Here is a 144,179-nt window from a genome sequence, read left to right as displayed (position 1 = left end):
AATATAGACAACAATTCAACTGATGGCAAGATGACAAACTTACTTCATCCTGTTTTCTTCAGATTTCTTCTTCAATTCCAGTAATACAAATTCCTGACGTACAAGTACGATCTGAAATACCAGGAGAAAAGTTTTATGAACTGAACAGAACTGAAATACAACTCAAAAACACTTGTTCTCATCTTTTTATATGATCCCATGTCAGGAACTTTCATCTGTAATTCTGAGTAAATTACCTAACAGACTTTTATATCAACTACATAATCAACTGAAATGGTACTAAAAATCATCAAATGTAGAATGATGAACACAGGTATTTGTTTATTTACATGTATGCTGATCCAACAATGGTGAATTCAGATAAATATAGAAAGTATTGCAGGACTCTTAACCAAGATTTTCCTTCAACACAAACCTCAATAAAACACCTATCAAGAAAACGATTTCCTTGTGACTGACAAGTACATAAAATAAAAAGATTATTACCAAACTGTTCAATAAAATACTTGCTTTTCTCTTCTTTCTCTGATAAAAGCTTTTTTCGACAGCTTTGAAGTCATAAATTGTGGTAATACATTTTCTTGGCAGCATTAGCATGGTCTAAAAACAAGGAAACACATTATTAACAAGTCTTGGTCAAAAACGTAACTTTCGCTCTATCAGGTCAATATTCTGACTTCAACAATAAATATGACTGCCATCCAACTCATATTGTAAAAGTCATGAAACATAATTATATGCATATGTGGTCTACTGTATACAACATTTGTGCTAGATTTGGTTGAAAGTCGCCCATGGATCTCAGAGGTGTAAACCCCCCCCCCCCCCATTTGACTTTAGACATTGCGATAAAGATCAAGGGTCTGGGTTATGAAAACAAACTTTGATGAAATTGCAAAATTGGAAACTTACCTACATCAGCTTCTTGTTTGATAGCTTTCTGTCATATTCTTCATGGATGTGACCTGGAAACAAATAAAACATTACTATAGCTGGATGGCCATTGGATGTCAGAGGTGTACATCCACACTTTGAATAATTTTGGCTTTTTCACTTTGAACAATGGCATCAAGATCAAGGGGTCAGGGTTATTAAAACTAACTTTGAAGAGATGCAACATTTGACACTTACTTATGTCTTCTTCTTCTTGTTTGATAACTTTCTTCTATAGCATAATCCTCTTCAATTCTGGTCATATTAGTTCTTCATGGGTAAGATCTGTAAACAAAGAAAACATTAATATGAACTGAATTGAACAGAATACAAAGCACATTTAAACTGAATGCCTTCCATAAGGGCAAAGTCTTTAGATTTTTGTTCCTACACACAATAATTTTTTGAATGCAACAGAACATGTACAATTAGTTATGTTTGAAGTATGTACCAAATTTAATTGAATTAGGAGAGTGCATTTACTAAAGTAGAACTAGTGACCATCAGTTGCAAACTGTTCTGCTTGTCTGTTCAAACTAAAAAAAGCTAGCAAGACTTCATGGAAGGTGCAGACCCCCCTCGAATACTTGACTTCTATGTGACTGAACACAACATGATTTAAAAGAATTTACTGGCAAGAAATAGATACTTATGCAGGAAATGGCTGCATTTTAATAACCGACCTCTTTGGTCAACTTTGTATGTGTCCCAGTTGACATGTCACCTTTGTGCCAGGTTTGAAAGAAATTGGATACGGCATGTCTGAAAATGATGTATTACGCACAGACAGATGCATGCAGGCATGGACAAAACGGTGGGTGGATCCCATTCTAACAGTCCCCCTTTTAGAGATTAATGATCCATTTTATGAGTGATTAGAATATCAAGATTGCAAAATAAGAAACTTACTTGTCCTCTTCTAACACTATAACATTCTAAGCTAGCTTTCTTCATCATTCCTGGGTGTGATCTAAAAAATAAGGCAAAGACATTACCAAATAAACTGAAAAGAAATAATATATGTATATATATATATATATATATATATATATATATATATATATATATATATATATATACACATACCTCTCATATATACACACTTGCTCTCATAACTTAATATCAATCCCATGTCAGAAACAATAAATCTGTAATTCTAAGGAAACGTGGTCAATAGGCCTATATATATAGATAGAAGTAGAGGTACAGTGTTCTCCACCAAGAGTTTTAGCAGGGCGTGGCACCCTGCTATCTACCTGGCATCCTTCTATCGACGCCAAGCGCCATGCTTTGATGTGTATTTATAAACCATTTGACCAAACCCTCTAAGCACACAAATGCCCTGAACAAATCATTCGTTCACACCTTTTCCGAAGTAAAGTGACACATGGTATTATCTGAAAATGAAGAAAAAAACATTATCAAATAAATTGTACAGAAATATATAGGTATTTACTTTTGATATTCTTTTCCTTTAGACTTTCTTCAGTAGTGTTTTCTTCAATGTTGAGTCAATTGTGTTACCTGAGTAGAGAAGTGAAATACAGATTTACATGGATTATTTATATTTATGGTGATCCAACAATGGAGTTTTCAGATCTATAAAAAATATTTTGGCTCTCTTAACCATCACTTTCCCTCTACACAATCTTTGATAAAACCATCCAGTGAGAAAAAATTTCTTCACGACTTAGAAAATCATACATTTTGAAGAGACTGTAAGACTTGAAACTTACTATCTTCTTTATCTTCTGACAACTTTTTTCTTGAGCTTCCTTCATTAATTCTGGTGATACAAGTTCCTGGGGTATGAGCATGATCTGGATTACAAGCACAAACTGCTTGTTTTATGAACTGAACAAGTCTTCATAGAAGACCCCCCCCCCCCTCCGAAATACATTTGTACTTTGCTTCTATGTGACAGAATGGAGACATGATTTAAAAGAACTTGGCTACAAATATGGCTGCCATTCAATAGAAATTACATTAGCACCAAAAACAATGTCTAATTCTTTTCTTCACATACTTGTAAACATGGTTTAAAAGAAATTGGCAATATGAAAACACTACAATGTGTGTGATAGGTAGGAAGTGGCTGGATTTTGATAATTGGCCCTGAAGGTCAAGGTCTCCCAACATAGCTTGAATCTGATAATATGGGGGAAGACACTTGAATGAAGTGTCATGGGTATTGCAGTTTTTGAGTTATGCAGTGTTTATTTTTAACTACAAATATTGCTGCCTGAGATATGATGTACTACACACACACGCATGCAGGCATGGACAAAAATGGTGGGTGGAGCCCATTGGAATAGTCCCCCTTTTAGAGACTAATGATTGATTGTATCAGAACATCAAGATTGCAAAATAAGAAACTTACTTGTCCTCTTCTTTTAATAACATTCTTTGCTAGCTTTCTTCATCATTCCTGGGTGTGATCTGAAAAATAGGGCTGAAACATTACCAAATAAACTAAATAGCAATAAAAAAAGATACATACCTCTAATATTTTTTTCTTTTAATAAACTATCTTCAGCAGCATCCTTCTTCATCAATGACGACTCAATTGTTACCTGAGAGGAGAAGAGAAATACTGCATTCCATGGTTTATTTAAATGTATGGTCATCTAACAACGGGTTATGCAGATATATAAATATACAAAAGATTTTGGGTCTCTCAACCATCGTTTTCCCTCTACACAACCCTCAATAAAACATGTACTGAGAAAACATTTTTTCATGACTGACAAAAACATAAAATTTGGACTCAAAGATTTGAAACTTACTTATATGCTTCATCTTCTAATAACTTCATCAGCTTTTCCAGTGATCTGAAAAAACGAGGAAAAAAATTATTAAAAAATAAACAAAATTATATAGCTACTTGCCTTTGATATTCTTTTTCTTGAAATCTTTCAGTGGTAGAGTCCTTCTTCATTGTTATCTGTGTAGAGAAAAAGAAAAAAAGAGATTTATACGGGTATTAACAAGTAAAGCCATTGCTTTACTCAAACAAGACTTACCTTCTTCGCTGCGCTGCATCTGTTCATCGAAAATAGCTTGCATAGTGGCTTGCAGTTTATAACTGACCACTATAGCAAGACATATTTACATGTAGAACAGATAGAAAAATCATTCAAGATTTCTGTGAACCAATAAGGTTTTAGCAGTTTGCAACCAAGTAACACGTACCACGTGTTTGATCAGTTTACAAACTATACGCAATTGTGCACACGTGGTAATCTGCAGGTTACATACGCTGATGACAGCCATTGACCAAAGCGTGGATTCACTGCTTGGCCAATGACCATCTGATTATCACGATTTGGTGGATGGTCCAATCTTCAGTCCAGTATTCCTCTTCTAGCCAGTGTATGATAACTGACTTGGTGAACTTCAATTCCGAGAGAAGTCTTCTGCAGTTATGACATGTGATGTACTTTTATATCACAGATTACAACCATTATCAGAGTAGTGGTATCCTTTGTTGTCATCTAGGGGATATCCTCATAACATACATCTAGGGGTAACACGAGTTACACTTCCATGTTACAACTCTTCATTTTAACTTTAGTTCAAACAGGTTAATGTAACCCAGTGGGCTGGTTCTTCTTGTCCTTTCAATCATCTTGATATTTTTCTTTTCACACATCGTCTTATAATGTGTCCTATTTATCACTACTTCACTTTCTTTTATACAGGTTGCTGTGAATCTTCTATATGTATTTGTTTTGCTCACACATTGTTTGTGTCGTTTATGCCACTCCTCCTTCGTCCAGTGTTCTTGACCTGTGTCGCCTATTAGCCTGTTTGTAAGGTTGACACTATGTCCGTTGCATATCAGTGTCCTGTTTATTTACATATCGTTTTACATCGCCACGTTCTGTGCTTCGCATTGTGACATGTTTCATTTTGTGTCCACGCTAGTGTACCAGTTTCGCACTGTGAACTGTTTTTTAATGTTCTTTTATATCGCCATTGTCTGTTTTCAACGTGTCCTCTCACTTGCCACTTTTCATGTTTCGCAGGGTGGCCCATTTCATTTTATGTCCACACTAATGTGCCAGTTTCGCACTGTGGACTGTTTTTTAATGTCTTTTTATATCACCTCTGTCTGTTTTCAACGTGTCCTCAAACTTGCCACTTTTCTTGTTACGCACTGTGGCCTGTTTCATTTTGTGTCCACACTAATGTGCCAGTTTCACACTGTGGACTGTTTTTTAATGTCCTTTTATTTTATATCACCTCTGTCTGTTTTCAACGTGTCCTCTCACTTGCCACTTTTCTTGTTTCACACTGTGGTCGGTTTCATTTTATGTCCACACTAATGTGCCAGTTTCGCACTGTGGACTGTTTTTTTAACGTCTTTTTTATATAACCACTGGCTGTTTACAACATGTCCTCTCACTTGCCACTTTTCTTATTTCGCATGGTGGCCTGTTTCATTTTATGTCCACACTAATGTGCCAGTTTCGCACTGTGGAGTGTTTTTTAATGTCTTTTTATATAACCACTGTCTGTTTTCAACGTGTCCTCTCACTTGCCACTTTTCTTGTTTCGCACTGTGGCACGTTTCATTTTATGTCCACACTAATGTGCCAGTTTCGCACTGAGGACTGTTTTTTAATGTCCTTTTATATCACCACTGTCTGTTTTGAACGTGTCCTCTCACTTGCCACTTTGCTTGTTTCGCACTGTTTCCCATTTCATTTTGTGTCCACACTAATGTGCCAGTTTCGCACTGCAGACTGTTTTTTAATGTCTTTTTATATAACCACTGTCTGTTTTCAACATGTCCTCTCACTTGCCACTTTTCTTGTTTCGCACTGTGGCCCGTTTCATTTTATGTCCACACTAATGTGCCAGTTTCGCACTGAGGACTGTTTTTTAATGTTCTTTTATATCACCACTGTCTGTTTTCAACGTGTCCTCTCACTTGCCACTTTGCTTGTTTCGCACTGTGGCCTATTTCATTTTGTGTCCACACTAATGTGCCAGTTTTGCAATGTGGACTGTTTTTTTAATATCCTTTTATATCACCACTGTCTGTTTTCAACGTGTCCTCTCACTTGCCACTTTTCTTATTTCGCATGGTGGCCTGTTTCATTTTATGTCCACACTAATGTGCCAGTTTCGCACTGTCGACTGTTTTTTAATGTCTTTTTATATCGCCATTGTCTCTTTTTAACGTGTCCTCTCACTTGCCACTTTTCTTGTTTCGCACTATGGCACGTTTTATTTTGTGTCCACACTAATGTGCCAGTTTCGCACTGTGGACTGTTTTTGAAAGTCCTTTTATATCACCACTTTCTCTGTTTTCAACATGTCCTCTCTCACTTGCCACTTTTCTTTTTTTGCACTGTGGCCTGTTTCATTTTATGTCCACACTAATGTGCCAGTTTCGCACTGTGGAGTGTTTTTTAATGTCTTTTTGTATAACCACTGTCTGTTTTCAACGTGTCCTCTCACTTGCCACTTCTTGTTTTGCACTGTGGCCCGTTTCATTTTATGTCCACACTAATGTGCCAGTTTCGCACTGAGGACTGTTTTTTAATGTCTTTTTATATAACCACTGTCTGTTTTCAACGTGTCCTCTCACTTGCCACTTTTCTTGTTTCACACTGTGGCCCATTTCATTTTGTGTCCACACTAATGTGCCAGTTTCGCACTGCAGACTGTTTTTTAATGTCTTTTTATATCACCACTGTCTGTTTTCAACACGTCCTCTCACTTGCCACTTTTCTTGCTTCGCATAGTGGCCTGTTTCATTTTATGTCCACACTAATGTGCCAGTTCCGCACTGTGGACTGTTTTTTAATGTCTTTTTATATCGCCATTGTCTGTTTTCAACGTGTCCTCTCACTTGCCACTTTTCTTGTTTCGCACTATGATGGCACGTTTTATTTTGTGTCCACACTAATGTGCCAGTTTCGCACTGTGGACTGTTTTTGAAAGTCCTTTTATATCACCACTTTCTCTGTTTTCAACATGTCCTCTCACTTGCCACTTTCCTTTTTTTGCACTGCGGCCTGTTTCATTTTATGTCCACACTAATGTGCCAGTTTCGCACTGCAGACTGTTTTTAATGTCTTTTTATATCACCACTGTCTGTTTTCAACACGTCCTCTCACTTGCCACTTTTCTTGTTTCGCATAGTGGCCTGTTTCATTTTATGTCCACACTAATGTGCCAGTTTCGCACTGTGGACTGTTTTTTTATGTCTTTTTATATCGCCATTGTCTGTTTTCAACGTGTCCTCTCGCTTGCCACTTTTCCTGTTTCGCACTATGGCAAGTTCTATTTTGTGTCCACACTAATGTGCCAGTTTCGCACTGTGGACTGTTTTTGAAAGTCCTTTTATATCACCACTTTCTCTGTTTTCAACATGTCCTCTCACTTGCCACTTTTCTTTTTTTGTACTGTGGCCTGTTTCATTTTATGTCCACACTTATGTGCCAGTTTCGCACTGGACTGTTTTTTAATGTCATTTTATATAAGCCACTTTTCTTATTTCGCATGGTGGCCTGTTTCATTTTATGTCCACACTAATGTGCCAGTTTCGCACTGCAGACTGTTTTTTAATGTCTTTTTATATCACCACTGTCTGTTTTCAACATGTCCTCTCACTTGCCACTTTGCTTGTTTCGCACTGTGGCCTGTTTTTATATTGTGTCCACACTGATGTGCCAGTTTCACTCTGTGGACTGTTTTTAAAAGTCCTTTTATATCACCACTTGCTCTGTTTTCAACGTGTCCTCTCACTTGCCACTTTTCATGTTTCGCATTGTGGCCCGTTTCATTTTATGTCCACACTAATGTGCCAGATTTGCACTGGACTGTTTTTTAATGTCTTTTCATATAACCACTGTCTGTTTTCAACATGTCCTCTCACTTGCCACTTTGCTTGTTTCGCTCTGTGGCCCATCTCATTTTGTGTCCACACTAATGTGCCAGTTTCGCACTGCGGACTGTTTTTTAATGTCTTTTTCTATCACCATTGTCTGTTTTCAACATGTCCTCTCACTTGCCACTTTTCTTGTTTCACACTGTGGTCGGTTTCATTTTATGTCCACACTAATGTGCCAGTTTCGCACTGTGGACTGTTTTTTTAACGTCTTTTTTATATAACCATTGGCTGTTTACAACATGTCCTCTCACTTGCCACTTTTCTTATTTCGCATGGTGGCCTGTTTCATTTTATGTCCACACTAATGTGCCAGTTTCGCACTGTGGAGTGTTTTTTAATGTCTTTTTATATAACCACTGTCTGTTTTCAACGTGTCCTCTCACTTGCCACTTTTCTTGTTTCGCACTGTGGCACGTTTCATTTTATGTCCACACTAATGTGCCAGTTTCGCACTGAGGACTGTTTTTTAATGTCCTTTTATATCACCACTGTCTGTTTTGAACGTGTCCTCTCACTTGCCACTTTGCTTGTTTCGCACTGTTTCCCATTTCATTTTGTGTCCACACTAATGTGCCAGTTTCGCACTGCAGACTGTTTTTTAATGTCTTTTTATATAACCACTGTCTGTTTTCAACATGTCCTCTCACTTGCCACTTTTCTTGTTTCGCACTGTGGCCCGTTTCATTTTATGTCCACACTAATGTGCCAGTTTCGCACTGAGGACTGTTTTTTAATGTTCTTTTATATCACCACTGTCTGTTTTCAACGTGTCCTCTCACTTGCCACTTTGCTTGTTTCGCACTGTGGCCTATTTCATTTTGTGTCCACACTAATGTGCCAGTTTTGCAATGTGGACTGTTTTTTTAATATCCTTTTATATCACCACTGTCTGTTTTCAACGTGTCCTCTCACTTGCCACTTTTCTTATTTCGCATGGTGGCCTGTTTCATTTTATGTCCACACTAATGTGCCAGTTTCGCACTGTCGACTGTTTTTTAATGTCTTTTTATATCGCCATTGTCTCTTTTTAACGTGTCCTCTCACTTGCCACTTTTCTTGTTTCGCACTATGGCACGTTTTATTTTGTGTCCACACTAATGTGCCAGTTTCGCACTGTGGACTGTTTTTGAAAGTCCTTTTATATCACCACTTTCTCTGTTTTCAACATGTCCTCTCTCACTTGCCACTTTTCTTTTTTTGCACTGTGGCCTGTTTCATTTTATGTCCACACTAATGTGCCAGTTTCGCACTGTGGAGTGTTTTTTAATGTCTTTTTGTATAACCACTGTCTGTTTTCAACGTGTCCTCTCACTTGCCACTTCTTGTTTTGCACTGTGGCCCGTTTCATTTTATGTCCACACTAATGTGCCAGTTTCGCACTGAGGACTGTTTTTTAATGTCTTTTTATATCACCACTGTCTGTTTTCAACACGTCCTCTCACTTGCCACTTTTCTTGCTTCGCATAGTGGCCTGTTTCATTTTATGTCCACACTAATGTGCCAGTTCCGCACTGTGGACTGTTTTTTAATGTCCTTTTATATCGCCATTGTCTGTTTTCAACGTGTCCTCTCACTTGCCACTTTTCTTGTTTCGCACTATGATGGCACGTTTTATTTTGTGTCCACACTAATGTGCCAGTTTCGCACTGTGGACTGTTTTTGAAAGTCCTTTTATATCACCACTTTCTCTGTTTTCAACATGTCCTCTCACTTGCCACTTTCCTTTTTTTGCACTGCGGCCTGTTTCATTTTATGTCCACACTAATGTGCCAGTTTCGCACTGCAGACTGTTTTTAATGTCTTTTTATATCACCACTGTCTGTTTTCAACACGTCCTCTCACTTGCCACTTTTCTTGTTTCGCATAGTGGCCTGTTTCATTTTATGTCCACACTAATGTGCCAGTTTCGCACTGTGGACTGTTTTTTTATGTCTTTTTATATCGCCATTGTCTGTTTTCAACGTGTCCTCTCGCTTGCCACTTTTCCTGTTTCGCACTATGGCAAGTTCTATTTTGTGTCCACACTAATGTGCCAGTTTCGCACTGTGGACTGTTTTTGAAAGTCCTTTTATATCACCACTTTCTCTGTTTTCAACATGTCCTCTCACTTGCCACTTTTCTTTTTTTGTACTGTGGCCTGTTTCATTTTATGTCTACACTTATGTGCCAGTTTCGCACTGGACTGTTTTTTAATGTCATTTTATATAAGCCACTTTTCTTATTTCGCATGGTGGCCTGTTTCATTTTATGTCCACACTAATGTGCCAGTTTCGCACTGCAGACTGTTTTTTAATGTCTTTTTATATCACCACTGTCTGTTTTCAACATGTCCTCTCACTTGCCACTTTGCTTGTTTCGCACTGTGGCCTGTTTTTATATTGTGTCCACACTGATGTGCCAGTTTCACTCTGTGGACTGTTTTTAAAAGTCCTTTTATATCACCACTTGCTCTGTTTTCAACGTGTCCTCTCACTTGCCACTTTTCATGTTTCGCATTGTGGCCCGTTTCATTTTATGTCCACACTAATGTGCCAGATTTGCACTGGACTGTTTTTTAATGTCTTTTCATATAACCACTGTCTGTTTTCAACATGTCCTCTCACTTGCCACTTTGCTTGTTTCGCTCTGTGGCCCATCTCATTTTGTGTCCACACTAATGTGCCAGTTTCGCACTGCGGACTGTTTTTTAATGTCTTTTTCTATCACCATTGTCTGTTTTCAACATGTCCTCTCACTTGCCACTTTTCTTGTTTCGCATGGTGGCCTGTTTCATTTTGTGTCCACACTAATGTGCCAGTTTCGCACTGTGGACTGTTTTTGAAAGTCATTTTATATCACCACTTGCTCTGTTTTCAACGTGTCCTCTCACTTGCCACTTTTCATGTTTCGCACTGTGGCCCGTTTCATTTTATGTCCACACTAATGTGCCAGATTCACCCTGGACTGTTTTTTAATGTCTTTTTATATAACCACTGTCTGTTTTCAACATGTCCTCTCACTTGCCACTTTGCTTGTTTCGCACTGTGGCCCATCTCATTTTGTGTCCACACTAATGTGCCAGTTTCGCACTGCGGACTGTTTTTTAATGTCCTTTTCTATCACCATTGTCTGTTTTCAACGTGTCCTCTCACTTGCCACTTTTCTTGTTTCGCATGGTGGCCTGTTTCATTTTGTGTCCACACTAATGTGCCAGTTTCGCACTGTGGACTGTTTTTTAATGTCTTTTTATATCACCACTGTCTTTTTTCAACATGTCCTCTCACTTGCCACTTTTCTTGTTTTGCACGGTGGCCCGTTTCATTTTATGTCCACACTAATGTGCCAGTTTCGCACTAAAGACTGTTTTTTAATGTCCTTTTATATCGCCATTGTCTCTGTTTTCAGTGTGTCCTCTCACTTGCCCCTTTTCTTGTTTCGCACTGTGGCCTGTTTTATATTGTGTCCACACTAATGTGCCAGTTTCGCACTAAAGACTGTTTTTTAATGTCCTTTTATATCGCCATTGTCTCTGTTTTCAGTGTGTCCTCTCACTTGCCCCTTTTCTTGTTTCGCACTGTGGCCTGTTTTATATTGTGTCCACACTAATGTGCCAGTTTCGCACTGCAGACTGTTTTTTAATGTCCTTTTATATCGCCATTGTCTCTGTTTTCAGTGTGTCCTCTCACTTGCCCCTTTTCTTGTTTCGCACTGTGGCCTGTTTTATATTGTGTCCACACTAATGTGCCAGTTTCGCACTGTGGCCCGTGTTATATTGTGTCCACACTAATGTGCCAGTTTCGCACTGTGGACTGTTTTTTAATGACCTTGGCCTGTTTTTAACATTGACACTACATCCATTTCACATCAGTGTCTAGTTTATTTATGTGTCCTCTTACCTGCCACTTTTCTTATTTCAGACTGGTGGCGTGCTTTTTACATGTCATTTTATTTCACCACCTTGCTCATATCAATTTACCCTTGCCACTGTGTACATTAAACAACAGTAGCCTATTTTTTCATCTCGTTTTACCTTTGCCACTGTGACCGTTTTTGCACCGGTGGCCTTTTGTTTTTTCCATCGTTACATGTATATCACAATTGTGTTCTTTTTCACACAGGTTACATATTTTTTCACATCTGAGAATTCCGGAAGCACACATTCCATCCACATTGAGGTTTCCAAATCTCCTGGTTCATTCCAGCCATGACATTAGGTTTTTTAAATCTCTGGTTGGCATCACCAGTAGTTACCATATGTCATCCATCTCAGGAGGATGAAGTTCAAAATCTCCATAGGCATTCACAGAGAAGATCCTTCGTATTAGGATGTTTATGATTCCAAATTTGTAGTAGGCACTTAAGCTACCATCTCTCTATCCATCCCATTGCAATGATGGACTTCCTTACCAAAAGTAGGTACCGGGGTAATAGGTGGATGTTTTTTATGTTCTTGTTGTGTTTTGGGCTGCAAGTTCATTAACCTGATCTTGTAACACTTGAATACTTGACAGTGCTTGACTGACCAAACGTTTGATTTGCTCTTAACCCTGTGTTTTGTTTGTAAATTCCAAATCTTTGTTCTTCAGGGCTGTCATCTTTGGGATGAAATTGAAATGTATATGTATTGGTGCATCTGACTACGTCAATATGTAGGATCAATGTCATTTTGTCCTACCTTGTCTGACTACCATCAGGCAGAACTTGGTTGTCGCTGATTATGTGTGGTGGAGTATACATATATATGGAGTTTGTGTTGTCTTCCATATACACGTTCTTCATATATGTAGTCCATCCTGCCTGTGAAGTACATAGCAGCTTACATCAGATTATATAGTCATCAGCTCCTCTCTCCATTCAGGGTGTCCTCAAGGAAGGCTCTATTAACCATAGAGTGATGGCTTTTCAGTCACACATTAAAACCTGTTCATACAACATATCTGTATGCATAATCTGAAAGAAAGAAAGAAAAATAAATGTCAGTGTTCTGACAAGGTTTAAAGCTAGTGGAGTCAATATCCCATAGGCTGCAACAAAATGGGGACATTTTACCTCAGGATGTCGACAATCATCAGTTGATAATAAAACCTTAAATCAACTATTTTTGATAGATAATCAACTTCCCAGTTATTTCACAATCAAAATTAATACTATAATATATAAGCCTAGTAAACTATTTTTGCAAATATCCAGGGAGGAATTCAAATTTCAATATCGCCAAAGCAAAGCTGTCTCCCCTAACATCATTTACAATGTAAATAAGTCATTGAGAATAACATAGTCCCCGCTATGATTAGGTTTTAAGGAACTGGCAGATTATGTTGTCATTTTCTTGATATCACTAATCTGATCACGCAACACTTGTGAACCAAAATCAAACAGATTTAGATATGTTGTGTCTGCTCGTTGGACATGGAACATGCCTACTCATATTGTGTCTACTCATTGGACATGGGACATGTCTACTCTTCAAGATGATGTGATGGAATAAACCATTCAACAATAAAGGATGGGTCGGGTATGGGGGTGGGGGAAACTGTTCAAGCATGTCTGAGTTATGGCTTTGGACATGAAAACTGCACCAACAAAATTGCTGCCAGGCAGATCGTATCACAATGAAAATGGATATGCACATGTATGTCATAGAACACTGTCCTAATACCAACTTTGAATGAGATCTGTTCAAGCATGTCTGAGTTATGGCTTTGGACATGGAAAATTCACAACAAAATGGCTGCTAGGCAGCCATATTGGATTGTATCACAACAACAATGAATATACACATGTATGTCATTGAACACTGTCCTAATACCAACTTTGAATGAGATCTGTTCAAGCATGTCTGAGTTATGGCTTTGGACATGGAAAATTCACAAAAAAATGGCTGCCAGGCAGCCATATTGGATCATATCACGACAACACTGAATATGCTCATATATGTCATAGAACACTGTCCTAATACCAACTTTGAATGAGATCTGTTCAAGCATGTCCGAGTTATGGCTTTGGACATGGAAAATTCACAAAAAATGGCTGCCAGGCAGCCATAATTGGATCGTATCACAACAAAAATGAATATGCACATGTATGTCATAGGACACTGTCCTAATACCAACTTTGAATGAGATCTGTTCAAGCATGTCTGAGTTATGGCTTTGGACATGGAAAATTCACAAACAAAATGGCATCCAGGCAGCCATATTTGATCGTATTGCGACAAAAATGAATATGCACATGTATATCATAGAACACTGTCCTAATACCATCTTTGAATGAGATCTGTTCAAGCATGTCTAAGTTATGGCTTTGGACATGGAATATTTGCAAACAAAATGGCTGCCAGGCAGCCACATTGGATCGTATCACGACTAAACTGAATATGCTCATATATGTCATAGAACACTGTCCTAATACCAACTTTGAATGAGATCTGTTCAAGCATGTCTGAGTTATGGCTTTGGACATGGAAAATTCACAAACAAAATGGCATCCAGGCAGCCATATTTGATCGTATTGCGACAAAAATGAATATGCACATGTATATCATAGAACACTGTCCTAATACCATCTTTGAATGAGATCTGTTCAAGCATGTCTAAGTTATGGCTTTGGACATGGAATATTTGCAAACAAAATGGCTGCCAGGCAGCCACATTGGATCGTATCACGACTAAACTGAATATGCTCATATATGTCATAGAACACTGTCCAAATACCAACTTTGAATGAGATCTGTTCAAGCATGTCTGAGTTATGGCTTTGGACATGGAAAATTCACAACAAAATGGCTGCTAGGCAGCCATATTGGATTGTATCACAACAACAATGAATATACACATGTATGTCATTGAACACTGTCCTAATACCAACTTTGAATGAGATCTGTTCAAGCATGTCTGAGTTATGGCTTTGGACATGGAAAATTCACAAACAAAATGGCTGACAGGCAGCCATATTGGATCGTATCGTGACAAAAATTGATATGCACATGTATTTTCATAGAACACTGTCCTAATACCACCTTTGAATGAGATCTGTTCAAGCATGTCTGAGTTATGGCTTTGGACATGGAAACTTCACAAACAAAATGGCTGCCAGGCAGCCATATTGGATTGTATCACGACTAAACTGAATATGCTCATATATGTCATAGAACACTGTCCTAATACCAACTTTGAATGAGATCTGTTCAAGCATGTCTGAGTTATGGCTTTGGACATGGAAAATTCACAAACAAAATGGCATCCAGGCAGCCATATTTGATCGTATTGCGACAAAAATGAATATGCACATGTATATCATAGAACACTGTCCTAATACCATCTTTGAATGAGATCTGTTCAAGCATGTCTAAGTTATGGCTTTGGACATGGAATATTTGCAAACAAAATGGCTGCCAGGCAGCCACATTGGATCGTATCACGACTAAACTGAATATGCTCATATATGTCATAGAACACTGTCCAAATACCAACTTTGAATGAGATCTGTTCAAGCATGTCTGAGTTATGGCTTTGGACATGGAAAATTCACAACAAAATGGCTGCTAGGCAGCCATATTGGATTGTATCACAACAACAATGAATATACACATGTATGTCATTGAACACTGTCCTAATACCAACTTTGAATGAGATCTGTTCAAGCATGTCTGAGTTATGGCTTTGGACATGGAAAATTCACAAACAAAATGGCTGACAGGCAGCCATATTGGATCGTATCGTGACAAAAATTGATATGCACATGTATTTTCATAGAACACTGTCCTAATACCACCTTTGAATGAGATCTGTTCAAGCATGTCTGAGTTATGGCTTTGGACATGGAAACTTCACAAACAAAATGGCTGCCAGGCAGCCATATTGGATTGTATCACGACTAAACTGAATATGCTCATATATGTCATAGAACACTGTCCTAATACCAACTTTGAATGAGATCTGTTCAAGCATGTCTGAGTTATGGCTTTGGACATGGAAAATTCACAAACAAAATGGCATCCAGGCAGCCATATTTGATCGTATTGCGACAAAAATGAATATGCACATGTATATCATAGAACACTGTCCTAATACCATCTTTGAATGAGATCTGTTCAAGCATGTCTAAGTTATGGCTTTGGACATGGAATATTTGCAAAAAAATGGCTGCCAGGCAGCCACATTGGATCGTATCACGACTAAACTGAATATGCTCATATATGTCATAGAACACTGTCCTAATACCAACTTTGAATGAGATCTGTTCAAGCATGTCTGAGTTATGGCTTTGGACATGGAAAATTCACAAACAAAATGGCATCCAGGAAGCCATATTGGATCGTATCACAACAAAAATGAATATGCACATGTATGTCATAGAACACTGTCCTAATACCAACTCTGAATGAGATTTGTTCAAGCATGTCCGAGTTATGGCTTTGGACATGGAAAATTCGCAAACAAAATGGCTGACAGGCAGCCATATTGGATCGTATCGTGACAAAAATTGATATGCACATGTATTTTCATAGAACACTGTCCTAATACCACCTTTGAATGAGATCTGTTCAAGCATGTCTGAGTTATGGCTTTGGACATGGAAAATTCACAAACAAAATGGCTGCCAGGCAGCCATATTGGATTGTATCACGACTAAACTGAATATGCTCATATATGTCATAGAACACTGTCCTAATACCAACTTTGAATGAGATCTGTTCAAGCATGTCTGAGTTATGGCTTTGGACATGGAACATTCGCAAGAAAAATGGCTGCCAGGCAGCCATATTTGATCGTATTGCGACAAAAATGAATATGCACATGTATATCATAGAACACTGTCCTAATACCATCTTTGAATGAGATCTGTTCAAGCATGTCTAAGTTATGGCTTTGGACATGGAATATTTGCAAACAAAATGGCTGACAGGCAGCCATATTGGATCGTATCGTGACAAAAATGAATATGCACATGTATTTTCATAGAACACTGTCCTAATACCAACTTTGAATGAGATCTGTTCAAGCATGTCTGAGTTATGGCTTTGGACATGGAAAATTCACAAAAAAATGGCTGCCAGGCAGCCATATTGGATCATATCACGACAACACTGAATATGCTCATATATGTCATAGAACACTGTCCTAATACCAACTTTGAATGAGATCTGTTCAAGCATGTCCGAGTTATGGCTTTGGACATGGAAAATTCACAAAAAATGGCTGCCAGGCAGCCATAATTGGATCGTATCACAACAAAAATGAATATGCACATGTATGTCATAGGACACTGTCCTAATACCAACTTTGAATGAGATCTGTTCAAGCATGTCCGAGTTATGGCTTTAGATAGTTAAAATTTGCAAACAAAATGGCTGCGAGGTGGCCATATTGGATTGTATCATGAAACAAATTGAGGTGCATATGTATGCCATTGTATGTATGTATACTGGGCATGCTGTGTATATTTAACAAGCGACCTCTCGGTCAGAATAGCTCCACTGTTTTTTTTATTTTTTTATTTTGGTAACATGTAGAAGTGGTTCAGTTGTTCAGCTCTTCACTATGCAGTTTTGTTTTAGCGATGTAATAAAGTGGTTAGTGGTTTCATATGATGACTCACTATAAAATACATTTCACACAGAAAGTTGGTAAAATATTGTACTTTTATATTATAGTCACCATTTTACAAAAACATCTATTGTTATTAAAATTACACAAAATCTCAGAAAAAATAATGACTGGCAAATGCACAAAAAAAGGAAAAGGATTTTTGAGGTTGGCTATAAATAATTCCAGTGTCTAGGGTTACAGCTTTAACCCTAGAAAATTTTAATGATGAATGAAATAAACTAAGAATCTAAAATAATTTTGAGGCAATTCGAATTTCAATTTTCTAACAAATTTACCAAAAACACTGTCCATAAACTTATTTGTCAACAACATTCAACTTGTAGTAGACATAACATCGTCTAATATTTAAATTTACGGAGTGTCTTGTGACCTGCGCCTGTCAGCAGACTCGGCCAATTTTTTTTCATCATTCCATTGTATTTAAACCTTGTACTTGACATTTCGCAATATTTATAATTCTCAACAAAATACCTCAACATGTTTCACCTCGCTCGTACTCAAAGCAGCCCCGGTATGATCACTGACATGACTAGAGAGAACCTTTTCGGATTTATATGTAAAACGGGGAAAGATACGCAAAACATAAATGCAGTCTGAAGCCAAATTAAAGTTGTAATCATTTTAATTATTTTTACTTGCCAAATATTTGCATTTTGGAATTGGTAAGACATGTTCATGTCATTTACATCACAGATAACTAACACTAGTTATGTGTGTTTACATGTAAACTGTCGGCAAATAAACAAAGTTTGGTCGATTCACTGTACGTACTGCGCACGCCTTATGGCCTAGGCATGCCTTGCTTATGCAAGTTGTCTTCATTCGAGTTCACTGTCACTCCAAATTGCATGACAATATAGAATTAATCACAAGTTACATGTTATCTGAAAACATCAAACTTTTATAGTGGGTCTGAAGTGTGATTTTAGTGAGTACCAAGAACTCCCACGTTGCTTGCTGCTGGTTGTGGAAAATCGTCCGGTCAGACGAAGCCAGCTTCAACTTCCGGGTCAAATCAGTCATTTTCTACCGAAAATTCTTGAATAGTCCGGACCGTTACACAACGATCCTACTAAATTTACTTGCCATGGTTATTTAAAACACATAAAAATCCACCTTTTTGTGAAATTTGTAAACTTTCCGGTCCGTATTGAGGAAAATGACTCGAGCGAAAACTGGGTCGAAATTTCAAGGCCTCAAGTATGTGTCCCGAATTCGTCGGAAAATCGGTATTCCTAAATGTAATGCCAAAATTTATTTTGCTGGCACGAAAGAAGAGATAACAGTTGAGGTTTAGGCATTTTCAGTATCTAAAATGGGGTACTCTAGTGAAATTTACGGCGAGTTGAAAATACCGAAAAATAAGGCCCGTGAGCAGCCATTCAAAGTGTAACAGTCGCTATATGGAGGATAGATGTATGCAAATGAGGATGTGGCGGACTGGCTGATTATGTAGAAGGGGTGCCGAATTTGGATTTGAAGTTTACAACCCTGTTTCGAACAAACACTTGTCATTTGGGCGCCCAATGCGTAGAGTTATGAGTATAGCACATATTACATTGCTTGTTTGACGTCAATAGTGTCGTCGACTGATTTCCAATATGGCGTCGGTCACAATGCTCATTAACATATTAATATTTTTGTTAAATTACAAGAAAAAAATCATAAAAAAATAAAAATGAAGATGTGCTGACTTGAAATTAACAAATCTGAGTAAGCTACCCCCTGCGCATCAACACACCAGATATCAAAGCAATCTGACAAGTAGTATTTGAGGAGATGATGAAAATGTCATTTTTTGAAGAAAAAAAATCATAAAAAATTGAAAATGGCACAGATCGACTTGGCATGAACAAATCTGAATAGCCTCCCCCCAATGAACATGCACACCAAATATCGAAGAATTCTGACTCACTTTCGGAGAAGATGATGAAAATATAAAAATTTGACGGACACCAATGATTCCACCTATACTCTATACCTTAATACACACCTATACCTAAAGCTACGCTTTCAGCTTTCGCTGACAGCGGCGCTAAAAAAGTTGACAGACAGACCATGATCACTTATACCTCTATACCCACATATGTATACCAACCTATACCTAAAGCTTACGCTGTCAGTGAAAAATTAACAAGAATTTGAATTTGCTTGCATGGTTTCCTGTTGCAATTTATGTGTGCACATACAGTGCCTGTGTGTCTCTAGGGGTTTAGAATTGTTATTATTGTAATGAACAGTGGGTGAAGCCTCTTTCTTATCTATCTAAATAGTTCTTGGACATTGAACATAAATAATAACACATGCCAACAACTTAACAAGCAAAATATCACAATTTAGTGCTTGCAAAAAGATTTGTACTCTTACAAAAAAATTTAATGCCAAAGCCAAAGGTGATTTTAGCTGGATTTATTTATCGTACAGTGCTATAATTTGCCTGGATATCTTAGATTGAAGGTAAATGGCCATGCAGTAATCAGTAAGATTTTACAGGACATTTCACTAGATTTGCAAGGTTAGACAATATCTTCAGTAAGATTTCACAGGACATTTCACTAGATTTGCAAGGTTAGACTATATCTTCTGTAAATTTTACAGAACATTTCGCTACATTTGCAAGGTTAGACTATATCTTCAGTAAGATTTTACAGGACATTTCGCTAGACCTGCAAGGTTAGACTATATCTTCTGTAAATGCTATACCATGTCAAGAAATTACACCCCCCCCCCCCATCCCCATTGCTCATTCCATTTTGGGTGTTGTCTGTTAGACAGGTAACACAACTTCACATGTATCTGAGTATTTATGTTGTTGTCAATTATTTTGTGATAGATGCAGCAATACAAAATCAAAGATACACATCCCTAGTTTTCATTTTCAACAAAATTAAGATGAAACATTTTATAAAGCAAACATCAACTTTGTACAGTAGCGGTTTCACTACGTCACTCTCAGTCCTCCGCTAGAACTGCTACAGATCAATCAATCATGTGTAAGCAAGCTCCTATAAAAAATGTGTCCAGGATCCTGTTCAAACTGTCTTTTTGTAGACAATATCGCCCACCTCTATGAAATTTGAGCATGTACTATGTCTTAGTCTACCGGTATAAATGTGTCGCTCTCGATCACATTACTGCTTCCTCAATGTTATTTTCAAGTGGAAATCGTGCTATATTCTCAATGTTACAGCTAAATTTTCAAATTCGGTGGACATGTTGACTAATACTGTGCATGCTCCATGTATAGAACAACGTCGTAATGGTTGCCGAGGACTCCAAACCACTACTAAGTACTTATTGCCATTTTGAATCAAATATGGGTATATTCGAGTACTTACGCAGTGAATTTTGCAATTGCAACAATAGCTGAAGTTAATGATTGACTGTTTTTATGAGAAAATCATGGAGATAGTTGCCAAGAGATTTTAGACTGGCCTTGTTCAATAATAGAATTGTAGCTTTGTTTTCTTTGCAAACCCATAAGAAATAAAAACTAAAAATGAAACTTGTTGAGTCACACAAAATAAAACATAAAAAAGAATTTAAAAAGTATTGTAAATAAAAAACAAAGCTACAATTATTGCAGCTAAGACCAACCCCTACAAAGAAATGGTATGTGCCATAGTGGTCTTTCATGATCTTATCTTATTACTATAAAGCAGGTATCTCTTTTGCCCGGTAAAATACTCATGTATCTTACCAAGCTTCTGTGATTATGGCTGGGTTTGTCCTAGTTTCACAACAGGTGTCGGAAGTATACATAATAATTACAAGAGTAGTCATTCACTTGAAGTCACAAGTCAACAGACAACTTCCAAGAGTGCTCCAATCAACACAGACAACGGGCAATTTATTTAGTTTACATCCAACTATTATAACTTCGACAGGAAAAACAGCAAATATGGCGAAACTATTTGAAAACAGAAATTGGAAATTCAGAGATTGCAATCACTTATTCTTTAATAGGACCTCAAAAAATTAATCTCTGAATAAGGGGGCAAATAATATAATTTCTAAGACAATAGATGGACTTCAGGGGAGCTGCCATACTGTTCAGCAAAGCAAGTACTGGGTAGAGGTAAACTATCAATGAATGTTTACTAACTACAAAATTTATGGTAAAAATAAACAATGAACTACCCCAGTATTAAACATTATAACACACTGCATACTCTACTCTCTGTCATGATTGGTCAATGCAACATCACATGTTATGGACCATTCTCACGCTGTTCCGCGATAAATGATGTAGCAGGCACTAATTAATGGAACTAGTCCCTTGCTCCATTGATTAGTGCCTCATGATGACATCATATATACACACGAATAATGACAATATTTTCAAAGAACAACAAATTGTAAACAAGTCTGGCTCGTCTGAAACTACGACCACAAGCAGCAGCCAACGTGAATGTTTTGCTCGATTCATCAAAATTTCGGAAGAAGAGCTGGCCAACATTGTCTCTGAGAAAGACTCTAAAAAAACAAAGACAGTAATCAAGACAGTGGTTGTATTTTGGAGAACTATTTGTTATTGGGACAACTCTAAAATGTTATTGAACACAATGCAAACAAACTCTGCTTGCTGGAGAAGTTTGTTATAATTATTTTAGTGTGCTGTGGTGTATGATTCTTGTTTGGTGTTATAAAACACATGTTGACTGACATTATTTGGGTGATAGCATGAGTTTGTTTCCCCTCGGGACTAGCCAGTCACACCAAAACAGTTTCATTTCCAATCAGGTTTTGCCCTCAGGGAAACCAAAACAGTCTGAGACTGTTTTTGTGTGACCGGCTGGCTCGTCCCTTGTCAACAAACGTATGCTATTGCCCTCATTGTCAGTCAACATGTGTACACTATACCACTCTCCCTGTCATTTTTTTGACAAAGGAAAGAGCAGCTATGTGGACAGCAAATGAACAGTCAGTAACAACTAATTGCTCTGTTAATTCTTGACTAACGGCTATACATTTATAAAAAAAACAACAACAAAAAAAAAACAGGGTTATATTTACCGATGTCGCCAAAGTCCCTAAAAATTGGAACTAGCTACAAAATTAAATTCTCACTTCCAAGGCAAAAAAGACTGAAACAGACACTATTACCTCCAGACGGAATTGACAAGTGTTGATTTATTCACAATGTGTAGCCGAAAATAGAAACAGACTACACTCAAAGGGGTTTTTTTTGTGTGGAAGTTAAAAAAATGTAATTTCCAAGCCTCAACAAAGTAGAAAACGAGTGGAAACTTGTAAGGGTTTGTTTCCAAAATTTACCAGATGTTTACGGAATGCCGACAAATCACGCATCCATGAACAACATTATCACCGCGACATTTGGCGAACCATACTGAAAAAATATACCGAGAAAAAAATACTAACCGGGTTTGTCCTAGTTTCACAGCCGGTGTCGGAACGTAATAATTACCAGTCGTCGTCCACCTCAAGTCGCTAGTCGGCAGACAACTTCCAAGACGGCTTCTGGTGTCTGCAGGTATCAATTTCAAGTTATCTCCCAGGATTAGTCTTGTCCCATGAAGGTCCCAAAACTTGTTCCAAAGATGCTACCATACTTGTTAGGCTGTTTTCCGACGGCGACTACTGTCAGTGTGACATGTTGTCCCCACTGTTGGCGATGCATGTTAGAGCCCAATTTCACTACAAAAAAACGTTATAAGTCACTGGACGGTTGAGATTAGTATAGCCGTCAACTATGCTATCACTTGGCAAGAACATGGATGTATTAGTGAGATGGCAAGAACAAGTTGACGGCCCGTTTCAAAAGGAGATTAGCTGCATTCTGCCTTCACTGTAGTAATACCATTGTTACAGTCGCATGGACATGCACATGTAAGTGTATTCAATTTGGAAACGTCACTGCACTGCAACCACCACATTTACACTCGATCATAACACCCTTTTAAATCTTGCAAATTTCTTCAAAACATTTCTTCAAATACTTTCGAGTATAGAAAGTCAAATATGGTTGTCGTTGAAGTTGCATGGGTAAAAACAGGCGAAAAATATGGATTTTAAGAATGGCTATGGGAATACTTACCATGTACCAACGTCTCAAATTGGGCGCCTGCCTCGTTCTGAGATATATGAACCTTGACCTCGGCCCTTTTTATTTTTCTGTTTCTCATCTCCCGACCGACCCTAATTTGCAGCTCCGACATCAGAAAAAAAAAAAGTTTTTTTTTTAAATTTCCGACCGACCCCTGAGCACAGCAAAATTGTAACGTTCCTTATGGCGTCTTAGACCAGTGTTCTGCCGAGGCCGCGACCTTGTGACATTGGCCCCCTAAAATTACAAATGACGCAATAATTTTCCCACCTTGCGTCACTTTGGCGCATTCATTTTACGGCAGACATCACAATTATCTAAGTCCAGGGCTGGGTAGTATGGGAAGCCGTTCAGGCCAAAAATATTTTTTTATTTTAGCTAGAGTATTTTATATTTTTCGTACTTACAAACTAATTTTAACCGTTTATGTACTTTTATTCCATGTTCACATTATTTTAATTGAAATAAGTTTGCATTTATTTGAGAATATTGTTTTATTTTTCGTCAAACCAGAATTATTTTAAGGATTATATATAATTGAAAGTCAAAATATATATTTTTTGTTAAAGTTTTTTATTTTATTTTTTAATTTAAAAAAAAAAAAATTTCAACTTTTTTTTTTTTCTTCCCAACTTTTTTTTTTTGGCCGAGTCTGATGACCAGCGCCTCTCACGAGTACGTCGTGCTCGTGACAGGCATGTCCTTCGACATCCATTACGACGTGTTTCGGCGTCAAATACACCTTCTCATTACCTTCGAAATTGGTCACTCAAACATTATATTAGATCTCAAAACTGTTAATTTACGTGTGATAGTATCTGTTTTTTCCAACAACCGCGACTTCAGCCGCGTACATACATGTGTACACCGTCACGTTAAGGTTATGACCGCATGTATGATGTATTACATGATGTAGTACGTAGGACACGACACGATCCATGTGCAAAGGGTAATGGTAGTTAATCTAAAACAACTAAAGTTTGTTGCATCAATAACAATTACATTCATTATTGTGAAACTGACCAGAATTGAAATAAGATGGTACACTATAATGTGAGCGTGAGCAAAACAGCTTTAGGAACAAAAACGCGAGGAAAACGAACGCGTATTTCCAATGGGTCAGTCAGGTCAGGTACTACTTCTTGTGCGAGTGCACATGTTGACGTCGACCTGCTGTATTACATATCAACCTAAACCAGCTTCTATCGCCTTGTTATCATCATCATCATCGTCGTCGTCGTCGTCGTCGTCGTCGTTGTTGTTGTTGTTGTTGTTGTAAAGATTCAGTTTACTTCATTGTACATTGTAGTATACATTCTCTCTGAGTACACATGCATATATCATGAAAAGTTAAGAACAACACGTCTACTAGACTGTCGACAGTCGCTCGCGCCTTTTTTTCCTACGTTTTATCTAAACTCCGGTCCGGCGCAACACTAGTATAATTGCAAATTGATTTCGAGGGCCGAATTGCTCGATCACTCGGGCCTTCGGCCCTCGATATCAGTTTGCGATTAGACTAGTGTTGTGCCGGATCGGAGTTTAGATAAAACGTAGGGGGAAAAAGGCGCGAGCGACTGTCGACAGTCTACACGTCTACGTATGTAATACAGCAGGTCGACGTCAACATGTGCGCTCGTACTAGAAGTACCTGACTGACCGTTTGGAAATACCTTTACCCGTTGCACACGGATCGTACGCGGCTGAAGTCGCGGTTGTTGGAAAAAACAGATACTATCACACGTAAATTAAGAGTTTTGAGATCTGATATAATGTTTGAGCGATCAATTTCGAAGGTAATAAGAACGTGTACGTAATGCCATGGATGTCAAAGGTCACGCCTCGTACTCGTGACAGGCGCCGGGTACAAGCACGACGTGTTCTGCACCGGCGCCTGTCAGCAGACTCGGCCAAAAAAAAAAAGTTGGGAAGAAAAAAAAAAAAGTTGAAATTTTTTTTTTTAAATTAAAAGAATAAAATAAAATAACTTTAACAAAAAATATATTTTGACTTTCAATTATATATAATCCTTTAAACAATTCTGGTTTGACGAAAAATAAAACAATATTTTCAAATAAATGAAAACTTATTTCAATTAAAATAATGTAACCATGGAATAAAAGTACATAAACGGTTAAAATTAGTTTGTAAGTACAAAAAATATAAAATACTATAGCTAAAATAAAAAAATATTTTTGGCCTGAACGGCTTCCCATAGGGTAGAGGTATGGGAAGCTATGGAATATGGGAAGCCGTTCAGGCCAAAAGTATGTTTTTATTTTAGCTATAGTATTTTATATTTTTCGTACTTACAAACTAATTTTAACCGTTTATGTACTTTTATTCCATGTTCACATTATTTTAATTGAAAATGAAATAAGTTTTCATTTATTTGAGAATATTGTTTTATTTTTCGTCAAACCAGAATGTTTTAAGGATAATTGAAAGTCAAAATATATTTTTTGTTAAAGTTATTTTATTTTTAAAATTTTTAAAATTTATTTTTCAACTTTTTTTTTTCTTCTCGACTTTTTTTTTTGGCCGTGTCTGCTGACAGGCGCCGGTCACGAGCACGTCGTGCTCGTACCCGGCGCTGTCGTGCTCGTGACAGGCGTGACCTTTGACATCCATTACGACGTGTTTCGGCGTCAAATACACTGGCCACTATAGACGGCCGATGCATGTGTGCCCCGTCAGATATGAAGAATGAACTTGTTGTGCAAATCAGAAAATAATATTTCATAGACAATAATAATTAACCCCACTCCCTGTCAAATGACACCACTTTTTGCAACCAAGGGGCCTTTGTCCCCACTTGTTGGAAACCTTGGCAGAACACTGCCGTCTACCCCCGGCCCCCCACCCCCTTAGTATGGGTCTTTCATGGCTGAAGTCGTTGAGGTTTGATGAGGGACAGGGCTCGAAATTAATGCCGTCGCGCAGTACACTTTGCTGCATGTAATAATAGCTAAGAATATTTCCATCATTTTCAAAATTATGCTTAAAATTGGTAAAAGTCAAACTGCATTCCTAGCATTCCTAAAAAAAAACCAATTTCTTGACCAGTTTTTAGCTTTAAATCAGTTGTATCATCGGGGAAATGACCGACTCCATAATGGTAATGCGTTTCATGACCTATGAGTCATGACATACATGACCTTGGAAGACGTTCGATGTTTATATTATTACTTTTAATTACTTTTAAACAGTAAATCCCAAAGGAATTGTGAGTTCAAGAAATGTTTACATGTTATCTGATTATTTTGACAAGTTCACACTGAAGAAAAATGTTTCATAAAAGTAATGATTTATATAAATGAAAATTCCTCTAGCACACTGATGACAATCACGCAAGTGTTTCAAAAAGTTACATACTAAAGTTCAAATTGGATAACTTGAAAAAAAATGTTAGCAATGTCAATGCCACTTTGATTAATATGACGAATGTATTAGTACTCCTGATAAAATCACACAATAGTTCATGGCTACAGATATACACCCATCAGGATGATAAGTATTCATCTTCTTACAAAGTTGTTCTACGAACTTGTCAACCTTGCTAAAATGACGGAAAGAGACCTGTAACAAGGATTCAATAAAGAGAAGAGAAAAGAAGTTGTAGAGAGACTGACAGGACAGAAAGGACAGAGAATAGAACTGAAAAAATACAGATTTTTTTTCTGGCCCCCTTTTTTTTTATTTCGCCCGCCCGCCCCGCCCGACTATTCCACTGGAGATAAGAAACAAACAAAAAAAGCCTTCCGACGCGACGCAGGGAGGAGGTTTCGATACAAATTTCTCTTTAAACGGACGAAACAATAGTAACAATTCAAAATGCGAGTAAAGGTATATTTGTATTTTGTAAATTTAGAAACCTTAGAAATTATCAAAAGTTGAAGATAAATTCTCAATTTATTGTGGCTGAAATACTACAAAATGACATACAAAAATGCTAGAAGATCAAGGGTGCTAATATGAGTAATGTCTTCATCGTGGTCTTGCAACCAACCAATCGATCGCTCGATCGCATAGGATGATTGTTTAATGATATAATTTAAATGAACTTTCTTAAAGTACATGCCAGAAAAGTAGGAGAAAAGGAAAAAAAGGTAACTATCTCGTTCGGAGAGGTAACTGGCGAACCATAAATCTATGTTTGTTATCCTATCTATGTCCGTTGAGCTGTGTCCTCGTGTGATTCGGTGCAATTAAGAGTATTTTTGAAAGTAATGTATAGTTAGCTGAACATTCACTACGTAACGTTGGACATAAAACATTGGTGAGAAACAGAGGTGACACGTGTATATATCATTTGATATTTGATACATTGCTAATGAGGTTATTCTTCAAATAAAGCGATACGAGAAAAAATACAGAAGTTACTAAAATAATCACTATGCATGGGGAAAATCGCAAGAACCTTTCTGTTGTCGCCCAGAGACTTGGCCTAAATGTCCACTCCGGGCCACAGGGGCACGTATTATTGCTTACATTGCCGTTTTCTTAGGAAAATATCGGACGAATTCTGCTGCTACAAATGTATCAATCTCTATTCTAGTAGAAATATTTCCTTTTCTCCTTACAGGTAGGAGTATATAGTCGAAAGGTTGTTGTATTTAGTCTGTAGACCTGGGGAAAAAAACAATCTAGGAAATATTACACGCCCCTATGCTCTGGACCGAGCGTACATGGAAGCCACGAGCGCCCTCTATGGCACCACAGAGAGAGAGAGAGAGAGAGAGAGAGAGAGAGAGAGAGAGAGAGAGAGAGAGAGAGAGAGAGAGAGAGAGAGAGAGAGAGAGAGAGAGAGAGAGAGAGAGAGAGAGAGAGAGAGAGTTTGCCAATGGTCAAACAGTGACTGGCATAAACTGGTGCACATACATTTATTGTGTTTGAACCAAGTACTAGTATAAATCTCTGTCGTCTACAATATCAGATACAAGGTATCACGTGATATTGTTTAGACTAACCTGACAAGGAGTAATATTAACATATTGAGTATTAATCATACTTCCTACTGAAGAGTAGAACAATTTGGATTAACTTCTTTTATAAACTACCTATCAAGATTACCATTACAAAACCTTCAAGTTCACTTTTGCCCCAAAGTGTAATATAAGTGAAGCATTCATTGTACGAAACAGTCAAATACGGGGTGTTGAATTGTCTCCTGTAACATTGGTGTTTTTGCTACCATTAGAGTAACCACTCATAAGTTTCAGTCCGTTCCATACTTTCTTCAAATCAGTACACAACTTTTAAAATTATTTCCTATTTTCCTCTTGTATTCATCCTTCCCTTTCCTTATTTCATATTTTAATTCTTTCTGTACCCATTTCACGTGATGCACATCAGGTGAACAATCGCCTGGCATTTAATTTTAATATTCATTTTTAATATAGCAATTATGTGGGCGCTCATGACAGTTTGTGAACTATGTCCTCGTGTATCAGTTGGTATCGATCAGATATGGAATAGGTGACAACCTTGTCAAACTCTTAGGGATTTCAAGTACCAACCTATGCTGATCGGTGTATGCGACCTACATAAATCCACGATGTCTACATATATATGAAATTTATTTCTGTTCAGCACTGTTCAGCAGTAAGGGAGTGTCCAGATTTTGACTTCTAGGGGGAAGCCGGAGAATTTCTATATTTCTGATTTATTATTTTGATGCCCCCCCCACACACACACACACACACATGCACGCACGCACGCACGCACGCACACACACATACATACACATGCACACACACAGGTCTGTCTGTCTGTCTGTCTGTCTGTCTGTCTGTCTGTCTGTCTGTCTGTCTGTCTGTCTGTCTGTCTGTCTGTCTGTGTGTGTCTGTGTGTGCATATATGTGTGTGTGATATGCAATACAAACAGCATTCAGTCACAAAGAACATTTTATTGTAAACATGACTTCCCTTGTGAAAATAAATACTTAAACTTTTAATAAATATTTTAACTTTTTATAACTTTTTTTTTAAAACTAATATTCAACAGTCACCCTAACATGTGCAAGTACTATAAATACACATATTATTTCCATTTAAATCATGATAAGAAGATTACCATTTCCATGTAAATCATGATAAGAAGATTACCATTTCCATGCATAATCAAACTAATAACGACATCTTTCGTATTAGGGAACTACTCAGGTATACTTCTTTAATTAAGCTTTTAATTTCTGTATTGAGTACAATGTTTTGTTCTACTCCCAGTATTCGGTGATTCAGCTTGTCTGCAAACCTGTATAAACATTGACATATGTTTTCATTGTTGGAATTAATTTCATAAATTCACTGTTCAACTGCTATAACTTTACAGGCTGTATTGAAAGTTGAATACTGGTAGTTTCACTTTGGGAGTAGAAAATAAACTGCAATCATTGCTCAGAACGGCGATACTTAAAATGATCAAAAATTACAGATATTGTTCATTTCATATACACCACCTTCAATGCCCCTTTGTTGATTGGTTTGTAGTTAAGAAAGTAATGATTATACACATCCATAACTATATAATTTCTGAAAGCTTTTGTTCCACTCTTTTTGAATTCAATGAAATTGGTAACAAGAGGTGGCAATATCCCAGTCTAAAGCATTTTCTTACCTCTAATTTTTACTTTACTGTCAAGGTGCTATCTAACTTTTTTTTTATTTATTTATTTTTTTAAATAAATATTTCACCCCTATGTAGTTACTATTTACGTGTTGGTGCTGTCCTGTAAAGCTGGGAAATTGTAGCCGAAAAGGTCTGAATATCGGGACACTACAAAAGAATTCTAGAGTCCGTTATTACTTCAAGAAGGCGAGTTTATTTTTATGAATTAAACTCTAACTGATCATTTGCATATATTCATGTACAATGACGAACAGTGCTAGCTAGTTACTATTTCAAAAAGACTTCACTTTCACTATATTGCAGACATTCACAAAAATATGCCTTTACCCAATGATAATTAATGCTATTTTATAATAATTTCATTCAAAGACTAATCTATTCCTTAATGCAGCAAAGTTTACACAAAAATATAAATTTGAACATAACAAATATAATTTGTATACGGTGTCATTTCATATCAAATCATTTTTTGTGTCATGAATATGTTTTCATTGGTCTTTTCTTATTGACTTTTCCTAGCATTTGGATATGCAGTCCTAATTCTGGGGGAAACAGGAAGACAGCTGACTGCTTATTGAAATTGTTGCATATGAATTTTTCCTCTTCAATGTGTGGCCTCAGTCGAGTCGTACTGTAGAAATGGTTCCTTTGAAACTGCTGCTCCGGTACTAGTGCGAGACGAGGGAGAAATTTAGCCCAATAGAGGGCGCAAATCTTGTGCTCGTGATTGATATCAGCTAGAGTAAATGTATGAAAGATATGCACATGCCCTAACGATTACAATGTCTGGCACTTTTATATATAGCAACTTATTGTCACAGCTAATCATCAGGAACAAAGGTCGACACTTGACAAAACATAATCGGAACGTAGTCTAGATGGGTATATTACCACAAGCCAAGGTTCATTTTGCATATGATGGCCGTCCGAAGTGTAATTGGTGCGGTGAGACTAGCGGTAAGTAACTCAAGTTTGATTGAATTGGGTAGTAGACTAGTATAGCCCAAGGGTAGAATTTATAGCGTACTACCTTCTAGCCCTGACGCCATTTTTTCAAGGTTATTACTCCCTGTCCCCTCCCCTCACTGCTAGTTTGGATGTCTGATGAAAACATCGATAATAAATCAATCAAAAGACGTGCACACATGTTATACATTCAAACACACATGCACGTCCATAGTCCTGCTTGCATGCGGAGTAATCCGGGACTCGATTCTGACAATTGTCCCTCCTACCTAATTGTCCCTCCTACCTGGTGTTTAGAGTCAAGTCAGTAATATAGACTCGTGCACCGTCATGTAAGCAGGACTAGCACGTGCACATCACCACAACCTGAACGGCAATGACAACAAAACAAAGTGACCTTGCTGTTTAAAATAGTAAAGCTAGCCGTATCAAAATGAATTAGATTCGAAGAGAGCTTACTTCATATATTGATATTTTAGGCTCAGTGGAGTTAGAATGTACGGCAGGTTGGGGGCCTGGGGAGAAATTGGGGATGGGTCATGAAAAAAATGAGGGGGGGGGGGGCATGACAATTCTGATGGTCTGAAAGTGGGGGCCCGAAATATTATGCTCATTTATATTTGAACCCAATTAAACCTCAGGAGCAGTCGTTTACCGAGTAAATTAAAAGATTTCTCACGGCTTCGCCGCAATATCTTCTAAAAACTATGTTCAGTGATAAGTTGGACGACAGCCATGCAAATGTATAAATTTGTGTATGCCTTCCGCGATGTCTGATGTCTGTCTGTCTGTCTATCTGTCTGTCTGTCTGTCTGTCTGTCTGTCTGCCCATCTCTTTCCCTAGTCTGTCTCTGTCTGTCTGTCTGTCTGTCTGTCTGTCTGTCTGTCTGTCTGTCTGTCTGTCTCTCTCTCTCTCTCTCTCTCTCTCTCTCTTTTGCAAAATTGTTCACTTCATTCAATACCTACCATACATTTAATTATGAGGCAGTTAATAGCCAAGAAAATGTGTGTGTCTGCCACAATATCTCTGTATAAGTTAAAGTGTAGGTAATATAGCCATACAGTTACATAGTAACGTATTGAGAGTAAAATTTGGGTATTGAAGACAATTTTCAAGTACTCTATGGCTTTTGATAATGTGTATATAGCCTTGTCTGAAATGTAGTACATGTCAGTGTTTGTTCTTGTCCCTGTTTCTTACACGAATTCTTTAATACGTTATTAGTTCAAACATAACTATACATATACTTTATTATACGTATACATGTATTACCAAGCTACCACACTAGATACAGAACATGTCACGTAAATGCTTGGCAGTTTCACAATCAATGCTTATATTGCAGTTTGGGACAAAAGTGAACTTGAAGGTTTCGTAATGTAATCTTTATAGATAGTTTATAAAAGAAGTTAATCTAAATTGTTCTACTTGTCAGTATGAACTTGTCAGAAGTATGAACTTGTCAGAAGGGATTAATACACTTTCTATTTCGGAAACTACGTTATTGACACTACAAATGACCACATCTCATCAGATTCCAGTTTCTATTATACACTAGGTATGACCACCTAAAGTTCTCTAACATACCGGTGACTTTACTATACATACTATATTAATGTCAAGATGCTATTAAACTGCTTTTGGTATATATTTACCCTGTGTAGTCAATAATTATAATTATGATAGTGCTAACCCGGGGATCTTATGAAGTAGATGCAAGACAGTCACGCAGTCCACACTGAGTCACGATCAAAAAATACATGTCACTCATGCGAATATCATATATGGGGGGGGGGGGGGGAAGGGGGGTCGGGGAGGGGGGTCATCATGATTTAGCATTAAGTGATAGGGGGGGTCAGCCTGTTTTGGGTTTTACAGATAGGGGGGGGGGTCAGTGACTTTTTGTCAGCCCAATTTAAGAATCCACCCCCCCCCCCCCCCACCCAGGCCAAAGCAACTGACCGGTCCCTAAAACTGTTCTTCCAATCTGTAAATTGCTGTACATCTGATGGGAAGAAACCAATAACACAGAGACCATATGGAAAACAACGGAAAAATACAACTACCTGAACTAGGCACTCACATATGAAAAAAAATAAATAAAAAAAAAATAAAATAAAAAATCTACCTACCCCACCAGTATTTTAAAATTGAAAGTAATCGGAACCACACAATTTTTTTTATGCCTTATCGGAAACACTATTTGATTTATTTGGCCATTAAGACATGGATGAGTTTGAGTGGAGCAATGTCAAGTCAATTAACTTGCAATTTATTCTTAAAGATCTCTTGCTAACATTCTCAAGTTTACCTTATATTAGCTTGTCCGCTATGGTACTCCTACTTAATTCCATGTTTCTTATCGTAACATCTTAAAAACGATGGGTCGGTCGGTTCAAATGAAAACTCAAAAGAAACCACACAAAAAACAGTATACATGTTGGTGATACTGTCATTTCATAATCATACTGACTCTTAAAGTGTGAATGACTTAGAAATGACAATTAAAGCCAAACAGAATCTAAACAATTTATTTGATTAAAGTGGCCACTGATGGGTATTTATTTGGGATTTTAATTCATAAAACAACTCTACTATGTTTTTATACTTGGGGAAACAATGTGAAATAACATATACTAAATCCTTGTTTGTAACTTAATAAATTGCAAAACATGAATTTTTTTTTAAATTTTACATACTTCTTAGCTGTTTTTTTTTGTAATTTAACACAGATGATGTTTCATATTGTTTTTTGAAGTACAAAATTACAAATTCAAAATAAATACCCATTTGTCATCCATATGGCCATTTTAAAGTTCCCAAATTTGAGCAATAAATGATAAATTTTGCTCACATACATGCTTGTCAGGTGGCCATCTTACATTCAGTGACGTTCTGACTTTTTTCTAATCCTGCCATAGAGGGCGTCTACTTTGTATAATTTCACCAAATTGAAAACTATATACATAAAGTGAGTCAGGTCACGAGAAACAAAGAATTGGATAATGTTGTCCTCAGTCTGCCTTGGACATAAAATTTACCACCCTAAGTCTGACTTGGGCATAAAACTTAGTTACCTTTCTTTTATAAATTTACTTGGTCACAGAGTGTGAAAAGGTTAACATCAGTTTGTGGATTGCGTCTGAAGTCAACACATGCAGGAGAAAGTGACCAAGTACAATCTGGTCTGTCATTTGGTAAGTTTCACCATTACTTTCATGTCTACAACACTTCCACACACTGTGCACCTACACCTACACAGAAATACTAAGTCTCACCAGAAGTATTTGCTAAGGTATAGTTTAAAAGGACATGTAAGGTATAGTTTAAAGGGACAGACTATCAATTGTTGTCAAGTATGGCAAACACACAACAGAGAAAAGTGCAAAATGCATTAAGTTCAAACAATAGGAAATTTCCATATTGAAAATAGCAAAACTTGTGTATTTTGGATGTGGACAGTGAGTTGGTAATTGGAGGGGTACACCTCATATTAGGTATTACTGTTACTACAAAATAATTCCACAATCTCCATTGTATTGAAAATTTACTATTGAGACATAATAGGGATTCTTAGTAAATAAAGTTTATATCAAAGACACAATTAGGAATGGATTACAATTTGTTTCTTGCAGAACTAAACTCAGAACAGAAACAGATTCAAGATCTTCTGCGTAAATTCACAAGAGATGAAATTATCCCAAAAGCAGCAGAGTTGGATAGGAGTGGAAAGGTGGGTATACTCTGTATGAGGTGGGTGTACTCTATATGAGGTGGGTGTACTCTATATGAGGTGGGTGTTCTCTATATGAGGTGGGTATACTCTATATGAGGTGGGTATACTCTATATGAGGTGGATATACTCTATATGAGGTGGGTGTACTCTATATGAGGTGGGTGTACTCTATATGAGGTGGGTATACTATATGAGGTGGGTGTACTCTATATGAGGTGGTTGTACTCTATATGAGGTGGGTATACTCTGTATGAGGTGGGTATACTCTGTATGAGGTGGGTGTACTCTATATGAGGTGGGTGTACTCTATATGAGGTGGGTGTACTCTATATGAGGTGGGTGTACCCTGTATGAGGTGGGTGTACTCTATATGAGGTGGGTGTACTCTATGAGGTGGGTATACTCTATATGAGGTGGGTGTACTCTATATGAGGTGGGAATACTCTATATGAGGTGGGTATACTCTGTATGAGGTGGGTATACTCTGTATGAGGTGGGTGTACTCTATATGAGGTGGGTGTACTCTATATGAGGTGGGTGTACTCTATATGAGGTGGGTGTACCCTGTATGAGGTGGGTGTACTCTATATGAGGTGGGTGTACTCTATGAGGTGGGTATACTCTATATGAGGTGGGTGTACTCTATATGAGGTGGGAATACTCTATATGAGGTGGATATACTCTATATGAGGTGGGTGTACTCTATATGAGGTGGGTGTACTCTATATGAGGTGGGAATACTCTATATGAGGTGGATATACTCTATATGAGGTGGGTGTACTCTTCTATGAGGTGGGTGTACTCTATATGAAGTGGGTATACTCTAGATGAGGTGGTTGTACTCTATATGAGGTGGTTGTACTCTATATGAGGTGGGTGTACTCTATATGAGGTGGGTGTACTCTATATGAGGTGGGTGTACTCTATATGAGGTGGATATACTCTGTATGAGGTGGGTGTACTCTATATGAGGTGGATATACTCTATGAGGTGGATATACTCTATATGAGGTGGGTGTACTCTATATGAGGTGGATATACTCTATATGAGGTGGGTGTACTCTATATGAGGTGGGTATACTCTATATGAGGTGGGTGTACTCTTCTATGAGGTGGGTGTACTCTATGAGGTGGGTGTACTCTATATGAGGTGGGTGTACTCTATATGAGGTGGGTGTACTCTATATGAGGTGGTTGTACTCTATATGAGGTGGTTGTACTCTATATGAGGTGGGTGTACTCTATGAGGTGGGTGTACTCTGTATGAGGTGGGTGTACTCTATATGAGGTGGGTATACTCTATATGAGGTGGGTGTACTCTTCTATGAGGTGGGTGTACTCTATGAGGTGGGTGTACTCTATATGAGGTGGGTGTACTCTATATGAGGTGGGTGTACTCTATATGAGGTGGGTGTACTCTATATGAGGTGGGTGTACTCTATGAGGTGGGTGTACTCTGTATGAGGTGGGTGTACTCTATATGAGGTGGGTATACTCTATATGAGGTGGGTATACTCTGTATGAGGTGGGTGTACTCTATATGAGGTGGGTGTACTCTATATGAGGTGGGTGTACTCTATATGAGATGGGTGTACTCTATATGAATCTGTCTTTGTAGTTCTCAAGCTGTATCATGTTGACACAGGCAGACAGATAGGGACACACACAGGCAGACAGATAGGAACACATAAATGGATTGACAGACAGACACAGATAGACATAGATAGGCAGATATGCTGACACAGATACACATCAGACACATAAACACACACACACATACAAACAGACAGACAGCCAGACACTGCAGAGAGATAGAATGACAGACGTGCACAGATTGACAAACATTGATGGACAGACAGACAGATTGACAAACACGTCAGATAGATAGATTGACAGACAGGTATACCTATAGACAGACATTGATGGACAAATTGACCGACCGACAGACAGATTAACAAACAAACAAACAGATACAGAGAGACAGGCATTATAGCCATCCTACTGGTAGCCACTATGGTAATGAGACAGATGTCTGTATTTTATGGCTTGTGAATGAATTACACAAATTCTAGATTCCTTTTGTCTTAGACAATATAAAAATTAAAATTTATCAAATATGGTCACAAAGTTATAATATGTTAAAATATTGATAATTTCTAGGTGAAAACTAGTGCAGTAATCCTGTATGTGTCATAGCTATGACTGTCACCAACAGTAACAACTTTGTTTTGTTTTATACCAGTATCCATGGGAAATATACAAGAAGCTCTGGGAGCTTGGACTGTTAAATCCAACTATACCAGAGAAATATGGTAAAGGGTTCAATTTGTAATTTTAAGCACCAAGTGTCTAAAGGAAGATCACACAATGTCACACAAGCTCAATAAGCGAACTTTGTCTGTTTAGGGGGAGGGGAGGGGGTCTGGTGTCAATGTGATTGCTGAACTTCATTGTCACACTTCTAATCAAATTTCCACAGAAAAATTTCACTCCTTCAATGATAACAGCTTCTGTATTTACTACTGAGATGTTGATAAGTTGATAAAAATTTACTTCTAATGTGAGATATAGTGCTGGATTTCTGATAGTATTTTGATGTGTTTACAATCATGTTTTCACATTACATCAATCATAGACTATTAGTTTACATCATATATAAATGTGTGTTGTTGGACTTGTGAACATTCATGTAGGGGAGGGGAGGGGGTTTTGACCTAAATGAACTATGTTTGTTTGTTGAGCTTGTGTGAAAATATGCGATTATCCCTAATGTATCAAAGTGTTTTCAAATAGACATGTTATCACGGAAAGAAAAGATGTGTTTTCAAATAGATATGTTATCACACAGAGAGAAAAGAAGTGTTCCTATAGTAAGGTTTCTACACTGATCAGAGTTTACACCAAAGACGTTGTAAAGTGAAATGTTCACGGTCAAAATAAAGATTTTACAAGTGTTAAAACATTGGTTTATTAAACTTAAAAGCATAAATTTAGTTACTGGTTACATTTTTTTCTGGCAGAATTTTGTATTTTGTTGTAAACGTAAGTTTGAATACTTCTATCTACTCTCAGTTTCAGTCACATAGCAGTTGATCTATCAATTTGAAACTGAGTTTATTAGAATTGTAATGTATACTATACCATGGTAGACCTTGACAAACCCTATCTATGTCACTAGTTCTGTGGTGCTCCAAATATGAGTCGAAATGTTCCAAAGCACCATTATTTTTCCCAATTTTTCATAAACCAATATTTTTCTTCATTCAGCTTGATCTAAAGGGTTTGTTCCTACTCCCTTAGAAACTTGTAGTGACAATGCTCCATTCATCATTCTTATTATTTGCCTTGGTTGAAAAAAGAATATTGGTGAATAATAACTAATTACTTATGATATTTTTATTTTACTTGTAGGTGGTCCTGGTTTAGGAATGTTAGATAGTTGTATAGCTATTGAAGAGATTGCCTATGGCTGTGCTGGAGTGGCAGCTTCCGCTAACTCACTTGCAGTATGTTTACAGTTCAGTTTATCAGATCAACTTACGTTTGTCTCTACATCTAAAAAACTACCTGTATTGTATCTTGAATCATACATCACAATAGCTTGATATATTCTTTTATTAACCCTCATTGGGCGAAGTCTGGGGGAGGGGGACTACTTTTTTAGGTCCTATATGTCTGTCCATCCATCCATCTGTGCATCTCTGTGTGTCTACCTGTATCTACAAAAATACATAGGCCAATACATTCAATGATGTCATTTGTTTTTTGACTGCAATAAAATTGTCTTTAACAAAAACATTTGAAATATTGACTATGTCTTTGACAAAGACTTGTGTATTTCTTCATTCATTTTGAATATTGTGTTTGTTTTTTCACTGTTAGCAAATTCCTGTTATGTTCACTGGCAATGAAGAACAGAAGAAGAAATACCTAGGAAGACTAATGGAAGAACCTTTAATGTGTGTAAGTGTTATCAAAATACAGTCTACAGTCACTTTTTGTACAATTTAGTACAATTATTGGTAGCCTGTAAGATATATCATGTCACTCTGCCCTCACAGGCCAGTGTTCTAAAAGGGACTGGGTACATCGAGATTAATGTTCTTTTCAAGTTCACATTCCATCCAAATATAGACATTGCTTTTTGTGATTTTCATATATTAGAGTACACTTTAAACATTCAAAATCAAGCAAAGGTGTTCCCAAGTCACCATAGTATGAAATATTATTTATGAAATATTAAAAAAATGAATGTCTTTGACGGTACAACCATCACAATCTGTTCTTAATAATTATAAGAGTTGTATACAATTTATTAGTTATGAAATTTGTAAAAGTTTTCATAAAGATTCAACAAAAATGAAAGTTGTGATTTGAGAAAATAAATGTTTTTTGACTTGGTATTTCCAGGCCTATTGTGTGACAGAACCTGAGGCTGGGTCAAATGTCAATGGTGTCCAACTCAGAGCAGAAAGAAAGGGCGATGTATATGTGTTAAATGGACAGAAAATGTGGATTACAAATGGTGGTGTGGCTAATTGGTATTTTGTGTTGGCCAGAACTCATCCAGATCCCAAGGCTAAGGCCAGTGAAGCATTTACTGGGTTTATTGTTGATAGAGATACTCCAGGACTTCAGCCGGGTAGGAAGGTAAGAATTTCATATTTCTGTTTACGACAATATTTTGTACTAGTTTATTGCTGATAGAACACATACACATATACAGATAAGTGAAAGTGAATTAATCTCATTTTAATAATAAACATAATGAATGAATAATCATATTTGGTACAAAAATACATAAATAAACTGTGCTTGCTCGTAACTTTGTCAGATATACTTTTCTTGAAATTTCAAAACTTAATATGCTTGTTTCCCCACTTTCCTGATTGGGGTGGTCTTCAGAATTTATTTACAAACACATCTGTTTTGGGGTGACATCAGGAAGTATGTCATCATAATTTCCTTAGAATTACCCTGCTTTTCTTATGTTTCTTTTAAGTGTTGTCATTGCCATCATGACATTGACAGTCTAGACACTTGCTTGTTCTTGCCAGAGAGGGCACTGTCCCACAAAATTTATGGGCGGGCACAAATATTTTGACGTCAGAGCTGAAAATTTGGGTCGGTTTGGTAATGTGAAACAGGAGAAAAATATGGTCACCCTTATCTTATAACCGTGACTCTAAATTCAAACTTTTGTTCAGAGTATAAATCCCTTCATTTTATTTATTACAGGGAAACATTACAATTCTGCCGATGCTAAAAGTAACACCTTTTAGCACCTTCTTACACCTGTACCCATATGGTGAATAACGCCACCAGCCTATGCTTTGGGGCTATGTGTAAATAAAACTTGTTTGTCTAAACTAAGCATCTTGCTGGAACTCGTTGACACCTCTCAATCCGATAATGGTCAGTAGTTGTACCTCACATCACAGACAAGAAACTGTGTTCCTTGTCTGTGCTCAGATGTTGTACCATGGCTCACAGTCCTGCTTGCAGACAGTGCACGCGTTTCGCTCAACACCGTCCTACGAAAAGTAACCGTCCTATAGCGAGTGCGAAAACAAAATACTTTCGCACCAATAACAAAATAATTACACATAATTTTTTTTATAAAGCTATCAAATATTAGCAATCGGTCGAATATGTACTCATTTTACATCTTTTTGACGATAGTAGTCGCTGGTACGATCACAAAAGGTGTCGAAATCGGAACTTTTCCAGTTCCGACTGATTTCAAAGTCCCGCCTTACAAACTCCGCCACATTTGATCGGGCGTCCGCTTGGGCATAAATTTTACGATTGAACTTGTGATTTCGGGATTTCTGGTCCTCCGGACTGGGACTAGTACTTTTGTAGCCAAGGCGAGGTAAAATTACTAAATAGTCGATTTATTGTTGATATTTGAACACAGATGCGTTAAATCTTTAGTTACTACTATACTAGCATTTCAGGTAAGCCCAGGTTTCACAACTGTCTCTTTGTAGGCGACTTACTCCGTATGCAAGCAGGGCGACATGGACCCTCAGACCACTAGTGGTCAACCGGTCTGAGATGGATCATAGACCTAGTAGAAATGTCTGTATTTGTGAACAGTAAGGAATGTCTCTCAGATAGACTGTGTCCATGACTGTACAATGTTGTGTCAATCAAGGCCTCTTCGCAGGTTTGTGAAAATGATGCTGGGGACTAATCTCCATTTCAAAAAGGGAAGTTTTTCTAACTGAAAAAGGTGTTTGTCCTGAATGTTCGATAACTTGCATTTCCGTCATTTTCTCGTCTCTGTTAATTTTAGCGACGAAGGGATATGATATTCCATAGAACGCCTTTTGTTTTATCAATTACAAACAATAGCATGTGAAGGGCGATATTATGTTGCCTTGTCCGAGAAACGGGAAGTACACTAGCTGTTTTCACTTCACTGCTCACACTTACATTGAAGAGCTATGTAGTCAGTAATCTTGGCTAGTCTATTCTATTGTCAAACAGAATTTTCCCTCAAATTCAACATCACTGTCAGAATATATTCGAGAAAGGTTTACAACGTTTAAACTTTATTCATCCTGGATCCAATAGCAAGTGTACATTCTTTGATCACGGATTTGCGAGTGCAAAACATTATAAAACTTAAAAGCACGGGACTGCAATTTTGTGTTCCTTGTCTGTGTAACCTCAGATCACTGAAAATATTCATTAGTGGTCTGAGTCTGAGTTGGAACACATCTCCGTTTATAGTGCTAGTTGTGTGTATTCACTAAGCCGTTTCAATATAATAATCATATGGATGTTTTATTTTCAACATCACGCAAACCATTGGCCTCTTTTCATGGTAGCGATTAGTCTATCTGCTAGACCTCGGATGTTCTTCCGATACAATACGACACACGACCGAACATCGCTATCGAGGATGGAACATCCAAGGCAAGCCCTCACTGCGAACTTCGTTCGCTTATAGTAATTAGTATCGAAAGAAAGCACGAACATCTAGCAGCAAGATTAGGTAGCGATTTGACAGACGCCAACAAAATCGAATTTTAGACTCTAATATTACTCTTCGCACGTACAGAGTACTTTTTATAGGATAATATCATAAAAAGTGAATCAGAGCAAGCATCTAACCTAGAGTCTAAAATCAGATTTTATCCGATAATGGATATTTGTGTAATGTCGCGTCTTCATGGGGTCAGGTGTAAAAATGATGGGTCAAAGTTTGGAAATGTGCACTCAGAGAACTGCGACACAACTGCTGACAGAGAGTTCTCAAATCATATTTCAGATCTAAGGTGGCTATTGTCCTGCGTGTTCATTATAAAGCGGCCAAGTTCGCGTCACAATTTGTAAAATAACACTACGACATTATACTAAACAATAAAGAATAAATAAGCCTTTGAAGTTTCTGTGCTCCTACTATAAATACTTCCTATGAATCTGGCCACAGCTACTCATGTCCTAGTCTAGCTGCTAGACCTCAGGTGTTATTCCGAATTTACAATACGACAAGGATGGGCGTTCGCCGTCACAGCGAACTTCGTCGGGAGAAGCCCGAACGTCTAGCAGCAAGACAACCTCTTTCTATAGTGGTCTGAGCGCACCATGCATACAATGAAAAGATGGAAAAGAAGATTATGCAAATACCCGACACTTCTTTATTTCTGTTGATATAGATGATGAGGCCAATTAACACATTTCTACCAGCTTAGCATATTAACTAACCTCGGATTTTCGAGGTTGGGAAGTTCTCAATTGGTCATACTTTAGCATCGGAGAGAATTATAATGGATTGTTATAAAACAAAGTCAAAACCTAATAAACTTGTCTATTGTTACATATTTATACCTCTGTTCTCACCATCCTTGTAGGAATGGAATACATATTTATACCTCTGTTCTCACCATCCTTGTAGGAATGGAACATGGGTCAGCGTTGCAGTGACAACCGTGGTATAATATTTGAAGATGTGGTTGTTCCTAAAGAGAATGTACTGATTGGTGAAGGAGCTGGATTTAAGATTGCTATGTTAGCCTTTGATAAAACTCGTCCACCAGTAAGTTATTATCAAAGTTTAGACATGGGAAATGGTCAAAGATATGAACTACATGTATTATCATGAAAATCTTGTTTTTTTGAATATTTTTTTTTGTTTATTTCAGCTGTTTTTGAGAAAATAATGACACACTTTGTTTGGAACAAAAGTTTAATTCAATATTATGTAAATGAATGCTGTCATTCAAACACTGATTATCTATATTATCTTAGGGTTGTCGGTGGTCGAGTGGTTAAACCACTTGCCTCTCTTACCACTGCGGTTGGGGTTCGAACCCAATTCAGGGTTCGATTAAATTTACCACACTGTAAGTAAGAAGAGTGTTGTTCAGTTTGACTCTACCGAACAATGCAGGTTCATTACAACTTTGCCGATGATAACATGTACACAAAGATGTACGCCCTTTATCAGCTGCAAACGCGCCACCCCCCCCGATTTCTCTGGGCGAGGAGTAAACAAAACATGTTTGTCTATGGTATTAATGAATGGGGATTATCAACACTGAATACTATGATCATGACCAAAGTTCTGCACTTTGAATTCCTTGTTACAGCCACCGACAATACGTTACAGCATGGTTACAACTTCGAGAAATACTGGTAATCGACGTTCATATTTCCACAATCACAGTTTCCACAATTTGTCAGTCACTAGAAGAGTCATTGTAGTACAACCCAATGTCGTTGGATTTTTTATATTAACATCATGTTCCGATTACTTTATGTGCTTTCTGGTCGTTATATTTCTCGAGGATGTGATAAGGATGAAATGACTTTATAACGCCGTTGACCCGTCTTGACGTATGTGCCATTATAATCATAAAATACACACGCCCTGACGGTTTTTTTTAGCTCCGCTGTCAGCGAAAGCTGAAAGCGTAGCTTTAGGTATAGGTGGGTATTGAGGTATAGAGAGTAGAGTGAATCATAGGTGTCCGTCAAACTTTTATATTTTCACTTTCTATTCCGAAAGTGACAGTCGGAATTCTTCGATATTTGGTGTGCATGTTCCCTGGGGGGAGGCTATTCAGATTTGTTCATGCCAAGTTGATCTGTGCCATTTTCAATTTTTTATGATTTTTTTTTCAAAAATGACTTTTTCATCAACTCCTCATAAACTTTAAGTCAGATTGCTTTGATATCTGGTGTGTTGATGCACAGGGGGTAGCTTACTTAGATTTGTTAATTTCAAGTCATCTCTTCTATTTTTTATGATTTTTTTTTTGAAATTTGAAAATAAAAAGAATAAGTTAATGAGCATAATGACCGACGCCATATTGGAAATCAGTCCGCGAGACTTTAGGTAAAGTGCAACTTTTCAAAAGACACTATTGACGTCAAACAAGCAATGTAATATGTGCTATAGTCTTAATTCTACGCATTGTGCGCCCAAATGACAAATATTTGTTCGAAAAAGGTTTGTTTGTAAACTTCAAATCCAATTCTCCACCCCTCCTACAGAATGGTTCATTCCAGTATATGCACTCATTATCATTGTGAGAAGTCTTCCATGCCTGAACTGAAGTGTATCGAACGATTTTTGACAGAGTCAGTCGTCAATAAAAACGATAATACTCTTTCTAAAATTACCACATTTTGAAAGGGAAAGTACTTTGTGGTTCATTTATGGAGTTTTGTTTTTGTACGATCAATATTGGTGGCAAAATTACAGCGTCAAAATTACCGATGTGGTAGTTCCGTACGGCGACAATCCCAAGTACCCGGATGCAGGAGGGACTAACCCAGAAGCAAGTCGTTGTCAGCCATACGTTACAGTGCAGTGGTAACATCGTCCGAGAAATCACTGCGTTCAGTGTCATTGTTCACAGAATTGTTGTTTTCGAGTGAAAACCCGTCTTGAATTGTATAACTCTAACATGTCAAGTTATATTTTGAAAGTTGTATCGCTAGTTTGAGACGATTTTCTCACGTACTATCGGGGCTTACTTGGACTTGGACCTTACTCCAGTTCATCGGGAAGTTTAGCCAGCCCGATAATTCTTTCTGGTTTAGTTTACAACACTTTTGATCGCGCAGATTTTGTTGTTGTGATGAAAAGAAATTTAAAAAAAGATCACTTCATCACTTAATCGAACATGAACGAGTGTTACCACTGTAACCAGGAGGGTCTATGCTGTAACGTATGACAAGGGTTCGACATACACGTACACGCTGGTCCGCTATTCCGCGAGTCAAGTAACTTTCTGTAAGGACCAGTAAAGGTTACTAAAATGTCCGACGGGATAGTGACTTTTCGATAGGTATATTAGGGAGCTCAGAATTCAAACCACCGGCTATATGATGAATTCACGGTCATAGTAAAATTCATTTGATTTTTAATTTGCTATTTTGACCAACTCTGGTTGTCTATTCGCGATAAAATTACGATTAGTTTGGAAACGGGGTAGATTTTCTATGATTCCGTGTCATGAAAGCATGTGTTGTGTAGTTTTCGAAAAGCACACCCGGTGGGAAAGTCGCCCAACAGGCGATCTCGCGCCATTGCTGTACTACGTGGCACTTTATTCTGGCGGGGTGTCTCTTGAAAACGGGAATAGCGAAGGATGAGCCAATCAAGTGAGACCTTTCAAATGTAGCTAATATTATAGCCAATAAAATTAGTTGTACGATGATATGTGTATAATAAGGGTAAGGCTGGCCTCTACACTGTAACAAGTAGTAAAGTTGAAATCTTTGTCGCATGAATTCGTATTTATGTACGGATGCGTAGTCTTTCTGAACAGTAATTTTTAGATCAGTTAGTATTTAAACTACGTTTCTGAGTTAATTATTCGGTAGGTAATTGACGAGCTCCCTTTGTAAAAACGCTGTACAAATTGGATGTCAGCATTCGCCCGGCCACGTTCAACGGAACTAAGTGAAGCTCAATCATAACAATGGTGGCTGTCAAAATCGTAGACGCAATTTGACCGTGTTGTTATTTCAGTGAGTTTATTCAGCAAGAAAACAACGTGTTCTATGTTTTTGTACTTCCTACATGATGTGATGATTGTTTTTTTTACCGGTACAACTTACAGCCTACAATGAAACTGCTAACTTAGTAACACTAGCCCCATACTCAGGTAGGATTTTTAGTGCCGTGTAGACGGGGCTACTGACACGATTCCGTGTTCCATGTTCCGTGTTCATGTTTTGGGGCACATTTCTAAATACGCGAAACCAGTTATTGAATGTGTAGTGGATATTGATATTCAGTTTGAAAAATTAAAATCCTGAACTTTATTTTGCGAATGGTTTTGTCATTTCTTAGTAATTATAGGGCCGACTGTATCACGTTTAACGTTTATGTCAACCCGGAAGTACATAGACACGAAAATAGACGAGGTGACTTGTACATGTAATTAGTAACAAAATTTTGCTGTAACTGCTGGTAACCTTCAAATTTATTTATTTTTATGTTGTAAATACATTCTAATATGCACTAAGGAGAACACTATAAAGACTTGCTCCATGGGAAGGTAATTTTTTGTCTTTTAAAAATGCAATAGTTAGATCAATGTGTACCAGAAATGTTATGTAGTATTTAAGCTAGAAATAAGACCACATAACATCTTATTACTCCCCCCCCCCTCCAATTAAGACAAACTACTCACAGAAAGCAACAAAAAAAGAGAAGAAGTTCCAAAACATAAAAAAGAGAATAAAATTACAGTAAGGAGTTGATGATGCACAAACAACTACAAAGAAATAGACAGTTCAATTACAACACACGGTTTGAAATAAATATGATGGGGTTTGGAAAAGTGAATTAGAAGTAGAGCAAAAACTAAGAGAGATGAAGAGCCTAAGTGAACAAGCGAAAGCACTTAAAGATAGGACCACCAATTTTTTTGCAGGACTACTACGTTATCAATTTTACTAGTCCTGTGGGATAGTGACTTTTTTACTCCAGTGTCAAACCCTGTTGGCTGAGAATGACTCTCTTTCGGGTACTTGGGGATTGTCGCCGTACGGAAACTAAGATGGCGATTAATACATTTCTTCCCTATATATATATCTACTACAACTAGTACAAGTTGAATGTTGTTGACTTGGTAAATTTGTTAGAAAATTTTTTTTTTTTGTTGTGTGCATTTCCCAGTCATTTTTTTTCTGAGATTTTGTGCAATTTTTCATAACAGTAAATTTTTGTTATAATATGGTGACTATGGTATAAAAGTACAATACATTACCAACTTCTGTGTAAAATGTGTTTTATAGTGAGACATCATATGAAACCACTAACCACTTTATTGCATCGCTAAAACAAAACTGCATAGTAAAGAGCTGAAGAACTGAACCACTTCTACATGTCACCAAAATAAAAAATAAAATTAAAAAAAAACCAGCGGAGCTATTCTGACCGATAGGTTGCTTGTTCCAATATAAACTACCAACGCCTCAGCGTTTCCCCCCCAACTTGTCTATGGCGGACGTTTTCTGACTTCATGTCTTTTTTTTTTGGGGGGGGGGGGGGATTTTGACACTTCTCTGTCAAGTCTCGCTCCGGCTTAGCATATTAAGTACCCCGAAATTCTGGGGTTGTAATTTTTGTATACAGTGCGAGTTATCATCGGCAAAGTTGTAATGTTCTCCGGGTACTCTGGTTTCCTCCTGCATTAACACTGAACCCATGAGGTATGGCCCTCACTGGACTTCTTGGGAGACAAGTGTTTATATACTTAAAGAACTATCCAGTATAAATAAAGATTATATATATGTCACTATTCAAATAACCAATGGTTTTTCAATGCAAAAATAGACCACACACACACACAAATGTTATCTTTGATAGTTATAGAACTTAATGCAGGCACTGAATACATGTCTATATCTGCAAGAGTTCCCATCCTGACATTTTCAGTCTTGATTGAATGCCCAGCAAAATTAAATGGAGTCTCCATTGGTTCCGAACTTTGGTTCAGTTGACTTAACGTAGTTCATGTCAGTAGCCCTTAAAGTTAAAGGCCAGGGTTTCAATCCCAGGTTCTCACATTAGTGTTATCTTATTAGTTAAAGGCCAGGGTTTCAATCCCAGGTTCTCACATTAAGGTTATCTTATGTTAAAGGCCAGGGTTTCAATCCCAGGTTCTCACATTAGTGTTATCTTATCAGTTAAAGGCCAGGGTTTCAATCCCAGGTTCTCACATTAGTGTTATCTTATCAGTTAAAGGCCAGGGTTTCAATCCCAGGTTCTCACATTAGTGTTATCTTATCAGTTAAAGGCCAGGGTTTCAATCCCAGGTTCTCACATCAATGTCATCGTATCAGTTAAAGGCCAGGGTTTCAAGCCCAGGTTCTCACATTAGTGTTATCTTATCAGTTAAAGGCCAGGGTTTCAATCCCAGGTTCTCACATTAGTGTTATCTTATCAGTTAAAGGCCAGGGTTTCAATCGCAGGTTCTCACATTAGTGTTGTCTTATCAGTTAAAGGCCAGGGTTTCAATCCCAGGTTCTCACATTAGTGTTATCTTATCAGTTAAAGGCCAGGGTTTCAATCCCAGGTTCTCACATTAGTGTTATCTTATCAGTTAAAGGCCAGGGTTTCAATCCCAGGTTCTCACATTAGTGTTATCTTATCAGTTAAAGGCCAGGGTTTCAATCCCAGGTTCTCACATCAATGTCATCATATCAGTTAAAGGCCAGGGTTTCAATCCCAGGTTCTCACATTAGTGTTATCTTATCAGTTAAAGGCCAGGGTTTCAAGCCCAGGTTCTCACATTAGTGTTATCTTATCAGTTAAAGGCCAGGGTTTCAATCCCAGGTTCTCACATAGTATTATCTTACCATTTAAAGGCCTGGGTTTCAATCGCAGGTTCTCACATTAGTGTTATCTTATCAGTTAAAGGCCTGGGTTTCAATCCCAGGTTCTAACTTTAGTGTTATCTTATCAGTTAAAGGCCAGGGTTTCAGTCCTATGTTAATTCTCACATTGGTGTTATCTTATCAGTGAATGGAGTCATAAGGAGTACATAGGATTATTCTTTTGTTTAGGACCAACATTTTGTACATATTTCTGTCAGACAACTGTTTTTAAACCCTTATATTTTAATCCTAATCCTAATCCAAATTGGTCATTTCAATTAAATTCTAACATGGATTTAAAACATACAATGGGCAATATATGAAAACACTGAGATATTGGTAACATGCATGTTTGATAATTGTATATTTCATTTGTAGAAAATTTACTTTCTGCTTATTTCCTCAAATTCAAACATGACAAATGATTAACACAAATTAATTCTCACATGATTAATTTTTCAAGATATATCTCTACAGTAGCTCACTATTGTCACATTTTATCTATTCCTTTACTATACCCTGTTTTCCATAGCATGCTGTAAGTAAGAAAGCGATAATAATAATTAATATGTCATTAAACATTGCTGTATTATCAGAAAACCTTTGCTATCAAAATCACTACATTATCAGTTGATATGATACATTATATTATAGGTAGATATTATTGGGATGATATTATAATTATATGTTATAATATGCTTTATTCATAGTACCGTGGCTGCCGGCCTAACGTACAGAAATCAATGTATACAAAAAAAACTGCCAGTGTAGAGGTTTGATGTGACAATCAGGAATGGTACATACAAATCCACATAATAATAGCAAATAAAACCAAAATTAGTCCATCATACTTTGGCGTAAACGGAAAGCAAAAAATACAAACTTTGCTAAATTATTCTGAGTATGAACATGATTTGTTCTCATCAAAGAATAAAATTTAAATTATATTATTGGGTTGATAACATTATCAGTTGCTACTATTGTAAAATAGATTTGTCTTCTTATTCTAGACGGCAGCACAAGCTGTAGGTCTAGCACAAAGAGCTTTGGATGAAGCTACTAAGTATGCCTTGGAGAGGAAGACCATGGGGAAACCCATTGCACAGGTTAGAAATATATCAAAATTGACTAGAAGAAATATAAACACATGAAATCCATTACAGATATGTGTGCATTCATAAAATTAAAAAAAAAAACATACCTGACAAATACGTCTCCATAGTGATATGCATTTTACAGAGATGATGAATGAAATATGTCAATTAGACATGCATATGAATATGAAAGATATCTACTTGTCAGGTCAATTTCATACTGTATATGTTATTGTACATTGACAACTGTAACTTCAAATTCAATGTTGCGTTTATTTCACTATAGCATCAAGCTGTGGCATTCATGTTGGCTGAAATGGCAATGGGTATTGAGGCTTCAAGACTTCTAACTTACAAGTCAGCCTTACAAACTGATCAAGGAGAACAGAACACTTATTTGGCTTCCATTGCAAAGGAAATGGCATCTGTGGTAGCCAATAAAGCAGCTAGTGATGCTGTACAGATATTTGGTGGCAATGGATACAATAGTGAATATCCTGTAGAAAAACTAATGAGAGATGCAAAAGTATACCAGGTAAGTTGTGATTGGTTGACAAACACCATAGTGAGAGATGATTGGTTGACAACTGTGTAGGTGATGAGAGATGATTGGTTGATAACTGTGTAGGTGATGAGAGATGATTGGTTGATAACTGTGAGGTACTTAAGAGGTGATTGGTTGCTAATAGTTACATAGTTGATGAGAAATGATTGGTTGACAATTATAAAGTTGATTGGACATGATGGGTTGACAGTTGTTGGTTATGAGAGATGATTAAATGATCTATTACATAGTCAATGAGAGATGATTGGTTGCCCACTGTAGTTGATGAGATATGATTGGTTGACAATTCCATAGTCAATGAGAGATGATTGGTTGACAATTGCATAGGTGATGTGATATGATTGGTTGACAATTGCATAGGTGATGTGATATGATTGGTTGACAATTGCATAGGTGATGTGATATGACTGGTTGAAACTGTGTAGGTGATGTGATATGACTGGTTGAAACTGTGTAGGTGATGTGATATGACTGGTTGAAACTGTGTAGGTGATGTGATATGACTGGTTGAAACTGTGTAGGTGATGTGATATGATCGGTTGACAACAATATAGTTTCAATGTACAGAGTTAATATACATTAATATCACTGTTGACGTACAATCAGACTACAATTTTTTACCCATAATTCTCTGATTTGTATTCATGGATGTTCCTTGTTTGATAACTCCCGCTATTGGCTGTATTTCGTACGATTGTAAGCATAACAATTATATGTGAATAATAAACAATAAATGTTGGTATGTTTACGACTCTCTTTCTAGCAATCATTTCAATCTCTTCTTTTCATTTGTTATAGATTTATGAGGGAACGTCTCAGATCCAGAGAATCATCATATCAAGAGAATTGATCAACATGGTCAAAAGTGGACAATATTGACATTTCAACCAATCACCTTCTTCCATTTATGTCACACGCCAAACATGTGACTACCAATTACCAATCATAGGGCATACTTATCATAAGGATGTTCTAGTTTACATGTTCACCTATAAATGCATAATGCAAAAAAGTTATGTTAGAACTAAGGCTGATGTAACTGCTAATCCAGTGCCAACTTGTAGTCACATGACATGCATGTGATGAAGTGGATGACCAATAGCATTCATTGATAGAAAATAATTATAATACTAAGACATTCCAATCAAATTTTGGACTGATGATCATATGTCAGACATTTTGACCAATATATATTTACAAAAAATAAAAGTAAATAATTGGCGTGTTATTTTATGTACTGAAAGTTAACGCAGAATGTAACTTTAATCTAAGAAATCTTGAAATTATATTTTCCTCTTCAACACATAAACATGAAAAAAATATTACTAATATGTAAATTGCTTTTAATAGTATCATAAATTTTATATCTTTTATATGTTTCCACAGTGTTACACTTGTCGTCCAACTTGGGGTCATTCTGTGGAAACGGTGATACCATGAATGAAGAGATCATATTGGGTGATAACAGAAAAGTACAATTTGTAACCAACCAATGAACAATAAACAAAGATAGTTTTACTTTTACACCTTGTTTGTAATATTACTATATTATTCCTCTGAGGAGGTGATCACATATGGAGAGGTCGATGTGTGAGAGGAAATGGGGTGGTTAATTTGACCTTGCCAAAAATTGTCGACAAATCTCCTTTCGTGTCTACTTGATTATACAACTGCACCATACTGAAGGCTTCAAAGGTACGATAATCGTTGAGAAGGGGCTGAGAGAATCCTCTTTTTTATAAGTACATTCCTCAGGAATAAATGAAGTTGTGAGGGGGTGAAGAATCTTAAAAATGAGTAAACAACTTTAAAGTAAAAAACTGCTGGACCGATTGCCATGATATTTGTTTGGTGTATTACCTTGGGTGTCTAGCTGGGAAATTGTTCAAATCAAAATGATCTTACCACCGGTGTGTGATTAGGGTCAAAAAATGTGATTGTTGGTCAAAAAACTTAAACTCAAAAACTACTGGGCTGATCAGTCTGAAATTTGGCGGGAACATTCTTAAGGGTGTTTAGATTAAGAATAGTTCACGACATGATGATCCCATCAGTGATATGCAAATTAGGGCTAAAAATGTGTCTTTTTGGTCAAAAATCTATAATTCCAAAACTACTCAGCAGATTGGGCTGAAATTTAATGGGGATGCATCTGGGGATGTATAGATGAAAAAAATATTAAGCCTATTTGGATATCAATATAATTAACAATGGCTATTTGTACAATAGTATTTGATGTACATGTATTTACAGACAATGCACAAACCAAGTTATTGTGTTCAAACAGTAAATATAGATTGGTTGTTCTGTTTAGACAACCTGTGTCTATGTCATTGGTTGTGCAGTGCTATAAGTACGAGTCAAATCACCATTAATTTTGCCAATTTTTCATATATTATGCCCGAGGAGGTATAAATATGTTATTCTTTCATATTTTACTTCAATCAACAGGAAAATACTCATGAACCAAAGTTTTGTCACTGATCATCTTGAGACTCATGGCAAGGCCCCTTAGGTCACTCATATTTTCCTTGGCTGAAAGAAGAAATATTTGGGAAATATTAAAATATCTAATTTTCCAGTGTAAAATATTTACATCTTGTTATCTGGAATATACAAACTTGAATCAATTCTGTTATTTACATGAATTGATATATAAGATATTTATTTAATTTTGAAGAAAAACATACACCAAGAATGACATTTGTGCAAGTTTTAATGGTCACATTTACATATGCCGAAAAAAAAAATGTGCCAGTTTTGAAAGAAATTTGATATTGCAAGTCTGAGAAATGACATATTATGGACAGATGGAGTGCTATTGTAATAGTCACTCACTTGGGGGACTTAAAGTGTTTTTGCTGGATGAATTCTTTTCCCTTTTCTAAACATTGTGATCTCTGCTTCAGAGAGAAACACAAGTGTGGTAAACCATAATATTTATTTTGTTCAAAATTAAATATTGAATCACACTTTTATGATAGCAATACTTTTTCAGTGATGTGCACAAATTTTAGTTTGGATAATTATACAATTGTTATAATGGAATAATTTGATAAATTCAGTTGTTATTTACAGGAGCACTTTGGTTTACACCAGTTGTATTTTTTACTGCTTTTATTCTTATTTATATTTTACTGAGACAGGAGTCGTTTTCTGGATAAAAACTTTTTAAAAACTCCTCCCATGGTAAAAAAAAACTCCTCCCATGGTAAAAAAACTACTCCAATGGTAAAAAAACAACTAATAGTCCCTGCTCAGTAGTTTTGAATTACAGTTTTTTTTTACCAAAAATAAACATTTTTTGCCCTAATTTGCATATTACTGATGAGATCATATCAATAATACGTCTTAATCCAATTGTAGCCTTTTGACCAAAAAGACACATTTTTAGCCCTAATTTGCCTATCACTGATAGGATCATCGTGTCATGAACAATGACTGCAAATGAAATGAAAAGTAATATCATGGGTATGAGTGAAACAGATAGTAGTGACTCTGAGACTGAAAGTGACTCTTCTGTAATGCATGATCTAGGCAGTGATGGAGACAATTGTGATACTGATAGTTCACAAAATTCATGTACTGATGATAACACTGATTGTGATGAAACAAGTCTTGCACATCCTCGCGGACAACTTAAACTTTGAGAAGTGCCAGAATTGCAGGTCGATTTATGTTGCATTTAATAATTTTTTTTTCCATATCCCCCCCCCCCCTAATTATTCCCGAGAAAAATTGATGGTCCCCCTGAAAATCCTCTGGGCCTGCCCTTGAAGTAAAATGTGGACACTCCCTAAGAACAGCTTTTTGCAAGACCATCTTGATTGACTTCAATAATCCAGTATCACGGTATAGTAATTCTAACCTTTATTGCATAAATAATCTCTTCTTGATATTGATTTACATCACACAATTATGAAATCCTGTATCAAGAATATTGAGGTCAAATGACTGATTTTCCAAACTTGGCAACAAAATCATAGTATGTCTATAAATGTACAAATGCTGAGATGTAATTTTGTAGTAAAAAAATTGAAAATTCAGCAGCATTTGGACACAAAAATAACCCCTGAACTTTTAAATGTTAACTAAGTGTTTGTACTCATTGACACCAAAGTCTATGACACTGTTATTAATTGACCAAAAAACACAATTTACAATAACAGAAATCTGCTCCATTTTTATTATTATCTGTTTACAAACAGAATAACTTTGAATGTAATATCATTTGTTGGTGGATCATATTACTGTGTTGGTCAATGTAGAGAACTCTTTAATTGTCTCTGGTCCACAACTTACTGCCATGAAGGTGACAAAATTGTTTGACTTATTGCTAAGTTCCTGTATCTTATTCACACATAATCACCTGCCAATCTGATGTTGTGAATACAGCTAAGATTTGTTTGTTTTTTATTTCTCTCTATTTCCTTCCAATCATATATTGTCATTTGTTTATGAGTTTGTTGTTCCATGAATGATCGCCTCCTTCACTGATAGAACAACAAAATAAAAAAAACAAATGATGATGTACAAAGTAAACAGCTGTAAACAAAACAACCTAGCCATGTGATTCCAACATTATAGATTTTAGCTGCCTACATTCTTGGCATTCACTATAAATTGGATATCATAGGAAGGAATAACTTTCCATGAACATACAAACAAGAAAAAAAACTTGTCAGGTATTCTGGATAAATAAAATATTTTGATTATTGGAGATAGCAATATGCTGTCACTGTACATGCAAGTCACAAAGTTCAACTGTCAAAGGTCAAAGGTTACTCTGAAGAGACTCCACTTTCAATACGTTGAGTCCCTTCTTTCAACATTTGTAACTTGGCTTCCTTCTCTTTCAGTTCTTGGAACACTTCCTCAGAAAGATGTTTCTTCATTTTGTAATAAGGCAGGACTTTTTTCTTCTTGACAAGAGGTTTCATTTGTTGAATAGCTTCGCTGATATAGTCATATTTCCAGTGTTTTTTCAGCAAAGCGTGCTCCAAAGTAAAAGGTCCATGTCTTGTACGTCTAACCTGTGTAGCAACTGCTGCTGATTTCATTTCCAATCCGATTTCATGAACCACTTTCCTCAAAAAAGCACCTTCCTCTTTTATGCATTCAATTTCTGTACAGAGCAGGAAAGACCAAGATTACAATGTGAGAATTGGACCATTCAAAGACTCTGAGTTCATTGTATCAAGTGAAAATATCTATTCACAGAGTCAACAAATTATTTTGGAAACGAATCTCAAAATTTCATCAGCATTGTGTTAGAGCAAAAAATCCCATAGATGTGCAAATATACAATTGCTGTTGGTTGTTTAGAGTATTGCTATTTGCCCTAAGTTCAAATAGCTGTAACCCTGGCAATTGTCTATGTTGCCTCCCTCCACTGGTTATGATGTAACTTTTACCTATATTATGTTTTAGTTTTATCCATTCATAAATACACACAACCCTTAGTAACACACCTAGTCCCTTTCTTATCCTGTGATTTGTTAATATGTAGTAAAGTGGTATGTACAATGTTTGCACTGTTTAACCCAAATGACATTTACTGGTCAACAATTTTCATGATGATGCCTGTACTGACAACATCATTAAAAACCGATGATGTCATTTGCATAATGCATACATGTTTCACAGCATATGAATATAGCATCACCTTCTGCCTGTCGAGTAGACACTAGCTTAGCAACTTCACGACTTTTACAATTTTCTGAGGACAAACTTGCCACCCTTGTGTCGGACACAATTTGGAATGAACTAATTTGGTAATTATTAAAGGAGTAAACTATTGAAGACTCCTGTGTTGTTTTTTGAACTACCTTTACTGATGTACACCTACCTAGGTTAAAATCAGGTTTTGTAAACTCTGTACATTTCATTCTCATCAAGGTTGGGGGTATTGTGTCCATACCAGGTCTGAGAACTCCTTGTACGGCTAATTCATAGGCCTCCTGTGATTGCATGTCTACGCCAGAAAACCTACATCAAATAAAATGAGAACTTGTCTAGATAAAATCTGCTTAATTCTTCCTAACAAAGTTGGAAATGCCTGATTTTTTCAAAAATCTATATATAAACTGTTAGGTGAGAAAAGTGGTGATTTATAAGTTTGTGACTCAACTTTATTTTCCTTGGTTATTTCCTAATGTAGCCTGTAAGATACAACATGTCATGCCATAGTCTGTACAACGCATCATGCCATAGTCTGTACGACATATCATGCCGTAGTCTGTAAGACATATCATGCCGTAGTCTGTACGACATATCATGCCGTAGTCTGTACGATGTGTCATGCCGTTTTTAACAAACTTACCAAATGAATGCATAGATAGACACATCTAAATACAGGAATACAGAAATACAGACTGCAGTGTGTGTGTGTGTGTGTATGCGCACATGTATGTGTGTGCATATGTGTGTGTGCGTGTATGTGTGTGTACGTGTGTGTGTGCGCGCATATGTGTGTGTGTACGTGTATGTGTGTGTGTGTACATGTGTGTGTGTGTGTGTATGTCAAGTAGTGACCTTCTCCTTAGATCAGACACACTGACCATTCAAATCCTCTTCCTAGTTTGATGATAAATCAAAATCCTTTGTTTTTAACATAAATATTATTGGTAAAAGTGATACAGGGATACATTTACAGGTGAACAAACATAAACATTGGATTTGTACCTACAATATAGCTGTGAAAAATACAATTTGAAATGTTTCTATTTCCTCCTGACCATGAGAGTCAGACTGGATCAGAATGGTGTGTCAAAGGTCAATGTCAAAGGTTAATATCCAGTACAGATAAGATTTTTATGAGAAAATGACTAACCTTGACATTGCACTTTGATGTACCCTTGTCATGGCAGCTACAACTCTATCAATCTTTTCTCTAGTTACATGATCTGTAAGAAGAACGCTTTATAAGTATACTACTAGCAGCCTAGACTGATGATTGTCACATTCTCTTTGCTAGGACTTTGTTTGGAGAATAGTGACCAATAAATGCTAACATGTTTGTCAAAGATCCTGAAAAAGGTGGTGACATTTACGTCATATTAATGTCACCTGATACTTATGTCACCTGATACTTATGTCACCTGATACTTAGGTCAGCTGATCAATTTAACTGATGTTAGCCAACAAACATACAAGCACACAGTAGTAGTAGTAGTAGTAGTAGTAGTAGTAAAATTTATTTAAGAACAGGGTAGCCAGGAAACAACAGAATCTGATTTCCACCTGGGCCCTGTTACCACACCAAAACCACATTACATACCACACTAAAAGAGATTACAAACAATGCGAAAGCAACTTTTAACAAGACAAGATGAAAAAGCAACAATATCAATAGATAAATTTACACCGCCATCCAGTTACACCATACTGGAAGTCATCCTCTCTGACATAATATGATTTATGTATGTATTTCTAAAAGTATGTATTGTTTTGCACTGCTTAATATGTGTTGGTAGACTGTTCCATAAAACAGCTCCAGAGTATTTAAAGGTTCTCTTGCCGGAATTACTGCTAATTCTCGACACATGCATATTGAGATAGGATCTTTGTCTAGTGGAATAGTTATGTACTTCATCCAACCTCTTGACATATTTAGTAAGATACAGAGGTGTTAATTTATGAAGAACTTAAAATAAACGCGCACCTTCTGAAAAGCAAAACGCTCATTACACGACAACCAATTTAAACTCTCTAACATAGTAAAAGAATGGGTCCTAGGCCCATACTGAAGGATTATCCTGGCTGCTCTATTTTGGAGCCTCTGAAGTCTGGTCAGCAAAGTCGTACCACTGTTTGATCACACTACTGCAGTGTAGTCAAACAGTGGCAGTACCATCGCATTATAAAGCATCTTTGTAGTATCAAATGTAAGGTATGGTCTTACCCTCCTAAGTACACCCAGCCTTTGTGATATTTTACTACAGATCTTGGTTATGTGAGTTTCCCAATTTAAGTTGGAGTCAATCCAGACACCGAGGTATTTAAAAGCCTGAACATACTCCACCATTTGGCCTGCTATCTGTACTGTATTTAAAAGCCTGGACATGCTCCACCATTTGGCCTGCTATCTGTACTGTATTTAAAAGCCTGGACATGCTCCACCATTTGGCCTGCTATCTGTACCGTATTTAAAAGCCTGGACATGCTCCACCATTTGGCCTGCTATCTGTACTGTATTTAAAAGCCTGGACATGCTCCACCATTTGGCCTGCTATCTGTACCGTAAGGACTTTAGATGAACTTTGATTCAGACGTTTGGACGTGCTTAGTAGTATACTTTTAGTTTTGCTTACATTTAGGGTAAGTTTATTATCAGACAGCCATGTATGGACCCTACCTAGTTCAAAGTTTAGTGTCCGCTGAATTTCACTGACATCCTTACTTGCATAAAAAAGTGCTGTATCATCAGCATATAAAACTACTTTACATTTAGAAACAACATTTGGCAAACTGTCTATAAAAACAATAAAAAGTAAGGGGCCAAGTATGGACCCTTGAGGTACACCATATTCAACTGGGAGTGGCTCATTTAGTGTTCCATTTAGATAGACACTCTGTTTTCTCGTTGTCAGATAATCCTTAAACCAATTTAGGGCCACATCACTGATGCCAATTTTAGATAGCTTATATAAAAGGATATTGACATCGACCTTGTCGAACGCTTTCTTTAGATCAAGAAATACAACCCTGGTTAAAAGCCCACTTTCATTGTTATTTAGGACATACTCGCTGACATCTATTAGTGTTGTACTTGTTGAGTGTTCATGCAGGTCTAAAACCTGACTGGTACTGATTTAAAAGATCATGCGTTTGGATATGTTTATAGAGTAATGTTGCTTATGTACAAACTTTTCAAACACTTTCATGATGACAGGCAGAACTGTAATCGGTCTGTAATTTGATGGGTTTGTATTATCACCATCCTTGTAAATAGGGGAAACCCCATTTCTATTGGGACGGTAAAACGCCATTTACTATGGAAAAATTGAACAGTAGCATGATATCATCACGAAAGTTAATATGTTTTTGTGTTGTTAGTTTTTAGGTGACTTCAATCATCAAATCTGATCTGGAATGAAGCTACGTTGTAAACTTATAGAATGATGAAATCCACCTTAAATTGACTTTTGTTTGACTGTGTCTTTATGTGAGGTGACAGTTATGCCCAAGCTCCTACGCATTGGTGATATACACAGCTGCCTTCAATGGCGCCCACTTTTGCCATATCACAGAGTTTACTTCACATTTTTGATACTTTTTTAAATGCATATTTAACATAACAAATTGATAGTGTTAATACTAATTAATTTATTTAAAATTAATTTAAAATACACTGGCTCAAATCTGAACCAGTGTGTGAACTTAAGGGAAAATGACTACTGGTCATAAGGACCGACATGTAGCAAATACTGCTGGTCCTTAAGGAAAACTGCTGGTCCATACTCAATGCAGTTCACGTTCACGACCTACATTTATATACCCTCCATTTACAGATTAAATGATTTTGAACTTTAATATGATACAACATATCTTTAGATATACTAAAGTAAAAGAGAGTACAACGAATTGTTCACTATCCACTATTATTTTATAAAATTTCCACTCACAGAGTCAACAAATAACTTGGAAGTAAATTTTGATTCACTACCAAGAAATATTTGACTCTATGAGTAGAGATTTTCATTTGTAACTATGAACCCAGAGACTATGAATATTCATTCTCGCATAATCTGATCCTATAGACTAAAGTGGTCCGAGACTGAATGTATTCATTACACCATAGAAATACATATCCATAGATTGTAGATAATATGGGTGAATGAATCATTAAATCTACATTATCTGCAATCTCTAAGAGATCACAGTCCTCTCCTTCCTCTCTGTACGATTCACTAAATTCTGAATCACATAATCAAAGTTAGATTCATCGTCTGTGGCAACAGCTGATGTAGCTTTCCAACTCTTAAGCGAACGTAGACCCACAAATTCATCATGGCAGAAATAAAAGTTTTGTCGCATAACTATCCCTCTTGAAAACTGTGTATTCACTTTATTTCAATTTCCATCCACAAAAGTGACATGGAGCGGTTTCGTCTTCCTTCAAATATGTACTGAAGCCCCCCCCCCCCCCCCCCCCCCCCCCCATAAAGCCCTACCCGTATACCCTACCGTGGTGTATTGATTATCGTCTCTGACTCGACTGTTTGTGTAAGAAATCTGACCATGATGAAGAGAACTATGGCTAAACATGTCTTACAATGCAAGTTTTTTTGACGTGGGAGCGTGATATGGTAACTGTACTGTAATGTGTCATCCACTATATGTACCCGTGTTTGGCAAGATGCAGTAATTTTCCAGATACAACAATGGCAACAAAAATGCAACATTTCTAAGTTTATACGTTGATTACAACATGACAGGACATACATTATCATATGAATCAAATTGAAAGCAATCAGACTACGCATTTTTTTTACTGTTTTACAAAAAAAAAATATAATCGTACTGAAGATATTTTACGAAGTGTACCTGCCTTCTTTATTAGTTAAAACGCCATTTTCAGAGTAGTTTATATGTTTTCCGTCAGTTTGTTTTGATCATGGCCACATACATGGGGAACTCCGGTAAATTGATCGGGAAACCCACTAACATTTACCGGCTTAAATACCGGCCTTTAAAAAACAGTGTCTGTTTAAATTCATCTTCTTCTTCGGAAGTTCATTGCTGCCTTCTAAATATCGCCACATACTTTATAAATACAACGTGGAACTGTCTCAAACACGTTAAAAGTTTCATACACTTAGAACAGTAAACTTTACTACAATTAATATATCATGGCGGGAAAAGACGCATGTGCTGAATGTGTAAAATGGGTCTGAATGTCTAAGACGTTCTGATTAGTCAAGACACAAATAATTTGAGAAATTCGGTCAATCATGTGTTTGCTAACATAATTTCATAAAGTAAATGCTGTATGCTACGTCATATGTAGACATATCAACATTGACAACAACACGTAGCGAGCTAGCTCTGTGTCGCTTGACTTGAACGAGATGATGTCGAGAGTAAAATAGGTAACACAAGATCAGATTCGTGTAGGTGAAATTGGATATATCTTTGAATAAATGTTATTATTTACTCCAAATTTCAGTCGGTCATAAGGACCGATACGTTGTTGTAATTCTTAAAAACTGTCGGTCCGAACGGAAATCTGTTGGTCTCTGGCCGAAGGACCGGCGTTAATTTCGCACGCTGATCTGAACTACATTCCATTAAATTATGATGATGTAGTGTTCTAGTTATATAGAAATTTCACTGATCAGAAAAAGTAATTCATACTTGTATTGTTTATGAACTAACATGTCCTTAATTGTGATGTTTAGAATTAGAATTGAATGCTATCATTTTTACTACGAAAAACCAATATGGTCCCCCACTGAATGCAGTACGTGCTACGTGGAAAGTTGGATCAGTAGTTGTGGAGGTTGAGCTTGAGTTATGACATGTTAGTTGTCATGTTGAGAATCAAAAGCCAACCTGATTGGCATTTAGACTGTTGAAGGCATAGACTGACATTGACCAATCAGATTGCTAGGAATTATAGCCAATTGGAGCCATGTATAGACTAACATTTACCACTCCCGCTCCTATTCTCAAAGAGATGTAACTTGAAACCAGTTTAATAGTGTCAACCATCAAGCTTTTGTTGTTTTTCTTTTGTATGTACTGTAATATAGAAGAAAACTAGCTCACAATCTGATTAAGAAGAAGCATTGACTTGCTTTATTTAGCACATTTCACATCTACTCTACTGCTCCTTTGTTTATATATAAACACAGTCAACTGTGGTCTTCTTGATGAAATTTTTATCAGACTGCATTAGCTCACCACGAATACTGCTAAGAGTTGGGAAGGTTTACACTCTACCTAGTACCAAGTGTAATCGATCTATTATTATCAAATAAACACATGCAAATTTTAACCTGTGTGATTTCAAACAGGACAGATGAAGAACTCGAATCATTACTGTTCTACTGAATTTTATTTTCCGAATGACTGTTCCTGCCATTTTATGCTATGATCGTAATAATTATGTACTCTCAAAACTGGTAAATGAACACACTACTTTTACATACATCCTTGGGTAATACGAATCTGATACATTGTACTTTTATTTCTATTTAATTCCATCTAAAAATCATGTTGATGATCGATGATGATTTGCGTATGTAGCAGACTAGAGTCAGTTGCTTATTGTCATGCGAGTTCAGAGCTCGAACTCTGAAGTTATCACAAAATCCCAGAACAAATATGATTAAAATTATGGAACCAATGTCATATTCAGACAAGGTTTACTCACGTTTTACATGTGTAACTAAATTTGATATTACATGCACATCGCAAGCCTACAACTGATAATTATGGCTTGAAAACCACAGTACAATCTGACCTGTAGATCATACATAAACTTGACCTAGTGAATTATGTAATTTACATAGCCATCGGACAGAATTATTTGATACACGATGGAGAATATAGTGTGATGGAACGTTGTAAAATTTGATTCAAAATTGTAGAAAAAATATATGGATTGCCTTAATTATGTAACAGATATATAATTCCATGAAATCAATGTTAGTTTTACGTCATAATGCTCCTCGTATGATACCGTGGACTACAAATTCTCACCTTCGGCTGAAATTTGTATTAGTCCATGGAATCATACTCGGAGCATTATGACGTAAAACTAGCATTGATTTCATGGTATCATATATAAAAATAATATTTTGTCTGCTATTTCAACAGAGACATTGATAGAAAAGATGGAAAGATTTAGGTTTGATACTCACTATATGTTGTCTTTTCCAAAACTTTACCAGATTCATCAAAGGTATCTGTTGCCATTCCCAGTCTTCCCTTGATTTCATACACACTAGGAAACTGGGCTGAATACAGTAAACCTCTCTTGTTGATGCCTCCTTGTATACACATCACTGACAAACAGAATACACAAAAAAATAGTGCCAGCGGCAATTTAGCAGGTAACACTAAATGAGACAAACTAAAAGTCATTCTCCTTTTGGTTACAGAACCCATTAAATTTAGATTTTTCAAGAGATAAAAGTAAATTTTGTTGATACTTGACTAATTATGTTTATGCATTGAATACATTGCATTATCACATTATGCACCAACGAATACTTGCATCAGTACGTGTGTTTACTACTAGTGGTATTTGCACTGCAGTGCAATACTGAAAAATTATTGCATACCTGCATGCAAATGATATGCAAATGAAGACAGAATTGTTCGCTCTACACAAAAGCATGTGATCGCATAGTGTCATTTTTACAGAAATTTGTTGTTTCAGATTAAAACATATGTAATGATAACAGAACCCCATGCTACACATGTGAAAATATGGCTGCTGAGAAAACTGCAATCACTCATGCAAATACCATGAGTACGCCACACTTGCACTCACATGTCAAGGAGTTCTGTCATATTCTTCATTATCAAAGTCTTTCTTTGTAAAAAAAACACTTTATTCTTGGAAATATATCCATCGGTTTAATGTTAAATAGCCACAGGTATTATACAATGTAAAGGAATAAAACTACAGGCATAGTGCATAGGAACCTCACATTAAAACATTCACTGATTCACCAAGTCTAAACTCAACAATCAAGACAGTTACCATGTGTGGTTTCTCACTACTTAGGATCACTTTCACAGTGACATCGCACATAGTTTAATTTTGATTTTTTGATTTCAGTCACAGAATTTCCTTAATATCAAATGGTTGTATTAACCATGGTACCTCCAGCCTACTATCCCATAGTACCTATAGCAACCACTATCTCTTGGCAGCTTCACTGTTTGTTATTTCAATCATACATAAAACTTAATATAAGAAGTATGACGGTCAAATAAACAAAATTATGATGAAGAAAAAAAATATTTTTATGACATTCAAGGATTTCTTGACCTTGTTTTCAAATACAAAAGATGAGCCCAAACCCTTACCCATGACTCCAGATGCCATTCTATCCAACGCAGTGAGACAGACTATACCCAGTCTATGATACCTTGGACCACTCACCAATGGGTGGTCAGCAAGACATGGCACCTCGGTAACTTTTAGAGCATTGGGGTCTGCTTTACTGTCATCTTTCACAATCTTCACCAGCGTTTGCTGTGGTCTTTGTTGTAGACTATTCAATTCTATAGATTAAAACACGTGCATTAGATCATAGACAATAAACAATCAGCGTTGCAGCCAGCCTTTTCAAAGAGTGGGACATAGTGTCCCGAGACTTTCATTTTTCTGGGTCATCATAATTTTTTTTTTGGAATTTATGAAAAAGAGCACCAGTTTTTAAAAAGTATTTACCCACATGCTGATCCATGCTGTATGATTATGCAGTTGCCAATTCAACTCTGTTGTTATCTATGCAATATATACAATCATTTGCTGTTATATATTATAGGTGTGGTCATGTTGCTAAACATATTTGCATACAATTTTAGTGTGGGTCATCTATGACCCGTCACTTCCAAAATTGTGGGTCAGGTCCAAAAAATGTGTGTCAAATGACCCTAAAACCCCCTCTGGCTGCAACACTGAAACAGTGGTCAAATTGAAGGGATACTTCTCAAATTTTATTAAAAATAAAACTAATCTAGTAATTTTATGTCCTTTTTACCATCATCCATGACATGATTATATGATGATGATGACAATGATGACAATGACAGTGACAATGATGATGATGATGATGATGATGATTTGTTTTGACTTGAACCTAATTTTTTGAACATTTGTTTCCATGCCGTTGAAACAGCAATTTTGGTTTTTTTCTTATGTAAATCTTTTTAATTAAGTAAGTGACTAAAGTTTCTTGTGCAAAAAAATGTTATCATCATAATCATCATCATCATCATCATCAAGATCTCATCATCATCATCATCATCATCAGCAAGATCTCATCATCATCATCATCATCATCGTTACCATCACCATCATCATCATCGTTACCATCACCATTCGGTATAATGATGACCACATCCAGTAAATCTATGATGTCATAAGCATGATAATTATTGATATTATTCTTACCAGTTAGTAAATTCTTTTCAATTGTATTCCTAACTTGTATTGCTGTCATCTCTGGTGGTTTGAATACAGCGAACACCCCATTCAAACGTGTGTACGCCACTGCAGCCACCTTAGTAATTGACATCTTAACTTAGTTTGCGTTCACAATAAAATAAGTTATTTAAACACTATAATGAGGTCATGACCTTATATGTATTAACCAAGTCAAAATCGCAACAGTTCAAATTGACGACCCCTATAATAACACATGTTTCTGTTGACGGTCTTGGAAATCCTCCAAGTTAGGTTGTATGTACTTCATTGCTCCACCGGAGAAAACCCTTAGCCTCTTTTTCAATCCCGGAAGTGGGCCCGCTAAAATTTGAACTTCTAACTTCTCAAACTCAGTAAAATCATGCAAAATCCGTGGATTCCTTGTTTTTTTCACTAAAGATTCTGAATTTCAGTCAAAATTATTATAAAGTCTTAAACTACTGTTTAGCCAAGTCGATATTCACGATGCAAGGAGATACATTTTAAATCATGACGTCATGAAATCATAAACCAATCAGATGCTTCAATTTAGCGTCCCTCCTACACACCGTAAACATTCTACAGCGACGGGTGATCGGTTCATTTTCTAGCTGTTTTTCTGGAGCTCCCTGCATTTGCATTGTGCGTCCGCAAATTTTTCAGTAAGGGACATTGTAATCTACTCAAATACATTATTTCAGTTGCAACAGTCATTTGAATTATCCGTGAGTGTAAAATATCGAGAGCGGTCGACAGATTATTGTCGCGGAGGCCATTTTGAATTCCAGAATTCTCAAAGTGAGCGAAGTACCTGTAGATTTGAGGTGCGAATAACAGGTAAGGCAATATCTCACTGCAAATGTTTAGAATTCTGTAGAAGTGTTACAGATGAATTCTATAAATTTGCATATAAAAATCCACCATCTAGCGGATAATTATTGTTTATTCTTGTCTATTTGGTAATAGAGCTAGTAATAGCACTATTGTACATAGACAAAAACACTCACGATGTATGATATTCCATAATACTGGTTATATACAGTACAGTAATATTTTTTAAACATCGAAATCAGATCTTTCTTGTCCTTACACACTGGGCATATTTCACGGGAAACGAGATCACCTTTCTAAATACCAATACATATATTTATTATTCCTCTATTTGTATTTTCCAAACAGGTTGAAGTTTCATTCGTGAAGCAGATTTCTTCCATTTCCAAAGAAGGCAGTTGCAATAATGACAGTTGACAAGGAACATAGCCGATCGGCATCACCCCCTCTACACGTCCACGTTGACCAAGACACACCAGTTCATGTCCACGTTAAGAAAGGGGTACTCAAATCAGCGACAGCAAGGGCTGCTGAGGTAACTGTAAGTTTGGAGTAAATGCATTGAAATCGATTAAACTTAGAATCAAAATATTTTGCAACACTCAGCCAACAGAATTGAAATGAATGGACTATGGACTTATTGACAATGCTGTTGTTTAACCTCAAATTTATGTCGTGCAAAATAGTTTTGAGAATTCAAAATTTACAGTTGTGTCTCCATGGCAATGGTAATAGCAACTAAGACAGTTGCTAAGGAATCGAGATAATTGATAGCTGAGCAAAAGTGAACAATAGTATTGTTCTCTGATAATTCACAGAGTAAAATACTCTTATTGTATTTTAAATTTTCCTGCATACAATGTTAGGTATATATGTATGTGATAATTTATTGCTACAGCTCAGTTTGATGCATCTGTAATTAAACTTCCTTATGTATTACCCAATTTCACTCTGACCTCATATCAGAATGACACTGGTTTCCTGTGTGCAGCAGAGCAGCTGTTTTGTGTCAGTTGTAATTCATATGTGTTTAATGTTCATTTCATGATTGTAAATAGACCCACAGGATATGATATTAAACATACACAGCTTATTTGTTCTCCTGAAAATTTACTGCGAATGTAAAGATGATGAATTTAAGTCAAAAAGTCTTTTTAAAATGACAGTATCTAGTAAAGTCAATTGAATGATTCAAAATTCAAACTTTGAATAACATGTTCTAATAATAGCTGTGATTATTTTTCTGTTATTCAAGGATCGTTTGAGTAGATCCAGACACAGACATGCTCCTACTTTTCCTGTTGTATCTCGATCGGCAAAGGAACCGTGGGTCCCTGCACCGGGAAAGAGCACAAGAGGAAAAAAATTTGGTTGGCAGGTTAGTAGTAGTACAAGTATTTGGATTTTTTATGAATGGGCAAGGTAACGTTTACCTGATATGAGTGGAGGCCATTGTTGATAAGGCTATGGCATACTGCCAAGGGTGACTTGAATGAGATAAAGACAACTGCCAAGCCTACAAGCACATTAGAATAACTGCCACTGAGATTTGAACACATTGTTGTCACAAATAGCTACACAGTTGGACTCAGGTACTGTTAATTTTTCTGTGTTTAATTTTACTATCTTAGAGTTTGAACAAGAAACTTAATATCAGTCTACAGGTATTTGAAATGTTCTGTAGTTCAACTGATAAGTTGTAATGAATGTAGAACTACATGTATTGCAATAGATTGTAGTCATTTCATAATATGGCATCTTGCCAATGACTCTCTGATTTTTACATTGACTGTTATTTCAAAAGGCAGTTGGTTATTTTTAAAAATCATATTGCTAGAAATTGGAAATACATAACTTTTTATCTAAAGTGAAATGACCTTTTTAAGACATTGCAACATTATTACCTGTATCATTAATGTAATTTATTGTAATGGTTGATTGGTGTGCATGTTGTAAATTTCAAGTGAAAGAGACACTTTGGTCTGTTGAACCTGTATAAAGTATAATGTTACAATTGTTCAATCCACTGAGGTCTGTTACCTACAGTATTTACATGCACTGACTAAGTCATAAATGTGTAACGCCATAATTGAGTAAAGTGAGCAGTGTGTTTTAAAGGTACCTGGTAGTGAGAAAACAACTGTGAAAAACTTCTTTATTTTACTTGATTACATAACTAGTATAAATGGCAGTTAAATGTCCTCAGTTTTGACACTTTGTGAATTTGTATTCTTTGTTATACATTTATTTATTGTGAATGTTTGAATCGTTTTTTGTTGGGCTGTTTTGGAGACAGAACTGCTCACTGAAATATAAATTATTGTATTTTGAAATAGTTGACTTGATTTTAAGATATTTAAATTGTCATGTTATCTACTCATGCACTCGAGTGAGTTGCAGGAAAGACTTTGTCCCGCAATAACATATACACGTACTTTGGCCAACAACATTCTCATTAATTATTTTTGCCCATATTATGAGAAATACAAAAGGCCAGAGATTCATTCCCAGGTTTTTTACATTATTGCTATCTTTATCAGTACATCCATGAGTCAAACAACAGTCCTGAATCTCAGCCAAGCAACAGTACTGCTAGCTGCAGTCCAGTACTGTTACAGGACTGCAGAAAGTTGGCTGTGTAGTTATTCCTTCAAAAGAAATAAATAATACATTTTATGGTATCAGAGTTTTGATGTTTCTGTTTTCAATTATTTTTTGTTCTGTCTTTGGTTTATACAGGGTCCCACACACAGACTTGAAATCCAAGGACCTGATGCTGATGTGATTCATTGTACACTACGACGTGAAGACCTGTCAGAAGACGATGAAGATAGAAGGATGTATGAATATGAGAAAAAGATTGATAGTTTAATGACAGAGATGGGATCAATGAAAACAGAGGTTAGTTTGAAATAATTATTAAGTCTGGGGAACGAGAAGCATTCACATTATTCAGTGTGTGATGTGTTTGTCCTAATTTATTTAATCAGCTTCAAAATGATGCCAAGTTGCAGTGTGCCCTCTAATGATGTTAAAATGAGTCAAAAAGATAAAAACTGGCAGTTCTTGTGAGTTACCACATAGTAAAAGATAGGGGAACACCAAATTTTGGTATTTTGGTTTGTCACTAGAAATTGTGTGCATCAGTGGCGTGTCAAATTGTCCTAGAGGACACACCGATGCCTAGGCTATTTCACTTCACTTTTTATCATTATAATATTTATGAAAAAATGTACTTGAATTCTGGGTAATCACATTCATGTTGTCATGAGATCATTGTTCTATTGTGAACCAACTTGTTCTCTGTCTCTGTCAAATAACCATATTTCATACCTACATTTTAATCCTAATCAAAGTGAGGCCTCTAAAGTTTAAGTCATTCTTTTGTGGTGAGTTGCAAACAAATTAATCTCCTTTCAATGAAGGAGTTAAATAAAACTGAAAGCACATCATGCATAAACTGATATAGTAAGGTTTTTTTTCTGAAGACCCAGAGTACCACTGTGGCACATTTACAATGTAGTAGGTGCAGTCTACTCACATTACTCATTTGTATTTTACCAAGGATCTCCACCTGCACCAGAGACATTGGCAATGTCGATGGAAAATTATAGCTAAAATGATGTAGGCTAGGTGTTTCAATCATGGGACATTACATTTTTGACACAAAGATACATGTAGACAGCAGTGCTATTCTTTCACAGTACGTAGTAAAAACTGGCATCTAACGAAAACATTACACATGGACTTAATAATTTTAATGGCTGCAACTGTTGATTTTCTAACTGATAATCAACATTTCAACTTGACTACTTCTACATCCCCACTGTGCATGGCACCTATGTAAATAATTGTTTCTTTTGCGTTAGAAGTTGTCTGAGGGTGTGTATTAAATGTCATCACTCATATCACATGAGTGAAACACCAAACCAACATCATTTTAGCAATAAAAACAATATAATTTTTATGAATTGACAGAGGGACTTAGAAAAATCAAAACGTGAAGTTCAAAGGAAGAAAGATGAACTGGAACTTTCCAAGAGATTGCTAGTAGACCAAGAAGAAGAACTTGAAGACTACAAAGATGAACTTGATGTCAGACAAAGAGAAAACCAATTACTACGACGATCTGTTGAAAGATTGAAGGACGAAGCTGATACAAGCAGGTATGTAAAAGTGTTAACTCTGAAGTGTGATTTTAATGAAAATACCTGACAGAATTCTGGTGGGTTGCTCTCGATAGATACCATAACAGAACCCCATAATGTCTGACTCCAAGTGTGGCATTATACTCAGGGTATTTGCATGAGTACGTGTTCTCTGCTGCAGTACTTTCACAAGCGTAGTGAGCAAATATTATAATATACAGACTAAAGGGTGGGGGAGGGGGTATACTGAAGCAATTTTGTATCATACTCAGTTATGGTAAAGTAAAATGTTTTGAGACTATGAAACTATGATTGTCTTACATCATGTTCATTATTTTTCTATACAGGACAGAGGCAGATCTTCTGAACACAGAGAGAGAACTGTTGATGAAGAAATTAGTAGAAGCAGAGATGGATGGTGATGCAGCAGCTAAACAAGTGTCTGCATTAAGAGATACAATGCACAGACTAAGAGAGGTATCGGTATGCTACTCTTAACTTAATATCTATTTTGAAGAATTTATATCCATATACATATAAACTGAAAGATTTTTGTTTGATAGTTATACAAATATTTTAACTAAGGTATGGGAACACCTGCCACTGAAGAGGGGAGTAGGCCAAAACTTTGGCGTCTTGGTGGTTGAATGGTTTGAGTGGCTGACTTGGAATCTGCAGGTTGCAGTTTTGAGCGCCATCGCTGCCATTTGTTTCTGAATGACTTAAGTCCTTGGGCAAGATTTGAACCATGATTGTGCCTCAGTCAACCCAGCTGTATAATTGGGGACCTGGTAGGATAGAGGTTGCAATGTGAATGCTTTAATCCTATGTGTTTATAAAGGCTGCAATGGACTGTATGCTCCCCAGGGAGTTGAGGAAGTATAAAGGGTCGTTGTGTCTCTATAGATCCGAGCCAGGGGTAATAATTGTAAAGTGCTTTGAGCACCCAGACTGGGTGGTAAAGTGCTATATAAAAACCAACATTATTATTATTATTATATGTATATAGTTACTTTGATGGGTACACTCAAGTAGATTATACCAGAAATACTCAGAGTGAAGATTCAGATGTAACAAAGATCAAAATATTTATTGAAAATTTTTGATTCTGTAAGCAGTATCCTTCTTCAGTAAATCAATTATTGTAGAATTATTAAACAGTTGCAATTGTCATTGTTGTCATCATGACAAATTTGCTAGAGTAACATCACATTCTTTTGAGTGAAATGAAACAGAGAGAGTATCACACAGGAATTATTATAATTGATGGGTTTATTTTTCAGGAGAGAAGATTTTCATCTACGGATTCCAAAATACTCGGCAAACAAAGGGAATTACTGTTAGAAAAGTTGGGTGATTTTGAAACAACTAATCGTACACTCAGACGGCTACTGAGGGAACAACACAGAAGAGAGGTAATAATAGATTTTTGTTAACTTTGGATGGATTTTTTAAAATGAAATTTCATGTCTTTCTAGTTCTGTTTAATTATTTATTGTGCCCCCTTTTGGACCAATGGCTTACAACATATGTTTGAGGCAGATAGTTAATAGATCAAAATACGTAAGTGTTCTCTCCATGATAGATTGGATATAAATAAAATGGTAATTTGCATATTGGTTTGCATAGTGATCGGCATATTATAATATGCATGATGTCTTCAACACTGGAACAAACCCTGTTATGTTTATTTTAACACATACAAAATCTCAAGGATGATAGAACACTTTTGAAGCACTGTAGAAATGTGCCAAGCATGGCAGCCTAGATGGCAAGGACGGTGTTAGCACCATGCTTTCTCTATAGTGGGGAGAACACTGTACTACTACATTATCAATCATGAGTAGACGAGATATAGATAATGATTCTAGCAAGAAAATGAAATGAAAATGCAGACTATGGAAGAAAATAATACTTGAAACATCAAAACTTAAAGAGTCTAATAAACTAATGTATGATAGCTTTTCTATTTTCATTCGTCTATAGTTAATATTGTTTGACAAATATTACCTTATTAATCTTACTGATGACTTATTATAATGCGTGTGATGTCATCTCCACTATAAATAGACAGCCATTCTTTCTTTTTTGTGCAGTTTTGATTAATGTACATGTACAGGGAAAGTTCTTCAGTTCCTTTCATCAAAAACTAAATGACTTCACATGAGATAAGTACACAGATTAAATTTGTTTGTACTTTCAGAGATTTATTTTATTTTTTTCATTAACTTTATTGCCTTGTTATTGTCTGTAGGCTGAGAGAGAAAGAACTGAGGAGCAGCGTGATGTACTTCTCAAGAAATTAACAGAATCCGACAACATAAACCAGAAGCTGCGACTACAAATGCTAGACAGGCGCCAAGAAATGGACGCTATGACCGCGTCACTCACAGCTGAAAGAGAACAAACAAGAACTATGTCAGACTTACAAAGTGCTCTAGAAAGCACAAGGGCTCATCTACAAAATCAACTGAGAAAGAGAGAAGCTGATGTCAATAGAATGGCTGTACAAATAAGGGTAAGACTTGAATATGTAAATGATATGTAAATAACATGAACAAATAGAGTGGGTTTTTTTTAATTTCTGACCTGTGTTCTTTTAACTGAAGATAGCATTTACACTATCATTTGACAGGCATTGGAAAATCAACTGGATCAAGAAAAGATAGAAAATGAACATTTCCAGGGTTTACTTCAAGCTGCCAAGGACAAAGCTATGGCTGATAAAGAAGCATTGAAGAAGGCAACAAGGTATGACATGTGATAAAAGATTATAGATGTAAAATAGTGTCTGCTTATCTTTTAATAATATTTGAATACTTATTGTCTGGCTGGGGGGGGGGGGGGGGCAATAGTAGACATATACTACCAGGAGGGCTATTAATATGTAGCAACTATTTGCCAAGGCTGTGAAAATAGTTGGTACATAACAGTACACACAGGAGGGGTGATTTGACATCTACTAGTGCCTGGCTAGAGCTAGGCAATAAGTGTTTTACAATATATATATATACACAGTATCTATACATAGTACATGGCAATTTAATGCATAATACTTACTAAATCTCAAAGTCACTAATACTTTGTTGTCATTCTAGAGTCCCAAAGGACACCTACTCGCAGTAAAAGTCACTAATCTAATATTACTTTGTTTATTATCTTTGTAGAGTTCAGAAGGACAGAGCAACTCGCAGCGAAGATGCAGTAGAAAAGTTAAATGCAGCATTGATAGAGACTGAAACTAGACTAGCTGAAACTGAGATGAATATGGACCAATGGAAAGCAAGGGCCACTAAATCATCTAAAGAAAAAGCACACCTTGAGGCAGAAAACTCTGCACTGAGAAGGTAATTAGAATTATTTGCATTTAATTTCAATTTATAACAATGGTATTATGCTTGACGAAAAAGGTGGAAAAGAACCAGTGGATGTTAAGAAATGGAAAGAAGAGTTGAAGTAGAATAAATCAGCATGACAATGGAATTACTGTCACTTGTAAATTCTGAGTACATCATGTTAATTATTCTATGTATTGACATAAAGACTGATTCAAAATTAGTAATGTGGCAATTAGTACATGTACAGGAATGCAGTCTTTATGCAACAAAATAGAGTAAAGCCATACTGTGAAAAATTGTCTTTTTTGATAGTAAATATGTTTGTAGTAATATTGTCATCATGACTAAGTATTACATCAGAGATTTTATGAAAGTTTACTTGTTTTTATTTTCAGTCGTATTGAAGAGTTAGAACTTCAAATCAAAGAGATGGACCAAACACACAGAACTAGTAGTGATTCTTTGAATGCTAAACTTCAAGCTAAAGTTAGTGAATTATCCAGTGTTAAGATGGATAATGACAGAATGCAGGTGAGTTGCAGACTACACAAAAATCATTTGATTTTCCGCCAATTTTTTGTCAGGAAACCGCAAAAATAAATAGTGGCTAAATTGTCTTCCTGTACGTGAACACAATGTACCAATCTGGTCATTAGTGAAAATTAGTCTTTGTTATGAAGTGTGAGAACTAGCTGAAGACTGTAAAATTGCAAAATGTTGTAGTAGTGAAAATATGTAGTTTTACAGCATGTTATATCATCATCCACCAAACATGCTCTTTTAACATGTTCAAATTCTTCCCATATATCTTCAAACAAAAACAATTCAACATATTTTGTACTTACTGTGTATTTCAGACATGTTTTGAAAAACTACAAATTTATAGGAATTTCCTTAAAGGCTCATTCTATATTTTAAAACTTAAAAACTGTGGTAATCTTGAAAGTAAGACATTGGTTAGTGTTTAAAGTTATCATCTAGTTGCTAAGCAACAGATAGTAGTTGTGAAAATATAATGACTTCATTTGCAGAGAGGAAGAGTTCATCTGATATAAAAATTGTTGAAATAATGTGTAGGAGTTAGACTTTTGTTGTTGTTTCCTGTTTTGGGATGTTTCAAAACATAAACATTATTTGGTATGATTCTTTTGACAGTCATCCCTTGCCAATGTAGAAGACAAACTATCCTATGCTGAGAGTGAAATCAGCCAATTGAAGTCTAGCATACAACAGTATGAGAACTTAGTGTCTGAATACAAATCACAGGTAAGTCAACACTTTCGATTGGCTGATGAGAAAAAAACGCAACAGGAAAGTTTTGTTGTTGTGATAGGAGTGAATTTATATCTCACCAATGGTGTAAATTTGTTAATCATTTTGAAGTTTTTTATCCAGTGATTAAAAATAATGTTTTTAGGATTATGAGTCACATACATTGATGGAAGTGATTACTGAGTGCTGGGTATGTTTTCCACTCTGTCATATCATTTCAGATCTGCTAAGCCGACACTTCCATCAACATATACTATATTCTATTCTTTTATCCATCAAAATTATCCTCAGCATGAAAGATCCAGTCATTGTTTCTGTGTATGTAATATGTTCACCAGACTTGGATGGTGAGTGAGTGGTTACATAAACAGACCTAGGACTGGACCTTTCAGACTAAACTATCCTGTGCTGGAACACACTTGATCTGTTTTAACATTAATATTCTCTTATGTGCATCAAATCTTGGCATTGTCCTGACTCCCAACTACTAGTACCAGTTTATAACAATTGTTCAGTCTCACTGGACATAAGGACAGAATATCCCAGTAAATGTACACTTCAATAATTGTTCCTTGCATAAATATCTATCAAATTGTCAAAAATAATGTAGCACTTGTTAGACTATAGACTAGAATTAGTTTTGTACTAAATATGTAATATCTTAGTCATATACCTTGTGTTCCGGCCTTGTGATGGAAATCTTTGTTAAAGATATGTAGCCTTACTTTATGCTACTTAATATGTCACTCAGTGTGTCCAAATGAGTCAATACAAACCACTCAGTGATTTAGATAAACCAATCAATGGCAATGTTGATTCTAGATAAACCAATCAGTGATAGGGTGATTCTAGGTAAACCAATCAGTGACTAGGCTGATTCTAGGTAAAACAATCAGTAATAAGATTGATTCTAGATAAACCAATCAGTAATAAGATTGATTCTAGATAAACCAATCAGTAATAAGATTGATTCTAGATAAACCAATCAGTGATAAGGCTAGTTCTAGATAAACCAATCAAGCCAATCGATGATGACTATTTTGAAATTAGCTATTCAGGAGTGAGACTAGTTAAGAGACATCATATATCAGTAAATCAGTGAATTTGAAATCAACAAATCAATGATAGATCTCACTACCAATAAATCAATGATATTAAAGCTAATTTTTGTTTATGCAATCAAAACTACAACACATCATGTGAGATTGAGTCTTTGTATTATTGCCACTGTCATCCAAAATTTGACAATATACACTTGTGATGGCCATCCATAGACATACCATTATGGTGTGTTTGTTGGTCTGATCATAGCACATGTAACAAACCCATACCATTAGTTGGAAATCCACTGACGTATGGTGCTGTGTTTCCAGTTATGTTATTTCTGTTGGTTTCATGCATATATAACCAGATTTTCATTAGATGTACAGCAGATTTCAAAATACCATTCAACAGCGATGTTTGATACAGCCATGCAAAAATCAATAGGAAACTGTATGTGCTACACTGATTGCAATTTATTGCTACATTTAGTATAAATGAAATAAACCATTTATACCAACGTACTGCAACAAGATACAGACATGTGTCAATGGTTTGACGTCTTCATATATTGTCTGCATGGTGGCACATTAGTTCATTTCATTATGGACAAAATATTGAAAGAAACTGTATTTATTCAATCTTGCTATCTTAAAATGTAGAATGTGTAGTTTCTTATTAGTTTCTGTGTGATTATATCAAACAGAGCCAGTGAACAGTATTCTGAAATCCGCTGTATGTGATATCACCACCTCTATTCAGTCTAACACCATGGACTCATTAGGCGTACCTAGGGCCTCCATAGTGGAGGGTCTATTCTCATACCATTTTACTAATTCTAAATCGCATCTTAACTTCATTTCATTTTATTTCTTCAAATCAATTGATAACTTTATATTTTTATTTTGCATCGTGTCTTTCACCACTCCAATAATCTAGGTGTCACCAGCACATTTCGCCAGACATGTGGTATGTGAGATTCTCATCCAATCATCAACTGTCTGTTCTTACACCTATTTCAAATTTCATGTCAAAGAAAATGGACTTTGCATTTATTTCGTCAAATAGTTCCGTTATTCCAAAGTTTGCAATAGGTGTAAAACAGCAGTAGTCTTTGGCGTTGGTGGTGGTGTTGTGATTTCTGCTATCTGCACACATTTTTTGTAAATAATTTTATGCATGTATAAATATGTAATATTACAATGTTGTTAAATTATTTCATTTTGCTTGCTAAATAATAATATAATTGTCTGCAATATTTGAGAAAAAAATAACTGCTTTGTTATTTAATAGTTCTGTCTTAATCTTCTATACTTTCTGGACTGCTAAAACCTGCCATTTATTCGGCTTTGCCCTTTCCTAACGTAACCGTAGCTGTTACTAGACCAGCGTTAGTTTGTAACTTGATAATTATGTTAATGTTGTTGTTAATTTCATCATGTTGATTTCTCATTAATGTATTCTGTTTCAATTAACAGTCTAACCCTGTTATCAGCACTCCATCATTCAATCATCATCATCATCATTCTCAACAGGTTTCTATTCATTTACATATTTTTGTAGCAACCTTTGAACCCTCACCTATATAATGTTGTACTTGTATATGAGTTTTCTGTCCTCTTGTCTTGAAGAAGAAACTGTTTTGACCTGATCTCTGTCACGGTTAATGTATCAACTGTTCACCTTTGACCTTTGAACTGCTAACAAGTTGTTAATCTGTGTGTCTTCTTGTACTGTATACTGTCTCCCTTCATATAACTATGATATTCAAGGCTTGCACACTGTGAATGGGAATATCACAACATAGTTTTTTTTGTGGAAATTAAGAGAAATAAAAAAAGATCCAGCAAAGTTTGAAAGTGTTTTCCTATCATACCCACATGATAGAGTTGCTGGTTGTGCCATGTGATTTCTATAAAATGAATAAAGAATAAATATAATAGAATATTATTACAACCCATAACACCAAAGTAAAATACTCTCTGGATGAACCACAATCGTTTATAGCATCCATATCAAGTACAACCCATAACACCAAAGTAAAATACTCTCTGGATGAACCACAATCGTTTATAGCATCCATATCAAGTACAACCCATAACACCAAAGTAAAATACTCTCTGGATGAACCACAATCGTTTATAGCATCCATATCAAGTACAACCCATAACACCAAAGTAAAATACTCTCTGGATGAACCACAATCGTTTATAGCATCCATATCAAGTACAACCCATAACACCAAAGTAAAATACTTTCTGTATGAACCACAATCGTTTATAGCATCCATATCAAGTACAACCCATAACACCAAAGTAAAATACTTTCTGTATGAACCACAATCGTTTATAGCATCCATATCAAGTACAACCCATAACACCAAAGTAAAATACTTTCTGTATGAACCACAATCGTTTATAGCATCCATATCAAGTACAACCCATAACACCAAAGTAAAATACTTTCTGTATGAACCACAATCATTTATAGCATCCATATCAAGTACAACCCATAACACCAAAGTAAAATACTTTCTGTATGAACCACAATCGTTTATAGCATCCATATCAAGTACAACCCATAACACCAAAGTAAAATACTTTCTGTATGAACCACAATCGTTTATAGCATCCATATCAAGTACAACCCATAACACCAAAGTAAAATACTTTCTGTATGAACCACAATCGTTTATAGCATCCATATCAAGTACAACCCATAACACCAAAGTGAAATACTTTCTGTATGAACCACAATCATTTATAACATCCATATCAAGTGTAAAAGTATATTGTTTCATTTGCTAATTGACCACATTAGAAAGGTCATATGCTAGGCTTGTAAATAAACCAATTGAAACAGTATACCTTTACACTTGATATGAAAGCTATAAATGTGTGTAGCACATAGAGAAAGTGCATCACTTCAGTGTTACTTGTTGTAATGTGAAAGCTATAAATGAGTGTAGTACACAGAGAAAGTGCTTTACTTCAGTGTTACTTGTTGTACTTATTTACTACATGATTAAACACCATTTTCTTGGGAGAACATTGAGTTAAATATACTGGTTGTACATTTGGAAGGATAAAATAATGGGGAAAAATATATCTGATATTTTGATAAATTTTGACTATTTCAGTACAAACAAGCAAAATGAGGATGACTATGAAAACATAAGTATGTGAATACTAGTAAATTGGTGTTCACGGTCACAGTTAGTGGTGTGTTCACAGTTAGTGGTGTAAATATGTATTTATATACTAAGGTATACAATATGTTATAATGAGTGATGTAAGGTAACCAGTGAATAATTGGGATATATTTCACTTGGTTACTGTAACAAAAACACTGAATATTAGGTTCTATGTGTTGGTTCATCTCTTTGTGAACACCATTTCAATTGGCCATATCATGTTATTTGTTGAAAGCTGTCACCTCAATAAGTTGCACATCAAGGAGGACGATGTCAGATATGCTAACATTGACAATGTACAGAAAGTCTGGTGTAACCAAGGCTAAGATTTATTCAGGTTAAGATTTTGAAAAAAGTAGAACGAAAAAAAAAAGATGGTTACCAATTTTGGTGCCTTTAGGCTTTATGTCAAAAGAAGTGATCATTTCTTTAAGAGTGTTGAAAAAATACTAATTGTGAGAACCCTCTCCTCAAAATGGTTTTCTTGTTAGACAAATTTGATAACGTTTGAATGTTAAGAGAAAAAATTATCATAGCATTGTAGTGTATATTTTACTTTGTTTAAATATTATACTATGAAATACATGAATGAAAACACATTCAACAGATATCTTGTTCTGAAGTTAACTCTCCAATAAAATCCTCCTTAGTAAGTCTGTACATGTAGATATCAGCTGTTCTGATCTGACCTTGTTGACCTTGACCCCTATGTCACATGACGTAGTAAATGCATGTTACTGTAGATATAGAAAGTATAATGAATTATGAAATACACTAGAAGTAGAGATAATGTCACCTGCACAGCACACAATATTGTGTATTGATTGTATGGCAGTGTTTTTGCATAGTCTCTATGTATATAAGAATGTACATATATCAGCTGTTCTGATCTGACTGTAGGATCTATGTTGTGGAACTGCATTAACAGGGATGGGGGCAGGAGGAGGGAAGGTCTAGATACCAGGAGGAGGGAAGGTCTAGATACCAGGAGGAGGGAAGGTCTAGATACCATAAATACAATACCATGTACTGTAAATAGGGGGACTGTCAAACTGGGATGTTAAAATTAACAATGTTGGAGGCAATCTGATGTTGCATGGTTTGTCAATCATTATCTTTGTAAAGAAGAAAAGAGAGTGTAGAGAGTATGTGATTACAACTTACCTGGACGCTATCATGTCATAGTCTGTTTAACTGCTGAATGAAGTACACATCTAGCATGATGTAACCCTAGACAGGACAGGTATCAAGAGATATGTGCTTACACAGTGTCGTAAAAGTAGCACACATGCACAATGCCAGGGCAGTTTTGTGACAGACAGCTCTTGGGAGTTGGAAGAAAATCTGGACACTAGTTTTGTGTTTGCACAGCCTAGCTTTAGGTAGCACCCCAAATCATCCCCGATGCTGCTTTTTGTTGAGTGACTTTTTCATAAATTGTTTATTTTCTGTGATACAGATGACACGTTCACAGCGTGACGCTGATGAGACAGCTTACAAGTTACAGTCACAGGAGAGAGAAACTGGTCGTATACAGGATGAAAGTCAGAGAGAACTAGACAGAGTAAGTAAATATTAAATTGGAAACTGTCAATTATGAACTAGCTATGGAATGGTGAATTGAGTCAAAAAAAAAGTATGAGGGTAAAGTTGACAAAAAGATATTATGGTAGACTGCCACTCTAAGTTGAAGTATGGTTGTAGCATATAGGGTACATGCAAAGACTGTGAGGGCCACCACTTAGAAAAAGGCATTTGAATATTATGGCCATAATTTGCATGTTGTTATTTGACAACAGCCAGCAGCCGTTAAGAGATGTATAAGACATTCTTCGAGACAAGTATATGATGTAAACTTTGTTGAATCAAATGAAGAAACTAATAAACATGACTAACAACATATATTTCATGATAATCAGTTGACTGCCTTGACCAAAGCAATAAAACAATCATGGAACCCAAGTGATACTCAAAACTTTGACAAAACAGCAACTTAATGATGTACTGTATTTTGGGTTGTGTTGTGTATGGGTATCTCAGTATCTGAATGAATAGGTGTATTTGAAAGTGCAAACAAAATGAGATTCCTGAGTCAAAAATGGCAGCTGTTTCATTCTTAAATGAGTGGCAAAGGGTTAATTGAATTAATCAAAGTATCAACTTATATCAGAACTTATCTAGAATGTTGCAGTCTTTATGTACAATGATTTATCAGGGATAGGATTTAGATTTGTTTGGCAGTGCTGACTGTAGTGTACAGCTGATCACACTGAATGGTGGTGGACTCGTCACATTTGTCTGTGATGTGTTTGATACTATGTATCGTTATCATCAGCACAGATTAGTTAACTAGGTTGATAAGTAGAATTTGCATTGGTTTGCCAAATGGTATGAACACTTGAGGAGACACATACATTTTTTTTTATGAGTGAGACAACCAGCAACATTAGAAGTAATTGGATATGAGATCCTTATCAAAGCTGACCAGTCATCCCCACTGAGTAACACAATAGCAACACACACACAGTCAAGTACTAAGACATACACAGAGCAACTGAAGTTTTGATGAAGACATACAACTTTACTCAACATCTACATCTGTGTTGATCTTTGTACTTGACTGTGTTTGTGTTGATATTGTGTTACTCAGTGGGGATGACTGGTCAGCTTTGATAAGGATCTCATATCCAATTACTTCTAATGTTGCCTAGCTCAGAAAAAAAGCATATAGTCCCCAGCAGAGTGTGTATACTATTTGGCAAACCATTGTAATACTTGCACTGGTAAACTATCGTCCAGATGGAAGTAAATGCTACATTAGTCCTACACTGGTTCTAATACTTCCAATTGTTGAACCATAATGGGATGGTGTTCAATGCTGTCTTTTTTTACCAAATAAATGCAAAGTTTCATTTTTGTCTCAGGTGAGAACCCGATTACAACAGAGACTACTGGAGTTAGAACCTCTGCCAGATATGCTACGCACATCTGAACTAAAACTGCAAGAATCTAATGAGAAACTAATGGCATATGAAAAGAGATACTCTGAGCAAACTAAACTCATCTCTGATCTTACAGTCAAGGTGGGCACCCTTTTTTCATTTGTTCATCTCTAACACTCTATCTTTCATTTTCTAATATTTAGTTCTTTCTATCCATCCTACTGTTCATTTCTAGTCATATGCCTTCCATTTCATTTGTTTATTTCTAACTGTGTGTCACTGTCATTTTGTCGGTGGCATTTCATATGTAACTTTATTTCAAAGCCATGATTCTTTGTTCTTTCATACAATTTCAAAGTCTGTGTCTGCTATTTTCATCATCATTTCACTTTCAACTATGCATCTGTGATTTCATTTGGAGATATTTGTTATTTCTAGTCCAACTTCTATCGTTCATTTCTGACCCTGCTTCTCTATAGACATCCTGTACATTTCTAGTTCAACTTCTATCGTTCATTTCTGACCCTGCTTCTCTATAGACATCTTGTACATTTCTACCCCAATTTCTATCGTTCATTTCTGACCCTGCTTCTCTATAGACATCCTGTACATTTCTAGCCCAACTTCTATCGTTCATTTCTGACCTTGCTTCTCTATAGACATCCTCTACATTTCTAGCCCAACTTCTATCGTTCATTTCTGACCCTGCTTCTCTATAGACATCTTGTACATTTCTACCCCAATTTCTATCGTTCATTTCTGACCCTGCTTCTCTATAGACATCCTGTACATTTCTAGCCCAACTTCTATCGTTCATTTCTGACCCTGCTTCTCTATATACATCCTGTACATTTCTAGCCCAACTTCTATCGTTCATTTCTGACCTTGCTTCTCTATAGACATCCTGTAAAATGCACTTCTTGGTGTAGGTAGACTGTTATTGAATTAATATTTCTCAAAAAGGAGTTAGCTAACATTCTAACATTCCGAGTACCTGCAAAAATAATCATTGCAACCACCAGCAATACATTGATGTTTTCTGCCATTTCAAATATTCCGATCTGATCTTGCCAATGCTTGTAAAATTGCCAGTGCATTTCATAAATCACGTTCCACAAATACTCTGTAGACTGTAGAAAATACAAAACACAAGATAGTAACACTAACTTGACTAAGTATGTAAACCAGTTTACTTTTCAAGGTTGTCCTGGGCAGGAACTGTGAGGTAACAGTGCCCTCAACCATCGTCAGACCTGAAACTCAAATCTTTTGTTTTTCCTCACAGGTTGAACACCAAACTGATCAGCTTGAGAATTTGAGAGATAAAAGACATGCTGGTCAGGATGAAGTAAGAACCCTGCAATCTAAGGTGGATGCACTAGATAGGTATGTAGATTGGAACCAATGCATACATGATGAGTACTTGTGTGGCAATGTCACAATTCACATTCACCGATACACGTCCAGCTTACATGGAAATTATAACAAATGAAAAGAGAACAATTCTGTTGCCTTTGCACCTATTGTTTACATGGATATTATGAAAACATAGTGACACATGAAAACAGAAGGAATTGAAAATACTGCCAGTCATGCATTGTTTTCTATGTATTTTTATTTACATGTGGTAACACGCTAAATGGATAGATATGAAAATACTGTAATAGTGCTTTTGATCCACTCATGTGTGACATACTTTCTGTCAAAGAGAAAAAATGGCATATGATGATAGCAACTTATATTATTGTGATAGTAACTTGAATTATTGTGATCGTTTCTACTTTAAACAGACAGAAGATAGGACATTTTTCTTTCAGATATTTGTTTCAAATTAGTGAACGATTCACAAAGTACAAACCTGTTCCAACTGAACACTAAATTCAGAAATTTGGCTTTAACTATTGCCAACTACTGTGACGTGTAAACTTCAGTTGGAGAGTGCAAACTAAGTGACTGAGCATGCGTAGTGAGGTACTGCGATACACTATTAGTTCACAGGGGTGTCCTTGGGCAGTAATTAAGCAAAATGACACAATTTTAATCAATTGGCTCTAATTTGCTACTTTGATGTCAGAAGTAATATCATATGGAGACACAGAGTAAATAATGTTACGAATATAATGATGATTTTTGGCTGTATCCTCTGACTAGAAAACACTTTTTCTCCTTCTTAGGAAACTGCAAGAAACTGACGAACAAAACCGAGAGCTTCATAACATTATTGCTAAGAGAGAAGAAACAGTCCATCAACACCAGGTAAGACTATTTGGTTTTCATCTCTAATATCACTAGTCTCAGTTACTCAGACTCCTCTGACTTATGCAGTCACCAGAGAGTCTGGGAGAATGCTTTGTAAGTACAAGATGGCTGCTGGAAGAGACTGACCCACAACATGGTAGTAAAATGTTAGTAAAATCACACAGTGGCAACTCTTGCTAAGAGTGTTTTAGTCAATTTTGAAACAGAGACAATTTTCAAAATATTACACCTTGATTTTCATGGATTGTATTAAGAGTTAATGAAAATTAAGAATTGTTTTCATCCAATCAGAAATTACCAGAGTCCACTGGAAGTCGCCATCTTACATAACATTGCAATCACTTAATGTAGCATTCCCTCAGACTCTCCACATCAACATGTAGTTACTAAACTTGTGCAATCAAAGACATTTGTTATGTTATCTGTGTCTCAATGATGTTACTTTATAAAGCATGGCTGCTGAAAGCAAATAGGCACATGCAATGTACACTCTCTTTGTGTAATACTTTCTAAAAGGACAGATGACAAGGTATCACAGTTGAACATTATCTCATGTATAAGGCACTTAGTAGAACATTTGAATTGTTTTACTGTTCTGTGATCTATATTGTAATTTATTCTGTTTTGTTATCTTAGATTCGCCTTGAAGAAAAGACAAGAGACAATGCCAGTCTCACAAGACAGTTGGAGCAGGCCATCAGTGATAGCCGCCGTGCTGAAGAACAGGCCAGAGATAAAGCTGTGTCAAAAGATAGAAACTCACAAGCTAGAATACTGGAATTAGAATCACAGCTGAGTAGAGCTAAAGCTGAAGTAACACAGACTAAGAGAAGCAAAGAAGATGTAAGTATTCTTGATGTACACACACACATACACACACACACACACACACACACACACACACACATCATCATCTACACACACCTACACATGCACACACATCATCATCATCATCTACACACACCTACACATGCACACACATCTACATACATGCACATATACACTTACACACACACATGCACACATACATCTACACACATATACACATGCACTCACATCTACACACACACACACATACACGCAGATACATCTGTACACATACACACACAAACTTAGAGACTGACAGACTGACTGACTGACTGACAGACAGACAGACTGACTGACTGACTGATGGACAAAAAGAACAAGTGAGAGATAGACGAGAATAAAATAGACAGACAGACATGGCACAAGAGACAGAGACATGTATACCAAGATATACTGATTTATGAAAAGATTTCTGGTTGTACATTCTCTAATCCAATGGTATATGTCTTCTTTTAATTTTAGGCTGAGAGGCGATTCAACTCACGGTTGTATGACCTGAAAGACCGCCTAGAGCAATCACACAGTACCAACCGCAGCATGCAAAATTATGTCCAGTTCTTGAAGAGTTCATATGCAAATGTATTCGGAGACACTTCTATCTCAGGATCGCCAATCAGATCTCGGTCCCCAGTACTTTGAAATAATTTCAAAATTTATCAAAAATGATGTGTCTTTTATGTTATGATGTAAATGTAAGAAGTTTATGAATAGTTACTTCTCTATCGTTTCTCTCTTTAGTACTTTGTGTGTGTCTTTATTGTAGAAGAATTGTGTTGAATGGCACTACTTTATATCGTCATAGTAACCAACCCTGTATATAAAGTTAATGGTTGTGTGTTTTATAGGTCTAAATGCCATTTTTGTTACGTACTCACCTGGTGTGTGTGTGAGTTAAGATGCTAAATTGTCACTATATGCTAATTTGTGCTTCCCATGTTTTTATTTACCCACCGGATTGTCTTGAAATGTAGATGAAATAGAAACAGATTGAATGAGAATACACAGAATGTCCTCTTGTAAGTTTTTGTAAGTATCATTTGTAAGTGGTAAATTCTAGGAGCTATGGCCTCAAATGTAATTGACATTTACCCAAGAAGTTACAACAGGCTTTAAAGGATTCTTTACACTTACATGAGTTGGAAGTGTTGCTGAAAAGACTTCTTGCAACATACCTAGGTAGCCAGGAAAAGGCTTACTTTCATAGTATACAACCGGGCTGACTGTCCATTTATAGTATACAACCGGGCTGACTGTCCATTTATAGTATACAACCGGGCTGACTGTACATTCATAGTATACAACAGGGCTGACTGTCCATTCATAGTATACAACCGGGCTGACTGTCCATTCATAGTATACAACAGGGCTGACTGTCCATTCATAGTATACAACAGGGCTGACTGTCCATTCATAGTATACAACAGGGCTGACTGTCCATTCATAGTATACAACAGGGCTGACTGTCCATTCATAGTATACAACAGGGCTGACTGTCCATTCATAGTATACAACAGGGCTGACTGTCCATTCATAGTATACAACAGGGCTGACTGTCCATTCATAGTATACAACAGGGCTGACTGTCCATTCACAGTATACAACAGGGCTGACTGTCCATTCATAGTATACAACAGGGCTGACTGTCCATTCACAGTATACAACAGGGCTGACTGTCCATTCATAGTATACAACAGGGCTGACTGTCCATTCATAGTATACAACAGGGCTGACTGTCCATTCATAGTATACAACAGGGCTGGCTGTCCATTCATAGTATACAACAGGGCTGACTGTCCATTCACAGTATACAACAGGGCTGACTGTCCATTCATAGTATACAACAGGGCTGACTGTCCATTCATAGTATACAACCGGGCTGACTGTCCATTTATAGTATACAACCGGGCTGACTGTCCATTCATAGTATACAACCGGGCTGACTGTCCATTCATAGTATACAACAGGGCTGACTGTCCATTCATAGTATACAACAGGGCTGAGTGTCCATTTATAGTATACAACAGGGCTGACTGTCCATTCACAGTATACAACAGGGCTGACTGTCCATTTATAGTATACAACAGGGCTGACTGTCCATTTATAGTATACAACAGGGCTGACTGTCCATTCACAGTATACAACAGGGCTGACTGTCCATTCATAGTATACAACAGGGCTGACTGTCCATTCACAGTATACAACAGGGCTGACTGTCCATTCACAGTATACAACAGGGCTGACTGTCCATTCATAGTATACAACAGGGCTGACTGTCCATTCATAGTATACAACAGGGCTGACTGTCCATTCACAGTATACAACAGGGCTGACTGTCCATACATAGTATACAACAGGGCTGACTGTACATTCATAGTATACAACCAGTCTGACTTTCCTTGCATAGATTAGCTTCTGAATTACTGCAATCCTTTACATGTAGATGTGTATGTAATATTTCTATTATTCGTTTTATTGTTAAAAAATTGCATTTTTACAAATAGTTTAACATGAAGTATTTTGTCTTTAATGGTTAAGAAGTTTTATATGTCCAACACTGAAATACTTGCATGATTTTACTTAAGTTTATAAAGAAAATGGTGAATAAAATATATTGTAAGTGAAAATATACTACTTTGAATTCAAGTCAAGAAGAAATTATTCTACAATGTATTATGCTCTATCTGACTTTTAACAAACTAAAGACATTGTTAGTATCTTTTTGATAAACTGAAATATTGAATCTGTAAAGGAGCACTTTTTAATGAGAATAAGTCAAGTCTTTCTAACCAGTCTGATTTGTTTGTACTTGTCACCAATATAGCTATCATAATTACTACACAGAATTTGTATTGATACAAACTCTGAGAGTACCAGGCTATACTTAGTTAACCAGGCTAACCTGCATGGACGGAAAAAAAATGAAACGTTCTTAACTTGCACATTTTTGCAAGTTAGTGCATCGTCTTATGTTGGCCTAAAGAAAAATATTATATACACATATTGCCATACGATGGACAATGATTTATGGCAATGATTTGGCAGCCCTTGTCAAGCTTATCGTAAAAAATCGATATCACTATATTATATACTTATTACCTTTTGTGTAAAATGCAAATGATTTATTTCTAGATATCTCATCAACTGATCTTATTATAGTTTGACTGCCAGGTTTGGTGGTACGGTGCTTTCATAAAATACCAATAAATTAAACGTGTTGTTTATGAAAAGTATTGAAAGTTTTCTTATCGGAGCTCTGTACACAATATATACAATATATGTTTTATCGCCTTGCCTTTACAACTCATTGTGAATGGGTTCTATAAATTTTGTCAACATTATATTTTGACCTTGTATATTTCTAATCACATTGAAATCAAACCCATGTAAGTTATCCAATCAACTCACTGTAAGTTATCGTAATTTATTTTTAAAAAGTCAAATTTTTGTCATGATTCAAATTTATGCCCATATTTCATTTTTCACCTCATAATAGAGGATTTTTGAGTGTCATAATATATGCGTATGTATCACTTGTGTCACGGAAAATTGAATATTTTGGTTTATATTCATTTCACTTTTGTACAGGATGTTATATGTTAATGTATGCAAATATATGTAAATTTTCATTCTTCAGTATTTTGCTATGGGATCACATGAATTTGTGCATGTTACTTTATACAAATATTTGTTTTCAAATGTCTTGTTCTTGTTTCAAGATTGAAGCTGATTTCTGCTGGGCAGTTTTTCACATGCAATAAAATAAACTGGATTTTTCACAATATTTTGATGTTTTTCAAATTACTGTATTGTTTTTGTAAAAGTGCAAATGACATTTGTTAAGTTAGGCAAGCCAAATATAGAGTTATATATTCAGTAGACTAAGATATAGTGTGTTAGTCTGCCCTCAACAGTCTTTTCTTTGTGACAGCAGTATGGCCACTGAGGGCGCCCTAACATGGCATATCTTACAGACATTATATTCTGTGACTTCATGTACTTAGAAATCAAAACGAAATAAATCACATAGAATAAATATATTTAGTTTATGAGTTTTTATTTTCAAAAGAATACATTCATACATACATTACAAGAAAACAATACTTGAATGAGTCTTTTACTTCTACGTATAACTTCAACAATATATATGGTCCCTGGAGTACAAATTGTATGAATACATCATGACGACTTTTAGAAGGATTAAATCCTCAATTCTACACATTAAAGAACAACTTCCTGGGAAGTGTATAGGGCCCTGTAGTACAAGAATGGGAAGTGTATAGGGCCCTGTAGTACAAGAATGGGAAGTGTATAGGGCCATGTAGTACAAGAATGGGAAGTATATAGGGCCCTGTAGTACAAGAATGGGAAGTGTATAGGGCCCTGTAGTACAAGAATGGGAAGTGTATAGGGCCCTGTAGTACAAGAATGGGAAGTGTATAGGGCCATGTAGTACAAGAATGGGAAGTGTATAGGGCCCTGTAGTACAAGAATGGGAAGTGTATAGGGCCCTGTAGTACAAGAATGGGAAGTGTATAGGGCCCTGTAGTACAAGAATGGGAAGTGTATAGGGCCCTGTAGTACAAGAATGGGAAGTGTATAGGGCCCTGTAGTACAAGAATGGGAAGTGTATAGGGCCATGTAGTACAAGAATGGGAAGTGTATAGGGCCATGTAGTACAAGAATGGGAAGTGTATAGGGCCATGTAGTACAAGAATGGGAAGTGTATAGGGCCCTGTAGTACAAGAATGGGAAGTGTATAGGGCCCTGTAGTACAAGAATGGGAAGTGTATAGGGCCATGTAGTACAAGAATGGGAAGTGTATAGGGCCATGTAGTACAAGAATGGGAAGTGTATAGGGCCATGTAGTACAAGAATGGGAAGTGTATAGGGCCATGTAGTACAAGAATGGGAAGTGTATAGGGCCCTGTAGTACAAGAATGGGAAGTGTATAGGGCCATGTAGTACAAGAATGGGAAGTGTATAGGGCCCTGTAGTACAAGAATGGGAAGTGTATAGGGCCATGTAGTACAAGAATGGGAAGTGTATAGGGCCCTGTAATACAAGAATGGGAAGTGTATAGGGCCATGTAGTACAAGAATGGGAAGTGTATAGGGCCCTGTAGTACAAGAATGGGAAGTGTATAGGGCCATGTAGTACAAGAATGGGAAGTGTATAGGGCCATGTGGTACAAGAATGGGAAGTGTATAGGGCCCTGTAGTACAAGAATGGGAAGTGTATAGGGCCCTGTAGTACAAGAATGGGAAGTATATAGGGCCCTGTAGTACAAGAATGGGAAGTGTATAGGGCCCTGTAGTACAAGAATGATGATTTGGAGTGTTTATATCAAAGTATAAACTTTCCTGATGGCCATTTACCATATGACAATAATGGTATACATAGCAAAACAACTCAAAGCTGTCACTCAATGTCACTCAATTGGTTAGATATAATGCCTTTATACCAAATTTATGTTCTGCCTCTAGTAAGCGATGGTCAAGTATGCTTCTATCAGTAAATAGACTGCTCCAGGTACCTCAATACAGCAAAATATAACCTGCCCAAATAGTATCAAGTCAACTTTTGTCCATTTAGATAGAGCTCAATAACATTTCTGAAACCATGTATTACTCATAGGTGAGGTACAGACATAAAACAGGACTGCATGCAAAACTGGATATTTTCACTATGATGTCATTGTCACAGCCAACCAGTACAATCAAGACAGTGGCAGTGAAATAAGCATATTTTATGTAAAATACAGAACATAGGCATCCAACTTGACAGTAATAATGTAAACTAAAATGATGAGAGTTAAAATACATCTACAATACCCAAGATACATTTCAAATAATTCATCATTTGAACATCCAGCACTGTTAAACTTCTGATTGTGTGAGTATGTAAAATGATTAAATTCTGGCAGCACTTTTTCATGTAATTTTGTCATCATTTTGTCAAGTCCTTTTTAGTATGCAGTAAAATCTGCTCAGCCACATCAAAATTCTGCCCTTCATCATTACAAGCCCAAATGTGTGAATGAATTAACAAACTGAATTTATATAGTCTGAATAAGTTGGGAATTATTTCCCATACTCTGATGAAATATTTCTGTATTATTTTCTTCATACTGACATGATTTGAGTGAAATAACTCAACCTATATCTTACAACAACACAATTGTTCATTAGACTGACTTCTCATCTCTACTATTTGTTGTACATTGATGTGTTTCAGTGTTACTGTAGAACAATTTCTAGTTTCTGTCTTGCTAAGTCTACAACTTCTTCCATGATTTCAGGTTTCATGAGTTCATTTATCTGAAATCAAAATATCAGAAAGTAAACGTTATAATTTCAGATAAATACCACAGTGAGGGAACTCTGCAATACAAAGTCTTACAACTGTTATTCCTTTGGAGACAGACAGACAGACAGACAGACAGACAGACAGACAGAAACAAATGTATAGAAACACCATCATTTAAAGGCTGATATAACACACATACATACATCGATATGTATATACATACACACACACACATATATATACATACATACATACATACATACATACATACATACATATGTACACACATACATGATACATACATCCATACGTACATATGCACACACACACAGACATACATACACAGACATACACACACATACACACACAGAGACACACACAGACACAGACACACACAGACACACACAGACACAGACACACACACACACAGACACACACACACACACACACACACACACACACACACACACACACACACACACACACACATTACCTGATATTTTGTAGATGCTTCATACGTATACAGTATACTGGTATCATACAACATTGTTCTGTGTTCAGCTAAACCAATTATACAGTTCCTAAGTCTGGCTATTACTTCCCTGTCTTCCTGTACCACAGGCTGAATAGGTGAAGAAAATATATCATTTATTCCAGGAAACACAGAGACTTGACAAAAACATGGATTTCAGTGTCTTCATTATTTTGTGTAACTGAGAAGAACAGATATTTGCTTGATTATAATAAGTTCTGAGCCCAGTCCCCTTTTCACATCAATTGGGGAATGGTCAAGACCTGAACATTTTTCTTTGCTAATTTTGTTTCTTATGAATTACTTATTCTACTTATTGACTCTTCTTATACATCACTAGACACATTACAAACATTCACCTAATCATCACATATAAATATCAAAATGTATTATTTCTGAGTCCAATACCTCTAAGTTTTGTATAAATCCTCCAGCTGTTTCTGTATCATCTCCTTCTACTGTTGGACTGATCCACACATACCCATTGTTTCCTAATATGACAGATGCACCACATGTCAAATTGTGGAAATGTGTTTTTCTTCTCTTGACTAGTGAGGGAGACACTTTCACCAGGACACCCTGTCCTAGCTGTAAAAGAGAACACACTACAATTAGTTTTTTTTATGTGCAGAAATCTACACAACAAGATTTGGTTTTCATACTATGTCCTTGGTCAAACAATGTTGTCTGAGATTATTTGTCATTTTTGGAGAAAGAAAACAGAAAAGTACTAAGTATCTGTTTTTGAAGTTATGATGGTTGAATTGATTGTGAGTGATCAGCTTAGTGGAGTTTAAAGCTGTACTTACTTACCTTGCCATACTTAAGACTTCTAGTATGAAGTGACAATGCTCCATCAGAAAACACTGACTGTACTTCTGCCTGTGGTTGACTTGGTTAAGGAAATACAGCATTGTATACATTCTACATGTGTAAAGCATATTTACTTAGTTTTTTTTGCAGACATTCAAGTTGTAATGGATTATAGTCAGACCCATTGATTCACGACAGTCGTCAAGTCATACACAATTTGTGAAGATATAAACTCTGACTATGTTTGTTCTGTGGCACAAATGCAATATACTCTACTATCTGGTGTGAAACCCTACAAGCTGTGCAATAACTTCAATAAACCTCTACTGGCAACTTCTACATAATGCCTACCACACACTGTCATGGCGGTATGATACCAAATCATGTATATGTGTTTGACATGTATCTGATGATAATTAATCTCAAATCAAACATATTCCAGTCATCAGAAAAACAAAAGATATCATTGGCCACTACTCACTAGAGATAATGGTGGAAGCAAAATATATCATTGGCCACTACTCGCTAGAGATAACAGTGGAAACAAAAGATATCATTGGCCACTACTCACTAGAGATAATGGTGGAAGCAAAATATATCATTGGCCACTACTCGCTAGAGATAACGGTGGAAACAAAAGATATCATTGGCCACTACTCGCTAGAGATAACAGTGGAAACAAAAGATATCATTGGCCACTACTCACTAGAGATAACAGTGGAAACAAAAGATATCATTGGCCACTACTCACTAGAGATAATGGTGGAAACAAAATATATCATTGGCCACTACTCACTAGAGTTAATGGTGGAAACAAAAGATATCATTGGCCACTACTCACTAGAGATAACAGTGGAAACAAAAGATATCATTGGCCACTACTCACTAGAGATAACAGTGGAAACAAAAGATATCATTGGCCACTACTCACTAGAGATAATGGTGGAAACAAAAGATATCATTGGCCACTACTCACTAGAGATAATGGTGGAAACAAAAGATATCATTGGCCACTACTCACTAGAGATAACAGTGGAAACAAAAGATATCATTGGCCACTACTCACTAGAGATAACAGTGGAAACAAAAGATATCATTGGCCACTACTCACTAGAGTTAATGGTGGAAACAAAAGATATCATTGGCCACTACTCACTAGAGATAACAGTGGAAACAAAAGATATCATTGGCCACTACTCGCTAGAGTTAACGGTGGAAACAAAAGATATCATTGGCCACTACTCACTAGAGATAACAGTGGAAACAAAAGATATCATTGGCCACTACTCGCTAGAGATAACAGTGGAAACAAAAGATATCATTGGCCACTACTCACTAGAGTTAATGGTGGAAACAAAAGATATCATTGGCCACTACTCACTAGAGATAACAGTGGAAACAAAAGATATCATTGGCCACTACTCACTAGAGATAATGGTGGAAACAAAAGATATCATTGGCCACTACTCACTAGAGATAACAGTGGAAACAAAAGATATCATTGGCCACTACTCACTAGAGTTAATGGTGGAAACAAAAGATATCATTGGCCACTACTCACTAGAGATAATGGTGGAAACAAAATATATCATTGGCCACTACTCACTAGAGATAACGGTGGAAACAAAAGATATCATTGGCCACTACTCACTAGAGATAACGGTGGAAACAAAAGATATCATTGGCCACTACTCACTAGAGATAACGGTGGAAACAAAAGATATCATTGGCCACTACTCACTAGAGTTAATGGTGGAAACAAAAGATATCATTGGCAACTACTCACTAGAGATAACAGTGGAAACAAAATACTAGTATATCATTGGCCACTACTCACTAGAGTTAATGGTGGAAACAAAAGATATCATTGGCCACTACTCACTAGAGATAACAGTGGAAACAAAATATATCATTGGCCACTACTCACTAGAGATAACAGTGGAAACAAAAGATATCATTGGCCACTACTCACTAGAGATAACGGTGGAAACAAAAGATATCATTGGCCACTACTCACTAGAGATAATGGTGGAAACAAAAGATATCATTGGCCACTACTCACTAGGGATAACAGTGGAAACAAAAGATATCATTGGCCACTACTCACTAGAGATAACGGTGGAAACAAAAGATATCATTGGCCACTACTCACTAGAGATAACAGTGGAAACAAAAGATATCATTGGCCACTACTCACTAGAGATAACGGTGGAAACAAAAGATATCATTGGCCACTACTCACTAGAGATAACAGTGGAAACAAAAGATATCATTGGCCACTACTCACTAGAGATAACAGTGGAAACAAAAGATATCATTGGCCACTACTCGCTAGAGATAACAGTGGAAACAAAAGATATCATTGGCCACTACTCACTAGAGTTAATGGTGGAAACAAAAGATATCATTGGCCACTACTCACTAGAGTTAATGGTGGAAACAAAAGATATTATTGGCCACTACTCACTAGAGATAATGGTGGAAACAAAAGATATCATTGGCCACTACTCACTAGAGTTAACGGTGGAAACAAAAGATATCATTGGCCACTACTCACTAGAGATAACAGTGGAAACAAAAGATATCATTGGCCACTACTCACTAGAGTTAACGGTGGAAACAAAAGATATCATTGGCCACTACTCACTAGAGATAACAGTGGAAACAAAATATATCATTGGCCACTACTCACTAGAGATAATGGTGGAAACAAAAGATATCATTGGCCACTACTCACTAGAGTTAATGGTGGAAACAAAAGATATCATTGGCCACTACTCACTAGAGTTAATGGTGGAAACAAAAGATATCATTGGCCACTACTCACTAGAGTTAATGGTGGAAACAAAAGATATCATTGGCCACTACTCACTAGAGATAATGGTGGAAGCAAAAGATATCATTGGCCACTACTCACTAGAGATAACGGTGGAAACAAAAGATATCATTGGCCACTACTCACTAGAGATAACAGTGGAAACAAAAGATATCATTGGCCACTACTCACTAGAGTTAATGGTGGAAACAAAAGATATCATTGGCCACTACTCACTAGAGATAACGGTGGAAACAAAAGATATCATTGGCCACTACTCACTAGAGATAACAGTGGAAACAAAAGATATCATTGGCCACTACTCACTAGAGATAACAGTGGAAACAAAAGATATCATTGGCCACTACTCACTAGAGTTAATGGTGGAAACAAAAGATATCATTGGCCACTACTCACTAGAGATAACAGTGGAAACAAAAGATATCATTGGCCACTACTCACTAGAGATAACAGTGGAAACAAAAGATATCATTGGCCACTACTCACTAGAGATAACAGTGGAAACAAAAGATATCATTGGCCACTACTCACTAGAGATAACAGTGGAAACAAAAGATATCATTGGCCACTACTCACTAGAGTTAATGGTGGAAACAAAAGATATCATTGGCCACTACTCACTAGAGATAACGGTGGAAACAAAAGATATCATTGGCCACTACTCACTAGAGATAACGGTGGAAACAAAAGATATCATTGGCCACTACTCACTAGAGATAACAGTGGAAACAAAAGATATCATTGGCCACTACTCACTAGAGATAATGGTGGAAACAAAAGATATCATTGGCCACTACTCACTAGAGATAATGGTGGAAACAAAAGATATCATTGGCCACTACTCACTAGAGATAACAGTGGAAACAAAAGATATCATTGGCCACTACTCACTAGAGTTAATGGTGGAAACAAAAGATATCATTGGCCACTACTCACTAGAGATAACAGTGGAAACAAAATATATCATTGGCCACTACTCACTAGAGATAATGGTGGAAACAAAAGATATCATTGGCCACTACTCACTAGAGATAACGGTGGAAGCAAAATATATCATTGGCCACTACTCGCTAGAGATAACAGTGGAAACAAAAGATATCATTGGCCACTACTCACTAGAGTTAATGGTGGAAACAAAAGATATCATTGGCCACTACTCACTAGAGTTAATGGTGGAAACAAAAGATATCATTGGCCACTACTCACTAGAGATAACAGTGGAAACAAAAGATATCATTGGCCACTACTCACTAGAGATAATGGTGGAAACAAAAGATATCATTGGCCACTACTCACTAGAGATAACAGTGGAAACAAAATACTAGTATATCATTGGCCACTACTCACTAGAGATAACAGTGGAAACAAAAGATATCATTGGCCACTACTCGCTAGAGATAACAGTGGAAACAAAAGATATCATTGGCCACTACTCACTAGAGATAACAGTGGAAACAAATATTCAACAAGAATTGTGAGCTAGAATTGAGTTCTGGGAAATTTGAATATGGTACTTTCTAAGTATTTTATGACAAAGTTGATGAACTCTCCAGCAAATTACATTTTGTTCTGCTTTTAACTTCTGAAGACTGATGATGTGATTTTTAAGAACTCATTACCTCATTAAGTTCTTTTATGTGCATTGACAATTTTCTGTATTTCTATAAGCATTGACAATCTGGTGTACAGTATATAGTTAATCCCCAATATTTTTCTTCATTCAGCCAAAAATAAATACAAGTGACCGAAGTGGCCTTTGTCACTGTGTCGCTAGATGAGTAGTGACAACTCTTAGTTCACAAGAATTTTCTGGCTGAATGAAGAAAAATATTGGAGAATAACATAATGATGTCAGTGCCAGTAATATCAAAGAAAAATCTGGGAAAATAATGGTAATTTTGAAGGCTTTGGCTCATATTTCAAACACAGCAGAACCAGTGACATAAACACATGTTGTTGAGACATAGACACGTGTTATCATGACATAGAACGACCAGAGAATATATTCAATATTTTTTGTTGAACGTGGCTCATGCCTGGTATACTGTCATGTAGTTGATGTCTATGAGGAATATCTTAACCCTCACTTATTATAATCTGGGCTGCCCTCACATGATGTTGCCGAGTGTCAAAACTGACAACTACAAACTAAAACTGAGAAGTTGAAATACACAAACAAAGGATACACTAATGAGATCTCCTTCTGATAAATACTGTCTCATCATTAGTTCATCTTCAGCTGATCTTCGTCTCAGTTCACCACCAGGTAAATTAACTGACGATAACATTAATATGGAATTAAGACGTGAACTGGTGTCCACCCTCCATCTTTTTTGTCCAACCTACCAAAATAAAACCATACATGTTGAACTACTGTAAATTCGTCCTAAAGACACTTGCCAACATTTCACATCTTTACTTGGAACTTCAAGAAACTCCCCTACATCCCTGGATGCCCATTAAGGTTTCTGAGCAATGTTCAACTTGAAATTTTGAATATGTTTTATTTCTGTACTCATGATGACAAAGACATCGAAGTAATTACAAATATATAAATGGCTATAAACCTTGTTACTCTAAAGTTGTAAATCAAATTAGCTACCTCTGTTATTCTTCCAACCACCACATCACCAACTTCACCATTGTATCTGTAAGTAAATAATAAACCAACACAATCTTAAAAACCAAACATTGGAACTCATTTCCTGACTCACTGAAACAAATTAGTCATAAAACGAGTTTGACCACATTCAAACAGTAGTTGAAACAACACCCTTTTTATAAATGATTGTATATTGTCTTGTCTTCACTTTACTAATCATTTTGAAAACTGTTATGCCTTTACTGATAACAGGTTCTGTATTTACTACCGAGATGTTCAAAAGTTGATTTAAATTTACTGCTAATGTAATATGTATAGTGTTGGGTTTTCGGTAGTATTTTAAAGTATCTTCCATCGTGGTTTACATTGCATCCATCGCAGTGATGTCACCACTACAATTTCCATCAGGGTTTACATCATATATATAAACGTGTTGAGGGGGAGGGGGAGGGGGTTTTGTCCCACTGAGCTTGTGCAACATTGTGCGATCGTCTGTATAAGACTCATATTTTGAGCTTTGCCTGTAGAGAACAAGTACATGACATGGTACGACATGTACTCAGTAGATGTAATCATAAACAATGGAGGGGAAACTATGTCTATAATGTAATATAGCATGCATTCAAGACATCATGGGATGACGATTTCTGTCTATACCATTGGCTTTGTTTGAGAGATGTAAGAGACCCATGACAGAACTCATTCTGTCATCTTCAGTCTTTTCCTACTCAAGTTTGATATAAGATCAATATTTTATTATTGCCTATAAATTGATGAAATTGACAAAAGTTATCGATCATTTATTCAGAGTTTGTATGAATCTGACTTCCTCTAATTATTGCACTATTCCATTGAATAGACAAATCAAATAATTAGATAGTACTCTCCAATATTTCCTTCATTCAGCCAAGGAAAATACAAGTGACCAGAGGGGCCTTTTCACTACAAGTCACTAGATGACTAAGCATAATGGATGAAAAATCTGGAAAAATAGTGACAATTTGGAACATTTTAACTCATAGTTTATTTGAGTACCAGTGATGTAGACATGGGTTAGTGTGACATAGAATGACAAAGGGTTTGCAATTTACATTTTCTGTTCAATGACAATAACTTTGTTTGTGCATACTGTAATTAGATGTTATTCCCCAATATTTTACTTCATTCAGCCAAGGAAAACACTTGTGACCTAAGGGGCCTTTACAAGTCACTAGACAAATAGTGACAACCCTTAGGTTACAAGTATTTTCTGGCTGAATGAAGAAAAATATTGGAGAATAATATAATCATACCATTGGCAGTAATGTAAAAAAAAAATCTGGGAAAGTAATGGCAATTTTGAGTGTTTTGACTCATGTTTCGAACACAGCAGAACCAATGACGTAGCATTGTCATGACATAGACGCATACAGAACGACCAGCGAATACATTCCACCATGCATGGTATAATGTCTATTACATTTGTATACACAAGGTTCCCCACTATTATTCATTGTCTATGTCACTGATTTGCCTCAAAACAAACAGTGTGTAAAATATGTGGTTAGATTTGTGTCAACAACATGACAGAAGCCTCAAGGGAAATTGATAGCTCTGTTGTAAAATCATGAGCATAATATATACATATATGTTACATTTTTTGGCATTAAACTGTTCCTGGGAACCTAGTCCGTATTTTCTTGACATCTGTCTTATAACTGAATGTTTCAATATAACTCACCTTGTTTTCAATGGCTGTACACAAATTAATTTATTCACTCTTTCCACAACACCAGCTACAGATGCTTGAAGTTTGTCCTCTTCCATATAAGTCCCATGGCCTCTGTCCAGAAATCACACAAAGAAAAGAACATGTTTACATTATTATGAAAATTTGGATACCAACAACATCATGTCCTTCTGAACTTTTAACACATACACATAAAGTTATTTCACAAAACAGAGATCTCTGATATTGATGGGGTGACTGACAGTAGTGTGGTCTTGTTTGTATGTATATTGTAAGTGTGACTACACTGTATGAGAATAAAATCACTGTCACAAAAAAAATATTTATTCATTTATAAGAATTTTTCAGAGGAGACTATCTCTGAAGGTATAGGGTGGGCGAGAGGAGGACGCAGCACTAGTAGTATCAACAATTCATGACGACAAACGACGAAGACGATAAATATCGAATCGACCATGAGTGGAAAGTTAAAACGTTTGAAACTTTGAGTTCGAGAAACAGCAACACAATAGTCCTGTTTGCATACGGAGTAAGTCGTCCCTCCTGCACCGTCTGTGAAAGCAGGACTATCTAGACCCAAGCTGCAATAATTCGGGTTAAACGTTGGAACGAAAAAAGGCACAAAAACCCCTCAAAATCACATCAAACGCTACAATTATTGCAGCTATCTAGACCCGTGTACTCGTTTGCAAGCAGGACTAGTACCAATCTGATTAAAATCCGATGTAGATGTCGGCTAATCGTGCATTGCTATCTTACCATCGTTATTTAGCTTGAATTGACCTTCGTAGTAGATGTTTACGTTTTTAGCCTGATCGCCTCCTCTCTCATGTAGAGGAGGCGATCAGGCTAAAAACGTAAACATCTACTACGAAGGTCAATTCAAGCTAAATAACGATGGTAAGATAGCAATGCACGATTAGCCGACATCTACATCGGATTTTAATCAGATTGGACTAGTACAAGTGCAGTGACTATACTATAGTATGATACTATAATAGTCTATAGTATCATCTGAATAACACGGAGCTTAAATAGACAGGATAAAACATATATAAAAGTTATGATTAAGTGGGTTCTCACCTCATAAACCCCGTCTCTGACGTAATAACATCGCCTGGACTCACTAACCCCCTAGGCTCAGTCAGGACTTCCCCACGTTTTCTTTTCTGTGGCAGACGAATATCCACCGCCATGTTGAAGTGCGCCCACTATGTTTCAAGCGAAAACTTTCAGGATACAGGTGATTCCATTATTTGGTGACAGATGAATGATGGGTGTTACTATCGAAATGAATCATCTATTGTTAAATTCTTATTTTTTTAATCGACACTACTCCACAGGAGGATTATTTTAGTATATGTATTATAGATGTGAGTGTAACGTGACTATTGCGAACGGTAATTTGTGTAAACAATGATGTTAATACAACTTACATACCCGATACAAAGATTAGATGCTTCCAGAATTGAATTGTGGGATAGTTTAGCAGTTGGCGTTTCTGAAGCTTGTGATATTTAGAGGATTTTTATTCAAGCCGCATTTGTGGGTATTTCCACAAATATGGCGTTAGACTTTGTGTCAGAAGCAGACCAGAAGTTTCTAGCCGATAATTTATTATCGCTTGACGACTGGGGTAAGTAAAAGTACACCCAAATTATTGTAACAAGCCACAACGACAAGACTTGGGCACGAAGTTTCTCGATGTTGTGTTTAGGTGTAGCGACACGTTATCACAACTTCCTTGTGATCAATTCGCTATTCACTTCCTGATAGTTTCTCACGATCATCACGCGTTCATATAAAACATTAACAACGTGGAATGACTCGTTTGATTTGAAATTTCTTTTTATGACACCATTATGTCGATATAATATGCAACCAGTAACCCACCATGTACTTGTTTGCATCAAGCTAGATAAAAATCGGGAACTAAAAAAAACACGTCTGGCGTTGCACAATACGGCATACACGCCGTGTATTACAAAATACAACGGCGAGACATGTAAAGTATTACACCGTACATGTTTCGTTATCCGTTATATTAATATGAGATGCTGTTTGCGTGTGAAAATTATATACAGCTTACAAAAATAATCGCCTTTTTTCTTCATTCATTCAAAACTATTCTGACCAAAATACACACACGAGTAGTTCTAACTTCTTCTAAGTACTATTAATTACGTATTCCGTGTTGTGAGGTTACGGGTGGGGTCCAAAAAGGGGCGTCCAATAAATTTACCTGGCCATTCATAAATTTAGTATTTGTTTATTGCCTTTTTGTCGACGATTTGAGAAAAAACCGAGTTTAAGAAGATGGAGTGTATCTAAATATATTTACAGTTTTGATCAAAATGCATAGGGAGATATTTTGGTGTGACTATCTTTTGTATACAGATACATGTTGTCGTATGAATCATACACCTTTGTGCCTCTTTCAAAATTTACATGTTTATGTACACGTATATAATAGGTTACACAAAACACATGGCTCTGTATTGCATCTGCAGTAATGTAGCAAAACTTTGTTACCAATATGGTAGATACAATTAGCAGCATTATACAAAGAAAAGTATAAAAATTACGACATGTGTGAAAGATTTATGAAAACACAGTCTGTAGACAATAGATTGTGTAATTACTAATTGCTATTCATGATATGGTCTAACCCTTTAGGGTGTCCAAGCTGGTTTATTTGGTGCATGTAGTTTCATGCAACCATTCCAATACATATGTGGAGTCATCACATAGCATATAATACTGTATCAATAGATTCACTATTTTTTTTGTATACACACAATATTCTGTTTTCCTCATTATGATTCATGGTTATACCTATGTACAATATGTGTACATACATCTAGACAACATACACAACATAGTTTCCCCACATGCAATTCACTATTTCAATTTATATTACTATTAGGAGTTGCAGGTCATGTAAAAAAAAAAACTCCCTCATGTCAAAATTTTTTCCACCCTTGTAGGTTTTAAATAACCATTGTGTGTGTGTGTGTGTGTGTGTGTGTGTGTGTGTGTGTGTGTGTGTGTTTTCCAGTGTTATATCACCATAAGCAAAGGATGAAAAAAATAAACTATTCACTAAGAGAACAACTTTTAGTCCTAAAAGTTTTAAAACACTTCAAAATTGTAGTTGTAGGTAATAATATGGATCCGATGTATTTGGTTGGTATCCCTACATGTCTCTCACTCTGTTATGACTTATGGTATGAGGTCAATTACCAATCTATATGATTAAAAAAAACACCACAATTTTACTCTACATAAATATATCAATTCAATTAGCTTGATTAGTGATATTTGTTTTGTAATTGCTTGTTCTACAAGTATTACATAAGAAGTGTCTAGTCTTTCGTTCAGAGATAGGATCATACCAAATGTTTTATCACACTACTCAGAGAATTAATACAATAAACCAACACTGGAGAGGTCAAGTCTGTGGTTGAATATAAATGCATGTATACATATGAATAAAACTGCAATGTTATTTATATCATTATTCAATTTCAAGAAATATAAACAAAGCTACTTGTAAAACAAGGAAACTTAGCCAATACAGACAGTTAAATAGAAAGAGGTCAATATGGAACAAAACAATTAAAAGAAGCACCATGTGAGAATAGTGTATTATGAATTACAATTAAGTTGATAAAAGCAGTGAAGATATCTGTTGCCATAGAAACAGTTATTGAAGTGTGCATAATTGCATATTATCTGTAGTAATTAGTGGGAATGAAAGAATGAAAGGCACCGGTTTTCATCATGACCATGCCTCAAATATTAGCTCATGAATGTCCTGTACTGGACAAATATCACTCCAATATTTAATAACGTCACCTGTATTTTTGTAGATAAGGAACAAAATTTATTGCAACTGCATGTTATATCAAAATAGCAACCAAACTTACATAAAAATCCTATGTGAACACAATGTACATGTAAATGATAGATCATTTATTTCCTTTGAATATAATGAACATTTACAGTTCTGTTTTCAATGAATACAATATTGGTCTGGGAGGTATTTTTCTCTCTGAATATTATAATGGGTGGGGGTTGGGGGTTGAATATCAACAATAAGGGTACATCATAGTCATAAATAAAATACTATTAATAATAATACCAGTAATAATATCAGTACAAAGACTTTTTAAAAAGGGAATATTTCTTTGATATCTATTTTATCATTTTCAATACATACAATAGAAACTGATACAATTTCCTCATGAATATGAAAAAAATCAATAATGAATGTGTTTTAGTTTTATGTATTGTATAAAAGGAATTCTGTATGAGATGTTTGAATACTGGTAAATATTTACGAGAAAATTATTGAATTTTTCATTTTCAGGAGCTGATATCAAGTCATTTGAAGGTTTGACAGAAGATGATTTGATCAATGATATTCCAGGGTTAAAGGTACTACACAGTTTTCTTTGGCTTGCACTACATACATCATGATTTGCAAAAAATGAATACAAGAAAAATGGTTATAAACCAATACTTACAATATATTAAGTATATACTACCAAAACATAGAGAGTATAGCATTTAAATTATTAAGTATATACTACCAAAACATAGAGTATAGCATTTCAATATATTAAGTATATACTACCAAAACATGGAGAGTATAGCATTTAAATTATTAAGTATATACTACCAAAACATAGAGTATAGCATTTCAATATATTAAGTATATACTACCAAAACATGGAGAGTATAGCATTTCAATATATTAAGTATATACTACCAAAACATGGAGAGTATAGCATTTCAATATATTAAGTATATACTACCAAAACATGGAGAGTATAGCATTTCAATATATTAAGTATATACTACCAAAACATGGAGAGTATAGCATTTCAATATATTAAGTATATACTACCAAAACATGGAGTATAGCATTTCAATATATTAAGTATATACTACCAAAACATGGAGAGTATAGCATTTCAATATATTAAGTATATACTACCAAAACATGGAGTATAGCATTTCAATATATTAAGTATATACTACCAAAACATGGAGAGTATAGCATTTCAATATATTAAGTATATACTACCAAAACATGGAGTATAGCATTTCAATATATTAAGTATATACTACCAAAACATGGAGAGTATAGCATTTCAATATATTAAGTATATACTACCAAAACATGGAGTATAGCATTTCAATATATTAAGTATATACTACCAAAACATGGAGAGTATAGCATTTCAATATATTAAGTATATACTACCAAAACATGGAGTATAGCATTTCAATATATTAAGTATATACTACCAAAACATGGAGAGTATAGCATTTCAATATATTAAGTATATACTACCAAAACATGGAGTATAGCATTTCAATATATTAAGTATATACTACCAAAACATGGAGAGTATAGCATTTCAATATATTAAGTATATACTACCAAAACATGGAGAGTATAGCATTTCAATATATTAAGTATATACTACCAAAACATGGAGTATAGCATTTCAATATATTAAGTATATACTACCAAAACATAGAGAGTATAGCATTTCAATATATTAAGTATATACTACCAAAACATAGAGTATAGCATTTCAATATATTAAGTATATACTACCAAAACATGGAGAGTATAGCATTTCAATATATTAAGTATATACTACCAAAACATGGAGTATAGCATTTCAATATATTAAGTATATACTACCAAAACATGGAGAGTATAGCATTTCAATATATTAAGTATATACTACCAAAACATGGAGTATAGCATTTCAATATATTAAGTATATACTACCAAAACATAGAGAGTATAGCATTTCAATATATTAAGTATATACTACCAAAACATGGAGAGTATAAAATTTCATTATATTAAGTATGTACTACCAAAACATGGAGAGTATATAGTTTCAATTATGTAGTATATAATGGTTTTTTTACATATCACAGAACTTTTTTGTCACAAATTGCACAAAACAAAATACAAACACAAGCATGCACTCAGTTTAAATGTTACATTTTATCCCATCATGAACACAATGAGTGTAATTGTTCTTGTCTCACATAATGTTGATATTGATGTTGACAGTGAGATAAAATGTACAGTTTACCTTATGTGCATGCACACTATCATTGTCTATATTTTGTTTGTGTAATATTAAACCCACCTCTTGTGAGATGTAAAAAATACTGTGCCAACTTATTGAAATGCTATACCATCTTAATTTAGGTAGTATATACCTGTTTTGTATTCATTTATTGGATATTTTTTATGTGTTGTATATATTGTACATGTCCTTTATTTAGCTTGTGGATTTATTACCTTCTTGAAATTTGAATGTATACCTAGGTCAGCCAGTGCATAGAGTGTTGGTCATTGGCCATTGACATTGAATGGTGTTTCTTCTTAAAACAAAGCCTTGAAAACACCAATGATACTCAGTAATCACAGTCAGGGTAGAAATAAATCCAAATAAAATCAGATTACATGTAACATATGCTGGCCTGTCATTATTAACAAGATTAAAATGTTGCTACTCCAGACTTATAACTACTAGGCCTGTAAAGTGTAGTACAATAACAGCCACAGGCGTTATTTGAGTTTAAATCCGTATATGAAGCTGTGATTATGAATACATGATATGATATGGTGTTCCTTGACGGAGGATGCTGTCACATGGTATATTATATGCTGTAACTTTATGACTATTGCTATAGATCCATTGTGCAGCAAATTTTCTTCTTTCCAAAAGTTTTATAAGTAACATGGACATCAGTAAAGAAGATATAGATAAACTTACAATTTGTATAGCAAAAAAATCCAAAACTCTATTGTTCACTTCAGAGGCACTTCACAATACATAAAAATTGAAATAAAGTCCATCATTACAATACACAAACCAAGTGTATTGTAAGGAAGATATTCCAATAAAAAACCAAAATGGTGTGGTGTATGGAATGTAAACATGAAAAGATAAAACTAAAACAATTATTCAGAAATGTTTTAAAGATAAAAAGGAGAATGTATAAATAACTGTAACTGAAATATGTTGTATTGAGATTTGTACTGGACGGAGAATTTGGTTATTGACCATAGCATATATATCTTATGCTGGTATATTATTCATGACAAAACACACGGCACACACTTTCAGTGTCCAGGTGATTCAATAAACTCTAGAATTCCAGGAAGTACACTTCTGTACATAGAAAGACACTTTCAGTTACAACCAGAATTTTAGGGGTATGACCACATGCACATTTTTCCTCCAGGTTATTCGATAAAAAATCCAAAACGCTATTGTTCACTTCAGAGGCACTTCCTTCAACCTTAAAAGAAAAAAGTTTTAGTCCCATCGATTGTAAATGTAGCATTCATATTATTAAATGTTTGGTGTAGATCCTTATTTTTGACCACTTGTTAATAATTAAAGTGTGAAGTGAAATGTCTAACTCAACAAGTGTGTTTCTATTGTTGAGTTTATAGCCATCAGAATTGTGAGATAAGCAGTCATAGACATGAGAAGACCAAAAGATAAAACCATATGTTGCCATATTTCATTGTTTTAGAGTAAATGGCACTAAATATTCAAATAGGATGAACCTTTGAACTGAACTACAAAATGCAGGCTGAGTGAATGGGACTTCAAACATATGTTACACGTGTTAAAAATTTAGCTGCTAGAAATTACTATGTAATAACACTCATTTCTATAGTAGGGCTTATTGTATTAGCCAGACATTGTATTGATGTTTTAGAATTCAGATATTCAAAACAGGCCATATTATTATTTTGTGCAAAGAATGTAGTCTGAGTGTAATTCTGTATTTCTACATGTACAGTATGGCCATGCTTATTATTATTGTATTTCTACAGGTTTACCCATCTGTTAGTGTACATTGTACATGTTATGAGTAGGGATAAATAATACATGGTTTGTGTTTTCAATGTGTACGTTTTGTTTACCCTGTGAAGACATGATACATGTCAGAATTCTGAAAGGCTAAGTAGCTTATGTTCAATATACGTGTACATGTAGAATAAGGCTTTGTTTGCTAAAAGGAAATATTTCTGAATTCACCAAAAATTTAAACAGGATTAAATTTCTAGAAATTACAGAAATAGAACTAAAATAATAGAATGTCTTTTGAATGGTACAGGTTTTTATAATGCTACAATATAGTAGATTGCATCATTGTAAATTGGTTGGAAAATTTACAATGTGAATCTTTAGATGTTGAAATATGGTCTGCATAATTTATAGGTGACATTTGAAATGTATTGCTTTGTTACATATGGTTGGAATGTATAGCACTTCATGTGAAGTGTATTTAGGTAAAATCTACCCAAGTGTTACTGTGTACAAAAAAAAGAAAGATTTGAAAGTTTTTGCCTTGCAAATTTTCTGTAAATATCTGCCACAGTACAGAAATCAAAATTGTAAATTGGATCATATTCTGATCTTTACTGACTGGGTTTCTCAAACTACAGGAAAAACACAGAAAAAGACAGTTGAGTTCACCTTTCTGTATGTGTCATTTACAGCAACAACACAGCATGAATAATTGCAATTCTACTTAGTTTTAATACAGTAGTAGACTGGATAATGACAATAACTGACTCATAGGGGTTTCAACACAATGTGATGAATTGAGAGAACACCATCCTTATTGTCTATTCCACACCAGACAATAGTTGATGTAACAATCAAAACGCATAATGCATATTTCCATAATGTATACTTAAAATGTATTGACTGTAATGCAGGAACTATAAAAAGTGACCATCATTCATTTAGGACATTTTGATTAAATGCTGACAATGCTGGAGAATTAATTGTGGCATATGTATTTATCTCAGTGTCTTTGTTTAAGGTTTGGGTACTTCAGTAACAAAAGAGGTAAATCTGGTAAAACTTGCATGGATATAAATACTGACATGTGGTACCATGATTTTAATGGGTTACCAGAGTAAATTACCTGGGGAACTCAAGGATATTTACCTACTTAACAAAAACTCTAGTAAGGAACCCTGATAAATTGCCTCTAGACCTCAGATAGATTTTACCTGCATCTATACATGTAATGCACCTCACAATGTATTGAATGTATGGTCTGCTACAAAATGTTGATATTGCAGGGCTCGAAATTAACACCATAACAGTAATCCCATGCCCACAGACTACCAATTCTTGTCATGAGGGCTACCATAATTTGCCCACTCAGGCTACCACTGATGATGTGATGAAGATGGAAGATTTATGGACATGAAAGTATTTTAAATAATACACATATTAAATTATTTCCAGTAGAGGAAATCTGTTTTCAGTTCAGGAATATGGGACTACAGGTCACAATCCTTGGGCTACCAATTTCTGAAATTGGTAGCTCACTAGGACTACCATAGAAAAAAGTTAATTTGTAGCCCTGTATTGTATGTTGTTCATTTTGTGACGTATTGGCTGTATTTCTAGATTCCAGATCTCCATGATGTAGACAATGATGGCAGTCCATTCACCAGTGAATGTAGTGATGGCTTTAGTACAGATTTAAATGGTCAACCATGGGAGTCTCCCCTATACTCTAATGACTTCCTGGACGGTAAGCAAACCTTAATTGTGATTTTGAATTCTTGTAAACACTAAAATTTATCAAAGTGAACAAACTGTAAATCACTATCTGTTAGTAAATTGTATTTACAAGCCAAATTGTACTTGTATTTACATGTAGTTAAACTGAAAATATGGGCTTGATTTTTGCATATCATAATACTACAGTCTGTTTCATGTCACTGTTCACTGGCTCTATTTGATACAATGGCACAGAACTCAATAACAAACTGCACATGCTACACTTTGAGATACCAAGATCAGTTTTTTTGCTACATTTTGTCTAAATGCTGTAACCAAATGTACTGCAACTAGATACAGACATGTGGGTGGTAATGTTGTGACATCATGCATTTGATGTCTGCATAGTGGCATGTTTAATAGTTCATTTCACTTAGACATAATGTACCAGGAACCTATTCATTCAGTCTTGCTATCTCGTCACGTGTAGCATGTGTAGATTCTTATTGGTTTCTCAACTTTCTGTGAGATTGTATCAAACAGCCAGTGACCAATAATATGAAACTGTATGTATGTATGTACGTATGTATGTATGTATGTATGTATGTATGTATGTATGTATGTATGTATGTATGTATGTATGTATGTATGTATGTATGTATGTATGTATGTCTTTTGTATTGTAATATATGCACACAAACATCTACAAGTCTTCAATCATTTCATTCAAATCCCAAAACCTTGCTGCATTGTGTATGTAAAATATGGTTTACCATACTGAGTCTCCTGAAATTCAGATCAAAATGTTCAAAATATCAGTCATTTAAGACACAGCCTTTTTTAGTGGCTGAACTCAGACGTACAATGTAGTGAGAAGTCTGTTATGCCACCCACTGTTTTTATATCATCATGTGAAATGAAAAATGAATATTGTAGATAATTTTTCCGCCAGTCCAGAGAGAAACATTAATGCTGTATAATGAAATCATTGCATGATCAAGGTCTGTAGTAGCCGACGGATCAAAACGTCACATTCATTTCCAATTTACCATTCCAAAGTAACTATATTGTACTGTCCTATTGATTCTTGGAACCATAAACAATATATTGTAGATGTTCGAACAGAATTCTTGGTTTCTTTATATTTAGTTTTATTTATTTTGTTATTTATTTATTAGACTTTATTTAATCTTGATAGACTGTTGAGCCAAAGGCTCTTCTCACACAGTAGTTTAATAGTTAAAATTTATCTAGTTATGTTTACTGTTACTATCTATGTATTAAAGAATGAATTATCATGCTGTCTGGGTTAATGATGGATGAATGGATTATCATGCTGTATAGGTTCATCATTACAGACAAAAACTTCTTGTAGAATCAACCCTGTTTTTGGAAAGCGAATGTTTTTGTGTATGTCTCATCATCAACACCATCAAGGTTGTACTATATCACGTCTTGTTTGAATCCATGGTATCACTATTTTGGACATTTATATTAAAATTGATTTCAAATGAAAGTATGGATGTGTTTACTAACAACAGTTTATTTTCTGCAAACTTTGTAGGTATAATGATTAAAAGTGAGCCATTGTCACCGTCAAGTTCATCTTGTTCAGATCTATCATCAGAATCTGTACCACCTCTATTAAATGGAAATATACATACAGACAGTAATAACTTTGATGTACGGTTAGAGTCACCACCACTTACACCACCTAGAGAAGACCAGATAACATCAATACCGCCCTCCATTGTATCTGTGCCTAACAAAGTTGCGATACTACCAAAGCCAGTCACAGCACACCCACCCATCTTGCCAAAGTTAGAACCCAAGTCTTCATCGATAGAAATTAAACCAAGCACTGTACAAATCACAAAGACACATCCACAAACTATTACAGTTCAACAAATTCCAGGTAAGGGTTTTTGTGAATATTGCCATGGAGATGAAAATAGAAAACTCTGATCGGATTAATCATATGGCTATTATCACATCAGATCTTGTCTTAGTTGATCTCAGAGTTGTTTTATCAACAAGAGTACACAAATTGTCATTGTAGATAAATTGTAATCATGGATGGCATCTTGTTTAGCAGACTTTGTTGACAATGAAGAACCCAACCATATAAGGGCATGTGGTGGTGAAAGACTGCAAACCTTTATCCAGACTATAATTATGTTTATCATTCACCTTGTGTGACATGTCAAAATACAGAAAATTGAAAGTGTATCATTTATTGGTCAATTTGCCAAACTTACTCCAGAAGTGGGTTTATTTAAATCCTCGTTCTCCCTAGGAATACAAGTTTGGAGAAAGAGGATTAACTTACATGCAGTATCCCATATATGGAGAAACTAGGATAGTAATACTGCAAACCACTGCACTGCCTTGCACAAATGTTATATATGTAAACACACATCACATTATTTTATGATGTTTCACAGCATGTATAAATCAAACACCCCATAAGAAATAACAAATTACTGTCAACAATGCAAACATTGGACTTCCTGATTGATTGACTGTTATTTAAACTGACAGTACTGGTTCATTTTACTTTACAGTAACAGTAGCACAGCCAATTGTAGTCAGACAGCCCAAGAATGGTGTCAAGGTTGTACCTCAGAATATCAACGTTGTCAACTACCAACCACCTGTTAAACAAAGTAGAGTTGTCACTCCTGGTAATGATGCAATCAGTGTACCAATAACAACGGTACTACCACCAAAGGATACAGATGTACGTCCTAGTACTTTCTTTCTTTATCTTTGTCTTTATATTGTAAACATAGATATTTTCGCTACAAGAAAATTTTGCAATTTTATGGTCTTCAGCTGATTCTCAAAGACTAATTTTTACTGCTGTAAGTTTCTGAATGACTAAAGTCCTTGGGCAAGATTTGAACCATACTTGTTCTCTAGTCAACTTAGTTGTATAATTGGGGACCTGATAAGATAGAAGTTGTTCTGTGAAGGATTCAATCCCATGTCCAAAGGCAGCATGTATTGTATACACCCTGGAAGTTGATGAATAAAGGTGTGTCGTACTGTTATAGGTCCATGCAAGAGACAATGATTGTACTGTTATAGGTCCATGCAAGAGACAATGATTGTACTGTTATAGGTCCATGCAAGTGACAATGATTGTACTGTTATAGGTCCATGCAAGAGACAATGATTGTACTGTTATAGGTCCATGCAAGGGACAATGATTGTATGTCATTTTGAGCAGTGTGGGAACCTAAGATATGATGTGTCATGTTGTAGTCTGTACAATACGTGGGAAAACATTGTAAGAAAACTTAACAATTAATAAGTGAACCATTTACTACTAAATCTAGCTATGTCTACATTGTATGTACATCATATCTTATTTCTTCTCAGTAGACACATTTTTTACAGAGAGAGAGAGTCAATGTTAATTGTGCTTTCTTTAAGCAATCTGACATATTCACTAATACCATTACTTGATATATATATATTTGTGTTTTGCAGATCAAAGCATGGAAAAGACAACAAAGAATGATTAAAAACAGAGAATCAGCATGCTTATCACGGAAGAAAAAGAAAGAAGTGAGTGAAAAAATAATGTACAGCTTTGTTTTAAAATTTTGTCATAAAGGGCAAAGGTCACAACATCAAATGAAATAGACTAATGATTGACATTTGTCTTAGGTTTGTTTCAATTTTGAGTGTCAGATATATGGCTGTCAACAGACTGACTGACATTGGTCATTCTTATAGCCACATATAGCCACCTCCGTGTGGAGACAACTTCATATATTTTCTGTTTGTTTTACCTGTACAAGTTTACTTATAACACAAGATTTTGTAGACAATCTGAAAGTTTCTTTATTGAGATACACCCAGTTACTGATACATATATTTTGTAAGTTTACCATCTTAGATCGTAAATAAACCAGTTATTCTGACATTCTAATGACACATTATGTATTTCTCTGTATTTCAGTATCTACAAGGTCTTGAAGGAACACTTCAAGAGTGTGCAGTAGAAAATGAGAAACTCAAGTCAGAAAATGAACTCCTGAAAAGAAAAATTCTTGCCCTACAGAGTGAGGTGAGTATTAGAACAAAATACAATGGTACAATAAGGGCGGTATAAGTAGGTAAAGTCTACCTGAGTTCCCACATCATTTTACCGGGGTTCCCTACCAAAATTATGATAGATTCTATGGGAAACACTGTCAGGTTTACCTCTTCCCCCTTTCTGTTGCCAGGGTTCCCCAACCTTAGCAAAACCACTGAGGCATATCAGATGTGTATTCTAAGTTTGAATTAGTTTAACATATTAATAGAACAGCACTCCAGGAAATAGAGACATTTTCATAAACTATGGATTCTGGAGAGTCATTTCATGATTTTACATCACCTACAATTATTTGCCATTTCAGAGATGCATCAAGTTTATCTTGTGCATTTATAGGGTATCTTTGCTATGGGACATTGCTTAATAGGAGACAGCAGAAATAATATATTCATGGTTGAACAATGAATATCCATGACTTGTGAGTCGTGGGTACTTATTCCACTAGTATTGTTCTTGGTTCAATACAGCATGGAAAGCATGGAAGACTTTCCTGACAGAATTTTCACATGCATATCAGAGTTTGCAGCAGTTGACTTTTGTACTTTCACTTAGGTTCAGACTGGCAACTATACATGTAGTATGCACCAAGAATCTCAACTGAGAGTCCAATAAAGATATGAGATTTTATTTCATTGATTACCATGGCAACAGTATGTATTACTACTGAAGGTTTTATGACATGGTTTCTGAAAGGGAAGTTGAAATTACTTTGTTATGAAGGAAGGAAATGAAGATAAAGAGACTTCCAATTCTATCAATCCATTGGTATCTGTATGTGTGTGTTGCTGATAGTAGCATACATTTCCTGTTGCACACCCTCAGAGTGAAACTGTCAACTTCATGAACAAGGAAATGATCACTTCTGGAGATAAATATCATAAAGATCGGTATTTTTGCTAAAGGTAGTAAGTAGTAAGTAGGTAAAATCTACCGGCGTTCCCCAGTCATTTATACCAAGATTCACAAATAGAGTTATGGCAGATTGTATGGCAAACTATTACACTTTTACATCTTTCTCCCTTTCTGTTACCGTGGTTCCCCAATCTATGCTACAACATGGAAGATAAATGAATTGTCAAGTCTTTTAATCCATATGTATCAACAGATGTAGACTGCTCTTCACAGAGTGTGATCATTGAACATTTCTCTGAAATTGTAGACTCTGGGATCAATAAATGGATCTATCTAGGGAAAGAAAGATAGTGAAAATAGATACATCATTATCAGTATGTGTAGGGCAGGTACTTCTAATTGTATATGGTGTGAAGACACTAAACTTTCCCTAAAAGTAAGATTGTAGATTACGAGTTTGATGAATGATGACAGATAATGATCATAATATTACAGAACTTCTTAGCCTGTTCATGAATTATTATCAACATGTGTTTTTCATTGCCTATGATATGATGATTCAGGTACTTCCCTGAAAGTGATAATGTGTCTAGAAATGGTTCAATTCATTCTGAAGACAATGAAACTACTTGTCTTAATACACCATCTGTGGTAGTGTTAATAGTCATAGGGGACTACTATACTGTGTAAGCCAGGATGCCGCCAAGCAAGTCAAGCTGTTACACTTACATCCTGTACAGTCCAGGTGAAGAAAACACAACCAGACAATCAAATACTGGATATTGTTGAATGTCTACCCAGATTTGTAAATATTGTCACTAGAGTGGTTTTGGTGATGAATTCAGAATGTTTCTGTCCAGCAATCTTAGAACAAGGGACAAATTTAGAACTAATTTACATAGCCCATTAGTGTATTTTATTTAGCATATAATTTGCATATTAACGATCTGATTCAACCAAAGTAGAAATGTAAGAAACACATTTATCAAGTATCTTTCAGTAAAGTTTTAAAGGATTTTCAAATTAAAAAATAGATTGTGATTGAACTAAAGATTATGTGAAACAACAAAGTAGTTGAAGGAATGCTTATAGAATACAGATTTGTGAGAACACATGAAACCAAAAAGTAGTTGAAGGAATGCTTTATAGAATACAGATTTGTGAGAACACATGAAACCAAAAAGTAGTTGAAGGAATGCTTATAGAATACAGATTTGTGAGAACACATGAAATAAAATAGAACAATTGAATGAATTTAAAATGAATTAGAGTTGTGAAAATAAATCAATGCCGGTAACAATTCTATTTTATATTATTTTTAGACTAAGGCAAACTTTTTTTTACAAGTTTTATTCTAGTCCATTTGTTCTACTAATGTTTTCATTCACAGTTATTGTAGATGTACATGCATAATTTATTGTTGAAGTAATATAAACGTGAGCCATGTTTAATGTGCATATTAATTTCAAATTGTTGTTTTCTTATCTTTTTTCATCCAGAATGAAAAATTGCGGAAAGCACAGGCCAGGCTTCCACAAACCAATAGAACCACAGCTTGTCTGTTTGCATTAATATTTTTTGTCGGTGTAAATATTGCCCCATTTAGGTAAGTTGAAGTGTTGATATATAAATATTGCCCCATTTAGGTGAGTTGAAGTGTTGATATATAAATATTTCCCCATTTAGGTAAGTTGAAGTGTTGATATATAAATATTTCCCCATTTAGGTAAGTTGAAGTGTTGATATATAAATATTGCCCCATTTAGGTAAGTTGAAGTGTTGATATATAAATATTGCCCCATTTAGGTAAGTTGAAGTGTTGATATATAAATATTTCCCCATTTAGGTAAGTTGAAGTGTTGATATATAAATATTGCCCCATTTAGGTGAGTTGAAGTGTTGATATGTAGATGACAGTAAATATTATGATGTAAGTCTGCTGATTAGAAATGAAACTTAAATAAAAATTTACATCATGGTATCAAGTTTGACTATAATGTGTTATTTCTGTTTCTTCCCAACTTATTCAAATGTTTGTACAGAATGATGTAGATATTTGCAAGATACTAGCCTAGTTCCTTCATACTTATCAACTTAGGGAAATTGACTTGTGCTAATGGTTTTGTATTTAAACCTAAAATTAAAGTACGATGTCACTCATTGTCAGTTCAATCCCACTTAGACCTAAAAAAAAATATTGTTTGGTTGCAGTTACCCAACCCCACTGCCGACCCTAAACTTTTTTGACATATTTGGGAAAAAATCAAATAAAATCATGAAAATTGTGAAGTCTCATGATAAATAGCGGATGCAGAAACTGACATCAACTTAAAAAGACAATCTAAAACTGTTCTTCCAGTCTGTAATGGTTGTACATCTGATGAGAAGAAAGCAATAAGACAGAGACTATATGGAAAACAACAGAAAACATAACTACCTGAACTAGACACTCACACATGGAAAAAAATAAATAAAATAAAATGAAAATTCTACCACCCCCACCTATTTTAAAATTGAGTGTAATCAGAAGCACACAAATGTTTTAGGCCTTAGATACATCCAAGTCTATCTTGAAATTCATCCCATTGTGATTGGCTGATCCAATCTAGTGCATGATACAGATTACATCTCACAGCACAGCTATATCATCCTTGTTGATTCTAATCACATGATGAAGCTATTGACATCATCTTTGACAGTGACAATTTACATTGGTTTTCTTGCCAATACTGAATGTAAAATATTTAGAGTAGAAGACTATAGAGTCTACAGAGGGATGTTAGTTGAAATCCACCATTACAGAAGATCTAGGTTAGCAAGATGCCTTGTACAGCGAAAACAAATGTGATAGATTAATGAAAAAATTAGCAGATAAGTTTATCACTTAAGAAACACCATCATGTAAAAATATTTCCTTATGTGACAAATAATTGAAATTGTTGTTATTCCTTACAGTTTGCTTACTTCAAACGTGGATCCAAATTCAAATATTGTGTCCAATGCTCACCATGGTAGAGCACTTCTGTCCTTTGAGGAAGAGAACACCAAAACTAATGATGTCATACACAACACCACAAATATTGATGACATCATTAGGCATACTTTAGAATCCACTAGAAACATATCAAGTCATCGAGACAGAGACTCCAAAAACTTAATGATATTGAAAGATATGGATGTAGCAGCTATCCTGACTAAGAATTCATCCTTCTGTGCAATGTTTAATTCAACAGATACTGTCAGGTAAGTGTTTTTTAATGTCAACATATGTAGGAAATAATAAGAGAAAAGTCGTTCGAAAATTTCAGGTTTTCAACTAGGGTAGTGTCAGTGCACTAACACTTGGAATTTACAGATTTTGTTACCTTGAGTGATTATCACTTTTTTAAAATGTTGTTTCAAATATGAATTAGTAAATAAACAGATACATAATAAATGTGCTGTATGGGTTTATAATAATTAATAGATATATGTATGTACATGAAATATTTGATTGTGAATATTTGTTGAATTTGACAGGTTGGTTGATGAACTGACAGGATGGGTACATGGACATGAAGCAGAACTACAGGAAAAGAAGAGGAAAGATCAAAAGAAAGAACTGAGAGACAAAGTAAGAAATATCAATTATTAAATAAACTATCAGTGTTCTTTTTGGCCACAAAGATTATGTTGAACTCAGAGGTATTGTTCTTATCAACACAGTTACACAGTTACAATAGTTACACACAATTTTGTTGTTGTGAGTCAAAATGATAAAATCTGACACTTCTTGTGAGTCATCACATAGTAAGAGATAGGGAAATACCAAATTTGGTGTGTGACTAGAAATTGTGTACGTCAGTAGTGTGTCAAATTGGCTTAGATGGCACAAGTACATGTGCACACACACACACACACACACACACACACACACACACACACACACACACACACACATGCACACACACACATGCACACACACATATACACATACACACAGACAGACAGACACACACACACATGCACACACACACATGCACACACACATATACACATACACATACACACACACACACACACACACACACACACACACACACACTGTCACACTATAGGAAAGAGTACAACTTGTGACCAGTTCCTGTTATTTTTTCAGTTATCAAACTCTCCTATGACAAAATGTATATTTATAAGAAGTTGTCTAATTTTATTTATATCAAACAAATGGTTTAATGTATAAGAAGGTAATGTGCATGAAACAACAGGAATAATAACAACATTTTACATTACTACATCATGTGTCGGTTGGAAGCATTTCTCAACAGAGTAGATCTCATCAACCTTGTTATGGGTTGAGTTATCTGACAGCGTCCTTGTATCATTTCAGTTATTTAGAAAGAAAAGAAAAACAAAGACACCTAAACCTAAAGTAGACAATCCAACTCTACCTGATGTTAACGTTGATGAGACATCAATACAGGTGTATGATTACCTATTTGAAAAGTCATACACACGTTTCTTGGAAGCACTCAACCGAAGAGATGACACCTTTTATGTGGTGTCCTTCAGAAAGGTCAGTCTAGTGTCTATTTTTTTGTGTGAAGTTTGGATAGACTAAAACTGCCAAATTTAAAATTGTGTTCAGCTTTTTGATCAAATATGTTATATTTAGAGCATTAGTAAACAGAGTATTATCAAACAATAGTACATCAAATATGTGTGTGATAATAACATTTGGATGAAATACACTAGTTATCGATACATTTGTTCAGTTTTTTCTTCCGTAAGGAAGAGATATATTTATGGGTGGGTGTCTGTGTGTCTGTCTGTCTGTGTCATCGTTTTCTCCATAACGGCTTGCTCAATTCAAACGAAATTGTGAAGACGTATTCCGTAAGGTAATGGCAAGACTTGATTAGGTTTTGGTAAACATCCCAAGAATATTAATGAGCAATTTACGTAATTAATGATTTTCGGTAATTAGGCTATATCTCAAGAATGCACTCTTCAAATTCATTATAACTTGGTACACACATTTGCGATACCAAAGCGCACCTGTCGTGAAAATATTACTAATGTAGCTTTTAGTTTTAATAAGTTATTGGCATATTTTTGTAGGCCACTAAAAAGGGAAAAAAATAGTTTCTCGTCAGGAAATGTTGTCTAAAGTGGTACGAAGATGCGGTTTTTTTTTTATTACATTCTCAACAAATGTCACAGTACATGTTATGGTTGGCCAGGAGATCACTAACAGCAATGAACAAATAGCAATCAATGAGAAAAAATAACTGATTACATATATTCTGTTGTATTCCAACAATTGTCTGTAGGAACGACAATCTCAAAACTTTGCCCTTACGGAAGACATTCAGTTTACACCTGGTTGTTCATTGATATTGTGGATTGGGAGATTCTGAGAACAGTGATGCAGAATTCAAACAACCCATGACATGTATCATCATGTTAAATTCTACTGCTTACAATGAAGGCAAAGGAGATACATTGTTGTGGCATCAATCAAATTATCATCCAACTATGAAAATGTGTCATTTCATTGGATGGATGGAAATGTATCATTTCATTGGATGGTTAATACATCCAGAGTGTGGGAGTGTAACAGATGTTGTCAGAGTGTGGGGAGTGTAACAGATGTTATCAATAAAACACAATTTGGTGACAATATTTACCAGTTATTATCAATCAGTTAGTAGTTACTAAGAATCTTTTAGTCCAGTGTCAGATCATATCTTAGTTTTAGTCCTATCAGAGACAAATGATAGGGAAATGATAGAAACATCTGTATGGCCATAATCAGTTTGTTTATTGTCTAAAATATTGATAACTTAGTTTGTGTTTTTTACAGGATCATTTATTGCTGCCAGCTACTGCATACAATGCTACACAAAGACCTAAGATGTCATTGGTGATGCCAGCAATGGGTATGAATGGTAAGTGACTTCATGCAGTTTTTGCTTCTTGATAAAGTAGTATTTACTTGGAGACAGAGAAGGTTAGCTTTGTTGCCAACCTCTCCGGTGAGTGCTTGACAAACATTGCAGATAAACTAAGTATACACTTTTTACCCACACCAAATTTTTTAGGCCCATGGAAGAACACAAGAGACTCAATTTGAAATGATTGTAGGGGGTCATATCAAGGTCAACAGTGAGAATTTCAGCATGACAATCACAAGCTAACTGAAAAAATAAGAGATCATGTATTGACCTTGGAGTTGGCACATGTTGACAACATTTTACAGTCAGTATTCAAAGATGTCATGTTTGGTATTTTTAACCTAGGATTGTCTACATGTAAGTGAGTGATGTGTTTCTTTTAAGAACCCAATTTTTTTCTTTCTAAATTGTGACTTTACATATTGGAAATGCATTTTTTGCTATAGATTTTTTCTAGCCATAATAGTTTGACTCCCAACCTTATCAATTGCAATGTGACACACTTTGATTTCTTTATGACCCATCAATATGACATTAGTGATCTATAGATGGCAATAATTTACCATACCAGGTACCTAGGGGTAATATCCAGGGTTTAACCCTGAATCATGCATTCATTTGTGACATGTTTTGTCTGCTAGAGTCAACAAGCTTACAGCTTTACTCTCTCAGGTCGTTGACCGCAGGAGTGACATGTGATGAAATTAGTATCACCTGACCTTGTCTGTTGGATACTTTAAGTGATGTTTTACCGACCTGTTTAAGATTTCAGACATTTGACATTGAAATTGGGAGGCTATATAATAGATTATGTAATGTTTTATAACCAGTTATACGAATACATTGTAGTTCTTTGTGTTTATTCAACATCTTGACCTTACAGTTTGCACACAGTATTAAACCAACTGGACTGGGGGACTTTTAAATGTCATCTTTAAATTGGTCTTTCAAAAACAAACTTATTTTACACTTATTAATATCATGACTTTGAAACTATTCACTGTAAAATAAACAGATATATATAATCAGTTCTCCGGTCTGTTGACTGTCAGTGTCAGGAATATTCTGACAAAGTAAATGGATTCATTGAAATATTGGTGCAAGAGTTTAGTCATTACAGTTGAAATATTTTCTCTCTAATGAAATATTTTCTCTCATTTCATATCATACTTTAACCCAATGTTTACAGAGACCCATACCATTGTATGACTATAAATCTTTGCTATCCTTTTCATTCACAACAGAGACAATGTTAAAGACACCAGCCAATCATTTGGCCATGATGCAGATAGACTGTGAAGTAATGAACACACAAGTTGTACATGTCAAACACTCTGATGATGATGCTGCTGCAGCAAGACCACAAGATGATATACTGACAAATATGAACAACTATAATGAAACACACACAGATGAAAAAACACACAGAAGACTTAAAAAGTCACCCTAGATATAGAGTTTAATTTTGATTTTATTTATTTTTGTACAAAATTGAGCAATGGGATGGATAATCATACAGTAGAATTATTGTGTCATCCTTGTCAGGACTGTCCACAGGGGGAAGCAGGCATGTAATTGATTGATTGATGAATTACCTGCCTTCTTTCCCCTGTGGACAATCCTAGAACTAAAAGACAACTACTTCATTGTACTTGTAAACTTTTGCATTTTTCATATGAAAGTGAAATATGGTAATAATCGTTAAAGAGGCACAGTCAGTAACTTAGTTACCACAGACAAAACTAACATGCAGAATACATACTCAAACTGATTTAGAAGTAACTTAGAGTCAATACAAAGTGTTAAGGTAACCCAAAGAGACTTGGAAACCAGGTATATGGTGTCTTTACACTTGTTTTGGTAACTAAAATATTATGTTGTATTGATAATTTCATATCATTTATGAATACCTGATGAGATTTATGAACTTGGTGTTAGACATTATTTTAACATGTTTTAGTCCCTGGAATACCTTACGTTACATAAAGGTATATATATAGAAATGAAAGAAAAGTATCCTGCAAAGATTATAACATTACAGACTGTGTCCCTTTAATCTTGGTGAAGATTAATTAATATATAATACTTGTAATGTGATGTGAGCTGGTTGCAAGGAGAACAATTTTTTTGTATCAATTTTGCGTAAATATGTGCCATAAACAGTATTGATGCACTTTTCCATCATTGATGTATATCTTGTCACCAACCTGACTTCATTCCCAATCCCAAATATAAGTCATGGGTTTTTAATATCATTCATTTGTCTGTGCATAGCTAGGCTGCCACATCAGCACTGTTTGTTTTTTGAACTTCAAAGGAAACCAAAAATCAAATACTCAAGCGAAAGGCAGGAAGAAGTACTCATAACAGTGGTAGTGTTTTGAATGAGATTGTAAACATAAATTTCATTTTATGCCAAAGTAAAGGATGGGGAAGGGGGACAGGGGGAGGATTTAAAAGATTTAAAAAGTTATGTGCAAAAACTGATTGATTGTAATAAAAAAATATATATTTAGAAAAAATATATGGAATGAAAAGAAAAAAGCAGCTTGAAAAATAAAAAGGAGTCACAAGTAGTATTTTATTTATCTTTTTACAAGGTCACTATTTTGTAAATAAACTTAGAATAGTTGTTACTTTCTTCTCAGAATCATTCTCTGTTCCTCTAAATTTGTAGATACTAGAAACACTTATAGCAAACATAGGAGCATTTCACACTACAATGAATTTACCAGTTATATACTGGATGGCATTTTCTCTTTTATTGGATTTTAATGGTTCCAAAAACATTTTTGATAAACTTAATTTTCATTTGGATTAATTCTTTGGTGTTTAAATTTGTATGTGTTTATACCGCGTACCATGCCTCTATATTTTCACAGTATAGTTCTTCATCTGTGTATTGTTTGTACCGTATTTTTTATGTACATGTACAATTTCTCTCTCAAAAGTCAATGGTAAATGACATTTTTCAGAGAAGAACTGTATCAACTGAAACTCAGTTTCACAATTATGTAAGTTTCACATACTTGGGGCCTTTATTTTAGCATTGTGACTTAAGGCTGTTTCTACTGTACCATGTACCTGTAATGGTTTGTCTCATATTCAGTGTATTCCTTAAGTAAATATTTTGGTTCTCTTTATATGTATATAGGGGTGGACAGGGTGAATTCAGAGAGGGTGGTATGGATTTTCAAATGAAATACTCAATAATAATGCTTTTATTAGCTGTTGACACAGACAGCATTACTTTTCTATTTTCATTGTCATGTACTTGGAGATGCAAGTAATTATTATAAATTCAAATTGTAAGATATCAAACTTCAAAATTTAAAATGCACAACTTAGAATTCCTCTTAAAAGTCATAGAAATAAATTCAGATTCAAGCACTGTTTATTTCTTGACTTTAATCCAGATTTAGGAATTTATCCATCTCTTTGCAACTTTCCTGTTTTTATTTTGACATAAATATCTACTTTTCTGTGTATTTTTAGTCTCTATAAAGTTTTATGAAATAAACTTTGCCGGTTCTAACAGTATGCTAATTTTCATCCAAGTTTTTCTTTGAATCCAGAACAAAAACACAACTCAATGCATTGATCTCTGGATTATTGATGTAAGATTTACTGTGAATGCATGGATTCTGACTCTAAAATTATTTAGCTATAGCTTCTCTAGCTGAAACGTGTGCACAAGTCATCGAGAGTTGCTGCTGATCAGAATGTCGTTTTATCAGTGTGGACTATTAAAAGTGGCCTTGAAGGTGCCCAAAAGTCTTCTTATAATACTGACAAGCATTGATACATAAACAATAGTGGATGTAGATTGAATGGTTGTATTCAGGTTGTTTATGTCTGTAAATGTTAGTCTTATGGTACACAACATGACTCAACTACCAGAAACACGTCACAAACTGATTACATGAACCATAGACCCGAGGGTCTATACATGAATCTACATCAGAGAGATCTTGTACTATTTTGTATCAACATTATGTCACTTTGATAGTGTAATAAGGAGAAGACTTTTTTTGCACTTTTAAAGCCAATTTAAAATAGTCCACACTGATAAAAATTATATTCTTATCAGAGGCATCGCTAGACAACTGTCACAATGGTTGTAAATCAGTGTGAAAATGGAATCACTTTGGTAAATTCCGAGGAACTACAGGTACTTAGGACAGTTTAGGTGGGTCATGATGTTACACAAGTGATGGATTAGTTCATTAACTTCTAAAGTTTTATTTGAGGATAGTTACAGGCTAGGCTTGGACCCTGTGGAGTGGGTGAATAATCAAACAACTGTCGCACTTTACAGTACTTTCAAAATAACTGTGATATAGTTTTAGGACTGCTTCCTTTTCTGTCTCAGTTTTCTCCAACTAAGGAAAACAGTAGAACTCATTATTAGACCAGCTCCCAGTATACTGGTTAATTCCGGTGTATTCTGGAAAATGACCATTTGGAAAATAAATGAAGTTGTCACATAACTTGCTGTACTGAATATGGCGGCACTTGCTGCTTTCTCTGTTTGTAGACTCTTGGCTAGTAATACTTGACCCATAATACCTTGCAAGAAGAAGAAGAACAAACAAGCATTAGCCTTGTCAGTAGTATGAACTTTCCCGCCAAAAATAATTGAAACAAATACTTTTTTTTTTTTTTGCAAAATTCTATACATTTTAAAGTGGCCATATGGATGAGAATTTGGTATTTATTTTGGATTTTTATTTGATAAAACAGCTTCACCATGTTTTTCTACATGAAAAAATAATGTGAAATAACATATACCTTCCAATAAACGGCAAAACATTAAACAATGTGTAAAATGTTTGTTATTGTACGTACAATAACAAACTTTTTACACTTTTTGCAATGTATTGAGTTATGAACATGGATTTGGTATATGTTATTTTGCATTATTTTTTCAAGTAGAAAAACATGGTGAAGCTTTTTTATCAAATAAAAATCCAAAATAAATACCAAATTCTCATCCATATGGCCACTTTAAGTTATTTTAGATTCTAAATTTTAGAAATAAACTCCAATGAGGAGTTAATCCTAATTTCCACAAAAGAAGAGCATCTTGCACCACTACCAATAGAGGGCGCTGTTTGCAAAATGCACATAAATGCTGACATAAATGTGGACAAATGTGGACAAATGTAGACACGTATAGGGCTTTCTCTTGTAGGTCTTTACATAAGACTTCTACTGACAATTACATTGAAATAATTGGTAACTTTTATTGATGCTGGAAAATAAACACTTTCATTTGTGAAACTTTCTAAGATGATTAGCACAGCTATGTTGCTAACCATTATACCTCAACCATGGACCATGGAACCCCCCTCTTCCCTTAAAATTGATATCATAATGTGGAGACAGCCTGCAAGTGACAAAAAACAACCAAAACTTACCTGTCAAAGAAAGTACTGGTAGATATGTCCATGCATTCTGTGGTGGTAGATGTACACCTCCCAGTGTAGTCTGTACAATACCAATACAACAAACTGCTGAGACCATTTCAGAAATCAAAACAAGTCTGCTAGCATCAAGACGATTTCCAATTTTCCGTGCAAATAGCATTGTAAGTGATGATGTCACCACTGAACACAAAGCCAACATACTGTAGAAGAAGCGGTGACCACCATCGTCAACAACAGCGCCCTCACTGTTACCCATCATAAATGGAGGTCGTGCTATGAGAACAACACCAGCCCAGCAGAATAAACTAATCAGAATCTCTGGTAGATGCCATTTCTCTTTGAGAATGAAAATTCCAAGAAATCCTGTCATAATTGTGTTGCTTCCTATCAAGGCCGATGCATCTCCTGTAAGAACAGAAAAAAAAGACATCATTTACATATAATGACCGTACCTACGAAAGCCGTAGAGGGACTTCTGACTTCCGACTTCGGACTTCTGACTTCTGACTTCCGACTTCGGACTTCGGACTTCGGACTTCTGACTTCCGACTTCCGACTTCGGACTTCGGACTTCGGACAGAAGTCCCTCTACGGCTTTCGTACGTACCTGCTTGCAGCATTCATCCTGATTCGACCAGCTCGATATACAAACATTACATATATATATGGTCCGTGTATATACCGTCCATGTGTTTTTCGTGGGTGACCCTAAAACGAATGACAACCTCAATGACGGAAAACGAATGACAACATTTCTAGGTGGTAAACAGTGGAATGACACCCTTTTCTACATTCAGTTAGTTGAATGACACCCTCTGCACTGTAAAACCAGTGGAATGACAGTCGCCACTCTATAAAATAAGTGGAATGACAGCATGTTTAATGCTTTGGAACTGGAATGACAGCATTTCTAGGTGGTAAACAGTGGAATGACACCCTTTTCTACATTCAGTTACTTGAATAACACCCTCTACACTATAGAACCACTGGAATGACAGCCGCCACTCTATAAAATAAGTGGAATGACAGCATTTTTAATGCTTTGGAACTGGAATGACAGCATTTCTAGGTGGTAAACAGTGGAATGACACCCTTTTCTACAATCAGTTAGTTGAATGACACCCTCTGCACTGTAAAACCACAGGAATGACAGCCGCCACTCTATAAAATAAGTGGAATGACAGCATTTTTAATGCTTTGGAACCGGAAGGACAGCATTTCTAGGTGGTAAACAGTGGAATGACACCCTTTTCTACATTCAGTTAGTTGAATGACACCCTCTGCACTGTAAAACCAGTGGAATGACAGCCGCCACTCTATAAAATAAGTGGAATGACAGCATTTTTAATGCTTTGGAACTGGAATGACAGCATTTCTAGGTGGTAAACAGTGGAATGACACCCTTTTCTACATTCAGTTACTTGAATAACACCCTCTACACTATAGAACCACTGGAATGACAGCCGCCACTCTATAAAATAAGTGGAATGACAGCATTTTTAATGCTTTGGAACCGGAAGGACAGCATTTCTAGGTGGTAAACAGTGGAATGACACCCTTTTCTACATTCAGTTAGTTGAATGACACCCTCTGCACTGTAAAACCAGTGGAATGACAGCCGCCACTCTATAAAATAAGTGGAATGACAGCATTTTTAATGCTTTGGAACTGGAATGACAGCATTTCTAGGTGGTAAACAGTGGAATGACACCCTTTTCTACATTCAGTTACTTGAATAACACCCTCTACACTATAGAACCACTGGAATGACAGCCGCCACTCTATAAAATAAGTGGAATGACAGCATTTTTAATGCTTTGGAACTGGAATGACAGCATTTCTAGGTGGTAAACAGTGGAATGACACCCTTTTCTACAATCAGTTAGTTGAATGACACCCTCTGCACTGTAAAACCACTGGAATGACAGCCGCCACTCTATAAAATAAGTGGAATGACAGCATTTTTAATGCTTTGGAACCGGAAGGACAGCATTTCTAGGTGGTAAACAGTGGAATGACACCCTTTTCTACATTCAGTTAGTTGAATGACACCCTCTACACTATAGAACCATTGGAATGACAGCCGCCACTCTATAAAATAAGTGGAATGACAACATTTTCAATGCTTTAGAACTGGTTTTACAGTGCAGAGGGTGTCATTCAACTAACTGAATGTAGAAAAGGGTGTCATTCCACTGTTTACCACCTAGAAATGCTGTCATTCCAGTTCTAAAGCATTGAAAATGCTGTCATTCCACTTATTTTATAGAGTGGCGGCTGTCATTCCAGTGGTTCTACAGTGTAGAGGGTGTCATTCAACTAACTGATTGTAGAAAAGGGTGTCATTCCACTGTTTACCACCTAGAAATGCTGTCATTCCAGTTCCAAAGCATTAAAAATGCTGTCATTCCACTTATTTTATAGAGTGGCGGCTGTCATTCCAGTGGTTCTACAGTGTAGAGGGTGTCATTCAACTAACTGAATGTAGAAAAGGGTGTCTCCAAACTGTTTACCACCTAGAAATGCTGTCATTCCAGTTCTAAAGCATTGAAAATGCTGTCATTCCACTTATTTTATAGAGTGGCGGCTGTCATTCCACTGGTTTTACAGTGCAGAGGGTGTCATTCAACTAACTGAAAGTAGAAAAGGGTGTCATTCCACTGTTTACCACCTAGAAATACTGTCATTCCAGTTCCAAAGCATTAAAAATGCTGTCATTCCACTTATTTTATAGAGTGGCGGCTGTCATTCCAGTGGTTCTACAGTGCAGAGTGTGTCATTCAACTAACTGATTGTAGAGAAGGGTGTCATTCCACTGTTAACCACCTAGAAATGCTGTCATTCCCGTTCTAAAGCATTGAAAATGCTGTCATTCCACTTATTTTATAGAGTGGCGGCTGTCATTCTAGTGGTTCTACAGTGTAGAGGGTGTCATTCAACTAACTGAATGTAGAAAAGGGTGTCATTCCACTGTTTACCACCTAGAAATGCTGTCATTCCAGTTCCAAAGCATTAAAAATGCTGTCATTCCACTTATTTTATAGAGTGGCGGCTGTCATTCCAGTGGTTCTACAGTGTAGAGGGTGTCATTTAACTAACTGAATGTAGAAAAGGGTGTCATTCCACTGTTTACCACCTAGAAATGCTGTCATTCCAGTTCCAAATCATTAAAAATGCTGTCATTCCACTTATTTTATAGAGTGGCGGCTGTCATTCCAGTGGTTCTACAGTGTAGAGGGTGTCATTCAACTAACTGAAAGTAGAAAAGGGTGTCATTCCACTGTTTACCACCTAGAAATACTGTCATTCCAGTTCTAAAGCATTGAAAATGCTGTCATTCCACTTATTTTATAGAGTGGCGGCTGTCATTCCAGTGGTTCTACAGTGCAGAGTGTGTCATTCAACTAACTGATTGTAGAAAAGGGTGTCATTCCACTGTTTACCACCTAGAAATGCTGTCATTCCAGTTCCAAAGCATTAAAAATGCTGTCATTCCACTTATTTTATAGAGTGGCGGCTGTCATTCCAGTGGTTCTACAGTGTAGAGGGTGTCATTCAACTAACTGAATGTAGAAAAGGGTGTCATTCCACTGTTTACCACCTAGAAATGCTGTCATTCCAGTTCTAAAGCATTGAGAATGCTGTCATTCCACTTATTTTATAGAGTGGCGGCTGTCATTCCACTGGTTCTACAGTGCAGAGTGTGTCATTCAACTAACTGATTGTAGAAAAGGGTGTCATTCCACTGTTTACCACCTAGAAATGCTGTCATTCCAGTTCTAAAGCATTAAAAATGCTGTCATTCCACTTATTTTATAGAGTGGCGGCTGTCATTCCAGTGGTTCTACAGTGTAGAGGGTGTCATTCAACTAACTGAATGTAGAAAAGGGTGTCTTTCCACTGTTTACCACCTAGAAATGCTGTCATTCCAGTTCTAAAGCATTAAAAATGCTGTCATTCCACTTATTTTATAGAGTGGCGGCTGTCATTCACCTTGTTTTACAGTGCAGAGGGTGTCATTCAACTAACTGAATGTAGAAAAGGGTGTCATTCCACTGTTTACCACCTAGAAATGCTGTCATTCCAGTTCTAAAGCATTGGAAATGCTGTCATTCCACTTATTTTATAGAGTGGCGGCTGTCATTCCAGTGGTTCTACAGTGCAGAGTGTGTCATTCAACTAACTGATTGTAGAAAAGGGTGTCATTCCACTGTTTACCACCTAGAAATGCTGTCATTCCAGTTCCAAAGCATTAAAAATGCTGTCATTCCACTTATTTTATAGAGTGGCGGCTGTCATTCCAGTGGTTCTATAGTGTAGAGGGTGTCATTCAACTAACTGAATGTAGAAAAGGGTGTCATTCCACTGTTTACCACCTAGAAATGCTGTCATTCCAGTTCTAAAGCATTAAAAATGCTGTCATTCCACTTATTTTATAGAGTGGCGGCTGTCATTCCACTGGTTTTACAGTGCAGATGGTGTCATTCAACTAACTGAATGTAGAAAAGGGTGTCATTCCACTGTTTACCACCTAGAAATGTTGTCATTCGTTTTCCGTCATTCAGGTTGTCATTCGTTTTAGGGTCACCCGTTTTTCGTTTGTCTATTGCAAACAAGAAAAACGAAAAACCAGTGCCTGCTTCGTTTTTCGTTTTCTCGATCGGAAAAGGAAAACAATTTGTTTTTCATTTTTCGTGTCATCGATCGAAAAACAGTATAAAGTCGCAAGTCAAGTCTGAGAACTGAACATTTTGGTATTTAGAACATTTGGTGAATCACGTGCACTTTAGTTTATAAGTTTGTAAACCCTGTAATACATGTACACTTTCAAGATTTATTATTATAGTATATTTTGTTTCAATACAACGGAATTAAATAAGATAATTGTTAAGTGTAATGCTGTGTAGTGTCCTGTGTTTGACCGTATGTTGTTTCGACTGGAAGTTGTGGGGAAAGTATTTAATTGTGCGCTATTTGTGGCTTCTCTAAATTTTCGGTTCGTAACAATATATATTATATATTGCAATTCTTTTCATAGTATAGCCACAATGTTATGTGCAGGTGTTTTCACCAATTTTCTATCAGAGGCAACCTGTCGTCCTCATGTAGGGTGGATAATACAATATTATCTCATTTTCATGCCCATATTTGGGTAATAAATATATGTAATGTCACACTTTATTACCCGCCCGAGTGTTGATGCTCTACCTATATTTTGATAAAAACCTAAAGTTGGAGTCAATAATATTTATTCTCTCTAGTGACCAAATTATGACGAGTCTGTTTGTAGATGAATAGATTTAAGATCATTCTTGTCTGAAAAGAGACCAGTACATTCGTTATCAGATATGTTGTTCAGTTTATACATACATAAAATACTTACCCAAAGGCATATTTTGATGCACAGTGGCCACCATTGCTATACTAATGACAAACATTATACCTCGAAGTAACAAACTGGCCATAGTGTTGCCGTCCACTCCTTTTAATACATTACCCCTTCCGTTCACCACTAGATAGCTATATATGACCATGGTATTGATGATCGATTTACACAGTGTCATTTCCAATGGCGTCAAGTCATCCTTCAGTAATTTAGCATTCATTGATGTACACGAGGCTAAGAATCCTGAAGCTACAGCCATCACTAGACCAGTGGCACCCATTGTGGATTAGTCAGTCTATAAATGACCGCAATATATAAAATCAATTCCTTTCAGAGGCTGTCACATATTCTCGAGTGTTTACAGTCCAGGGTTCAAGTATTACGTGTAAGAAGGCAACATTGCTGCGACATTCTCAACTGTAAACAGCATTATACCCCAGACTACGTAACTAATATCCAGATTTCTCTAAGATTTCTCTAAGGGGTAGACCATTCGATATCCTGAAGGAGGGGGGGGGGGGGGGCTTGGAAGATTGGTGGAGAGTCATTATTTTTTCCCCCACCTGCTTGCCCGAGAATTATTTTTTTTCTCCTTCGCCTATGCTGGCAACTTTTTTTTTCTTTGCTTCTTTGAGATATCCGGATTTTTTTTACGTCAATGTTGAACACTTACATTTGTTGCCACAATTTTCTGTTTGGTTTTCGCACAGGGTAATACACAGATTTTATTTAGAAAACTACATATTTCATACATGTTTGATTTTCAATCAAATAAACATCATGACAGTTTTTATGCCATGGTATGATAACACACTGAAAATACAAATCGGAAACTTGATTGGTGAGCTCAGACATTCAGATAGACCGGTCAGTTTCTCCAGCTTGGGGGGATGGGGGGGGTGTCAGTGGTTTTTTCCATTGGGCCAACAAAAAGTCACTGACCCCCGTGACTAAAATTTCATAGCATCTGACAGTAAGCTGTAGAGGGAAGAACTTTTGGACTGGGATATGTCTACCTCTTGTGTGAGTGAGTGTGAATGGGGGGGGGGGGTTCTAGGGGTCTCCCCCTAGAAGCCCTGGAGGTTTTTACTTCTAAAGGCAATGTTTAGGCTATTCACTGGCACTTTCAGACAATAATTTACAAACTTTACAAGACAGCTCTAACATGTAAAAAGCAACTACATAAGGTTGAAACATTTTTGAAATAAAGTTCCATAGCATCTTGACAGTAAGAGGTGGAGGAAAGAACTTTGATTTGAAACTGGAACATGTCTACCTATTATGGGGGAAGGTGGGTTCTAGGGGGTGTCCCCCTAGAAGCCCTGGAGGATTTTACTCTTTTTCAGGCTATTAACACGTACAGACACTTTCAGACAATAATTTGCAAGCTTTACAAAACCTTCAAGTTCACTTTTGCCCCAAAGTGCAAGATAAGTGAAGCACTGATTGTCAAACAGCCAAACACTTACATGGCATGTTCTGTAACTAGTGTAGCTAGGTAATACATGTATTATATGTATAATTTTATGTATAGTCATGTTTGAACCCTTACATGAAGTAACATTTAAACCATTTATGAAAGAAACAGAGACAAGAACAAATATATATATGTACCACAGGTTAACGAAACTGACTGGTCCCTGACATGTGTTTGAAACTGTTTGTCATGATTTGACAAGTGTCCTGGTTGGAGAGGTACGAGCAGGTTGAACAGTATACTCGAACCTGTGCATCATTTCCCTGCCAAGACATTTTTTTTTCTAGCAGCAGTGGTCCATCTTTTTTTTTCCATCACCCACTCATATCCTGATTTTTTTCCCAAGCAAATCCACTTGGCATCTCCCCCCCCCGATATCAAATGGTCCACCCCTAATTATAAGTATCTGTCATAGTTTCATCTCTTAAAATTTTCAGAACTTATTGTTCACCCAGTTATTATAAAAGCATCAGTTTTTGTCAACGTAGTTACTTTCTTACCTCAATAATGTGTTTAACCGGAAAAAGTACGTTATAACTGTTATAAATCTCACATTACTTCTGGAGTCTGTGACGATCTTAACTCCAAAATTTCATAATATATTATTCACGTGGCTATAAATTTCATTTTTTGTCAGCAGGTGTCACTTTATTAACTCGAAATGTCGAAGCCGATGGCCACTTTTGACCTGTAGTATAGAAAATATTAAATTAAAACAGAGGACTTGAGAAACACTTGAAAAAAATATTCTTTCAATACATTAACTTTTGCTCGCTATGCAGTCGAGACCTCAGTAGACTGTTATCATGTTATTGTAGGTATCTGAAGTCAGTACAAAACTTGACTAAGGACTGAAAAAACACACAGGTGTCTCAATTTGTCTGTGACTGTAGTACGTGCAGTAACATCCCTCCTTTATGTACAGGCTAGGTAAGGTTATGTCAACAATGCCCTAGAGGTAATACAATTTATAAATGGGCGGAGCTTATAGATTTGATGTGATTGACAGATTTATGATAGTGAAATGGTTGTCGTTAACCAACTGATCTGCAGCCCGTGGTTTGTTTGTCTTGGAGGGTTTGATAGCTATGTTTTTTGGAGTTTGTTGTTGTTGTTGTTGTTGTTGTTGTTGTTGTTGTTGTTCTTGATTTTTTTTTTTTTTTTTTGGGGGGGGGGTGGGGTTGGGGGAGTTAACATGCGTGGAGTTACCTAGGGACCCAGGAACAGAATTGAAAAGTACCATCTCAGAAAGTGGCGGTATATGCAAGAATTGTAATAAAAAATAATTAATAATAAAGGAAATTGATTCTGATCCTCTGAAATGTCTTATATATAAATGTTGTCCGTATGTACAGTCTGTAGATTGACAGAAATACAGCCAGATTTTCTTTGTTTCGATCGTGTACCATCGTAAACAGTTTTTTATTTCGTTGTGAGGGGCAGGAAGTGACGTCAACACAACAAAGTACACAGTCAAATAGACGTTAGGATTAACGATACATTTTTTGTCAGATTGTAAAATACTAACAATTCTTTTTTCCTTTCATGTTTCTTTTTAAGAATAATATCAAAATGTTAATATAGACTGCCTATATAACCTGTATTTAAAAAAAACTGTCATTAATTTCTCAACAAATGAAAACTTTGCCATATAGTGGTTGAAATTAAACGTTGATAACTAATACCTGTCAATGGAGAGTAAAACACAACTGAATCATAGATAGTATTATTTGAAGACATGATATAGATTAGTGTATTTATTCATTAGATTCATATTATTTGAAGACATGATATAGATTTAGTGTGTTTACTCATTAGATTCATCGTCATTATTCTGACCTAATTATTTGTATTTGTTTCATGACCAAAAATCTGTGTTAACCTGACGTATCAACGATGGGATCCATTTTGTTTCAATCTGGACATGTTTTGAGACAAACTTATTAACACACTTTCAAACCTGTAAAAACTAAAACTAACTTTCTTAAACCGAAACCACACTTTTTAAAGACAGAAACCACACTTTCTTAAGCTAATCCGACCCTAGCAAATAAACACCATGAGTAAGTAACATCCGTGATCTTTGAAAATTTCCACTGGCAAATGGGCCTGGAGGTTTCTTTATATTTATTTTCACAGACCGACCCTTCTCAATGTGTATAGCAATACTATACCGACGCTTAGTTCGGTAGTGTTAAAAACTCAAGGCCAATGATTTCTGTGAATTCTTACTAGTGAACAATTCTTTTTTTGTCTTCCTTATTTAACACAATCAAAGAAATATTTTCTTGTGGTTTTAAGATTTACTGATTCCACCTCTGGCCTAGAAATGAAACCGAAACTCCCTGGCCACCAAATTACTCCCACGTCTTTCTCTTTCGTTGTGGTTTTCTTTAGAAATTCTGTAAAAAATTAAAAGTTTAACACTACTAAAATGTATTTATTGTATTCTATGCTTTTTCAACTACCGAAACTTTTGGTGAAAGATTTCGAAACTTTGTGAATTTCAAAAAGTGAATATTTGTGAATATGACTCAGTGATAAATAATGTTAATGAAAGTGTTTATATAACGCTTTCTCACTCTATGCTCAAAGCTCTTTACAATTATTTACCCCGAGCTTTCCTGCATCTATTAAATAAGATGTCGCGTTGCATATTGAGTGTATGGAGTCATGATGGTCGAATGGTTGCAGTTCCTCGACTACGACATGGCCTTTGTATACTTAGTCTTCCTCAATTCATACAATCCATTGCAGCCTCTGTAGGCGTATAGGCGTATAAAACATTCCCATTACAACCTATATCCTGTATCTTCACCAATTATACAGCTGGGTTGACAGGAGCACTCTCAAATCTTGTCAATGTTACGAACATTGTCATTCAGAAACAAACAATAGCAGCAATGGTCGAACCTACATCCTAATACATTCACTCTAACCATTCTCCTATCACGACTTTGTAAGGGTTATATATCGTCAATTCATGATCAATGGCAGATCTTCCCTGTATTGTAGCATTTTTTAAATATTTAACGACTTCATTTTCAATTTGTGTTGACTAGTAGCAGTAAATTTTAAACTCATTATTCTCATTTCATTTGATAAAGTTTTGACCGACTAGTATATTTTATCCATTTCAATTTTTTTATCACAGGTTGAACGTGTTTTTAGTACGTACCACTCTCACATCTACCTAAAATGTTATTTTCTCGTTTTCTCACACCTCCTTCAGATGTGTTTACAAAAATTGTGTAGGCTAATTTTACTACATACATCAGCAATGCAACACGTGTATGTAGGTCCATTACTCGTCTACCCCACCCATCCCTCTAGAGTAATCTCCCTGCATTGCGAACAACTACTCAGTGACAGTTCACTTTTCGTGTAAATAGTTCTTACATATACTGGTAGTTCCCAAACCAAGGTCAATGCTAAACGCCATTGTCTGTAAATGTCAGGTTAAGGTTAAATGTAGTGACGTCACGGTTCTCAGAATGAACACCATGTCATTTGATTCACCAAGTTGATGTTTGGTCAACATTACTCTCAGTACCACTTAGACACATTCCCCCCATTCCCAAACATTCATTTAATTTCTCCCTCAATTCTCAAGCCTCCTTTACATGTCTGTAAATACAGTCTAGCCTATTTGTCAACAAATTAATCTACTCTGACAAAAAAGTCAATCTAAAATTACTGAGGAGCAGGGGATGCTTGTAGTCGGCCAATCAAACCGAGGCATCTTTTGGCGGGCAAAGTGACACTTCGTACGTCACCTGGAATTGTTAAAGAAAACTCCACCTACCAAAATATCTATAAATACTTTGAAAATATTCATTTGCTATCACTTTACGTGTTCTCTGTCGAAGGTAAGTTCTTTCTCGTCATCTCTTAAAAATAGTTTGTTCTAGCAAATGTGATCTTTTCTTTTTGAACTGACAAGGCTGCTCATCAGTCCATCGATAATATATGTAAACCCAATTGGCTTCTTATGACGCGATATTACCGCTAATGAGTACCAAGAGTAATTCCTTATTTCAAGGAAGTTTACAATGCGTTCTTTTCCAAGATTTTAGTTGAAATGAGTGGACCAGGTATTCCGTGTAACATTTGAGTGCTAACACACAATACAGAAAACACATTCCAGCGATTATTATTCGACAAGAAAAGCTTCAATTGCTGAGTAATGTTACAGAACATGAAGCACGAGAACACCGTCATATTATGAATGTATTGAAAAAAACACCATAAAATTAAATAACATATTTCTAGATGATTGATTGAGATGTCAGTCTGAGGACAAAATTTCGATTTCACAAGGAAGCATTAGATTACATACGTAATTATGTTACAGTTCTCTCTCTCTCTCTCTCTCTCTCTCTCTCTCTCTCTCTCTCTCTCTCTCTCTCTCTCTCTCTCTCTCTCTCTCCCTCCCTCCCTCCCTCCCTCCCCCTCTCTCTCTCTCTCTCTCTCTCTCTCTCTCTCTCTCTCTCTCTCTCTCTCTCTCTCTCTCTCTCTCTCTCTCTCTCTCTGTGGCTCTCTCTCTCTCTATCTGTCTGTTTGATACAAGTTTGAACGTAGGAACCAATGAGAAACTACACATGCTACACTTTAAGATAGCAAGATTGAATGAATAGTTTCTTCCTACATTTTGACTAAACGAAATGAACTAACGTGCCACGTGACCATACAGACATCAAATGCAGATATCAAAGACATATAATTGGCTGCATCATGTCTGTGCCTAGTTGTGGTGTGTTTAAATGGTTTATCTCATTTACAATAAATGTAAAACAAGAATTTATATTCTTACATGTTACTGAATGGTTGTAACAATCAGAATTAAAGCAGTAACCTGCAATGCACTGATGCCGAATATGCGGAAAAAACGTTTGTAAATTCCCTCGCGTCGTTTTTATTTTTTACGTGTTTGTCCAGCCCGTACAGTCTGCAGACCCGGGAGGGTGGGGGGGGGATAACCCTCCCTACTTCAGTGAAGACAACTGCAGAGCCATGCATGAACAAGCAAATGCCATCTGTCCCACATACACACTTGTTCTAAAGTACAAATAAGAAGAACAGTAACTGCCATAAATAGTAGACTGAGTGACAGGTTTGTTGAAAATTGAAAATTGTATCGTTGCACCACTTTAGACAAAATGTCCTGACCAGAAACAATTCTCTGTTTTGGCCTTAGTTTCTTTTAAATTTGTCAGTCTAGATTTTTTCGATAAATGACTTACATTAAGATGGCGTACGCCCATTATCCACTAATATGATAATCAGACAGCAATTCCTATTAGTAGATCTATTAGTTATGTAGTCTTTTCTCAAATGTGCCCATCGAAGCAATTTACATGCCAAGGTGGATTTTCGCGAATTTATGGACAATGTTTAGCCAAAAGTGAGTAACCGTTGTAATTTCAATTTGAAAAAAAGGACATATAACTTGAGTATATGGCTATATTTCAAGGAATTGAAAGAGAATCAAGGCCCAGGTTGTCCACACACACACAACACGTAGGAGTAACAGATTCAGAGAACTAGTAACTTCTGAAGGTGCTCAGTCGGTACATTTTAATAGACTTGATCGAACACAGTTAGTTTCCCGCCTTTCACAGACTGGGTTTTGTTTCGATTCATAGTATAGGAAGACATTTGAATGGGGCTTATTCTATAGAACTCACTCTACTTCTCTCACATATTTTCCCGCGTCAATGTTAGGTATTTTACACACTTTCGATTTCGATTGTTTTTTTGTTTGCATCAGTTCCGGATCCGGGGTGCGGCGAAAACTATTAACCGAGGTGAACACTCTCGATGGTCAAAAACTTAACGCGTCCGTCCACGTCCATTAAGGAATTAGTGAATACCATGACAACTAATCTCTGACCTTAGTGCATAATTTTCTTGTCTTTTGCACTTGTCATCTGTACTCAGTCTGATGTTTTCACGACATCCAATAATATTTCAAACTACTCGCAGAGCAGTTAGCAGACTAACTTTCCTATACAAAGCTACAAATAATCTAGTTGCTTTTCAAGATGATAAACTACCAGAATCATCATCACGCTCTACTAGGGGAAGTGTACCTGGTTCTTCTTTCATATCGATCATCGCTAAGAAAAACTGTTACAAATATTCACTTATTCCTCGGACAATTCCAGAATGGAATCTCTTACCATTATCCATTCAACAAGCAAAGACAATAGACAGTTTCAAATCTGCCCTCTCCAGCATTGATATCACCGATCTCATAGATCGTGTTCACGTGAACACGGGTGAGATCTAAAGGACGCCGCCAGCGTTACGCTCGTGTGATGATAATCCTTTTAGGATGTTTACACGGTATAGAAGTAGAAGTAGACTCGTAATAGAATTTAACTAAAAATTCCAGGAATTACACGTAAAAGGAAATTGTTTGTGTAGTCCATTTAATATGTGTGCAATTTTTTCTCAAAGATGCCCAACGAAGCACCTTACATAAATGTTCGCGAATATTAAAGGACATACAGTGTTATGAACTTTCGAAAATGGTTTAGATAACTTGAACACGGCTTGACGTCAAGGAAAGTGGTCAGTTGTGACTCGTGCTCTAGTCAAGGAGAAGGCTTTCGGAAAAAATCCATATGGATGGGCGGGGCTTATGTGCCAATTATTCTAGATCTGCTGCTGACTATTTTCTAGCCAAATTCTGAGCTTTTAATCATTTTCGCTTTCGACTGAAGCTCTTTTTAATTAATGCTTCGCACACAGACTGAAATCTGTACGGAATATCGCTACCTACATACTTTGTATTCTGAATGAAAAAGTTGGCGGGAAGTTCGTCTTACCATGTATATCTGTTGCTAAGGATATATATAAAACTAATTTCACAATGTAATAGCGATACATTTACCTTTCGTTTCTGTGTATGAGTATGTATATTATGCTGCAGATTTTCTAGAATTGCTATATAAAGTCTTTACACAATTTGTCAACGTGATTTCAATGATTTACGATTTATTTCAGATATTTTTCAGACGGTCCACTGTTTGAAGATCTTGTAATAACCCGTACGTGACGCACTACCGCCTGAAACATGAAGTAAGTTTTCAAAACTGTGTTTACTTTGTTTTCACAGAACTATCTTCGTCAAAAACAGGGACTGATTGTTTCTGTACCCTTCGTTTGCTAAATTCTGAGTTAAAGTTTAGTTTGATCTTATAGAATACACTTTTAATCGCTTTATTCCAGATTCGTGTTGGTTTTCTTGATGTTGGTTGCGTTCTACTCGATGGAATGTGAGGCTGCAAATGGTGAGCTTATGCATACGTCATTATAATTATTTTTTTAATTGTCGTTTTTCAAGTTTCCATCAAACTGTTACAGTCCTTAGGAGCAAACATCAAAATCAAAAATAAGAAAGATGCCTTACAAACATACAGGTTAGAGTGTCCATCATTCTATTCAAACAATCACTTGTGTCCTGTAAGAGTCAATATAAAGGAGTCTATAAGATTTACACTTCAGTTACTTTGTAAAAGCCAGTGACCATTTCTCAAAGTGTTCACGAAGTGTATTATTTAGACTGTAAGATAAGTCGTGTCACTCCGTGTCACTTTCAAAAAAAGTACTTTATTAATTAGACTGTAATTTGGTGAGATGTTTCTAGAAGCCTTATTCTGCAAAATATTTTGACACAATTTACCCTAGCAACCATGACCACGCCCTTAGCAACAACCAAATGCCGGTATAATTTGCTAAAATAACAACATCATCTGGTAGGCAAGTGAGTAAACATGCAAAAATATATGCAAATATCCCTAGTAACTATGGCCACGCCCATAACAACAGTCAAACGGAAGCGTTTTTTACAAAGATAACATGGATTAATAGGCAAATGAATAAAACATTCAAAAAATGTATGCAAATATACCTAGCAACAAGTCCACGCCCATAACAACAGCCCAATGATCACGTATATTGCAAAGATAACAACAGGACTAGATAGGCAACTGGATAATCATTCAGCAAATGAACAATATATCCAGCATGTATCAGCATGTGAATAAACATTCTTAAAAAGTGAACAGTTGTGCTACAACACCATTGGCACTATTTTTAACCCTCAGTTCATTGTAATATGATCATTAACCCTCAGAGTCAAAAGTTTAATTTCTAGATCTCAAAAAACCCAGCTGTGTGCCCATAAGGACACAAAAGCAAGACTTTAGATTCCTGTCACAGTGGCTTGATGCAGTGGTATATGAAATTGCAAGTGCAATGAAGTGTAAAAGAAAGGAAACAGTGCCCTCTATTGATGAAATATATATTACTTTCTCAAGATGAAAAGATAATTGATATTCATGAATATCTACCTATGGTGAAATGGTATTAAATATGCAATTACAAAACTATTATAATTACTTTCTAGGACTCAATGTAAAGAAATTTGCTGTGACGTGTCTCAAATCAGCTGGCTCCAAACTATTGAAGCTCATAACACAATCAAAAGCAGAAAATCCTCAACTATATGCTCCTACCAACATCTATGGAAACAACATGAATATCTATATAAGCAGTAGTCCTAATTCAGAATCGAGTAGTCAGTCTCAACCTATAATTGGAGACACAACATGTGGAGATGACACGGGAGCTACATCGACTAGTGTCACCATCCCTCCTGGTGAAGAGGTAGAAATTGCTGCTTCAGCTAGCATAACCCTTGACACCGAAGATTGCAGTTTGTCAGTCTACGAATATGCATGTGTAAAATTCACAAATATCCCTGGAGAATCTGGTTCAGATGAGGATGACAATGTTGCCTGTACACCTTTTGATCCATGTTCAGGTACGTAAACCATCGCATTTACCCACAATTCTCTCATTTGTATACTTAGATGATTTTATTCTCTAACTACATACGTAAACCATATTTTCTACTCATTTTAAACAACAATTACAGTTGAATGATATGTAACAAAAATACAAAAAGAATCAAAAAGAAAATTGGAAATATTTCATAAAATATACCAACAAATGTGTGAAACACGTAATTTGAATAAATATTTTGCAACACCAAGTAATCACCACCTTGGGTAGTCAGTGTGTATAAAGTTTTTATCAACATGTAATTTTTTTTTGAGAAATGAATATCTTTGGTAAATCAAGCTATAACAGGTGAAACTGTTTCTTATTTTCCTTGCAAGTACTGTACTTGTGTTTCAAGAAAATCTGTTGAAAATTTTATAAACTATTTTGATATCTTCACCAATGAAAATGACGAGTATTCAGAAACCCATCAGTGGCAATTATACAATTTTAAAATGTCAAAAATGTTTTCACAAAACTGGTGAGATTATTTGACATGATAATGTCTGCGAATAAAAATCAGAGGGAGTCTTAGTTAGCATACTCTGCATCAGTGAAAGCCTCGATCTCAATCATTACAAATTATGCATCATTTATGGCACATGATTAGGAGTTGCTTTTAGGTCATAACATCATGTGTCATCACAGTAACGTCACATGTCATCACAGTAACATCACATGTCATCACAGTAACGTCACATGTCATCACAGTAACATCACATGTCATCACAGTAACGTCACATGTCATCACAGTAACATCACATGTCATCACAGTAACATCACATGTCATCACAGTAACATCACATGTCATCACAGTAAGGTCACGTGTCATTACAGTAACATCACGTGTCATCACAGTAGGGTCACATGTCATCACAGTAAGGTCACATGTCATCACAGTAAGGTCACATGTCATTACAGTAACATCACATGTCATCACAGTAAGGTCACGTGTCATCACAGTAACGTCACATGTCATCACAGTAAGGTCACGTGTCATCACAGTAACATCACATGTCATCACAGTAACATCACATGTCATCACAGTAAGGTCACGTGTCATCACAGTAACGTCACGTGTCATCACAGTAAGGTCACATGTCATCACAGTAACATCACATGTCATCACAGTAAGGTCACGTGTCATCACAGTAAGGTCCCATGTCATCACAGTAAGGTCACGTGTCATCACAGTAAGGTCACGTGTCATCACAGTAAGGTCACGTGTCATCACAGTAACATCACATGTCATCACAGTAAGGTCACGTGTCATCACAGTAAGGTCACATGTCATCACAGTAAGGTCACGTGTCATCACAGTAAGGTCACGTGTCATCACAGTAAGGTCACATGTCATCACAGTAAGGTCACGTGTCATCACAGTAAGGTCACGTGTCATCACAGTAACATCACATGTCATCACAGTAAGGTCACGTGTCATCACAGTAACATCACATGTCATCACAGTAAGGTCACGTGTCATCACAGTAAGGTCACGTGTCATCACAGTAACATCACATGTCATCACAGTAACATCACATGTCATCACAGTAAGGTCACATGTCATCACAGTAAGGTCACGTGTCATCACAGTAACATCACATGTCATCACAGTAAGGTCACATGTCATCACAGTAAGGTCACGTGTCATCACAGTAAGGTCACGTGTCATCACAGTAACATCACATGTCATCACAGTAAGGTCACGTGTCATCACAGTAAGGTCACGTGTCATCACAGTAAGGTCACGTGTCATCACAGAAACATCACATGTCATCACAGTAAGGTCACATGTCATCACAGTAACATCACATGTCATCACAGTAAGGTCACATGTCATCACAGTAAGGTCACGTGTCATCACAGTAAGGTCACGTGTCATCACAGTAGGGTCACGTGTCATCACAGTAAGGTCACGTGTCATCACAGTAAGGTCACGTGTCATCACAGTAAGGTCACGTGTCATCACAGTAAGGTCACGTGTCATCACAGTAAGGTCACATGTCATCACAGTAAGGTCACGTGTCATCACAGTAAGGTCACGTGTCATCACAGTAAGGTCACGTGTCATCACAGTAAGGTCACATGTCATCACAGTAAGGTCACGTGTCATCACAGTAACATCACATGTCATCACAGTAACATCACATGTCATCACAGTAAGGTCACATGTCATCACAGTAAGGTCACGTGTCATCACAGTAAGGTCACGTGTCATCACAGTAACATCACGTGTCATCACAGTAGGGTCACATGTCATCACAGTAAGGTCACATGTCATCACAGTAACATCACATGTCATCACAGTAACATCACATGTCATCACAGTAAGGTCACATGTCATCACA

General features: G+C 36.0%; 6 protein-coding genes across 6 annotated transcripts; 3 read left to right on the top strand and 3 right to left on the bottom strand.

Moving 5' to 3' along the window:
* The first annotated feature begins 31,004 nt into the window (after positions 1–31,004).
* On the top strand, positions 31,005–51,329 carry LOC144440889 (medium-chain specific acyl-CoA dehydrogenase, mitochondrial-like). Its single transcript, XM_078130333.1, has 11 exons — positions 31,005–31,085; positions 34,202–34,292; positions 34,731–34,828; positions 37,073–37,142; positions 38,242–38,336; positions 38,713–38,793; positions 39,241–39,480; positions 42,740–42,880; positions 49,695–49,790; positions 50,065–50,313; positions 51,142–51,329. The coding sequence occupies exons 1-11, from the start codon at positions 31,044–31,046 to the stop codon at positions 51,220–51,222; spliced, it is 1,284 nt and encodes a 427-aa protein (XP_077986459.1). The 5' UTR covers positions 31,005–31,043; the 3' UTR covers positions 51,223–51,329.
* Positions 51,330–54,589: 3,260 nt separating this feature from the next.
* On the bottom strand, positions 54,590–65,750 carry LOC144441376 (pseudouridylate synthase TRUB2, mitochondrial-like). The gene is made up of 6 exons (XM_078130933.1): positions 65,483–65,750; positions 64,390–64,587; positions 63,213–63,356; positions 57,176–57,248; positions 56,192–56,331; positions 54,590–55,468 (listed from the first exon to the last, which is right to left on the bottom strand). Exons 1-6 carry the CDS (start codon positions 65,604–65,606, stop codon positions 55,125–55,127), a joined length of 1,023 nt encoding a protein of 340 aa, XP_077987059.1. The 5' UTR covers positions 65,607–65,750; the 3' UTR covers positions 54,590–55,124.
* A 313-nt stretch (positions 65,751–66,063) lies between these two features.
* Positions 66,064–86,612, top strand: LOC144440924 (outer dense fiber protein 2-like). Its single transcript, XM_078130389.1, has 19 exons — positions 66,064–66,156; positions 66,674–66,860; positions 67,581–67,703; positions 69,065–69,226; positions 70,304–70,491; positions 70,821–70,950; positions 71,757–71,888; positions 72,728–72,991; positions 73,109–73,224; positions 73,641–73,820; positions 74,207–74,342; positions 74,967–75,077; positions 77,603–77,659; positions 80,777–80,881; positions 82,242–82,400; positions 83,545–83,645; positions 84,434–84,515; positions 85,155–85,361; positions 85,848–86,612. Exons 2-19 carry the CDS (start codon positions 66,732–66,734, stop codon positions 86,022–86,024), a joined length of 2,559 nt encoding a protein of 852 aa, XP_077986515.1. The 5' UTR covers positions 66,064–66,156; positions 66,674–66,731; the 3' UTR covers positions 86,025–86,612.
* Positions 86,613–91,194: 4,582 nt separating this feature from the next.
* Positions 91,195–101,399, bottom strand: LOC144441042 (exosome complex component RRP4-like). Its single transcript, XM_078130552.1, has 8 exons — positions 101,287–101,399; positions 100,195–100,296; positions 98,475–98,520; positions 98,059–98,214; positions 93,037–93,105; positions 92,632–92,811; positions 92,185–92,313; positions 91,195–91,702 (listed from the first exon to the last, which is right to left on the bottom strand). Exons 1-8 carry the CDS (start codon positions 101,397–101,399, stop codon positions 91,622–91,624), a joined length of 876 nt encoding a protein of 291 aa, XP_077986678.1. The 3' UTR covers positions 91,195–91,621.
* Positions 101,400–101,554: 155 nt separating this feature from the next.
* On the top strand, positions 101,555–124,226 carry LOC144440935 (cyclic AMP-dependent transcription factor ATF-6 alpha-like). The gene is made up of 13 exons (XM_078130404.1): positions 101,555–101,839; positions 104,576–104,643; positions 109,695–109,821; positions 111,355–111,705; positions 112,355–112,530; positions 113,286–113,363; positions 113,761–113,868; positions 116,250–116,356; positions 117,706–117,993; positions 118,270–118,363; positions 119,120–119,305; positions 120,596–120,680; positions 121,931–124,226. The coding sequence occupies exons 1-13, from the start codon at positions 101,767–101,769 to the stop codon at positions 122,134–122,136; spliced, it is 1,947 nt and encodes a 648-aa protein (XP_077986530.1). The 5' UTR covers positions 101,555–101,766; the 3' UTR covers positions 122,137–124,226.
* An 805-nt stretch (positions 124,227–125,031) lies between these two features.
* LOC144440752 (solute carrier family 35 member G1-like) lies at positions 125,032–131,781 on the bottom strand. Its single transcript, XM_078130131.1, has 3 exons — positions 131,499–131,781; positions 126,107–126,520; positions 125,032–125,255 (listed from the first exon to the last, which is right to left on the bottom strand). Exons 1-3 carry the CDS (start codon positions 131,779–131,781, stop codon positions 125,032–125,034), a joined length of 921 nt encoding a protein of 306 aa, XP_077986257.1.
* Positions 131,782–144,179: the final 12,398 nt, after the last annotated feature.

The sequence above is a fragment of the Glandiceps talaboti genome, chromosome 10 (genome assembly GCF_964340395.1).
Source record: "Glandiceps talaboti chromosome 10, keGlaTala1.1, whole genome shotgun sequence".
In the NCBI taxonomy this organism is placed as follows: Eukaryota; Metazoa; Hemichordata; class Enteropneusta; family Spengelidae; genus Glandiceps; species Glandiceps talaboti.
Note: the sequence above shows the minus strand (reverse complement) of the source record. Positions and strands in the feature narration are given on the sequence as shown.

Excerpts from the sequence above, each read along its gene's own strand:
- LOC144440889 (XM_078130333.1), top strand. The coding sequence starts at position 31,044 with ATGATGGCCGTCCGAAGTGTAATTGGTGCGGTGAGACTAGCG. Across the intron at positions 34,829-37,072 it reads AGTTGGATAGGAGTGGAAAG|TATCCATGGGAAATATACAA; the intron begins GTGGGTATACTC and ends GTTTTATACCAG. Across the intron at positions 37,143-38,241 it reads AACTATACCAGAGAAATATG|GTGGTCCTGGTTTAGGAATG; the intron begins GTAAAGGGTTCA and ends TTTTACTTGTAG.
- LOC144440752 (XM_078130131.1), bottom strand. The coding sequence starts at position 131,781 with ATGGGTGCCACTGGTCTAGTGATGGCTGTAGCTTCAGGATTCTTAGCC. Across the intron at positions 126,521-131,498 it reads GCATCAAAATATGCCTTTGG|GAGATGCATCGGCCTTGATA; the intron begins GTAAGTATTTTA and ends CTGTTCTTACAG. Across the intron at positions 125,256-126,106 it reads ACCAGTACTTTCTTTGACAG|GTATTATGGGTCAAGTATTA; the intron begins GTAAGTTTTGGT and ends TCTTCTTGCAAG.
- LOC144441376 (XM_078130933.1), bottom strand. The coding sequence starts at position 65,606 with ATGTCAATTACTAAGGTGGCTGCAGTGGCGTACACACGTTTGAATGGG. Across the intron at positions 63,357-64,389 it reads AATGGCATCTGGAGTCATGG|TGATGTGTATACAAGGAGGC; the intron begins GTAAGGGTTTGG and ends TCTGTTTGTCAG. Across the intron at positions 57,249-63,212 it reads TTTGGAAAAGACAACATATA|ATCATGTAACTAGAGAAAAG; the intron begins GTGAGTATCAAA and ends TTCTTCTTACAG.
- LOC144441042 (XM_078130552.1), bottom strand. The coding sequence starts at position 101,399 with ATGGCGGTGGATATTCGTCTGCCACAGAAAAGAAAACGTGGGGAAGTC. Across the intron at positions 100,297-101,286 it reads TCAGAGACGGGGTTTATGAG|AGGCCATGGGACTTATATGG; the intron begins GTGAGAACCCAC and ends ATTTCTGGACAG. Across the intron at positions 98,521-100,194 it reads GTACAGCCATTGAAAACAAG|ATACAATGGTGAAGTTGGTG; the intron begins GTGAGTTATATT and ends ATTTACTTACAG.
- LOC144440935 (XM_078130404.1), top strand. The coding sequence starts at position 101,767 with ATGGCGTTAGACTTTGTGTCAGAAGCAGACCAGAAGTTTCTAGCCGAT. Across the intron at positions 109,822-111,354 it reads CTCTAATGACTTCCTGGACG|GTATAATGATTAAAAGTGAG; the intron begins GTAAGCAAACCT and ends CAAACTTTGTAG. Across the intron at positions 116,357-117,705 it reads GTAAATATTGCCCCATTTAG|TTTGCTTACTTCAAACGTGG; the intron begins GTAAGTTGAAGT and ends TATTCCTTACAG.
- LOC144440924 (XM_078130389.1), top strand. The coding sequence starts at position 66,732 with ATGACAGTTGACAAGGAACATAGCCGATCGGCATCACCCCCTCTACAC. Across the intron at positions 67,704-69,064 it reads GAAAAAAATTTGGTTGGCAG|GGTCCCACACACAGACTTGA; the intron begins GTTAGTAGTAGT and ends TGGTTTATACAG. Across the intron at positions 80,882-82,241 it reads GTCAGAGAGAACTAGACAGA|GTGAGAACCCGATTACAACA; the intron begins GTAAGTAAATAT and ends TTTTTGTCTCAG.